The 121,631-nt window shown below is 42.1% G+C and overlaps 3 protein-coding genes across 5 annotated transcripts; all 3 read left to right on the top strand.

Moving 5' to 3' along the window:
- The first annotated feature begins 31,719 nt into the window (after nucleotides 1–31,719).
- Nucleotides 31,720–55,688, top strand: LMAN1 (lectin, mannose binding 1). 2 transcript variants are annotated; one of them, XM_079108686.1, is made up of 14 exons: nucleotides 31,720–31,985; nucleotides 35,460–35,614; nucleotides 35,700–35,807; nucleotides 36,546–36,607; nucleotides 37,792–37,891; nucleotides 41,789–41,912; nucleotides 43,269–43,327; nucleotides 43,771–43,903; nucleotides 45,160–45,353; nucleotides 45,480–45,550; nucleotides 50,716–50,869; nucleotides 52,022–52,143; nucleotides 52,423–52,485; nucleotides 53,787–55,688. In XM_079108686.1, the coding sequence occupies exons 1-13, from the start codon at nucleotides 31,748–31,750 to the stop codon at nucleotides 52,457–52,459; spliced, it is 1,557 nt and encodes a 518-aa protein (XP_078964812.1). In that variant the 5' UTR covers nucleotides 31,720–31,747; the 3' UTR covers nucleotides 52,460–52,485; nucleotides 53,787–55,688. The 2 variants fall into 2 exon arrangements, with proteins under 2 accessions (XP_078964812.1, XP_078964813.1); XM_079108687.1 differs by having other exon boundaries at nucleotides 50,716–50,866; nucleotides 52,423–55,688.
- Nucleotides 55,689–62,914: 7,226 nt separating this feature from the next.
- On the top strand, nucleotides 62,915–82,567 carry CPLX4 (complexin 4; the record flags this gene model as incomplete). 2 transcript variants are annotated; one of them, XM_079108815.1, is made up of 3 exons in its annotated part: nucleotides 62,915–63,081; nucleotides 68,129–68,216; nucleotides 82,085–82,567. In XM_079108815.1, 3 exons carry the CDS (start codon nucleotides 62,915–62,917, stop codon nucleotides 82,310–82,312), a joined length of 483 nt encoding a protein of 160 aa, XP_078964941.1. In that variant the 3' UTR covers nucleotides 82,313–82,567. The 2 variants fall into 2 exon arrangements, 1 of the variants encoding a protein (XP_078964941.1); XR_013758739.1 differs by lacking the exons at nucleotides 62,915–63,081; nucleotides 68,129–68,216 and adding an exon at nucleotides 71,873–72,302 and having other exon boundaries at nucleotides 82,085–82,222.
- An 18,515-nt stretch (nucleotides 82,568–101,082) lies between these two features.
- Nucleotides 101,083–105,200, top strand: RAX (retina and anterior neural fold homeobox; the record flags this gene model as incomplete). The annotated part of the gene is made up of 3 exons (XM_079108613.1): nucleotides 101,083–101,371; nucleotides 101,667–101,920; nucleotides 104,709–105,200. The coding sequence occupies 3 exons, from the start codon at nucleotides 101,083–101,085 to the stop codon at nucleotides 105,198–105,200; spliced, it is 1,035 nt and encodes a 344-aa protein (XP_078964739.1).
- Nucleotides 105,201–121,631: the final 16,431 nt, after the last annotated feature.

Below are 121,631 nucleotides of genomic sequence, written 5' to 3'. Positions count from 1 at the left end.
TACCTATAATCCCAGCTGCTCCAGGGGTTAAGGCAGAAGGATCTTGAGTTCAAAGCCAGCCTCAGCAAAAGTGAGACACTAAGCAACTCAGTGAGACCCTGTCTCTAAATTAAATTCAAAATAGAACTGGGGATGTGGCTCAGTGGTAGAGTACCCCTGAATTCAATCCCTAGTACCCCCCTCAAAAAAGAATTACCCCAAAGATTGTTTCATCATATATCAAAATAGTGGAATCAACTTGGGAATTAGTCTTCCCTGACATTAGTCTTCCCTGACTCGGGCCTGTGAACTGGTGCCAGCTACTCCACATCTCCATCTTCCCTAGGTGGGTAGATTATTTAACACAAGTTTGATATGGAACAATTAACCCCTTGCAAACACTTAGGCTTTAGGTTAAGTCACTGACTAGCATAGAAAAACAAATGATAATGATAAGGAGCCTGCACACCCAATTCAAACTTTAATGTTTTTCCATCTTTAAATAGCTTGTACCTAGTTGTCATGAGGCCACTATTCCATTTTTGTTTGTTTGTTTTTTGCCTTTAAATTTTTTTTTTGAATGTGAATTCTTTTTTTTAAATTCCTTTATTTATATGCAGTGCTGAGAATCAAACCCAGTGCCTCCCACATGCAAGGCAAGTGCTCTACCACTGAGCCACAACCCCAGCCCACTATTCCATTTTAAAATTTTTTAAATTTGTTTTAATTTGTTGTGCATGACAATAGAATGCATTTATACATTTTGATAGCTCATACACTCTATGGAGTTATTTATTTATGGGGTATGATCATTTTTCTGATTATATGTATTGTAGGATCACATCGATCATGCAGTTGTCATACATGTACATGAGGTAATGATGTCTGTTTTCACTCTACTATCTTTCCTTCCCCCGTACCCCTTTCCCTCCCTTCTCTCCCCTCCACCTAATATCAAGTAACTCTATTCTTCCCTATCCCCCCGCCGTTATTGTGAATTAGCAATGCTCCAAACAAACCAACAGCCACTATTTTATTTTTAATAATCACATTTAGGGAGACAGTTTAGTTCAGGGCCGTTTAGTTCAGGTGAAATGGTGATAGAGGCAATGTCATCTCAGAGAACTCAGCTGTATATCAAAATCTATTTTGATATCTGGAAGTTTACCAAAGGCTGAATTCTTCATACCACAGAAGTTTTTTGTAACTCAGGCACTCCTCTCTTGGCAAGAGCAGGCTGAAGCTTATCCATGCAGGTCAAGGTGCCTAATGCTAAACTCTCCTTCTAAGCTTACGTTTAGATTAAGGAACCCAGGTGGTCTTTCTACCTTAAGATTAGAACCCAATAAGCTTTTTCACCAGCCCGCTTCCTCTCTTAGATTTTTCTTGGCACCCAGTTAAGACTTGAAGAAGTCTATTTTACTTTATACTCTCACATTTTCAAATAAAAAGCTTATAAAGTGTGTACAGACATTCCATAAAATAATTTCATCATTTAACCTTTTTGGAGATGAGACTTGTATCAGATGAGACTTTGTACCAGAATTTTACCTAAGAGTTTAAATATTATGAATCAAACCTCCTTTTAAAATCAAGTGGCAGAAAACTCAAGCCCTGTGCATTGTTTTAAAGCCTAAATGAGAACATTTCTTGAACTGTCGCTACTGACAATCTAAAAAATTCTGAATATTGAAGATGAAACAATGTGGGGTGGGGAGAACACAAGTATTTTCCAAAGTCTCTCATCTTACAAAGAGTTATCCATCTGTTAGAGCCACTTCCTGCATGCCAAAAAATGATCTGGCAAAAATGAGTCCTGTCAATAGAGGAGGTCACAGTGACATTTCATTATTAAATCTTTGTGCTTCCACCTGTCCAAGAATAGAAGCAGTTTGTTTCATGGTTCCTCTGATGGATGTTTGGGATCAATTTCTAAGGCTGGTGAGCCGGGAAATCTGGGTTGATGGATCCCCGGTTCTGACTGAGTGGATGCTACTTTGACTTCTGTTTCCCTGCTTCTAGGCCTTTGCTTGGCCTGTGCCCCCAACCCACCCTCATCTTTGCTCTCCTCACCCCATCTCAGCAGATCCAAACACTGCTCACCCATGGGACACATCCCTTCTACAAAGACCCCTCCAGCAGCCCTCTGCCTTCTGACATATATGCCAGCCTTATGTCTCATAAGACAGTGATAGAAATCCATCTGCCTTCTGTTGCCCAGTTCACGTCTCTTATCCCCAGGGTTCCAAAGTTTCCCCTGAGGGTGCCATGGAGAAAAAGCTGCACAGACCTACACTCTATAGTCTCTCCCTGCCACCCACAGTATGATCTGGGCAGGGCCTTTCTCTCCCTGAGGCTCCTGTCCCTCAACTCTGCATAAAGAACAGAGCCTGTCATGAGGCTCCAAGGAAAGCAGTCACTAAAGCTCTTGGACTTGGCTGGACACACGGTGTGGACCAGCCCTCCTCACTGGGTGTATCCTCACACTGGAAAGGTCTGGATGTGTCTTAACAAATCATAGGCGTATGATTGGTGGTTGATCAGATGGCAGTCTTAAAGTAGCAGCCGTCACCTGCACACCTGCAGGCTTCCCCTCTGTTGTTCACTTCTGCTAAGTGCAGTCTTGGTGCCTGCAGGTTGAATCCAGCTGGCCTTGAAAGTGCTTCAGAGAAACTCCCCTCTGATTCAGCATTGAAGCAAAAAAGTTATTGTGTCCCCAAAAAGGCACCAGATGAAAACAACTGGACATGGACTTGCTATGGGTAGAGCAAATATTTTTCAATGGGAATATGACCATAATTCTATATTCTCTAGCAGATTACTTTAAAAAGCAAGAAAAGCAGATATCCACAAGCAAGACAAGCTGTGCTACCTTTTGGTTTACTGAGATGTAGGGCGATTGCTTACCACAGTCCAAGAAACGCAACAGAAGGTAGAAGGAGGGTGAAAGTCCTCAGAATACACTCAAGAAATGTAAAGCAATGAAGGACCAGGGACGTCACTTGGTGCTTTGCCAGGGTTGCTGTTAGGCTGCATCATGCCTTAACAGGTACTGCTTTTTCTGTTTTAGTGATACTTAAATTAATGGTAGGGGTAGAGGTCTTAAGATCCAGTGCATCTTGAAATTGATAAGTCATGGGACTTTCTTTCTTAAATGAGCAAAATGTGAGAGTCATCTCTGTTCTGAGGCCACACTGTGTTCAATGCACTCAGGAGAGGCAGAGCTGTACGGGGCGCTGCCCAGAGGAGTGGGAGTGGACGAGAGAGCGCCACCTTTGATCCGATGACCTGGCCTTTCTTGATTCCTCATCTTTGCAAGGTCCGCTGCTCTTCTGGCTCTGAGACACCCTTTGGGGCTTGCAGGACCTTCTCCTGTGCTTTCTGCCTCTCTGCTGTTCAGGTCTGCCTGGTTCAATCCAAACAGTCTCACCCTGGCCTGAGCGCTGCATGCTCGTCCTTCCCATCGGCCTCCTCCAGCATAGACTCAGGCTCTTTCTCAAAGAGAGATCATGAGTTTTACTTCTTCATCTACATCCTCCTCTCTGGGCTTCTCACAACTCAGGGTTCACATGTGTGGGTGGCAGGCTTGAGAGTCTTCTAAGGGACAGTTCTGTGTGTACATGTGACACAACCTCTCTGACCCTCTCCAATGAGTGGCCTGTGGTTTGGAGCAAGATTCTTATATTTAGTATTCAAATAACTGTTTACTCCAAGATAAGAACAAGAGTTGTGTGAATTTTCTGAACATTGGGCTGGCTAGTCAGATAAACATTCTGATTATTGGATAAATATCAGCTATACCATAAACAAGAAAAAAACATAAAAAATTATACAGAACAATGATATGGCACGGAGAGCATGGATGCCCACGTGCAGAGTGAGTGCTTGAGAATTAAACCACCCACACAGGCGGCCATTACAAATGGGCCACGAGAGTGACAAGCATTTACTTTGGGCAACGGAGGTCTGGATTTGCTAAGCAAATGTCATGGGTGAGTGAATGGCAGGACTTGGGGTAAGGAGGTTCCCTGGGAATCCTCAGTGCTCGGGGGGTGTTTTGGAGTCAACAAAACCAACCTTGGTGAGATCTGATGTCTGAACAGGACAATATGAAAAACCACAAAGAGATATCAGCCTGAATCTCTTTAAATAAAGTCGGGCGACAAGGGGGTTCCTGATAGAAAGTTTCATGGTACTTTCATGGTAAATTATAGATTCCACTTTGGAAACAAACAATACAGTTTGAACACACTACTTTCTGCAGCTAGAAAAGCAGGCTGTCAGCTGGGCTTTGCCCTGGCCCAGCTAAGCCACCCACCTCCTTGAGGGGTAGACAAATCACCCCCTGTGGTCTTGCTGCCCTGCCTCGACCCTTGAAAAACCTCCTTTTTTTCTTCCCTCCTTTCTTTCTTTTATGTACATTTAGTTCCCACAGGCTTCTTTTATCAATATTTCAATTGGTTGCTGCTGACCTATACTTGAATCCAAATATTTGCCCTATTCAGTGTGAATTGTCCATTCAGCCAAATGCTTGATTATGTCTGTGCTCTTTTGAGCAAACTGAATGGGCTCCTTGACCATGTAATGCCGATATAACCTGGTCATTAGTAGTGTTTGTTAGAGCTGACCAGATACAGCAGGGAAGGAAGGGGGTAGGAGCAGGGGTTTGTGTCCAGTTTTCCTTCCGGTGCAGCTTCAATCTAAGATGAATCAAATGGGTGAGGAATCGAAGGAGATGGATACCCGTTAAGGTTTACAATTGTACTTATTCACCAGAAAGTGATCCTCTGTGAAATGTATATGATATTTTTTAATGGTGACTGACTTTCTTATTTTCATTGTTTAGATCAGAAACATCAAGTCCAATAAAGCAATTCACATCAAGTGCCCTTGATGATACTGCAGCCACACTGATTGTATGGTATTTTCATGTTTGCATGGATCACTTTATGAACTTCAAATGTCCCACGATGGCACAACTATTCTGTTGTTATTGCTGTGTTGACTGTACAGCTTTTAACTGTCCTATACGAAACCATATTTTGTACTGTAAGAGGAAAATCTACCTCTGTCACTGTTTGTAGTCAGTCATGGGGACCCTGCAAATTAACAAGAAGGAAAAACAACTTATTTGTACATGCAGTGCTCTTATGTGTGGGTAAACTCAGTGATGATTAACTAAAAGAGGCGGCTGAATTTAGAACTTATATACCACCTTAACAAAAAGTGATAAAGAGTAGAGAAGAGGTGAAACAAAGGAAAAAAGATGGGGAGTTTGTGGGGCAAGTAAGTTATGGGACAGTTACTAAGAAAACTATGGTAATTAAGGGCTATTTAGTAAGGTTTACTGTACAAATAAGCAGCCTGGCAGGTGATAAGCATCGTCTCAGAACAGCTCTCTTCCTGTTCTAAAAGAAGGAGACTCCTCGGTAACACACATTGATATGACATCTTTGCAAAGAGAAATTTAATGCCCTACTTCTAGGCAGAAATGGGGAGAGCTAATTGCCCTAAATTCAAAACGATCTTATACCAAAGCAACCTATTTTGCAATGGCATACTCTGATCCTCTCAATACAACCATTATTTAGTGACCACCCACAACATGCCCAGCACTGAGTTATATTGTGGAAGTTCTTCATGCAGAGTAGGAGTTCACATTCAAGTTCTTTCCAAGGAAGGAAACTATCCCAGGTTGAGGAAGGTTTTGCCAGAAACAAGAGTGGTTTCAACATGGAAGTTAATTTTGCCAGTATACCAGAGAGGAAGCGGTAATAAGAAATTACCTGTGTGTTTGTACTTGCCCTTGAGACATCCCTGGCTTATTGGCAAAAGCAGACATGTAAACCATGTAGAAAAGTTAGGAGTGAAAATACTTGGGGCAAAATACCAAATTATAGACCAAAAACAAAACTATAAATAGAAGGCATGCTCCCCTTTGGGAGCTTGCAGTCTGTTAGGGGAGATAATTTATGGATATAATTAGGTAGTATCCAAGTCAGTCTGTGCTTAAAGGAACCACAGGGTGACATAGTAATTCAGAACTGGAAGAGGTCATGTCTGAGTGCACTGGGTATGTGTAGCCTATGTTTTCTAAAGCCTTACTCAAAGTTCATGGCATGCTCATGCAAGCTCAAACCATGTGAACTTTAAATTCACACCACCCTTTGGTTACTACTGAATTTACTGCTTTTCCTCTCCATTACACTGATTGCAATGCCCATTGTGTAAAATAAAAGAAAGGGTGGAGAGAAATGGACATTTTTTAAGCACTTGCTGTGTCCCAGCTGTTGAACTAGATACTTTCAAATTTGTTCCTAACTTAATTATGAAGAATTTTCACTCACTCCTTGGTTCTGTAGAAGTACAAAATCAAGGTGTTGGCCAGGCCAGCCTTCCTCTGAAGAATACTGTGCCTCACAATTCTAAGGCCCTCTTTCCAGCCCCCTCCAATCACCTCCCTGTGGGCAGAGTAGGGACCTGCACACCCCCAGTGTGGTGGCACTTGGGCCCGCTGGTGCTGGTGGCTTAGCAGCCTTAGAGCTTCTTAAACTGTCAATATTACTTGGTTCTTAGGATTATTTCTAAGAACAGAGGGTACAAATCCCATTTTGACTTTTTTCCAAGCTCCTTTCCACTGAGGAGCTCCCCTGCCTTCCAGGTTCTCTAACAGAGCCTGCACAGTCCATGCACTGTCCTCTCCAGGGACCTTCATCTCAGCCATCGTCCTCATGCCATTTGAAAGCATCCTCAGCCTTTCTCCCCCTCTGCCCCACAGCATGTTGTCCTGCAAAGGGCATGTGCGTCAGATAAGACTGTATTGGAATCCAACTCTGCTATTCACATGCTGTGTGGCCTTGGTAAATCTCTTAATCTCTCTGAGTCTTAATTTCAGCACATGTAAAAATGGGTATAGCAATGCCCATCTCCCAAGCTGCCAAGAAGACTAAGGAGGGAACTAATATGCCAAAGCATGTAGGCCATTGCTCAGGGGAGAAGATGTGCTTGCTAATGTTGATTTTCCTCATCTCTACTTTCTGGTGAAAAAAAAATTCATATATATATGCAGCATTAGAAGCAAGTAGCACAGGGGAAAGAAACCCAGGTGTTACTTTCAGTTCTGATTCATCCAAGACAAGGGATAGAAGGGAGACAGCATCTCTGAACATAGGAGCACTGCCCTGGAGTACCAATCACCAACTCACTAGGCTGCATCCAAATTTACTGTGACATAGACTTCTAATTCTGTACCTCAGTGTCCTCTTCTCTAAAACAGTGAGATAATAATATTGGGGACTTTATAGGACTTTTGAGAAAATACATGTCAAGCTTACAGTTTAGTGCCGGTCAGAGTCAGTGTCCAATGCTCAATATGTCAGGGCTCCAAATATGTGATTTCTCCTAATTTTTGAAAAGTACATGCTATCTTCACTTTGCCAGTAAGATATTATGACTTCCTGTTAGTAGTGAGAAGGTTGCCTTGACATCTGGAGTTTTCTGTGGTCAAGAACACCACAGAATGAAGCAGTCTATAGAGACAGCAATAGACAGGGGTACAGAGGAAGTGGGGAGAGGCAGGAGGCTCAGAGGAGGGCTCGGAAATATCTTTTTCTAACAGATCTCTAGCAGTGACCAAGCTGTTATTGCTCCAAGATTTTTGGAAGAAAAACAATTGTACAAACAAAAAATAAGTATTGCTTTAATAAGAAAATACTATACAATTACATAATGCATCACTGTATTACTAATAATCAAAATGACCTAAGAGTAAGTCCCATTACTTGTAACAAGGTTAACTAATGAATTTTAAAGGCATTTGCCTCATGCCTATATTTGTATTCTAGAGGTGCCAGAATAAAGTACCACGAACTGAGTGATCTAAAGACAGAAATCTGTGGTCTTGCAGTCCTGGAGGCTAGAAGTCCAAAATCAAGGTGTGGGCAGGGCTGTGCTCCTCCTGAAACAGTAGAAAAGTCCTCTCTCCTCGGGTCTCTGGTTTTCCAGGGAACTCTGGTGTGCCTTGGCCTACACGTGTATCCTCTGGCTCCCCATGTATCCTCACACTGCCTTCGCCTTGCACGTCTGCTTCTGTGCCCAAATTTCCCCTTTTGATAAGAACATCCTTACATTGAATTTATGTCCTATTCTATTAGGACATGGTCTTCACTAATTACATCTGCAATACCCCTTTTTCCAAATTAGATTGCTGTCTGGGGTTAGGACTTCAATGTATTTCGTGGGGAAGGAGGAACAAGAGTCAACTCCTATCAGCACCCATTTCCCACTGCCCTTCAAGCAGCCCGGAATCTACATGGAATATATCACCAGGACTTAATCACCCTGGTGTAATAGTTTATTGATATTACCAATGTGACAGCAGAAAGTTCCAAATTAAGAGGAAGAGCATAATTGGATTCTGCACAAATCTCTTTTGGTATTCAAGGCCCAAGGTCATCTCTAATAGCTGCACTCTGGAGTAAGGGAAAGGGGAGAGGGGCTTGCCATGGGTTACCTGCTGCAGATAGCATTGCATTGGAGCAGGTATGTTGTTCACATGGCTGTGTCCGTCATGTCACAGAGGCAGGAAGGCTCTGAGCTGAGCCAGCTGCTGGGGTCCTGTCCTTTCTCAGTCACACACATGCACTACACACAGGACAGAACAGGTCACTCTGTTGCTGAGGTAAAGGGATTCAGAGTTTCTCAGCTCTTCCAAAGTCTGAATGTGTTTTCCTGTTTTCAGGTCAAGCAAAAAGTCTTGATGGAGGACACACAGTGGCCATTGCAACAATAACCAAACCCAGCGAATTCTGACCAAAGGCTGGACAAATACTGCTTTTCATATTGGCATGATGTATCAGTTGCTGAAATAGTATTAAGGGCAATATTTTGCCTTGCTGATGAAGAAAACAAGGGTTTTTTGCATATAAGTTTGGGTTTGACAATGAAGAGGTGGAATACATTCAGATTCTCTGATGGGGTTATAATGATTTGGTATAAAAATATACTTTTCCCCCATTGCTGATATTTTCTACAAGATCAGAGCTACTTGTATTCAATGTTTGTGACCCCAATATAAACTTTGCTCAGAAATATATATTTTAAATGGAATGCTTAGTATCTGATGGTTTTGAAATAGCCCCTACATATTAAATATATGAATTAATGCAAAAAATTTAGAAATCAATGCATCTTGGGGCTTTTCCAAGATAAGTATTTATCTTGGTTTGATAAATGATTTTTATCAATGCCATCCTTTCCCGACTCTCTGCAACTTGCAAGACTCTGTTCACGTATTTGCTTTTCTCATGTGTGATCTAGTCCCGTCCTCACATGTGGGTTTATTATCTCCATGGAACAAACAAGGAAACTGAGGCTGGGGAATTGGAGTATCCTCCTCACTGCAGAGGCTGCACTTTTAAAGCAGAACTACCTGCCTCCAGGCCCCTACCCACTCCATCAAGCCTTCATACTGCCTTGTTGTTTGTTTCTGGTTTTGAAAAAAACAGTGATATGGTGTTACTTGGTTTCTCTCTTTTTTTCCCCTCATCACCGGAAGCCCTGTCTTGCCTCCAATAGTGTGAAGATTATAAATAAATACATTTCTGTCAATCTTTTACTTGTACTTTCTGAAGGAATACCACTCTGGGTCCAGAAAGACTTATGCCATCCATTCATGATTCACTGACGCTTCAGGACCTGAGTGCTCTACCATTTTATACAGTGTAACATAGGTACTGCCACCGGCATCGCCCTGCCTGGTAATGTTGGCTGTCTCCTTTATATACAAAGGGAGATGGAGTCAATGTAAACACACTTGACCTCTGGATGTTGCCAGAAAGCAGTTCTGCCTTCAAAACTCAAAGTATAGGGCCGGGGGTGTGGCTCAGGGGCAGAGCGCTTGCTAAGGACGCTTGAGGCACTGGGTTCGATTCTCAGCACCACATATAAATAAATAAAGGTCCATTGGCAATTAAAAAAAAAAAAAAAGAAGAAGAAATGTCACCATTTAAAAAAAAAATCAAAGTATAGTGTTTTACCCCATGCTTCTACTCTCGGGGCTCTGGTCCTGCACTGGCCACTCCCTGTGATTCTAAGTGACTCCCTCAGACCCCTGAGCCTCTGCTTTTTCACCAGACACCTGACCTCTAAGTCCCCCTTTGCAGGATTATTGTAGCACATGAGAAAAACTGAGGAAAGTGTTTCTTTAAGGTTAGGTCCCCACGATACTGTGACTTCAACAGAGAGGGTGGCTCAGAGCTCATCTCCCCGGGGCCTGGGGAGGGGTTACCAGCCACCCACCTGCTTGGTCCCTGTGCTTCAGGTTTTAGTTCTCCCTGGAAGCAGTGACATGTGGCACCCTTCAGAACTCATGTTAGAAAGCACGGATAATAAATTATTAAGGGAACAAAGACTGAGCTCATCGAAAAGCTATTGCTCTGTGGGTAAATAGAACTTCACTGTGTATTAAACAAAAATTAAACCCCATTTTCTTTTTTATAGTTAGGTTGCCATCAATTCAAATACAGAGAACAAGGCCCTGGACATAGTTAATAGTCCACAGACTGGCCAGCCCTGGCTCTGAAAGCATTTAAGCTTCCCTGAAGTGCTGCTTGTGCCCAATTATAACTCACTACTGACCATCTTCATAATTTAAATCTGTCCGCCCCTCAGGGGGGAAAAATTTTTGCTAATCAAAGCCATGAATGCACCTTTTTCCTTTTGACAGCATTCAATTAAAGCTAAATGGTCGGTTTTGAATGAGTTACTGTGAAGAATAAAGGCATTAATGAGGTAATTTCATTATGGAGACTCGTCCAGGCCTATGTGAAAACGAGGGAAGTAAGTGGAGGGAAAGCCGCTGAGGAAATTAGGGTTCCTTCCACCCTAATTAATGTTTGGGGGCATTTAGTACAGGCACCAAATTAACTGCTCCAAAGAACTCTCATTGAAAAAAAATACATTGTTGCCCTCCCTTGTAATTAGAAGACAGTACAAGGAGAACACTCGGGAGGATAAAGCCGGCCTTTAACTTATTCTGCCACAGAAAATACGCCATTAGGGAGCTGGAGTTTAAGGAAGCCCAGGGCATACAATATAGGATTGTTTAGGTCCTTGGGCTCTCTGAGCTGTAAACAGGTAGCCTCTGAATGAGGAATTATGAGACTCCTGGAAGGCCTGTCTTCCCAGCAAAACAGTCTTAAATGCATCCAAAAGGAAGAAAGAAAGGTGAATAGGCCCAGTGTGGGTCGCAGAGAGAATGCTCAATGCTTGTCTTAAGTGATTACATGATGTTGTGCCCGGGCCCCTCTCATTGAGTTATCTTTACACTGCTTTTGTCTCCTCTAATTGGAGCTGATGAGGTGCTAATTGGGGGCCTTTTTTAAAAGCCCGCTACTTTAATCATTGGAAAAGCGAGGGAGGCTGAGGGAGTGGAGTTAATGAGACGGAAAAAAGAGAGAGAACGTATATAGCGGAGCTCAACGAAAATAAAGCTGTGGTTTGTGTGGATCTGGAAGGGGAGGTTTGATGGGGAGAAAGGGGGAACCCGGGAAAGTTTATTTTAAAATCTTTCTACATCAGCTTCACGGATCAGCTGGGAGAGATGCATCTGGTGAGTCCAGCAGTTTCTGCCCTTTGCTTCCCACACTGGTTCAGAATTCAGCCAAAAACCGTTATGTCCCAGCGCGCTGGCTTCCGTTCAAAACCGGAGGAAGAAGTTGCTTAGATGTGGCCAAGCCCCCTGCTTCCCTGCCGTTCTTGTCTGCGAGTTTTCCTTGAATTCTTTGGGTGTGATTTGCCATCCCTTCTGGCTGGACAGCACTCTTCATCTCACATTCTCCTTCATGTCATAGGCAAGGGGTCAAACAGGGTGACCACAATGTCCTCAAGGGGTGTCAGCTGGGAACAGAAGACAGAAGTGACTAACCCACAGTAACTCCAAGAGCTGGGTGTGTTCTGGTTTGGCTTCCTTTGGGCTGGGGTGAAATTGCTTCTCCTCCACACTTTTTTTCTGCTGTCCAAATCTCTAGAAGGAGTCTGCATAACTTATCAGAAAAATAAAATTATAATCTCTTCATTCAAGGCAATTTTCAGTTTTTGAAGTAGCACAGAAATCAGAATGGAATATGAGGCAGCAAGAAGCCGTGTGCTGTGCAAAAACAGGCTTCCAGAAACATCTCAAGGGCACTGAGCACGGCTTTATGCTCCTGCTGTGTTACAGGGTCCCTGGAAAGTCAGGACGCCATAGAAATCTGGAGAGTGATATCAAGCACGTGGGTTACCCAGGCTCCCTTTCAGTTCTCCCTTCCCTGAGCTCTAGTAGGATTTATAAAGTATTTATAAAGTATGTTGGAGGATTTATAAAGTATGCCTAGGGATTTAGCACTTCACATATATCTCATATGGTGGTCAGATGCTTCTTGAGGTTTAAATTCTGGACACACCACAGCCTCTGCAGTGGCTCTGAAGTTTGTCTTCCATTCCCACTGAAGCAACCCAAGGCTTGGGTTTCTTTTTCCACACCATCCTAACATAAAATCCAGTCAGGCTGCAGCACATCAGTCAAAGAGATGTGAAATCGACATGACACCGGTCAGCCTGTAAATACGAGCACGTGATGTGTGCAGAAGCTGGAGGGATCAAGTTTTATCCTTGGGAAATGAGTGGATACCTGTCAGGGGCTTGGAACAGTGCCTGGCACACAGTCAGGGGTCAGTAATTTAAAACTGACATAGAGCGACTGAGAGGTGGGGGAGAGAAAGCTGGGAGGCAGAGTTTTGAAAGGCAAAAATGGTTGTTCGAGGCCAGAGATACAGCATGGGGTTTGGAATACTGAAAATCTAAGGAAAAGCTTTGCTGAGGGGGGCTATTTAGAATGAACATCCTCTGTGGCATTCTTGGGCTGAGAAGGCAGGCTGCTGCTATTCTGAGCTCTAGGTTGGTTAGACAATTCTTCCCATAGAGAGGACCTTAGGATCTCCGTGCTAGAAAGAGTCCAACAGTGCCCTGGACACAGACCACTGTTCTGCAGATGAAGAGATGGGCTCAAAATCGTGTAGGTCACTGAGAATGTTTGAGCCTGCACCCAATTCTAGATCCTTCATCTACTATGTTGGTGCTTTTTCTCCTAATAGCATGCAGACACACAGGACAAGAACTTGCCAGCTTCCTGCACTGAAGTTTCTGAGTTCCTTGGGATAGAATGGGAGAGGTCTGTTTTATATATATAAAACAGGAAAATGCAAATATATACATTTACAAACTTGCACTGATGCTGACATGGTAGCCTCAGACTGGGGGAATATCCTTCTTTTATTGTTCGTGGACAATTTGTACATCAAATGGAAGGTCACTGTATGCCTGGGTGGCTCTCCATCAGCCTGACTCACTGTCACTCCTGCACCCACACATTCAGTATCCAGCAAATATTGGGATACCCAAATATTGAGTGCTCAGAACATGGAAGTGAGCAAAATGTGACATGATCTGCCCTCCTGTCTGGTGCACGGGGCAGACATTGCACAAGTATCTATACACAGAACACTTTGATTCATGATGGTGTGGCCTGCACCATGGAGGAAAAGCCCAGTGTGTCTGTGTGCAGTGCCAGAGTGTTGTAGCATTTACCCAAGACTCCAGGGGACACCAAAGCAGCTGCTTCAAAAATCCCAAGCTACAGTCACAGACAGCAGAACCTCTCCCCAGCTGCTATTGAAGCAGCTTCTAATGAGTTAATGAGCAGCCTGAGGATGGAGGGTAAGGGAGGTGTGGGGGGCAGGGGGGAAGGGGCCCTGGTAATCTGCAGAGCATTAGCAGATGCTCCAGCAGGAGGCTGGGGAAGCTATTTGCCAGTTGGCTGCAGCTTCTGAAAGAGCAAGCAGAAGGGTCAATCCATGTGGCCTTCATCAGTTCAGTGACCATATTTTAAATAATAGTAATAATAAAACCTTGAACATGTAATCGAACACTTTTTTGTTTTACACATGAATTTGATAACATAGCTAGTAAAAACACAAAAATTAAATTGAATTTTATATAATTATTTAATTCATTTTATTGGAAAACTATATAAGGACTAGGATACGTGAGATCCATAAATTAAGATCTCTGCATTTTTAGCTTGAGAGGAGGATTTGAAGATTGTGGCGGCTCACTTGCTAGGAATAAAGAAAAGAAGATCCAGAAAGATACATGAGCATGTGCCAGTTCACGCCAAGGGTGAGATTAGCGCATGGGGCTCCTGGTGTCTAATTCAGCACACTTTTGAATACAGAATGCTGCATAGCTTGACCCATGGACTGGTCAGCTGCAAACATGATATGTCCATCTATTAGTACAAGAAATGCAAATTAATAATTATATACGTCTTCCCTATCAAATTAGAAAGTTCAAGAAGAAAACCATCAAGATTCTGGGATCCATTAAGAGGACCCAGGAGACAACATGAAGAGACACCCTCTGGAATAACTGGAGCGTTCTTAAGGACAATAATGGACTAAAACACATTAAACATAAAATCCATGAGTTCAAAGTGATACCAAACAAAGAAAAACATGACAGACTACAACCACAGAACATGAAGGTTCCTTCTGGAGGGTGCCTGGGAACCAAGTCTATAGTTTGAAACTGGTATTAAAGGGAGGAGGGAGGAAGAGGAGAAGGAGGAGAAGACATTTTTCTTGCCCAGTAAGAGATGTAGAACAAAGGAAATGTTGAGGATGTTGCCTTTATAGAAGCATCCCCCCCTCAAGAGATGATGGAATGGTAATGTTACCATTTTATCCAACCCAATGAAATACCAGGTCTCAGAAATAAATAGTGGTTGGCCGTTCCCCACCAGAGATGACGTGCCCCCAGTAGACGTGCACATTCCCCACTTCCAGTGAAACTTCTTGCCCGGCCTGGCCAGGGCTCCCGATGCTTTAGCGGCTCTTGCTGTTGCACAACAATCTGCTACCTGGTCCTCCAGCATCTCGTGGCCCTGCAGACTCCTTACCTCAAGCCATCAGAATGGCCACTGGACAATGCAGCTCAGTCTGTATCTCTCCTCTGGTCTAACCGGTCAGGTCCTGCTGTGGGTTGATTTGTGTTCTCCCTAAAGGACATGTTCAAGTCCTAACCCCTTGTGCCTATGAATGTGACTGACCTCTTGTGAAGAGTCTTCCCAGGTATAATCAAATTAAAATGAGGTCATACTGGGTCTCCATCAATAACCCGTATCCTTCTAAAAAGGAAATTCAGACATGAGAACACCTAGGAGTGGTGGCTTTGGCTTTGTGAAGAGGCAGGCGGAAGTGTTTGCCAGGCGGCACTGCAGTCAGCCAGCCCCTACCAGACAGGAGCTCTGCCAGAACAGGGAGAAAGCTCACTCGGTCCATAATCCCAGTGCCCAGCAGAGTGATAACATGTGTTCATTAACACTGACCACTATTAAACAGCTAGTGGAATGGAGTGATTCCTACACTCTAAGCCTGTTCCGAGCCTTTTCTAGGTATTGACTCCGTTAATTCTCACAATTCTGAATCATCATCCCCATTTTATAAATGAGAAAAACAGAAGCACGAAAGATTAAGTGACTTTCCCAGTATCCCACACAAAAACAGTGAGTCGAGGCCACTCTGGACCCAAAGCTGACACTCTTCGTCACTGTGCTGCACACCTTGGGAGACAGGGAGTCGTGTAGGGGACGGGGAGATTGAGTGGAGTGGGGGCAAACCAATGAATGAACAAGCCATAACTTCTCTTCGGGGAGGGGGGGGTTAATATCTAAATCTAATCAGTCCAGGGTTCTCCTTTGCTTCTGAAGTTACCAGAAATGGGAGTGCAAACCCAGAGTGGGAGGCAGCGTGAGCTTCAGGCCAAGCCACGCTAATTGGAATAGCGAGGAAACCTGGATATTTCTCTATGATCTGCAATTCATGGGTGTATCAACCCAGGTGAGGAAGTGGTTGATTTCCAGGGCTCCCTCTGAATCCCCAAAGTGCCTTTTGGTTTTTCTCTGTCTTCTTGGTTTCTCTCTCCTGTGCCTTTTTCCACCTTCTGCCCTTAGTAGCTGTTCATTCAGTGCCTCTGCTTGACCTTACGGGTCTGCATTCCACTTGATTCTGGCCTAAATCTGCCACATTCTTTTGCTAATCAACAAGATATTGATTAGCTCTATTGGTTAGGTGTTTTCTCAAAGCAATGTAAGTGTATTTTAAGTATTAGTATCCTATCATTTAAAAAATGTTTCAGAATTAAGACACATTAGGACTGGACATGGTGGCCCTTGCCTGTCATCCTTGTGACTCAAGAGGCTAAAGCAGGAGGATCACAAGTTTGAGGCCAGTCTCAAAAGGGCTGGGGATGTGGCTCGGTGGTAGAGCATCCTGGGTTCAATCCCTAGTCCTGAAAACACACACACACACACACACACACACACACACACAGTGAATAGCTACCCACTAAACCCACAAAAAGTGGCCCTTGAGGAAATACTATTTGGTATGTTTTCTCTCTTGGTTTTTATAGTCTTCTGCTATTTTTTAAAATCATGGTAAATACATATAACTCAAAATTCATCACTAGTGACATTGTACATTTACCATGTTGTACTACATCACCACTATCTAGTCCAGAACATGCCCGTCACTCCTAAAGGAAACCCTGCAGCCACTAAGCAGTCACTCCCCTGCCCCTGTGCCTGGCAACAACCATCTATCCGCCTTCTTTCTCTGTGGATTTGTTCATTTTAAATATTTCATATAAACAGAATCACACACCACATGACTTATTGTCTGGCTTCTTTCACTCAGCATGTTTTCAAGGTCCCTCCCCGTTGCAGCATGTGATAGTACTTCACTCCTTTTATGGGTAGAAAATATTCCATTACGTGGATAAACCACATTTTGTTTATCCCGTCGCTGGTTACTGGACATTGAGTCATTTCTGCCTTTTGTTGATTGTGAACAGTGCTTCCTGGGACATTCATGTGCACATTTTTCTTTAAATATCTCTTTTCAATACTTTGGAGTCTGTGCCCCAAAGTGGAGTCACTCTAAATGGGTGACTCTGTGTTTATGTTCACATGAGCTACACTCCCATCAGCCATGCACAAGGGTTCAAATGTCTCTATATCCTCACCAACACTTGTAATTTCCCTTTTTTGATCCTCATTGTTATTTTTTTGTGGTGCTGGGGGTTGATCCCAGAACCTCGCATGTTCTAAGCAAACACTTAGCCACTCAGTGACACCCCAGCCCTGTTATTTTCCTTTTTTAAAAATAATAACCATCCTAGTGGATGTTCCCTAGAGTCATTTTAAAGCAAAACTATAATTATGGCAGTGCTTCTCCAAGTTTCAGGTACAAATGTTGATTAAAATATAAATTCTGATGCAGTCATTCTGGGGTAGGACCTGAGGTCTCACGTTTCTAACGTGCTCCCGGGCGTTGCTGGTGCTGCTGGTCTGCTAGATTTGTTTATTGGCAGAGATCAGATAAGATTATAGTTGTCCCTTGCTTGCCACCCTCCAGTTGCTGTCCACTGCAATTAGAGTCCAACTCCCTACCATGTTTAGAAAGCTGCTGCCAGTCCTTCAGACCTTCTTCCCTAGCAGTCTCCCCTTTTGACCTCACTCCAGTCACTCTGGGTTTCTCCACCTGCTCTTTAAATGTGCCAAGTCCCTCCCACCTCAGGGCCTTTGCACTTGCTATCCCCTCTGTCTGGAATACTCTGCCTCTATTCTCGCGTGCCTGCCTGTTTATCCCCCAAGCCTCAGATCAACTATCTTCCCATGGAGAGCCTTTCCCAGAGATATCTTCTGTAGGTACCAGATTCCCCTGCCCATCCACTCCCACTGATCACCCTAGCTTCTTTCTCTGCTTGTTTGTTTTAACAGCACTGGTCAATGTCACAGTTTGAAATTTCCTTAAAGACGTTGAGAGCTGTATTGTGTTGGAGCTCAGAAAATGATACCACCGAGCAAAGACCTCAGAAACAGCCTGCGAGGCCAAGCTTCCTTCTGCCCTTCTGCCCTCCCTGTCTCCTTCTCCCTTCCCTTCCATCCAAAGAAAGCCATAGGAACTGGGATTTCTCTTCCCCAAGACTAGTCACAGAAACTAGAACCCTTTCTCTTCAAAGCAAGCTATAAAAACTAAAGATATTATCCTAATCTCCTCCCTCCACCTATCTGTCTTGGAGCTGGTCATGAAGAAATTCCCTGACTTGCCTCGTCTGAAAGTAGATCTTAAGATGCCCATTTCAGAAGGATCCTGCCTCAGAGTGGGAGGAAGAAATGCTAGAACTAAGGGCCAAGACAGACCTGGACAGACAGGCCTTGCTGGGTCCCTGCAGTCTGTTTCCACAGCTCAGACCCTCTGGGTCCCAGCACATCCTACCCGGCGGTCCCTGTGCCATTGAACCTGAGCACAAACTTGGACCATTCCCCGTGGCCTTTGGATCTTTGTTCTGAAGCCTCCCATGTCACCTAAAGCCATGATCACTCTCGTGTGTCAGGTTTTCCTCTTGTTAACCTGCCATTGCTTTAGGGGTGTCACCCAGGTCCCTTTATGTTGGACAAGGAAGGGATCACCCACTTTCCCCCCTGCCCCCAGTTGTCTCTCTGTCCTCACTGTGTGCAAAACACTAGGGCTACAAGACCTGGTCTGTCTTCCCCACTGCCTGTCTCTAATGCAGTCTTGTTTAGGTAGGTACACAGGCATGCTTGCTGAATGAATTTCAGGGCCACCTTCTTGTCCGTCGCCATGGTTTTCAGCTATGGCCAGGGAAATCTGAAATTTGAACCAGAGAAGGTTATAAAGTATTACCAGAATTACAGACCTGGGGCGCCTTCCCGCAGCCTTGCAGATCATTGAAATAGCCCACATAAAATGCGGCTGTTGAGCTCAGCCTCCCAGTGACCCAGTCATTGCCTGTGCTCCCAAATTTACTTTCTGCCCTAGCCCTCTTAAATCTGTTTACAGATCCTTAGAGAGAGGAAGACAGGGTGTCCCTTTGTCAGTTCCGGTTCCCTTTGTCAACACATAGGCTCTGTGGACATCTCCAGAGCGTCATGGTACTTTACTACACCCCATCCAATAAGGGGCAGGTTTTCCTCTTGTGCCACGCCTTCAATATACCCAAAAGTGTTTTCCATTCCCCTCTCTGAGTTGGCATTTCATTTCCCTTTTCATCTTTGGGCCTAAAGTCTTCAAGTTTCTTGGGACCTTCTTTGGGGCTCTGCCTGCTGCTCACTTAGTGACCCTGTTTAGTTTGCAGCTCCCCCATGTTTTGAGCCTTATTCTAGCAGATAGGCTTCCTCCTGTCACTTCCATTTTTTGTGAACTTTGGCTATTGATTTCTGTGTCAGCTTTCCATCACTCCACGAAATACCTGAGATAAGCAACTTACCACAAGATAAGGTTATTTTGACGGACAGTTCTACAAGATTCAGTCTATGATTGTCCCCACTGCTTTGGGTCTGGGATGCCATATCACAGAGGGAACAAAACCACTTGCCTCATAAGAAGAACACAAGAAAGAAGAGAAAGGGGCCAGAGTCTCATATCCCCTTCAAGGCTACATCCCAGGGACCAGAAAACCTCTTAAATTCTTCCATCCCCACCCCCAATAATGCCAACCTTTCACACATGGGCCTGTGGAGGATAGTTCAGATCCAAACTGTAGCACTTTCCCTTTATCACTTCATGATCCTCATCATGATTTCCTAAATGAACGTCCCACTCAAGCTCCAAGACACAAAGCGTAGGCACGTCAGACCGGTGCTGAACAAGAAAGAGAACACACTGTCAAGGGTGCAGTGAGGTGCTGACGTGTTCAAGGAAGGGAGAGGAGTCAGAGCTCAGAGCTGTAGAACAGTTTAAGGAGCAGAAGAGAAGCCCAGAACGTCTGTGGAGTTAGAGAAGGCTTTAAATTTATCCATTAGGAAAAAATAGATTAAAAAAAGGAAGAAGATGACAAAGAGAAATTGGTTAAGAGAGGGAAAGCAAGAGGAAGCACTGAGGAAGTCAAGGACTCAAGTTCCTTGTGAACACACTGGTTCTTTTTCTTTCTACCTTATCACAGCATCTCCCTGATCCATGGCCCACACTCCTCTCTGCCACCTTTACCAACCTGGCCTAAAATCCTCTTCTGGAACTTATCTGGGCCACCTTATCTTATTTTTTTAGTCTGGTTTGAGGTAACAAAGACTCAGAGGGACAATACCACCTTTGTCTCCTCTTCTACAGGTCCCCTGGGCCCCTCTCCTATCCTGGTGTGGGAACTGAAGCCGCCCTTTAGGAAAAGCCAGGTTGTGGGGTAATTAGGTCATAGAAAATACCGAAACCAATGAATTTCGCTGGAGACCAGACAAAATTCATAAATAAAGATTGGCCTAGCCTGAGCTCACTAAAGGGTAGAAGCAGATGTATAGGCTTGGTCTAGCGGAACAATGACACTATTTCCATTCCCTAAATGTTTTTCCTCCACTAGCTGTTTGAAGTATTTATTTTCTATCCTGAATCATTCAATAGCAATATAATTGTTATATCTATTTTCCAGACCCTCACAGGTTTGGGAACCAGTTACCTTTCCCAGTTCATTAACTGACTGGCCTTCGAATTAACAGCCCCTCCATTGGGGGTTGCCTTGGAGACAAAGCTTCCTGTGGGTAATCCAAGATTATCTAGCTCTTTGTCCTACATGTGACCCATAATTACTTGCTAAATTAGAATGGTTTTCTGAAAATCACAAGCGGAGGTTAATATGTTCTTCCAGAACTGGTCAAGCTAAGATGACACTGAATTCACAGGGAATTCAAGTTACATGATCCCTGAAGGCGTCTCTTTGAGTAAGAAGATGAACTCTCCCGCTGGGAGGCATTGCCCCCCCATAAAGCCCCTGTCACTCATGGAACCTCCGCCTGCTTCTCTGGTTGTGGTTTAATCTCAGGACAATTCACTATGTCAATATTGAGCAGATTCATTCTGGTGTAAGTTCTGCATCCATTTGTCTTTGATAACTAACTGCTTTAAATTTAAGTACATATCTGTGTCATAATTGTAGGTTTTTACTCTGCACATACACAATTACAATGCACCAATTTGGGAAAAGTGAGGAAACTATTTTTTAAGAAAACCAGAAAGTAAATACTACGGGTTAAAAAAAGTTTGGGCACTAGAGTGACTTTTCTAACATTTTATTGACCTCAAAAGGAGATTAGCAGAAAAGAGGAACTCTTAAAATGCACCTAATGAGGTGCCTCTTCAAATGCTTTTTTGAGAAGTTAGTAACATGTAAGAAAATGCAGGTATTGAATGAGAATCATCATGGGATTGTACAGCAGCATTACTGGATATTGAGTCACCTAGATTATAAGTTACTGAGTGGAATTCAGAAATAAACAGCAATAAATCACTGCCTTAAAATTTTAAATAGTATAACTAGTTCTCAACATTAAAATCTCAAACTAGAAATAGTACAGAACCTAGAATCTCACAGACATCCATTCAAAAGGCATTTAGGAAACTGAACTAAACTGAATTGTGTTAGAAATAAATATCATTGGTGATTCGACACCTCAAATCATTCCTTCAGATTACTGAAAGGGTTGTTGGCAGATGGCTACCATCCTATTCAATTGGAACTCTTGACTAATTATATATCAAGCTTTGTGTGGTCACAATCATGTCCCTCTGCTAGGTCCCACCTTTACAAATGCTAAAGCATCTATTGTGTGTGAAGTGTCTCACAGTCTGCATCTTGTTGGACTTTAGTCGTCTAAGCAGAAATTAACAAAGTCCTGTGAAAATCACTTTGTTATTTGGCTCACATCTTAATCATGTATCTTAAACCCCAGGACATGGATTTGCACCATGGAACATTTGAATAAGCCATCACACTGAATTTTAGAGGGAAGTTTGGTAAATGTTGGTGTAGTTACCAAGGGAAAGTGGGATTGTCTTGGACAGTGTTTTTAAGTAGTTTTATTTCCTAAAGTGTGTCCCACAAGGCAGAAGCCCTGTAACATATCATTGAGCGTTATGCACAAGGATTCTGGTACCAAATAACCTTGGGAAATGTTGTGTTAAAATACAAAACATTTTAACTAGGCTTAAATTGTTTTAAGTTAGGCTAATTTAAAACATTTAAATTAGGCTTCACCATTAAAGAACTCTTATGAACCTTTAACACTTAAATGTGCATTATCAAAGTTCAAGTCTCCAAAATTTATTTGCTTAAGTATTTCTGTTCTTGGAGCATCTCTTGGAACCCATGAGTTCTAAGGAGCACCTTTGGGAAACCCCTTTATATTTTTCTTAGCCTGACCTTACCTGATAGGTGCAGATAAAAACAAAACACAACAAAACAAAATGATGAATCAAGCATCTCATTATTACCGGTAAAACCTAAATTTATTTTAAAAGATTATGGAATATCTGGACTCTTTTTATAGTTTACTGATTTCTTTTAATTCAGAATTTAGTGATTACTACTAACTCCCACGTATAGAAGATTATATTATTTGTCCAAATTATTCCAGATATTCACTGCCCCCTCTATGTGAAAGGATCATCTGGCCCCGTTCTTTTAATGCCATTGATGGCCAATACACTGCAAGCAAAAGTGACACATGCCACCTCTGGGCACAAATTCAGCAGATACCGTGTGGTTTTGTTACATTTTCTCCTTGTCCTATCCAAACAGCCCTTCAACTTCCTTTATGTCCCAGGAGGAAGACGTGGAGCAGAACCCAGCAGACTTGCGCCCAACCTGTCACTTGTACCAGGAGGCTGACGTGTCGCAAGGCACTGAGATCTGGTAACCACCCTGTTCCTTCTCCACCCTGTTCCCCATGCTGGTCTATTTAAAGCCCTATTCATAGACCAACTCCCTGAGAAAACCATTCTTCATCTCCACCCCTGCCAAGGTGGCACTGATCATTCCCTCCCTTCTTTCTCTCTGTACCCCAGACCAACTGTCCAATTTCAGTGTGCAGAGACTCACCCAGGAGCTCATTTTCATCTTCCCCATTCCCAAATGGTTAAGTGGGTCTGGGACTGGGGGAGCCAGTTTTATGTAACGCTTTCAAGTGACCCAGATCCATCTGTTCAAAGGACACTATTTGGAGAAGCACTGTCACTGGAGTACCAACAGTACCTCAGGCCCAATTTAGTTTGCATGCCTGACTACAGCCACTAGATTTTGTCTTCCTTGAAAGCAGAAACTGAATCTTGCTTAACTTTGCAGCCAAAACACCTAGATTGACTCATGGCGAAACTTCAATAAAATAGAAATTTATGCCACAATTCATCTTTTGGGAAACTTTCATACTATATAAAGCTCAACCTGAAGACTACTTTCCAATAAGTACTCTTTGGTAAGAACCAAATGAAATAAAACACAATAGAGCAGACACCCTTAGAAATCAGGTGGATTTTGGTCATATACAAACTATCACTGTCAATAAACTTCTCTATTCTGTACTTTTTCCCTAAGAGGCATCTAAAACCTCCCTTGGAACCTATTTCAATACTTCATCAATGTGCTTCCTTAATAGGAAAGATTTTCTTTACCTGAACTTAGTTCTGAAGTTTTAAAACAATACTCTCATTGAGTGCCTGTTATGGTTTGAATCCTCCCTCAGAAACTCATGTTGAAGTTTAACTACCGTCTGGATAGAATTTAGAGGTATAGAGGGATAGAATTTGGTCAACGTGGCTTTCACTCTGCTTTGCTATTAGTCCAACAGGCAGGTCATGGAAAAGATATGGGCCATCGAAACACAAAGGGCCACATGCAGCTCCCCAGTCCCCTGAAGATCAGCATTCTGTGCAGCTTGAGCCACAGCAGATGGCACCAGCAAGGGGCCCACAGGGCAGAAAGGCCCAGAGCTTCAGAATGGGGGGGGACCACCCCAGCCTTCAGGGATGGAAGTGCCATCATAGACAGCAAGTCCTGCTGCGCCGTAGTCGACCTCTGCAGAGTTCTATTCCGTGGCATTACAGGGCCTATCACAGGCTTAGCTTCATCCTCCTTGATAATAACCTCCCAGTTTGTGTTTGAGATCCAGGAGGTTGAGAAGCCAAAACTAACCATGGACAAAGAAGCTAAGTGACCTTGGCCAAGTAAGTCTTCTAGTTCTGTTCTCCTGCTTCCTGTTTATTTCAGGGAAAGGCCTATGACCTAATCAGTCTGCAAGAGCAAGTCTGACAGCTTCTCAAGGGCATGCTGAGACAGTGCTACTCTTTTTTTCGGTGCAGTCTGGAAGTGCTGCAGTCATTGTGCTATCATTAGAGAGGGAGCCTGAAGATGAAGTTGATGCACTGAGGAAAGCAGAGGCTGAAGCCCTGATCCAGCCATGCCCGAAGCTTAACTACCACTCATCTCTTTCACTTATGTGAGTCAATACCCTTTATTTCTCAAGTCATTGTGATTTGGGTTCTCTGTCTAGGTCACTAAAATCACCCAAATCAGGTTAGATCTTAATTGTTCCTATTAGAATTTTGTTTAAAAAAAAAAAAAGATGGGGGTCAGATCCAGTGATATCCTCAAAGTAAGAACTCTTGCACAGACCTCAGGTGTGTTTTGATGCCAGATCTAGGAGTGAAATGTTATATTAGAACTCAAAATCACAGCGAGGAAAAAGACTAGATCATTAACAGCTCAGATTAGGTCTACGGCCATCTGTGAAGCAAGGATGGCCATAGGGCCTTTGGGTACCTAGGGCAGCAGAAAATAAAAACTGGGAGACCCGCTGACTCTACCAATCCCCTGTTGCTTTACCGTATTACATGTAGAAAATACTCACAATGTAGGATCATGTGCTTTGTTCGTAGCCATGTTTTAATAGAACCCTCACAGACTTGAGACCCAAGGACTGATGTCCGCCTTCTTTTGTCTCTTGGACACATTCCTACTCAGGACACAGTGGTACTGGATAGATTAATGCTTAGAAACATGGGAAGATGCCCAAGTATATTGTTGAAAGAAAAAAGCTTACAGCATAAGGTTATATCATATGCTCTAAAATGTTTTGAGGGCATATATTTGAAAATACATAGAATAGAAATTTTCAGAAGGATGTACATCAAACTATTAATTGTCAGTTACCTCTAGGAGTAGGGGCCAGGGAGCAGATTGTTTCTACTTTATACAGTTCTTCATTATTTTAATTTGTATAATAACATATTGGCATTCATAATTTTTATCAAAAAATGCACTTATAGTAAAATTATAACTGGGGCCCTCATTAAAAAAATCACTCTGGTTTGTAACCCTGCTTTGCAATTATGCACTAGACTTGCAGAGAAAATAATGACTTCATAAACCATGAAGAGGCGTAACTCAGGGAGGGCTCTATCCAACTCCACATTCATCTTCCTTAGAAAACTTGCATCTTGTATTCATGCTGATTAAAAACTAATTATTAAACTATAGCATAAGCTTGAATTGGAAACTCTTTGGTCTTATCTTGTTATCATTTCCTTCTAATTGGATCATGCCTCCATTTTTTTTTTTTTTTTCATTCTCTTGTGTTTTGTATTAGCTAAGTCCACCAATACAATGTTAGGAAACATTAAACAATAGTCAAGATAATTAACATCTTGTCTAGTTATCAACTTTCATAAAAATGCTTCCAAAATATTACTTGTAAGAGTAGTGTTTTTAAGTACACTCATACAATGTTGGTGGAACCATAAATTAATACAACCACTCAGGAAAGCAGTCTGCAGATTCTTCAAAAAACTAGAAATGAGCTTGGCGTGCATGACTGTGATTCCAGCAGCTCTGGAGGCTGAGGCAGGAGGATTGAGTTCAAAGCCAGCCTCGGCAAAAGTGAGGCGCTAAACCACTCAGTGAGATCCGGTCTCTAAACCAAATTAAAAAAAAATATGGCTAGGAATATGGCTCAGGGGTCAGGTGTCCCTGAGTTCAATCCTTGGTACCCCTACCCATTAAAAAAAAAAACTAGAAATGAAACCACCATGGGACTTAGCCATCCCACTCCTTGGTATTTATCCAAAAGAACTAAAATCAGCATAGTATAGTAAAACAGTCACATCAAGGTTTACAGTAGTGCTATTCACAATAAACAAATTACGGAATCAATGTAGATGCCTGTCAACAGATGAATGGATAAAGAAAACGTACACAATGGAGTTTTACTCAGCCAAAAAAGAATGAAATTTTGGCATTGTTGGTTAATGGATAGAACTGCATGTCATTCATTAGAGGATTATTTTATGAAATTCTTTTCTGCATGTCTTACATAAAACTTTATAATATTGAACTATCCTTGAATTTTAGGATGATATAGATGATACAGTAAATGACTTATGTTTTAAAACTTATATAATAAAACTTCACTCAGCATAACAAATTAGGTTAAGGTCATTTTGGTTTAGTGAAATAGTTAAAAGAGCATTGTTTTTCATGAGCTATTAACTATACATTAGTCAACATTGTCAAGAATTTTTTAGGAATAAAATTTTATTCATTTCAATTATATCCTATAACTATTTCTTTTTTTAAAGTTTTTTTCTTTTTAGTTATACATGACAGTAGAATGTATTTTGACGTATCGTACATACATGGAGTATGACTTCCCATTTTTGTGGTTGTACATGAGATTGAGTTACATTGATCATGTATTCATGTAAGAACACATTACAAAACTATTTCAACAATTCGAAATACAGTGTTGTTTTAACAACCAAGCAAATTAATCTGTAATTATCACCACACATTTCTTCTGAACAATTAGTAAGCTAAAATTACCATTACTTTTGAAGTAGATTCAAAGTCCTGCTATTATGTGATTAACAAAAACTTCCCCCTTAAGCAATATACTGATAAAAATCACCCCAATACAAATTTGGGTAAAATAGTGGATGTTCCAAGTTATTGAAATCTGAAATAAAATGTATTTATTGAATGCTTGCTATTTTCTCAAGAGGAAAAGAAGCAATCCCTAGTTGTGCCCTGAATTAACTAGGCATTTATTTTCTGGGGGGAGATTCACATTGCTGAGCATTCATTCTTGAATGACTATTTCCAGTGTCATCTTGCCACAGCCCACAAGGCCAGGTGGCTTGAAAGAATTAGGGTAGAAAGATATTTCACCTATTAAGCCAGCTAACCAGTAGCTGCAAGAAACTGTTTTTATTGCCTCACATGCCACTGAGATTTCTTTGTGCTTCCAGAGTGTATATAATTCATCATTCCAAAAGATTTTGTGTCTAAGGGATGCATATAAACCCCTAAGAATTCTGGGTTAGTAGCAGATAGTAGAGGGCGCTAATTCTCCCACGTGCAGGTTCTGCTTTCTATAGATTCAGCTTGATTCCCAGTTTAAATGTTTTGCTTTAACTCTTTTTTCCTGTTCTTTCTCATCTTGCTTTGGGAAATCAATATCTGCAAATATTTATTCTGCAGTAAAAATGGCGAGAATACCATGGTCCGGAAAAAAAATATTTTCCTCCCCTCTCCAGACATTTCTTTCTCTCTTCTTTTGCTTTCTGTTTTTCTGAGTCCTTTTCCTTCTTCTCCTGTTTCCTCTCAACTGTTCTACAAATTTGTCGAAGGGATTGAAAAATAATGTTTTGCCCCTGTGCAGGTATAAAGGCTCACATCATTTTTGATCTTTTTTTGTTTTCGTTTGTTTTTTGTAGTTGTAGATGGGCAGAATGTCTTTATTTTGTTTATTATTATGCAGTGCTAAGGATCAAACCCAGTGCCACACACATGCTAGGCAAGTGCTCTGCCACTGAGCTATAACCCCAGCCCATTTCTGACCTTTCCTAATATGAAGAAAGGCTCATTAGTTCTGTTTTAGAGCAAACAGTGTCAGCCTGGTATACACACTTTAGCAAAGCTCCTAATTGAAAAAAAAGTTAAAGATTGGCATGGGACTAATTATTTGTTATCTAGCTAGCAGGACCAGGGAGAGTAGCTTTGTGTACATTGACTTGATAAGACAAATATTATTTGGAAGCTTATGGCCCCCACATAGCATGTTAATGCATACACTAAAGCTCTTGGTGCACATTATGTCAAATATGGCATCATTTCCCTCTTCTCATTAAATACCTAAATGGCATCCCAATTTATTTTTCTTGCAGTGCTGGGGATTGAACCCAGGGCCTTGTGTATGTTAGGCAAGCACTCTATCATTAAGCTACATCCTCAGCCCCAAACAATTCTTTTTTTATTTCTCCTTCTTAAATATACATGACAGTGGAGTGTATTTTGACATATTATACAAACAAGGAATACAACTTCCCATTCTTCTGGTTGTACATGATGTGGGGTTACACTAGTCGTGTATTCACATATGAACATAGGAAAGTTATGTCTGATTCATTCTACTTTCTTTCCTCTTCCCATTCCTCTCCCTTCCCTTCATTTCTCTTTGTCTAATGCAGTGAACTTCTATTCTCCTCCTTCTTATTGTGTGTTTGCATCCACAAATCAGAGTGGTTTTGGGGACTGGCTTATTTCACTTAGCATGATAGTCTCCAGTTCCATCCACTTACCAGCAAATGCCATAATTTCATTCTTCTGCTGAGCAATATTTCATTATCTATGTACACCACATTTTCTTTATCTGTTCATCTGATGAAGGGCACCTAGGTTGATTCCACAGCTTAGCTATTGTGAATTCAGCTGCTATAAGCACTGATGTGGCTGTGTCACTGTAGTAGGCTGATTTTAAATCCCTTGGATATAAGCCGAGGAGTGTGATAACTGGGTTAAGTGGTGGTTTCATTCCAAGTTCTCTGAGGAATCTCCATACTGCTTTCCAGAGTGGAACCCCCCAAGATTCTTTTTTTATTCATTTACCTATATTTTACTAATTGACTACAAGGTAAACATGATAAAATCAATCTATAGATTTATTGTAATTGGAAAATTCTTTAGTACTAACTACTATGACATATAACAATTAAAATAACAATTAATTATATGCGCTCTGCTCTTCCCAATCTGTGGGATGACTCAGGCCACTCACAAAATGTCTGTCTGCTCTTACAGAAGTTGGGCCATTTGTGTTTATATATATTGTCTACAAATACTTCAGTGTTCACTGTCCCAGATCTCTCCAGCCGGGTGTGTTTCCTTATCTTAAAGTGAAGAGGTAGAGGTGAGCAGAGGAGCCACATGTTCTGCTGAAGGTACCCAGATGTGACTGATTTAATGGGCTGAGATGGGCTTCTCTTCGTTAGCAGTGAAGAATGAGGAAATGTCACCAGCATAGCTAATATTGGGAGTTCACCAGGTACAGGCACTGAATTCTCTCTAAAATAGATGACATCACTACTGTTATTCCTCTCCATTGTACAGAAGAGGAAACTGAGTTTTTAAAAGATTCAATGCCAAGACACACATTGGGACAGCCAGGATTCACCTCAGCCAGTCAACTCCAGAGCTTCTGTGCATTATCACTGATTTATAATTGGTGACAATTTTGAGAAGAGCTCAAAGTGGTCAAGAGGCTATTTTAGGGAAAGTATATATGTGGTTTGAGAAAGCTGTTTCTCATAAATGGGGGGGGGGAGGGCAAAAGCTTCTATGTCAAATGAAAACACCAGGTTAATTTCATTTTAAATGAGCAAATGCATGTTTATCACCTCCATAGTAGCACTCAATTCCTGTGGACCATGTTAACAGGATTGCAGGCATCACAAAACCTGGAAGCACTGGCTTAGATGAGTAAGGGTTTTATCTCAGAAAATACATGTGTGGAGACAGGGGTCCTGACCTGTTAGAGGAGCTCCAGGGTTTCTTTGGCCTCCTACACCATTGTTCTTTGTGGTCTCAGGATGACGGGTCAATCTCTAGGCACTGCATACACGTATCATGAAGGTCCAAGGAGAAACAGAAAAAGGGAAAGCCTTTACCCAGTGAGATCTGCCTATTTGGCAGGAGGCTCCCTCCAGGCATTTCAATCTACCTGCTATGAAAGGCTCAGCAGGCTGAGGAAGACTATGTAGTTGGACACGCTGCCATTCAGAACAGGGACAGAGGGAGGAAGGGTTTATGGTAGCTATCCAGCAATATCCATCCAGGCTATTGTGATCTCTACTGAGTGTTCACCTGAGGAAACAGGAAGTGGACAGTGGGATAAGGTGGACGGGGAGAGATAAGACAGGACAATGCCTGGTTTAAAGTTACTTCCTTTGTCAGGTCCTTGTTCCTCTTTCCTTTCTGCTGCCCAAGCTCCTGTCTTGCTCCAGGCACTAATCATCTCTCACCTAGGTGTTTTCTCCCAACCTCTTCTTTTTCTCCTTTAACATATTATAGATTCTTCTCATGTTTGGGGGCATTATCCAAACTCCTTAAACTAATATGATGACCTCCTGGAATCTGACCCATTCTACCCATCCATATTTTCTCCTAGTTCTCCGTTGCAGGAATTGCAGGCTTGGATCAAATCAGCCTTCTCATTGTTCCCTGAACAGAAACTCTGCTTCCCTGCCACCAAGTTCAGGATATTGCCAGTGCTGAGAAAGCCTGGTCCACCCTTCTAAAAACTTCCCTTCAATAAACAATTTCTCCCTGCACCTAGAAAAACATATCAAACCAGAGTTTTTAAATTTCCCAGTTCTGTAGTTTCAGGAGTGTCAAACAATCTATACAGATGTTAAATCTGTGTTACTGCTGGTGGTTTATACTTCCATTTAACTTACATCTGGAGACCAGCAGGTGAGAAATTTTAAATTTATAGTCAGTGTGAAGATTTTATTTCAGCACTAAAAAGAACTTAAATAGTAATGGGCCATGAGTCTGGAGATGGCAAGGTCAGTGAAAACGAAGTTAAAATAATCTGGGCATGCAGTTCTTGGAGTTCGTGTTGTGTTCATAGCCCACAAAAGGAGAGCTAATGAAATAAAGATCTATGTGTATAAAGGGCACACATCATACTGCTGTTTCTCAGATTTTAAAAAATTCGTCATAAAGCAAAAAAAACTCTGGATGACCATGAATATTTTGACAATACACCCCCAAAGACGATTCTCCTTTAAAGTGCAGAATTTATTTGTTGAGACAAAGCCCAATCCAATCTCAAAGCGTCTCTACTGACGCTTCCGTTCACCGCACAAAATCCCGCTTACCAAAACTGAACAAAACTCAGCTTCATCTGAATGCAGTGTTGCCATGGTTTCAAAAAATTGGAAAGCCCTTGGAATTAATTTTTGCGAAGTGAAGGTTGACTGACAGATTCATAGAAATCCCTGGATTCAACCAACTAAAGGATCCCAGGGCTCTTTTGAACTGTTCTCAGTAGGCTGGGACTATTAGCATTCAAGACCATCAGCATTCATTCAAGTACGCCTTGTTTCTGGGAAGTTCACAAAGTGGAATCCAGCCACCGAATAATCGTGTCACCTCAAAAACGAACTTTAATTCCAGTACTTGTTTATCATAGGCTGAGGCCACAAGTTGCCCTTAGAAAGTCTAAGCGCAGGCGGAAGCCTCCTGCAGGTAGGCATCCTTCAGCTCCGCCCGCACCCGCTGAGACTTGCAGGGAAAATTGGAATCCGCTTCCCCAGAGCGCAGAGCAAGCGGACCTCACCGCGTCCAGACCCCGCCCATTCCCCAGGCCCCGCCCCGCGGCCCCGCCCACTGATGCTCCGGGCCCGGTGGCCGTCCGGATAGGGGTGGCCGGGGGCGGAGCTCACCCCTTGCCCTCCAAGGCTCCGCCAATCAGCAAGCGCCCTGTTGGCCAGCCGCAGCTTCCCGCGCCCCTCCCTCTCCCGCCGGCCTCCGCGTCCCAGAATCCAAGATGGCGGGATCCAGGCTAAGGGGTCCCCAGGCCAGAGCCTTGCCACTTTTCTGCGCCCTGCTGCTGTCACTCAGTCGCTTCGTCCGGGGCGACGGCGTGGGAAGCGACCCCGCGGTCGCCGGTGCTGCGGACACCGCGGCCGCGCTGCCACATCGCCGTTTCGAGTACAAATACAGCTTCAAGGGACCGCACCTGGTGCAGAGCGATGGGACCGTGCCCTTCTGGGCCCACGCGGGGAGTAAGCCCGGGAAAGGGGCGGGAGGCCCGGGTCCCCTCTCCGCCTTCCGCCTCCTCCTTCGCCTCTCCGCAGATACCCTGGTGTGGTGAGGGTCCCTTTCCAGCAGCTGCACACCGTATGCGCTTGGTGGGGAACCTCTCTGCAACCCCTCCAGGTTCCTCTGGCCTGCAAGTTCCCCCGCCTGCCTCCTAGAGTCTTCTCACCGTTCTGCCCACTCTCATCCACCTCATGACTTCTTTGATTTCGTCGGTACTTTCCGTTTGATCTCGAGGTGTTTTGTTACTTCCTTCCACTTCCCAGCCCTCAAACTCGCTTTTAGGTGTCACGTTACACCCTGCCGCCACGTCTCTAGGGGATACGCTCCCCACCCCCATCCATCCCAACCTGAGACCTGTTTCATCAGCCTCCTTTTTTCTCCGGTGTTTTAGCAGTGGTTAATGCTCAGGTTTGTACTCAATGCCCTTTGAAGGCTCCAGAGATTACATAGATTAGTTTTAGAGTAATTTTTTTAGTTTTTGCATGTCAGAAGACATTATTAAGCTGTTAGACCTACTCCTTAAAGTTCCTTCTCTTTCTGACTTTGGTGTGGTCTTTGATCTTTGCATCATGTAACTTTATAGTCACACTCATGCTTGTATTTAGAATTTTTTAATTGATTATTTCTGAACCTGGCCAAGAATAGCATTGTATCTTCTTTTTTATTCACACTGTTTATTCTCTTATCAGTAAGAGAGTCTTGTTAGAGCATTGATGTTTGTGAAAGAAAACATATCTGCACTTTCTAGTGCTGATGTGTCACTGCTGACTAAGGAATCAGTCCTAGCACTTGGCATGTCATAACCTCTGTTCAGTGACCAACAGATACACCCTTTGAAACAAGTGGCCAGTGCCTTTTGATGACATGAGAAACTCTGGCAATTTGAATTCCATCTTTATGTGTGAGTAAGCAATCATTTATATTAGACTTGTATATATCCTTCTAGGTTGCCCAATGCTTGAAACAAAATTTCATTTCTAGAAAGTAATTACTAAATAGAAAGCATACTTTTGGGAAGAGCCATTACCTTTAAATTAATATGTAATTATAAGGTATAAATTTCAATTTGATTTAATGACCAAGTCATCAAGTGTTTGAAGCAGAGTGCAATTATGTTGTTAACTCAACAGTCATATATTATGAGCCCACTGGGCAAAGGGATAATGGTGGGCACTTGTAATCAAGATAATATCATTGTTAATATACAAAGGTGATGCAAATGATACTAAATACAAGGTTTTGGATCTTTTGCTTTCAGTTTTTTGGGGAGGAGGGAAATGATGATTAATTTTTCAATAGTGCTGATGGATTTGTTCATACTTTTTCACTTTTGCACCTCTCCATTTTCTACTTTCTTTTCCTTCTCTCTCAGATCCACAAATTAGGAATGTAAACAACTATTCAAATTAGTTACCTTGATTTTCTTTACAGAGCCACAACCAACTAATCTGGTGTGATGCAGAAATTTGGGATAATGTACTTTAATGCATTTAAGTTGTATGTCTAGACTACATTTGAAATAAAGAGAGTAGTATTTTAACCATGACCTAATCTGTATACTAACTCTGGGAATCACGGGAATGGATCCCCCTTGCTTTCATCACTACTCTAATTTTTATAGTCTTTCTGTTCTCTTGATGCCATTGTTCATTTTCCCCCCATTTTCATTTGGCCCTGTGATCCATTATGTAAAACAAAAAGTAGAGAGATTTTAGGATCTAATTTAAACACAGCCCTTTACATTCAACCCCAAATTAAGATAAACTCTATCGTGTTTGTCTTTCTTAGTTCTAATGTCCTTTTGTACTGTTGGTACACATGGGTCCATAGGGCAAAAAAAAAAAAAAAAATGATAACCATTTGTAACTCTTTATAGCTCTCAAAGCTCTTTTCACCTTCATTCTCCTGTTCCATTCTTAGTAGGTAAGAGAGGTGTTATCTGTTTTACATATGGAAAAACTGATACTCAGAAAGGTTCATGTTCTTGGAAAAGGTTACATAGCTGGTGTCTGTAGAATGGAACTCAAATGTCGGTCTTCTGATTCTTTGTTCAGTATTCTATCCAGTGCTTTCCTCTCAACTACTGAGTATTTGAAAATGATGATGATAAATTGAGTGATCATACTGAAGTATCTCAACTTTTCTGTCAGTTTTTCCTACATGTAAAGCGATAGTATAGTTTCATTCCCCAGTATAAATATCAGAATGGTTTAATATCTGAGAGGTTATGCAGAATTTTTTAAATTTTAGACCTAATTATGCTTTAATAATTATCTAATTCAAGAATAGGAGGATTGAAATACAAATATACCTCATTTTATTGCACTTTGCATATATTGTTTTTTACAAATCAAGGATATGTGACAGCCTTATTTCCAGCAAGTCTGTTGGCTCCATTTTTCCAACAGCTTAGATGATCATTAGCTTTTTTTAACAGTGTGACTTTTTAATTAAGGTATGTACATTTTGTTAGGCATAATGCTCTCGTACATCTAATAGACTAGAGTATACTGTCAACATAACTTTTATATGCACTGGGAAACAAAAAAATATATTAAAACTGCTTTATTGCAGTAATTTGGAACCAAACCAGCAGTATCTCCAAGGTATGCCTGTATGCACACTTTTATAACCCCTCGTGTACCTCTGAGGTTGTTAGAGATTAAATAATTTACCTAAGATTAACTTGCTAGTTAGTGGTATAGTTGGGACTTCAGCTCAGTCTGGAAGTGTAAACCACTACTTTGGGGATCACCATTTTCTCTGAGAATCTGCCAAAGCTGAAGAATTGCTTATTACTGAATTGAAATTTAGTTGGCTTTCTCCCTAGAAAAATGTTTATATGCAGAGTATTTTGCATATAACTTTTGGGGTGTTTGTGGAAGTGATCAAGCTCAGCCCCTTCATTTTACAGGTGAACATATGTTGAACCCAAGAGAGTAAGAGAATTTATTTGTTCAAAGTCCCAGCTGAACTGAGACTAGGAACAAGTCTCTTGATTCCTAGTGGTATGTTCTTTTCAAAATGTTTAAACTTTTTAACATTTGTAAACCAGTAAATATGTTGCAGAATATTTTTAATAATGTGCACATTTTTTAGGTATTTTAAAAATATTATGAGAATCAAATAGGTAGTTTGTTTTTTAAGTAATAATCTCCTTCCTCTTGCTCCTTGCTCGTGGAATATTTAATGTATTGTAGGTTTATTTTATTTTATTTTTATTTTTGCAGAGATTCTTCACTGTTCAAAAGATAAAAGAGGCATTAACCCTAAAGTTTCAAAGTTGAAACTGTTAATGTGTAGTTTTTTCTTAATAAAATTATTGTACAGGTTACTAAGTTAAAACTTGATTTTCATATATGTAGCAGTTTGATGATGATGTGTTGAATTTTATCTAATTATAACTTAAAGCTTTTCTTTCCTTATTTCTGCTGTAGATGCTATTGCAAGTTCAGATCAAATTCGAATTGCACCATCTTTAAAAAGCCAAAGAGGGTCAGTATGGACAAAGACAAAAGCAGCCTTTGAGAACTGGGAAGTGGAGGTGACGTTTCGAGTGACTGGAAGAGGTCGAATTGGAGCTGATGGCTTAGTATGATCATTTCTGATACTTAGAAAATGAACATAAATGTATATTGCACTAACCTCTAATGGGTCCCTGTTTTATGTACTTTTAGGCAGTTTGGTATACAGAAAATCAAGGTTTGGAGGGCCCTGTGTTTGGATCAGCTGATATGTGGAATGGCGTTGGAATATTTTTTGATTCTTTTGACAATGATGGAAAGGTATATTTATTTTAAAAACAGTTACCTACTTCATTATATCTGCTGTCAAAGTTAGGCTATGAGAAATATAGCTTATTTGACACTTTCATGCTTATAATTGTGGCGAACTCAGCAGGTGATATTTTAAATATGGTAATTAGTCTTTAATTTAGCACCTGAGAATTTAGCAACTGACAGCTAAACAGACACAATTTTTCAAATACTAGTTTGAGGTCATTTGGAGCCTTTAGAACTTTTCAATGACTCCCTTCCCCACCACTCCTGTAATGTCTTAATAATTTATGATGGGTAAGCCTGAGACATTAAATGTAGGCAGGAAACCAGTTGTGTTTAGAAGAGTCTTAAAAGTTTGCTCTCATGACAGTGTTCATGTGCATGACTTATTGTAGCTCACATAATATCTTTTCATAGCAATCATTCTTTGATCAGACCAGTTTTTCTGAGGATCTGTCCTAAAATAGTTGAGAACAAAATGTACTTAGATATTATAAACATTAACTTGTATTTCAGCAGCAGCTTTAAGATTGATGACATTCTCTCTAACTGATTTTTTTCTTCTCTGACTTTCAATGATAACTATTAGCAATTCAAAGAGCTATAATAATTCCTTGAATGACAAAGCCATATTATTTTAAAATTCTGAGTCCTAGAATTTTGGAGAGAGACCTCATAGTATAAGAATGATCTAGAATTTTTTGATTGAGTTCTTTAAAACAAATGCATTCTTTTTATTTTTAGAAAAATAATCCTGCTATAGTAATTGTAGGCAACAATGGACAAATCCATTATGACCATCAAAAGTAAGTGTATGATCTTTACAGTGTTTCTCATGTTAGCTTCTATTCAGGAATTGCATGAAAAATATTGTTTCATCTTCTGAACACTTTGCAATAAAGATTATTCTTTTTCTTACCATGTCATTTTGTAACTTAGTGAAAGGGTCTTATTTAATTTTGGCTGTGTCCTAACCCATTAAGTTGCAAGTTTTCACATCTGAATATCTTAATGAAATTGACACAGGTACATTAAGATAGGTTGGAATCATAATCAAGAGCTTATATATATTATATTGAGATTATTATAATTATATTAATATGGTTATAGTTATTACATAATTATATTACATATATATTATTTTAGTGCTTGTAGGCGTTCTACATTTGGAACCACAGGACAAAATGGGTTAAAATTGTTTCTATGAATCACATCATATTTTAAACTTAAAAATGTATGTTTATTTAACCTAAAGTTATATAATACTTTTGAAGGTTTATAGGATGTCCCTTTCACTAGTCATAGTTTTTCATCTTTATTTGTTTCAAACTAAAATTGAGCCCTGACTAAACTAATGAGTACACAACTTAAGCCACTTTATTCATTATAAATATTGCTTTATTCGTTGTAAATATTGTGGGTTACAAAGGATCTAAGTGTTCATTATATTTATAATGTATGTGAACTAGGCATGTACATTTTATATTTTCACATTTGTTGTATAGGAATTAGCTCTTAGCTAATCAGTGAACTGTAAGAAAAATTACTTATCCTTTCTATAGTTTACTGTTTCCAGTCTTGGTGATTTTCATCCCTGGTAGTTCATCACAACTCCCTCTGGAGCTATTTAAAGTAGAGGTGCCTGGGCCCTCTCCTTTTTAGTCTGCTTTAGTTGATTTCTGGTGGAGTCTTTGGATCAGCATTTTTAAAATCTCCACAAGGAATTTGGCTTTTGCCTTAAAGTAGAGGTCTTCTGTCCAAGCTTCATGCATAATGGTGTATCTCTCCTTTCTATCAGTACCTATGTTAATTGGTTCCGATGTCACTCAAAGTTCTGGTAGGAAAAAATGTGTGCCACCTTTGTGTCCTCTAAATAAATTGAAGTAAATATCCTAAGATTTTGTCATAACTTGATGTTTTAATCTTCCTGAATTTTTAAATACTGAAAGGCTTTCTAAGTTTCTTTATTTTCCTTTCTCTCCCACTCTAGTGATGGTGCCAATCAAGCCTTGGCAAGTTGCCAGAGGGACTTCCGTAATAAACCCTATCCTGTTCGGGCAAAGATTATATATTACCAGAAAACTTTGACAGTAAGTAGTAGTAATCAAAGGAACAGTATTCTAGTATGACTTTTCTTGTTGAGTTCTCTTTGAATTGATTGAAATGAAATGCACTTAAATGTGGTTATTGTTTATGTGTCCATCAGCATTACTCTAAGAGAACAGACATGTGACTTCAGAGCCTGGTATATGTGGGCGTATATTTTAAGAACTTGCCAGTAGGTTTTCATTTGGTCAATAGGTGTTTAAGCACCTTGCTCTATGGGACATGTTATGTATATGTGTCAATCTTTAGGAAGTAGGAGTAAGACAAAAGTCATTCCCCCCCAGAGAGCTTATATAGTCCAATGGTGGAAACACATGCAGCATTACCATGCAGTGTAACAAAGGCTGTCACAGCTACCTTTGAGGAATCTTTGGAATGAAATTCTGTAATTCTGATGTGGGAGCTTCTCAGAGTTAAGCTACACTTTAAAGCAGGAACAGGAAGTTTGGGGGTAGGGTATGCATGTGTGTATGTGTTTTCTAGGCACAGAAAGCAGGCATAGGGCCTTGAGAGAAACTGAAATATTTGAAAGAGTTTGGTATGACCTGCAGATAGAAGAGACCTGGGGGAGTAAGTTTGAAAGTTTGGCAGTTTGTGCCTTGCAAGGATGTCCTGTAGTTTTTCCTGTAAAGAACTTTGAAGGAAGTTCAGTTTTAAGCAGAAAGTGAAATGGTCAGTTTATAATTCTGAAAGGTGACTTAGGTCCTAGTGTTCTTATTTGTGAAAGGAGCAAAGGATAAGCCAATTCTGACTCCTTGACTCTTAAAAGTACCAGGCCTTGTGCTTTGAACTTCATGTGCAGTTTTTCAAACAGCCCTGTGGCATAGGCATCTCCACTTTGAATATGGGAAAAATGAATATAGGAGATTTTAAATAACTTCAGTATTGTCGTATTTTCGTACTAAATAACTGTCAGAACTGTGATGTGAATCCAACTCCATCTTAACCGCAAGACCCCACTTATGGTCTGCACTAAGGTGGTGGCAAAGGGAAGGTAGAGGAGAGATGAGGAGCAGGGGGAGACTGGAGAACTGACTTAGTACAATTTGCCAGGGGTTGAGGTATGAATAGAATTGTAGAGTCAAAGATAGTTCTTGAATTTCTGCCCAATTGAACAATAGTTGGTACCATTTCCTAGCAAAGTATCAGCTCCTTTGTTTGTGTTTGGGAAAAATGGAAATGAAAGGGTTCATAATTAGTGTAGTTGTAGATAAATTGTATTTAGGGTAAAATGTAGGTGACTGTATCTGACTGGCAGTTTTAATAACTCAGATCACTAATGCATTATAAACTTTGTTTTTTAAAGATGTCATCAATACCTGTTATAATACTTAAAAGTAAAAAATATCTTTTGTGAATTTTTCCTTCTCCTAAATCATGAACCAGCCTTAAACTCCTATGTATGAAAATCTGAAAAAAGGTAGCTCTTTGGAGAAAAAGAAATTGCAGGTATGTGGGATCAAACCCAGGGTTTCATGGATGCTAGGCAAGTGCTCTACCATTGAGCCACACTCTCAGTCCTTGGAAAACCGTATTGGCTTGATCTTGAATTCCAAGCTGTTAAGAGATCTCACCATACTAGATGTGTCCAGGGTATTATGATGGACTTAGGTTTCACTGTAATTCCTTTTCATTCTGTACAGTTTCATTAGGGTTATTACTAAGTCACACTTACCTTCATATGAACAAAGCCCAGACAGCAGCTACTCACATGATGAGTAGATGCTCACTTAAAATCACAGGGAGGGGCTGGGTTTAGCTCAGTGGTAGAGTGCTTGCCTAGCATGTGTGAGGCACTAGGTTCGATCCTCAACACCACATAAAAATAAATAAAATAAAGGTATGTGTCCATCTACAAATTAAAAATATTTTTTTAAAAAGATCACAGGGAGGCTGCTTGCATGATTCTACACAGTGAGGGGCCCACCAGCAGTTCCTGCAGAATGTACTACTCCCCAGAAAGTTTCCTAGTCAGATGAGATTGGGCATTGCTGTATGTATTAGCATATTTAAAATTACCTCATAAAGAGAGGATAAATAAAGAAACCTTTAATAAGCCTCACATTCTCCAGACTTACTTGGCCCTGGAATTCTTTGTTGCCTAATATCTAGGAATGACTGTAGGGCTGGTGTTGGAAGCATCCATGCTGCCAGACGTATTGTACACACTGGACTCCTACATGCAGCTTACTGGGTCTAGCCTTGAACATTTGCTCAGCCTCTTGTTCCTTCCAGTGATGTTCTCTCCTGTGTACAGACCCGTACTCAGCTTTGAACATGCTGCCTCAGATCCCTTTTCTATCAGATTTCCCAAACATTTACTTATAATGATATATTTCCCCTAAACTCTTCAAGTGATTTTTTTCTTGAGTGCTTTTTTGACTTTTGATGAAATGTGCTGTCTTAAATTGCTAGTTAACTCCTTATGTTGTATATCTTTCCTTACCAATATGATTATAACCTCGGGCATGCATTATAGCCTATAATGCCCAAAATCGCTAATGTTGTGCCCATGTGAAGTACTCAAGAAATGTTTAAGTTAGTATTTGCACCTCAGCTTGTTCCAGTTGTTCTTACATTGGAGGGAAAAGAAGATGTTGCAAGTAAGAAGTGTGTGTTCCTGGCATTTATTATAAACACATAGTGTGTGGACTTTTCAATCACAGTTCTGACGTTCCTCCTGACTTACAGTACAATCTGTTGTACAGATTTAAAAAAATTAAATGAGACAATAAAGACCAGTAGTAAATTATATAAATTGAAATAGGATTATTTCTCTCTCTTTTTTTTTTTTCCCTTGTCCTGGGGACCGAACCCGGGGCCTTGTGTTTGTGAGTCAAGCACTTTACCAACTGAGCTATATCCTCAACTCTGAAATAGGATAATTTCTAATCAAAGGAACAAATATTAATATTAGTTAACTATAGCAGGTAATCTTTAAAAATTAGATTTAACTAGTTTTTAGTTCATATCACATATTTCTATCTTACATTATATAGAGGTTAACCTTTCTTGTTGATGGGTATTTTATTCTTTTGCTGAAAATTTAGACAGAGTTCTGTGACATTTCACCTGTGTGATTTAACCTCAACTGTCTGTGACTCTACAAGTAGTGATACAGGTGCCCTTGGTCCATGCCATGGACCTACTCCTTTTGTGGCCACTCCAATTTCAGCAGCTGTCTTTTGGAGAGGGACTGGTGATGGGGTTGTTAGGAATGAAAGGTATTGAAGAGGTGAAACCACAGAGTGGCTAGGGGATGGGAAGAGTGTGCCTGTGTGTGCTGGATCCGTATGCTTCTTAGAACTCCAGGTCCTCTTAGAAAGTCAGGGTTGTTACTTCAAATGTCCATCCTGCAGAGAAGAGACGTAGGTGTCCTTTTAGTATTTTCTTTTCTGCCTTTTATGTCAGTGTGACTTCTGTTGCTTTTGCTGTTTCTGCTAACTGTGACAGCCCAATTACTTCACTTGCATAATAAAGAGAAGCTCACCACTTGTTGAAGCAATCTATTTAATTCTCTACAAGATGTAATTAAAATTGTATACTTAACCTATTGTTTTAGCTCTGTCACTGGGATTTCAGAATAAATCTGATCTCTTGTCTGTATAAATGATTCAAAGAGAATGCTTTTTTCAAGAGAAAGAGCACATTTCATTTTAGAAAGATTTGAATGGAAAGTTATCAGAATTTTCACATTTTAACCATTTGACACAGTAAATAAAAAAACAAATGAAACATCTTATTGTATGATACTACTAAGTGAGATTATTTAAAATCACCCTTTATAACAATGGAAAGAAGCAAAATTGAACAAATTGACTAACTGAAGTTCATTTTCGAATGTCCATTGTAAAAGCTATAGCTATGGTATGTCTTTCTAGGTAATGATCAATAATGGCTTCACACCAAATAGAAATGATTATGAATTTTGCGCCAAAGTAGAAAATATGGTGATCCCCCCACAAGGGCATTTTGGAATATCTGCTGCAACAGGAGGTCTTGCAGGTAAAACGTGCTAGCTTTTTAATATTGAAAGTTAGTGAATTGAGTTTTATTGGTGATAATATATTTTGGAGATTTGTAAACTTGTTTACATTTAACATTTTAAGACTATTTCAACCCTTCCCATAGTCTGTGCCAGTCTTTTGCTCTGTTGAGACAGCTCTCATTGTTCTTTAGGTATACAGTTGGCTGGGGATGCATACAAATATGCAACTTACAACATTGATTTGGATAATTTTATAGCAAAGGAAACATATTAAATTTGAGGCTATAAAAGGTTAATTGTCAAATGTTTTAGTACCCTGAGTGTTGCGATATCCTATATAAATGAATTTGGCAATCTGAAGAAATTTTATTTGGGGATTTAACTTTAAACCAGGATGCAATGATCATTTTTTTCCACATGTGGTAATAAATGAAGTTATTCCACATTAATACAATTTTGTGTTTATATAGTACATTGTAGTTTTAAATACTTTTCAAATATATGGATTGTTCTCTACAACCCAGGGAGGGAGGAAAGAGAGATCACGTTTTTCTTATTTTTAGATGAATCTGCCAAATCTGAGGTGAAAGGTTCTAAAGATCACCTGGCCAGTAATGGTCAGCCCATGGAGGTCTGATCCCTACCCTTTTTAGGCCACAGGATCTCCCTTCAAGTTTCTTAGTGTACAGGGAAGTACCACAGTTTTCTGTATCGAATGTGCCTGTGTCTCGATCTCCATGCATGGTAGAAAGCGTGAAGACTGCTGCACACTGGAGAACATTGTTCTTACTCTGTGGAAGTAACTAGCCAGGACAGCCTGCCGAGTCTCTGCTGTCAGTTCAAACAGCTCGAAATCAATTTAATTTTATGTGATTTTAGATAAAATACAAAGTTTTTTGTGGCTTCCACATGAGTAAACATGAAAGGCAAAAACAGCACAAGTCATGAAGATGAAGAAGACTCAGAAACATTTAGGTATAGGAAATAGGTGAACAGGATTTTGTCTCATTTAATGGGACATTATGCATGCAGGAAACCTGTGGGAAAATGAGAGGATCTCAGTGCCAGGACTGCAAGTTTGAACTTATTTTTACCTTTGATTTGTTTGTTTACTCCTTATCAGATGTTTATTAAGCATTTGTTATATGATAAGCACTGTTAAATGCTCTGATTTAATGTTTAAGAAAGTGAATTTGGTTTATTTCTAATGTACATCTTTCAGATGAATTTTTGTAAGGTCACAGAGAACCATTGCCTTTATCAAATTACATCTTATTTATCATTATTTTTAAAGCAATAAGTATGAAATTCATAACTATAAAAATAATCTATTATGGAATTTTTTCAGACTTTTTTTTTTTTTAATTTTGTAGATGACCACGATGTTCTTTCTTTTCTGACTTTTCAATTGACTGAGCCTGGAAAGGAGCCAGTAAGTACATACATTTGTTTTTCAAAAAGTGTATTTTCAATTTTCAATAGTTATGCCTCATGGCTGAAAATTTGGAAGACTGACCTAGGTTTTGTTATTTCTGTTCCTTACTGCTGTATAATCATGTACAAGTTACTGAACCTCTCTAGGGTATAATATTTTCATTGGCAGAACAGATGTTTGTCCTGGCCACCTCATGATGTAAGAATTAAAAGAGACAGTATACTTAGATCAAGTAGTCAGTAAATGGTAGTGGTTATTATTATTTTTGTAGTTAGTATTAGTGGCAAGAGTAAAGTTTTTATTCCATAAAAAGTAATAACCATTTTATGTTAACCTTTCATCTGGTGGTAGAATAGTTAACATGAGAAAAAGAACATATATTGAAATGTCTCACTGGTTCTCTGATCTTTTTTATGATCTATTCTTAAACTCCATTAAAGCCTACACCAGATAAAGAAATTTCAGAAAAAGAAAAAGAAAAGTATCAGGAAGAATTTGAGCACTTTCAACAAGAATTGGACAAAAAAAAAGAGGAATTCCAAAAGGATCACCCTGACCTTCAGGGGCAGCCTGGTGAGTGGTGGCAGAGCTGATGTCGATGATGGCTCTAAATTGGATGCTCTATTCCATGTGTTTTCTGTCTCACCCCTCCTCACTGGACGAGCAAGCTCTAAGTAATTTCTGGAAACAATTTATGAGCAACTCTTCAGTCCTCTAGAGTTGAAAGACCTTTAAAGTGAGAGCTTAGCTTAGTAAAGTGTCAGTAAAGAGTGCCACGGTTATGTGGATGAACCCTACACCACTAGAGTGGGAGCTCCAAGGGGCAGGGATTTCACTGAACTGTGTTCACAGCTGTGTTCTCTAAACCTAAAAAAGTAATCCAGAACATTGCTGCTCAAGTAGCTGAGGCTCAGTAGGTATTTGCTAAATGAAATCATCCAACGTTTATGACTCTCCTTTTAGTGGTACCTTTTTAGCATAGAGGTAATACTTGAAAACTATCAAAACTATTGTGAGAATAATGTGAAGTGATATCTAACCTACTTCTGTCCTTACTCCTAACAGAATTAGAGACTTGAATAGTTCAGTATTTTAAGATGCCAGTCTAAGCCAATGTAACTAAGATCTTACTATAATAATGTCAAAAGTATGATATTAAGACTAGTTTTTATTACCTGGGTTTTCCCTGTGAGCATAAATAATCACCACTGTACTTAATAAAACCTGTGGCTAACATTTAACACTGTAGTGTAATGATCAACAGGGTCATCCAGACTTGATGAAGATAAAAATTAAGCATGAACACCTTTCTTTTCTTGAATTTGTTTCAAACATGACATGGGATTTATGAGCATATCCTGAAGCCAGTTGTAGTTAAGTATATGAAGAGTGTGGTTTGGTGAATTTTGAAAGATGTTTCCACCTACTTGACCATCATCGAAAGTATTTTTTCACTTTAGAAAGTTCCCTGGTGCCTCCTTCATATCAAAATTCCTCTCCACAGAACCCATCACTATTTTGATTTCTGTTACCTAGATTAATTCTGCCTATTCAAAGAGACAGAATCATACCGTATATATGAAAGAAAAATTACTTTTAAATGAAAAATTTAAACTGAATTTATAAGTGTTCAGCTACTTGAAACAGCAAAAACAAATAGTAAGAGCCATGATTAAATTAATTATTTACACATTTTCTGTTTGGAAGATTATACCACTGTTTTGGGAATGTTTTAATTTTGGTGTCTGTTTACCCTTTGGTCAGTTACAGTATGTCAATAATCACCTACATATAGGTAATTCTAATTTTAATTCATAATTACTTTGTAGCGGATGAAATATTTGAGAGTGTAGGAGATCGTGAGCTAAGACAAATCTTTGAAGGACAAAATCGTATTCATCTTGAAATCAAGCAGCTGAACCGACAATTAGATATGATTCTTGATGAACAGAGAAGATACGTCTCTTCCCTGACAGAGGAAATCTCTAAGAGAGGATCAGGGATTCCAGGGCAGCATGGGCAGGTGAGCTTTTTGGAACATGCAAATATGCCTTATTTTGCCTCTGTTGGAGTAGAGTAGAAAAGAAGTGCCCTGTCCCCCTATAGAATGAGGATTATTGAGCTGGCTGGTTATCTTTTATTCCTCCAGATCACTCAACAAGAATTGGATACTGTTGTGAAAACTCAGCATGAGATTCTGAGACAAGTAAATGAAATGAAGTAAGTGCATCAAAGTCGTGTTCCAGTGCTGTGCGGTGTCTTTATCCTAATGAAGGGTATTCATGCATGCATGGTGTTATTATAAGGTTCACTCATGAGGAATCATGTTCTAGATTAATTTTATAAATAGGGGACTATAAACATAGGAACTTTTAATATTTAGAAACTGTAAACATCTGAGTTTTTAATTTTTTTAACCTGGAAAAAAAATCTTCAGCATCTTTAAAAAAGCAAATAGATTTGTCATAGTTACTTAACAAAACCAGGTGTGTGCTTATATTTAGAAAATATAAAAAGAATATGGAGTGTGACATATAACAATTCTATGAGAAATACCAGGGAGTGAACGTGTGTAGCATGTAGAACTGTAATATAAATCAGTTGGATGCAGACATTTCTTTCATTGTTTTTGATGGCATGGGGACATTTTCAAGGAAATAACGTGTGACAGCCTCTTTTTCATTCTCATTTAGTACCCTAAGAGAGATTAGACAACGAGAGGAGAGTGGAAACACTGTGTCCTTGGAGTGTTGAGTGGTAAATTTCTGATGAGAATGATTCACTTTTGCAGACAAGTAACATTTCTCAATGCCTCGAGCAGAGAAAGCAAGCCAAAATTTCACATTTCCATAAGCTAAGACTTTAGAGCACCATCCCCATCAGTAGTATAACCCTTGACAAAAAAGAATGTCAATGTGTGTCATTTTGGATTGGAAAATTAAATTGGATTAAACAGAGGGTCATGTTCCTGATATCTAAAGATGAAAACCACTCAATTATAAATGAAAGCTTGCATTTCTTCAATGCTGTTCTTTGGCACTTAAATTTTTTTTCAAATTGTGAACTCAGGCTTTCCAAAAGAATAGTTGAACTATTCAGATAGTTTAGATAAATGAATAGAGTTCTTTTGAAAATGAACTTAATCATATAACATAACATTTGAATTTTTTTATTTCAATCTGTTTTAGACTTCAAATACTGCAAAAATAGTACAGAAAATTTTCATGTCTTTTACACTTCTTTCCCTAATGTTGACATCTTATATAACCACAGTATAATTGTCATAACCAGGAACTTAACATTGTTAAAATATAATCGACTAAACTAATGACTTATTCAGACCCCCCTCCCACCCCAGTGAAAGATAGATAGATAGATAGATAGATAGATAGATAGATAGATAGATAGATAGATAGATAGATCTCCTCCTCCTCTTCCTCCTCCTCCTCCTCTTCCTCCTCCCCCCATGGAAGTATTACTTCCTCTTACATCCCTGCTCTCTCTCCTTATTCCTGTCTCCCCTTATTTCCAGCCTTTTCTCAATATCCCTTTTGATAAGCAATTGCATTAGTTTCTGGTTTGTTCTTCCTATTTTTCTTTTGCATATGAGTATTTTCTTAAATCTTCATACTCTAGAAACCCTTGTGCTTGGTTTGTTTCACTTTGCAGTAGTAATAGAGCACCTTAAAATTCAAGTAGTGGTTAGGAATTTCTTAGGATATTTGGTACTCCTTGCAAACCCCCACTTACTAGTGGAGAACACATGTCATGCATGCAGTAAATAAATGTAAAAACTGAACTCAAATTTCTGAATTAGTCCTGTAGAGCTTTTTCCTCAGAATTAGATTCAGGAAAAATGCAAAGAGATAGGAAATGTTTGTCTTCTATGGAAAGGAAGATTTGCGTCTTTATGGATTCTCATGTTTTCATAAAGTCATAAATAATTTTTTTCTGCAGAGATCTTATCATGTAGTTCAGCCCCCTTGCTGTAGCATTGAACCTTTTCCCACTTCTCCATCTCAAAACTTTTTCCTTTCATGATTTCTAGCACTTGGTCACTCTTGGTGTTCTTTGACCTCTCTGCTTCCATTAGTTTTCTTCACTTGTTTATCTTCCTTCCAACATCTCTTAAAAGATGTTTTCTCTAGGATTCTATCCTCTTTTCACTTGATCTATTCCCTAAACTAAGTAAGCCCCCGTCTACCATAGTTGTACCTTATAGACTCCTCCTCACTCTCTAATACTCTGCTCTAGGTGTCCAGGTAAGTTAAACACATCTTTATTTGCAGCGCTCTAATAGTTTCTAAGACATTGCTCAACAAGACTTGATCTCAGCAGGGCAGGAATTACATTTTTCTCACACAGTTTATTTCCCCCAAAAATTGCCTGACTCATAACATGTACCAAATAAATGTTAGCAGAATCACAGGCAAAATAATGAATGATCAAATGAGAGGACATTAAGAGACTCAGTCTTTGTATATTAAAAAGACATTTCTATGTTAGCAAGTTCATGCTTCTGGGAAGCAATATTCCTACATGCAGTTATGTGAGAAATTTATATTACTTGGGAGGTTTTAGCCTTGGTAAGTATTTCACGTATATTAAAATGTAATCCTTAATTGGTATTTCAGTGGAAACTCTTAGACTCACATGAATATTCTTGAGCACATGTTCTATTGAAAGATATTTTAATCAATATATGACATTGATTCAGAAAGCAGTTGAGATATTTTGTAGCTAGTTTTAAAGTCTTCATTGCTTCTTCAAGTCAAATACAGTTTTTTAAAACTTATCTGACATAAATGCTATTTCTCATTAATTCTAAGATTTGAGTATATCTCTTTTTGCTTTCTTCTAGTAAAGCTCTTCTTTTTAAACTAAATTTTATCCCAGGGAAATAAGTGGAATAACTTTCTATTTATTCATCCAAATTGAACCATAATTGCAGGCACTGATAGGAAATTAGAGACATAAAACTCATTCTCAGGGGAATTATGCTGATCCGTCAATGCAGATCCAAAGTAGGAAAGTCTCCATTTGGGAGAGTTGACTGTGTTTGTTAGGGAAGGATCCAGGGGAGAATGGAAAGGTAGCCTTTGATCTGGGCTTTACCTTAGATCTCAGATAGGATGGAGGGATCTTGACCAAAAAGAGCATCACAAAGAGGCTTAAAGGGAAAGAATATTTTTCAATGAATGACTAGAGCCAAGACGGATAAAAAGGAGTAGTGAGAGATCGAGTGTGAGTAATAAATAGCAGACAGATTATGGAGACCCTTGAGTGTTAGACTTTTTGTGGCCATTTTCAAACATAAACAGAAGTAGACTATAAGTACAGTGAATGTCAGCGTACTCATTAGTCGGCTTCATCAGTTGCCATTGTATTTTATTTACCTCACAAAAAAATCTCCAGACTTGAAGATGATTCATAATGTAAGTATTAATAACATGGACAGTTTGACATTAATAGAGCTTTTTAAGTACTCCCAGGTAAAATCACTTGATATTTTCAGGTAAATTTATTTGCTTATTAATAAAAAGCCCATTGTATTTTTGCCATTTTAAAAGAAAAATGTAATTTCTTACTATCATACTTACAGATTCATATTCAAAGGGCACACTCAGTGGTGGAACTCCTTATTTTACATCTGAATAGTGGAATCACATCTTGCATAAAATTATATTCTGAAGTCATTATGTAAGATAAAATGTTGCATAAGGTCAGAATTACCCTTCAAATGATACCACATTGGAGAATATCACACTATCTCAGCATACCAACCAGTTTTTCCTCATATTTGGAACAGATAGATGCTTCTTTGGCTGGCTTCTGGTTGAAGCACTAGTTTGTATAGGGGCCATCTGGTAGAACTGCAAGGAGAAATACAACAATTGGATTTATGTTTGGGGTTACAAGGTACCCTAATATTCTAAGATTTGCCGGAAATATTCACAGAACTCAGAAAAGCTGTTATACTCATTGTTATAGTTTATTGTAACAAAAAGATATTAAGCAAAATCAGCAAAGAAAAAAGGTGCCTAGAGTCGAATCCAGAAGAAAGCCCACTCGAGCTCCTGGTTGTCCTCTACCAGTGTTCTCAAAGATGGTACTGATGGTCCCCAACTTCAGTTTTTCGATTTTACCATTGTGCCAAAGTGATACACATACAGTAGAAACTGTGCTTCAAATTTTCAAGTTTGATCTTTTCCCAGGCTAACAGTGTGTGGTATGATACTCACTTGCAATGCATCTAACCACAGACCCCTGTCAGCCTGTAGTCATGAGGGTAAACAGCCAGTACTCTAGTATGCTGGCTTGCTCAGCTACAGGGTGCTGTTGCTTAGTTGTACTAAATGTACTTTTGACTTACGATATTTTCATGTTTTTTGTTTTTTGTTTTTCTTTTGCGGTGCTGGGGGTTGAACCTGGAGCCTTGTGCTTGCAAGACAAGCACTCTACCAACTGAGCTATATCCCCAGCCCATTATTTTCATTTTACAATTTTAGACTATAACTTCCCATAAGTCAAGGATCGTCTATACTTAATTCTCTCAACAGTAATGTATGACAGACAGCATGTGCCAAGTGCTGCCATCCAGGGAAGCTCACCCAAGCCTTGACATCTAGGATTTTTATTAGCACTCAGTCATAATAAGATAGACGACCCATGTGACTGACCATAAACACTCTGTCATCAGTTCCCCTAAGACTCTAGGCAAACAAAGACAGACACTCTCATAAATCTCATAAACTGGCCAGGCCCAGTGCCCCAGAAAGATATTCTCATTGGCTAGCATATTCTAGGTGCTTACAGGAGGTGACCTGGTCATGGGCAGTCCTGAAAAACTTTGGAATGCACAGGATTTGGAGAGTTGGGTCTGCTTAATCCTTTGCTGTAAAACACTGAAAACACTGGAAAGATTTCTTATAACTTTACTAAGAGTAATATCTGCTATACTATTCAATATGCACTTACGTTGCTGTTTTGTTTTGTTTTAAGAATTTAACCTTTATTTTATTTATTTGTTTTTATGTGGTGCTGAGAATTGAACCCAGTGCCTCACACATGGTAGGCAAGCACTCCACCACTGAGCCACAACCCCAGCCACATTGCTGTTTTTAACACAAATTATTTGGTAGTATTCTCTATGTAGTTATTTTTAGGTGACCTTTAGTAAAGGATAAAGCCATAATGTTAAGTTGTTGTTTTATAAATCATTTTCTAATTTTGAAGACACTTCAAAGTTTTAAAATACTTTCTTTGCCTTTTTTTGCGTGTGTGACCTAATTATTAAGCTTATAAAAGTATAACCATTTGAAATCTGACTGAAAAAAATCAATCATCTTTTAGATTTCATTGTATAAAGAGATTTTCTGTTTCAGGAATTCCATGAGTGAAACTGTCCGACTGGTCAGTGGGATACAGCACCCCAGTTCTGCAGGAGGAGTCTATGAGACAACTCAGCACTTCATGGACATCAAGGAGCACCTGCACATAGTGAAGAGGGACATAGATAACTTAGTGCAGCGAAATGTGGTAACTTTGTTTCTTCTTCTGAAAAGGAAGGATTCATGGTCCACTTTTATTCTACTGAAAATATTTTAACATTAGTGCTAACACTTTTCTTTCTTTCTTTCTTCCTTTTTTCTTTTTGTGGTACTGGGGCTCTACCACTGAGCTAAATCCCTCACCCATATTTAATTTTATTTTGAGACAGGTCTCACTAAGTTGTTGAGGCTGGCCTTCAACCTGTGTTCCTCCTGTCTCAGCCTCCTTAGTGACTGGGATTAGAGGCATGAACCACCATGCCCAGCTTCCTAATGTTCATTTTTAATGCACAGGGTAGAATTAGTCCGAGTCTTCCAAATTTCTGCATATTTTGCTTTCCTTGTTTAAGGTGAATGAACAGTTTCCATAGCAGTTTTATATGTAGGACATATATTATCATTCAATGAAAATATTTTCTGATTCTCATTTTAATATCTTCTCTGGTCCATGACCAAGGCCAAGTTGATGCTATGGGTAATACATGTGCTTGATAAATGTTACATTTTCAAGAACAATTAATCTTAGAAGCCATTATATCTAAATACCTTGATGAAATCTTTGCCCCTAATATTTAACTAGTTCTTCCAAATAGAAGGAATACTTATGGAAATAGGAAGATAAATGTTGTTCAGAACAATAGTGAATCATGTTGAATGCTGTGAGATTGGAGAGAATGAGGCCATTATGTTTGTAGAGTGGTTTTTTGGCAGGGTATCTGTGCAATTTATTTTCTGAACTGAAACACTTTTGAAAGTGAAGGTTGTACTATTAGTAGTCACACCAGGGCAGCAAGTGTGCACTGAAAGTGTCCAGGAGAATTATGGTTTGTATTACTTCTCGTCTCTAAAACCTTCAAAATCATCATCATCCTTAGCGAAGACAGGAGCCAGGAGGCGGTGAGTTAGTGACTGAATAGTGACAAGGTGGAACTTTGTCAACTATTCTCAAAAAATTTTCTTTTTTAAATTAAAAACAAAAAGGAACAGTTGAAGTGATAAAAGATAGTTCTAAGGATGAATTAGTAAAAATATTAATAAAAATACTTTCCATAATAAACTATGAGTTTTATAAAATTTCATATATGCCTTTTTCTAAACTACTAATTTGACTGATTATAATAGAAAGTTCTTTGCCTTATAGCCATCCAATGAAAAACCAAAATGCCCAGAACTACCACCATTTCCATCATGTTTATCTACGATCCACTTCGTCATATTTGTAGTTGTACAGACACTGCTATTCATTGGTTACATCATGTATAGGTGAGTCTTGGTAAAATTTGATATAATAATTTTCTGTCTGTTTAATTTGAAATACTATATGAAGTTATATATGCCCATAATGCAACTTTCAGATACAAAGCAGATCTTTCTAGTCTATTTCAGTTCACATTTAGAGTATATAATATATACATATATAGAATACGTGCTTCTCTTAATGTATTTTATATTTCATAAGCATTGATAATTTAAGCAATCCTGTTTCTTTCCAAAGTTAAGTGAGTAGAACTTCTTTCCATTTTTCTTTCTCTTTTTTTATAGGACTCAACAAGAAGCAGCTGCCAAAAAATTCTTTTGACCACCATTTTCATGTGTGTACATCATGTATGTATGTACAAAATGTCTTTTCAAGGGACTTTTAAGTATTTAAATTACTTCATAGTCTAAATTATTAAATTTTATATAAAATAAAACATTGCTTAAACATTGATTTTTTTTTTTCAGTAAGAATAAACCTTAAAGACAACCACATGTAAATTTGTTCATAGTATAAATCTGCTGAAATTTTAGTGAATTTCTGGTTAGTAGAATGTAGCCACTGAAAAAAATATTGACAAGAGGATAAATAATAGAAAAAAATATATAAATAATAGAAAAAGGATATGAGTGTTACCCACTAAGTCTCTAATATGGGAGAGGTTTATTTTATTTAACATAAACACACTTGGCCTCTTGCCTCCCAAAATATGGGGTCTAAGTCACAGTTCCCCATTGTATTATGTCACCAGAGTCTTAGAGATTAGAATCTCCTCATCTAAGACTGGGCCCTGCAGTTCTTTAATCTTAATACAGCTCCCTCTGGAATCAAAGAATGTTTTGTCTCAAAGCTTTATGATATGGATAATAGGGTTCAGAATGTTTAATGAAATGGTTTTTCCCTCTGATTATCAATACTATATCTCACTTTTAAAGGAAATTTTAGGGGAAAATTAAGAGCTGCTTTTGGCCTAAAAAGTCATTTAGATGAAAACATTCCTCTGATAATGGTTTTTAATGGCTATTTTGCCTGGTAATGTATTCATTTCATGATGGCTCATATTCTTGAGTGTCTTCTTTCATTATTATAAAAAAATAATTTTTTGTATTTATATTTTTAATTTAAGGAATTTATTTCTTTCATTTTGTCCAACATTATTCAGCTCAGATTGCACGTTTTTAGGATATTTTGAGTTCACAAAACCTACCACTACACTGGTTTACATTACTCTAAGTAATCCAGAGTTTGTTACTTCTTGTGTACTCTTAAATTAAGGAGACTTGAATTAGAAGCAAATTTTTAAGATTTTTGAGGGCAAAAATTGAAAAATAGAGCAAATACTTCTGATTTCTTCCTTCTAATGCCAGAACTAAAGACGATGTAAAGCACTTGTTAGGAAACTTAACCATGAAATGTTAGACTAGAAGGAGATTTTATGGTCTTTGTACATAGTTCTAGATATTAGAGAAACTATCTGTAAATGACATTTTATAAATGCAGATTTAGTTTTTGTTTTCGCAGCTGATGTAGACTTATTTTTGCTCTCTTCAAAATACTCTTTTACATAAAGTGTTTTGATTCTCTTTTCTTTACCATAAGGGTCTAGAGTAATACTCTTTTATAAAATAGTATTATTGAATTCTTCCAGGCCTTCCCAAGATGCCTCTCAAATGTCATTTACAGATTGGGCTAATGACCTAAAATCTCTATAAAGACTTCATGAAGAACTCTGCAGCATAGCAATACCTAAGTAGCACTGTGTGCGAGCAGTCTTGCATTGCTTCTTGTGTGTTCCTGGAACATGGAAAGAGAATAACTAACGATGACTCCCTCTACTTCAGTCACTTCAACGTTGAAAACGCTCCTCTCCCATTTTTCTTTTTGTGTTACTATTTTGAAATTCATGTTTCAGAGACATCATCACAGAATTTACTCATATTCCATGGAAAAAAATTAATTACCTTCAAAAGAATATGTTGTAGACTATGAAACTTGGGAAATCCTCTTGAGATAAAGGCTGCCAAGTCCAGTCTTTTTAAAACCTATGGTTATGTGTACCTGAACATTAAAGAAATACAGGATCCCTGTAGTATACACTTTTCAGACTAGAATTCAAGGGGAATCCTTCCGATTGTTCCTAATACAAGTGGAGATGGTTGTTGTGAAAGAGAATGAGCATGATTTTTTTTTTTTATTAATTTAACTTGCTTGAAAATCAGTAAAGTAGTTCATGCAGGATATTTATCTTATTATTTGAAGTTTGTTTTCCTCAAAATCATTGAGTAGCTCATTTCTGAACAAAATGTTTCAGTCTGTGGAAAAATCAATCACTGCCAGAATTCTTTCATTTCTGTACTATTATGTATATATAATTGAAGTTAGTCACTTCTCTCACACCAGCAAGTATTTTACAGGTGCCTTGGATTAAAACAAAATTTATTTAAAATTTTTAATGTAAGTCATTGTGTTTATGATGCCACTTTTAAAAAGAAAATGCCGTTACATATTGGCTGATACCCTTATTTAATATAGTTATTTGTGTTCCAATTGTTTGAATGTTTTATTCAGCTTGAAACTTTACCATGAAGTCCCAGTACCCAATGTTTTGTTGTGTATTAAAGGCATATCATTGTTTCTTAAAAGTATGGTCTGTGGACCATCTGGGTCATGGAGTGCTTGTTTAAAATACAGATTTCAGGGCCCCATTCCAAGACACCTGAATTAAAACTCAGGGGTGGGGCTTCAGAGTATCAGTGTTCAACAAGCACCTCAGATGATTCTGAGCACACTAATGGTTGAGAACCACTAAGATGGGGAGTGAAAAAATTGGTCTTTTGTTGGCTTAAACCTGAGCTGAGAGCATAATATAATATTTTTACTATCAATGAATTTATTAGCAAATGTGCATCAATTCTTTTATACTTAAAATTTACTTAACGTTCCTTTTGCTAAAACTCTTGGTTCTTTAGTGACTACAAACTAAATCCACGCTGTTGCTTTTAGCTCTTGGTACTTTGGTGGTGGCTTATGTTCAGATTGTGGTCAAGCCAAGGAAACTCCCATCTTGAAGTCTGCCTGCAAGGTCTTTGCTTTCTTGTTGTGATTGTACTGATGTTTCATCTCAGACAACTGTACTTTCTGATAACATGGGGAAAACAGAAATTACTTGAATAAGGGATTGCCTGCCCTGCCACTTTGTAGGGATACAGTCTTTGTAAAGAACATACAGCAGTTGTGAATATTAAGATGTGATTATCTTTCCCTGTCCATGTACTTGTCAAAGGGAGGTAGTGAACAAATTATTATGTTGGGGATTTTTTATTTATAAGATCTAGTGTAAAATCAGCTCTTGCAACTTTTTAGATCAGTGTGTTGCCTGTTTAATATATTTCTTTTATGATATTACTTAAAAGTTTAAAAGAGTTTTCTATCCACTGTCAATTTCAATTGGATAACATTTTGTCAAGTTTTTTTTCTGATTGTTATTTGATGCTAGCTGGAATTTTAAAAATGACATTGACCTTATTCAAATAAAGAAATATTTTAGTAATTTGCTATTTTCTTCATTGATCTCAGATAATAAGTAGATTTCATTTTGCAAATAGGCTCTGATCTGCAGTAGAACTTCTTTATCTGTCATCCGCCCTTTGCCTTAGGTGACCTGCCTCCTGTGAATCAACACATGGAAGGAAAACTGGAAAAAGTAGAAACTACAATTGTTAAAATTTACTCTTGCTGGTAATGAAAAGGACATATTAAAATAATGTATTTGATGTTTTCACCTCTGTAACCAAATGTTGGCAAAAGTATAGTTAAGCTGGAACTCTTAGTAATTATTAGTTACTCAATTTAAAAAAAAAAAATTTTTTTCCCAAATACCATTTAGCCTAAGTAAACTGGGTTTGAGTCTTGGCTCTGCCACTTACTAGAGGTGGTTTTCAGTGTCATCGTAAGACTTAGCTTACATGGTCGTTAGCATTGTAAAAGAGTCTTTGTAAAGAGATTTCAAAAAGTAGCATACTAAGCTAATAAACCCCTCTTCTATAAACATAAAGAAATGCGGGGCAAAAGATTTAAATACATAGATGAGTTTGAAAGAAATCAGAACTTAAAGATTGATAAGGGAGCTGGACAGGGGCAAGGGCAGCAGAAACTAAACTACATAAACCCTAATACTATGATTGAGAATATGTTCAATTGGGGCTTTACGCACCTGACTCTGGGCCTGGAAAACTCATTAGGTTTGAGCTGAGATACCAGTAGAGTTAGGACCCTGGAATACTGATAGATACCAGTAGGGTTAGGACCTTCAGTGAAAGTGAGCTTACAGAAACTCTTATACCCTGATGACAAGAGAAAACATAACAATCTTCTCTCCTTGGGATTCTGGATAGGGAGCAAAATTCTCTGTAAGAAAATAAAGACCTAGCCTCATGCTTTATGCCATTATAGCATCCAAATGACCTGCATGGTGTGGAATTTTCCAAGCCAAAGCTAAATTAGTTCTGGTCTGGTAAATTCCAGGAGGAGGCAAAACAAAAGCACTCTTCAGCAATAATTCCACAACAAAAGCATATCGGACAACCACAGAACATCTAGTCCTACTGAAATGAGCTCTAAAAATTATATGCCAAACAAGAAAAGTGTGAAAGAAATAGTAAATAGAAAACCTGGCACCTCGAAGGATCTGGGGTAATAGAACAGTAACAAAGAAAACTAATATGTACACTGTAAATGACTTTAAAAGACTGAGGAGTTTAAGAATAGAAATTATAAGGAAGGAATGAATACTGAAAAATAAAAAGTCCCAAAGAACCACCCAGATAACTTAAAATATGGGCAGAGGATTAAATTTAGATAACAGATTGGACACTGCTAAAAAAAAAAAAAAAAAAAAAAGATTAAATATAAGAGTTCTGAAAAAATTTCAGTGCAGCACAGATTAAAATGGAAAATGTGATAAACTGGCAGTTGATAGAGAAGTATGATAATATACATCTACCAGGGGTACTAGAAGGAATAGGGAGAATCATGAGAGGACTACTCATAGAATTTTCCAAAACCGAGTCTATAGGAGATTGGAAGGTAGGATTGGGGGAGCTTCCCACAGACATCTGAATCATTGGATGCTTGCTATGGAATGTTTGTGTTGCTCTAAAATTCATATTTAGAAATTCTAACCCCCCAAGTGATGATATGGGTGCCAACCTATTCTAGGCAAAGTGGCATGAACTAAAGTCTGGAGTTAAGAACAGTGTTGTTTATCTGAGATCCTGTAAGTGACCCTGTTATGCCAGAGAATAAAGGGGAAATGATGATTGGCTCTTAAGACTCTATAGGCTGTTTAAAGAGATTGGACTTCATCTGAAGGGTAGTGAGAAACCATGAAAATTTTAAGCAATGGAATATTTCATTTCAAACATTGCAATCCGGTTGCTTCATGGAGAATGGATTGGAGGGAAACTTACCAGATAGTCGCTTTGCTCCCTGTGGAAAATGGTGGCCTGATAAAAGCCAAGACAGTGAACACTGGATAGTAGAAAACTTACGACAATAGTGGAGATAAAGCTAATGTGTTGTCTTAGTCCATACAGGCTTCTATAACAAAATATCATAAATTAAGGAGCTCATAAGCAACAGATTTATTTCTCAGTTCTAGAAGATGGGGAAGTCCAAGATCAAGGCACTGGCGACTTTGGTGTCTGGTGATGGCTTGCTTTGTAGATAGTAATCTTTTTGCTATGTCCTCACATGGCAGAGAGGGCAAGGGACCTCGCTTAGACTTCTTTAATAAGGGCACTAGTCTGGTTCATGAGGACTCCACCCCTATGACTTAATCACCTCCAAAGCCCCACCCCCATACATCACCTTGAGGGTTAGAATTTCAAAATATGAATTTTAGAGCAACACAAACATTTAGACTATAGCAGGCAGCTAATGATGATTCATAGGGAAAGCAAATGAGAAGGAAGAATGTGGGATACTGTTCTCTTGTGGCTCAAGGAATTGGATGAACAGTGGCATGCCCTAAAATAGGGAACCCAGGAAAAAGAGTGGGAGTTGAGGGGAGGGAAGAAGTTGAGTTCCATTCGTGGCCTGGAATTTGATGCAATTATCCAAGTAAAAATAGTAAGAAAACTTGGAGTCAGGACAGCTCCATGCCTCAATTTTTAAAAAAAATTTTTTAGTTCATTTTAGTTACACAATGTTGGAGTTCATTTTGACACGATTATTCAAGCATGGAATATAATTTGCTCTAATTCGTCCTCAGTACTTGCCCTTTCCCTCCTCTCCTCCCTCCCCCTGCTCCCTTTCCTCTACTGATACCATGCCTCAATTTTGTGATTTGTAAGATAGATTTGTAATAGCACCATGAACAGAGCCTACAAACAGGATGCCTGTGCCCAGTACATGTCAGCTATTATTATTTAGTGAAACTGGACTGGAGCACTGCACCCTCTCTGCCCGCTCGTGAGTTGTTGGTAAGGGGACAGTCCTCAACAGAGTTGAGAGTCCTCAAGTTTCTCAGAGCCTTCCAGGTCCAGCCAGCTGCCTGGTCAGCTACCACAGGCCTTTGTCCTTCCTTCTCTCTTTTCCTCTGAACCCCTTTTGTTTCCATTGGGTCCTGCAGCCCTGGATGGCCCCATGCCCCTTTCTTGGCCATCACTCCTCATTCTTCTGGCTCTGCCATTGCTGCCATGTCAACTCAGCAGCACCACCACTTCTGCCATGTTCCATCCTGCCTACCAGTGCCTGTTAATGCCCTGGGCATAATTACCCACTCCTCCCGTGCACTGCGCCACTCTGCAATCTGGTCAGGCACCTCTCGGCTGCCAGTGCCCACAGAAGCAACGTAGGCTTCCAGGAGCCAGGCCAGAGGGGCTGTGTTAAAGTTCTCCAGAAAAACAGGACCAATTCCTCTTAAAAAGGAATTGTCTCATGACTATGGAGGCTGAGAAGCCCAATGATCTGCCATCTATAACCTGGACACCCAATAACCCGTGGTGTAGTTCAAAGGCCTGAGAGCCAGAGAGCTAATGGTATAGATTTTATCCAAGTCTGAGGCCTGAGAACGAAGAGTGCTGCAGGCAGGTAAATATCAATGTCTCAGCTCAAGGAGTCAGGCAGAGAGAAAATTCAAGCTTTCTCAGGCATGTTTAGGCCCTCACAGATTAGACTGATACCCACCCACATTAAGGGTCATCTGTTTTACCTAGTCCACCAAGTCAAATGCTAGTCTCTTCCATAAACACCCTCACAGGTACACCTGAAATAACACTTATCCAGATATCTGGACAGCCAATGATCTGAACAAGTTAGCTCAAAAGACTATCATCGGTGGTTTGTTAGCACAAAATACTACAACAGGTGGTTTGTGGCCAAATGAAGAACGACTTTCTTCCATCTGCAAGTTACTGTCTGCCAAGAAAGTACAAAAGCAGTAATCTGAGGGCCCCAGTGCCAGAGTTCTCAGAACAGTTGTTAACTCTTAATCACAGGTTCATCTTTACAGGAAAGGGCCATAAGGCATTCATGGCCCTTGACCAGAGTGAGTCTGAGTAACAGACACCATATTCAAAATGTCATGCCTGAGAGAGAACACTGTGTGACAAGTTCAGATGTCTGCCTTGGTTGAGTTCTCTTCTAAGAGCTTGCTTAGTGCTTCTTGCAAATAGTCTAAGCAGGCCACCCCACAGTTGATACCATTTGCTAAATACATCTGCACTCCAAGCATGGGCACAGCTCAGGTCAAACTGGTCAGCCCCCTGTGTCTACAATAAATTAGAAAATTAGTCTTTGGTTCTCAGCCCATCTTTTCTTCTATGTGGAACCAACATGGAGGTTTATATCCAGATCCTGGAGACCAGCCTGTTCTGCTGAGAATAACAACCATTGAGTTTCATACCAACTCACCATTCTCTACCTGCATGGAAGTTCTGTGACAGGATACAGAATAGAATACAGTTATTATCCCACCAAGAAGTGACCTGTGTGAGCTGAAATAGACCAGTCACCAAAGTATTGACCAGAGAAATGCTTTATGGATCTTGAAATGATGTCAGTATATCATTACTGAATATTATTAGAAGATTGGAAGGGTCAATCTGAGATGCATTTCTTAAAAATGGTCACTTTGAAAGAGAGAGTTAAGATGTGCTGGGGACCCACAGCATCCCAAATGGTCTTACAACCTTTTGCAACATTACAGCTGTTCAGGATGGTTCGGAAAAGGGTCTTTAAGTCCTGTAATTCAATGAAAATTTTCCTGTTGTGATTGAGAAATCTCTTTGCATATCCAGTGTATAACTGTGGGTTTGTAGCTACAAAAATATTAACCAGAACTCCATAGAAATGAAAAGACTCATGCTATTTGGCCTGTCATTTCAATACAGTTCGTTAATTATGTAGAAAGTATCTGACATAAAACAAGAACCACTAACATCTTTGCAGTAGGTAGTCATTCTGATTAGGATGACATATTTAGTTCGCTCTTGGCTTTCATCATAGTTCTTCTAATTCCTAAAATTACCTCTCGTCCCTGTTAGAACAGAGATAGAGAGTCCATTCCACTGGTAGCATCTTTAAGTCACCTCTACACTTAGCACTCGGTGATCTTTTTTCCCCTGTCAGTTCTGCTGATCTTTATGAAGTTTAAGTGCATGGTTACATCTGGGATGCCCTCGCACCATCCACAAAGGGGGTGTGACAACTGAGCCAGGACAATCTAGTGGCCATGATTTCCTCAGAGAGGGTGAAAAAAGAAATGAGACCACAAACCGACCTTAATTACAGGAACAGAATTAAGCTTTAATGTGAAAGAAAAATCCTAGCAGAAGGACCTAAGTGGATTTGTGCTGTTTGAATGTGATATCTTTCTAAAATTCTGTTCCACTAATGGGATTATTGCTTCTCTGGTAAATTCTCTGGGTCAGATGCCATCACATTTTCCCAGATGCATTAAGTCAGAACTAATCACTGTTTACAAAAGTGATCCATTAAATCGGGATGAGAAATGATTTTTTTTTTTTTTTTTAAACTATCTAGCAGTCTTATTCTTGGGAGCTAGCAAAGAAGCCAGTGACCCCGGTGGTTTGATTTGTAAAGCACGAAGGGTGTATGCCTACTAAAGTTAACACTCCAGGTGTCCCCTACTCTCTCAGGTAGTAACTTGAGTACTGCTATTAAAAGGGAATTGCTTAAAAATAAGTCATTAGACCTAATCACAACATTCATTCATTCCCCCCTAAGATTCACATCAACTACTTCATTACATGCAGAGCATGATTCTCAGAGATGGGAATGCAAAAGTGGACAAAACTGCATCTGCATCTCACAGAACTTTCATTCTTATTGAATAGGTGGAAAGTAACAATGAAATCAATGAAAATAAAGAGTGAAGTCTTTGTTTCACCATAAATTATCCTTGTTTGTTTTTCATATTGAGGCGTTTTAGCAGCATTTTAAAACAAGAGTAAAAGATAAGTCAAAGAGAAAGCAGATCTTAAAAATATAAAGCAAGTGTTTTAAGAAAAAAATCCAAATTAAATGAGTCCATATAACCTGAGGGATGGTCATCTCTTCAGAGAGGGCTTGTGCCTTCTGAGAAATAATGAGTCTAGGTTACAAATAGGTTGTAGTTCTTCCCTCCCACCCCTATCCCTCCTGGAATGCTTTAACTAAAAACATCCTAGCATAGATCAAAATCTTAGCCATACTCAATTCTTAACTTGACCTGAAGAAAACCACAGCCAGAGAGAATCTGTGGCATTGCAAAACATTGTTAAGGTTGTATCGAGGCACAGCAGTGAGCTTAGGTAGAACACCCGGGAGGTGGACTTTGTACAGGGGGGAATGTGACCCTGCATATACTGATAACTCGGCTCACGCATGTTCTTCCCTCCAGATCAGCATCTTGGAGGTCCCAAGTGTATCCTTTCCAGGTGGGAGTAGCTCCTGTGCAGAAGGCTAAGCCATTGTCCAGTGTGGACTAAGGACCATGGTTGGTGCTTTAGTTCCACCTGCCTCGGTAGTATATTTATGTGTGGGACATAGTCACTGCTGAAACAATACAAAATTCAAGGAAACCAAAAAGCAAATCTTTGTACACAAAGTCTAGCGAGATAAAATATGGACTTTGCTTAATGAACTATTCCAGGTTTTTAGCCTCAATGGACTCAGATTTCAATGGCATGTTGTGTTCAAGGGTTAGAATTTGGAAATTTCACAACAGCTATATAATCAGCTCTGTTGAATGTAATCAAGACAGGATTCTTGATGAAACCCTGCTGCATTGATAATTTAAAGTGCAGGGGCTAGGATATAGCTGAGTGGTAGAGCACTTGCCTTGCATGAGCAAAAACCTACGTTGAATCTCAGGACTGCAAAAATGATGATGATGATGATGATGATGATGATGATGTAAAATTTAAAAACGGGTAGGGAGAGAGAGGCTGAGAAGTGCAAGTTTCTTCCTCATGAAATGAACTGAGTGTATCAATCAGAAGTAGTCAGTTGCATCTGACTGTGGCTTTAGTAATCAGAGCCATCTGCCTGTACACTAAGGCGGTCCCCACTCTAATCCAGCTTACGTCTGGCAAGCCACTCTTCCCCGCCTGATGCCCTTGAGCAGAGGAGGCTGTGCAAAATCCTGTACTCCTAAACGTGTCGCTGTCGCTGAGGAGGTTTGGGCTTGGGTTCATTTCATTGGTCTTGTTTCTTTTTTTTTTTTTTTTAGTTTTGTCTGAGGTTTAGCTTTCTTTTTCTAGGGCAGAGACAATGGCTTTCATGGTGAAAAGTATGATAAGTAGCCAGGTAAAGAATTTAGGATTTGGAGGTGGGTCTGAAGAACAAAAAGAAGAAGGCGGCACATCAGACCCAGCAGCAGCTCACGGGATGACCAGAGAGGAGTATGAGGAATATCAGAAGCAAGTGATTGAGGAGAAGTGAGTACCCAGCTCCATTTCCCCTACACAGCTAGCAGATCCATGCTGGTCCCCAGTGCACTGCTCCATGCCTTTTAGGATGCTTCTCCTTTGACCATTGACCTCTAACCTGGGGACTGTTTGACCCGCCAAATGAACCATTCCTTAGTCCTTAGCATCAACGGCTACTGTGTGCAGCTTGTACAAATGGAAGTGAAAAATATGAAATGAATCAATGTACCATTCTTAATGCATCTTAACACTGTATGGTCCAGGCATGTTTTAGTGGCCTTAGTTTAATTCTTCAAATATACATTGATGAGTCTATCTTTGTGATCATTCTGAAATTCATCCTCCTACCAAGTAAAAAGTTGTCCAATTGTGAGAATTCAGACTTTATCCCTAGAGAGGACCTTAAAAAACATACAGTGCAGCTTCTTTGCTCTTGAATTAAAAGGCCCAGAAAGCACAACATGACAATTACGTTGTAAGACATGACTTATCAAAGACTATGAATAAATTTGTGGATTGTTTATTAGGAAAATTCTGAATATACAGAAAAGTAGAATAGTATGATGAATACTTACATATGCCGATATAAGTCAATAGTTAACATTTTGCCATGTTTACTTATAGGTTAAATAAATATTCTAAAGTAAATTACAGATATCATGGTAACTTTGTCACTAAGTATTTTAGCCCTATACCTCTAACAATGAGAGCATTCTCCTGGCTATATAAATGCAATAAGAAAAACAAATAAATAAAAAAATGCAATAAGAATAAAATATAAAATATTAGCAACATTTGGTTGGGTATTATGGATTGGGAAGGTCACCCATAGTTTAAGGATGAAAACATCCTTAAATAAGTATAATCTATGTGTGATTTGTTTTAAATGGAATTATTTTAAGAGTCTTTTAATAATCAACTAAAAATCAAAGTATCAGTCTGGAGGTTAAATGTTCACCATGTGTTGCAGAAGAAAAGTATTTCTTTTTTTGTTACCATGGCTATTTTGCTAGTAATCAGTTACGTAATAGTTGCCTAAGTCCTACTGCTAAGATGATTATAGGTGAAAAGGTTAATGACCTGAAGAAAACTAAGAAAGTACAAAGCCCACAGCTAGTGGAAACCTCGTCTATTGTCTATTCTGAAAGCTTATAAAAGCACCATTGAATGCATCATTGGCTTTGCAATAAATTAAAATCAGTTAAAAAAAAGAAAAAGTAGTTGCAATAGCAAAACTGGTGTTGGTGGCACCACTTGGGCAAAAGAAGCAGTATTCTTTGAGTAGTGACCAGCTTTGCCTATAAAAAGTATAAAACAAAATGAAGTATAATGAAGAAATAGAATAATAGCATCATTAAGTCTCAGTTCCAGTGGGCTAATGAAAATGGTCAGTAATTTAGACTGTCTATCTGATTACACAAAGTATCATTTAATATGCCCAGGCAATACATCTGGCCACAGAGATGGCATCCATTTGATTAACGAATGCCCTAGTTTTCCTTAACTTGACATACGGATAGATCAAAGCTCAAAGTTGCCAAATGGTATGGGCAGTCACTAGACCTGCTTATCTGTCAACAGCTTGGATTTTTGTGTGTGCATGAGAATATTAAAAATTTATGCAGTCACCCCATTTAAGGAACAGTGGTAAGACAGCAGGGCAGCTGTTTCCCCGTGGCAAGAGGGAGGACCTCCTGCCAACCACTGGCCTGAGTGCTTAAGAGCTTCACCACCTAGAATGTGGTATAAAGAAGTAGCCATCCCAAACGCCTGCTAGCCACAAGTTAAACGTGGAGAGAGAGCAGTCTACCATAATTCCAGTGAAAGTTGGCAGATGAAGGCCTCCTAAACCTGTCCGCATTGTTTTAGAAAGGTGGATCGACTTCTACTAATTGTAAACTAAAAACTACTTAACAATGCACTCTACAGCACATTTGTTTTTCTTTTCCTTGTGTGTTCAGATTTTCCCCGCACTATTGGTAACATGGGTCCCGAAAGCAGTCAATACCTAAAGAGAAGATTTCAAGAAGAAATTCTTGAAAAGGAAAACAAGGGTCTGTGTATCCCTCCACTTTCCTCAGCTAGGCAGGAGTGCTCCTTTCCCTAGTGATGGTTCAACACTTGCTCCTTACCATTTGCAACTTGACTCTGAACTTAGGTTTCTTCAGTAATCCTTTGGAGCCTCCACTCTGGACTGGGCACTGTGAAACATATACCAAAATGGAAGATACGGGTTTTCTTCTGCAGGAATGTATACTCTATATGGGGAGAGAAACTCCATGTGACTATAAACACAAATCAGCTTTTCTAAGTGGTTTGTAGACTGTATGGTATTAGGATGGAAAATAAACTTACATTTGGTTTTCAACAAAGGTGCCAATATAATCAAGTGGAGAAGGAAAGTCATTTCAACAAATGGTGCTGAAACAACTAACAAACCCTTAGCTTGGACCCTACTTTGCACTATACACAAATTAGTTTGATTTGTATCATCACCTAAACATAAATACTAAAATCACATAGATTTTAGAGAAAACATAGGAGAATATTTTTAAGACTTGGAAGTAGGTGAAGGTTTCTTTCTCATGACCCAGAAAGAATAACCATAAAATTCTTAAATGATATATTAGACTTTCTTAAAATTAAGTATTTGTGCATGAAAAGACATCATTAAGAAAATAAATAGGGCCGGACATGGTGGCACATACCTGTCATCCCCATGGCTGGGAAGGCTGAGGCAGGAGGATCACAAGCTCAAAGACAGCCCCAGCAATTTAGTGAGACTCTAAGCAACTTAGCAAGACCTTGTCTCAAAATAAAACATGAAAAGGACTGGGGATTGCTCAGAGTTAAGCACCCTTGAGTTCAATCCCTGGTACCAAGTAGAAAAAAAAAAAAAAAAAAAAAAAAAAAGGAAAAAAATAGGCAAGTCACAGACTATAAGAAAATATTTGCAAAACATAAGCCAAACAAAGAACTGGGACAAAGATGTCTGAAGAACTCTAACATATCAATAATAAAAGAAAAAATAGGCAAGAAACAGTATTTCACAAATATATATATACACATATATATGTGTATATATATGTGTGTATATATATGTGTATATATATGTACACATATATGTGTGTGTGTGTGTGTATATATATATATATATATATATATATATATATATATACATAGCAAATTAGGAATGGGGAGAAAGCTCATTGATATCATTAGTCATCATGAAAATTCAAAATCACAGGAGGTCACCAGTATATATACACCATAATGACTAAAAAAAGATCCCAAATATCAAATATTGGTCAAAATGTGAAACTACCAGAACTCTTATTCCACTTAAAGAGATGCAAGCTAGTATAACCACTTTGGGAAAAGGTCTATTTCTTATAAGACTAAACATCCTCAACTAAATTACCCATCAACCCCACAATTCCATGCCTAGAAGAAATGAGAATACATATTCACAAAAAGACTTGTTCAAGCACGTCGTAGCAGCTTCGTTTACCAAAATGGGAAATAACTCAGGTGTGCACAACAGGAGAATGAATAAACCATGCTAATTGTACACAGAACACTACTCAGCAAGAAAAGGGAACATTCTGCTAATAAATAAACGTGGATAAATCTGGAAGCTCTTTATGCTGAGTGGCAGAAGCATTATACAAAAGATTATGAGGTGTATGGTTCTGTTTACGTGAAGTTCTAGAACAGGCAAAATGAGGGGATTTTCTCAGGCAGGAGTAATGTTTGAGATCTTGGTAGGGGGTTGGGCTTCACAGGCCCACGTGGCATCATTCAATGGTATGCTTAAGATTTGTTAATTAAATTGTATGCAAATTTCACTTCAAAAAAAAAAAAAAAAAGGAAAAGAAACTGTAAATAAATATGTAATTTTGTCTACTGATGTGTTTCACCAAACCCAGGAGCAGAAATCCCTCCAGGCCTCACTTGACCTCACCTAGGAACCAGAGGCTGTGGAGAAGCCATGGCCACTCTTCGCAACCTTTGCTTTTGCTCCTGTCACCACATTACCATTGTGTCTCTTCTGTTTCTCAGCAGCCAGCTCCCTCTCCAGCACTCCCACCATCACCCAGACCACAAGGAAAATGGCAATTAATGGCCTTCAAGTTCACCTATTACAGTTCTAACCACACTTCAAGTCTGTCTGTCTCAGTCCCAAACCCAAATTCTCAGAGATTTCATTTACCCAACTTGGTCCAACCCAATCCAGCCAGAGAGCAGAGAGTCAGGTATATAAATTTGGCCGCCAAATATGCACTTTTGTGGGCCACCAGGAAGGCGGAGGTTCTCATGAGCTTTGCACACGTCCCCAAAGGTGTCTGCTTTTGACTGGCTCACCATAAGCAAGAGAATCCATTTCAAACCTTAAGCAAGGGTCCAATTAGGTCATCCGTAGGGCAATATGCCAGCCTGGCATTATGGAAATCTATCCTACTTTATTTAGGGTTATCTCCTTCCAATAGCTGGGGCCTAGAGTGGGTGTTAGTGATGGGAAATAGTTTTATATTCATCCCCAAATGCCATGGGTCTCTAAAGGATGTCCTGGTCCTAGATAGGACAACCCTGTTTTGGCTTAACTTAAAATTACTCAGGGGGGTTGTTAGAAATGAGCTTGTGTTCCCCCATCCCAGGGAGTCTGGTGCACAGGACTAGGATCAGACCCGGAAGCTGCCTTCCTCACAGGCCAGTCCAAGGACTAGGCTGGAGGCTTGTGGTCCTGAGCCATGCAGTTCCTGAGCAATCACACATCAAGAATTGTCACCTGCCCCACTCTGGGTTCACATCACAAAGAGATTCCCAGACTCAAGCTGTCTTGGGGAGGGGACTTACTGGTCTGTACTAAGTGATGGCACTAGAGTAAAAGAGGGCATACATTAGGGGATGTAGGGGAGGAAACACCATGTTCCCCAGATGTCTGGCAGCAGTGGGGACTCAGGTGTGTCCTGGGGTCCAGCTCCTCTGAGCAATGGCTAGAATGTCCTGGGCTCTTGTGTCCTTATGATTCTTTATCCTATTCTTTAACTTTTAGGATGGAAAGAGATGCTGCATTTACACAAAAAAAGGCAGAGAGGGCGTGCCTCAGAGTCCACCTCAGGGAGAAGTACAGGCTCCCAAAGGTAAGACCCTCAGCACAGGAACACCTCAACATCTCTTAATGAACAAGAGCAGAGGTGTCTGGCTCAACAAAGGCATGAGTATCAGAACGGACCCATGAATATATGTCTTGATTTACAAGCTTGATATAGTAAAAGCAGCATTAAACTAGGAGTTCATAAAAACTAGATTCCAGTTATTTAACCTCTATAAAATTCCATTTCCACAAAAGAAAAACAGAATCAATACCTGTGGATGACATTTTTATGTAAATGTATCTGAAGAATACAGAACTTGTAAACAGAAATAACAGGGATAGCAGCCATAGTTGACATTTGTTGATCTCTTTCTAGGTGTCAAGCACTAAGCAATTCATTTAGGTCCCATTATCATCTCCATCTTAATGTAACAGGCACAAAGCAAGGAAGTATCCCCTGCCATATACTAGCCAGCAGGGAAAGGCAGAGCCCAGGGTCTTACTTCCATGATATTCTGCCTCTACTTAAAAGAGACAATCAATTGCTTATTGGTGGAGATGACAGTAGTGATGATTGTCACCCAGCACCATCTTCTCCATCTCCGTGCTGGTTGGAAGGACAACTGTCTGGAGGCTCTGTGTAGGGGGTGTACTGGTGGGAAGATGTTGCACTGACACGTATGGGACATGGCTCAGGTAGATCAAATCCTGTGAGACAGTTGGTCCCTGAGACCCTAAGGAACACAGTTTGTGCCCTCAGTGGACGAGGAAAACTTACAATTTAAACTCATTTCCACATGCAACCAATGATTGGGGAAGAAGGCTTCCTTTTCCCTCCCCAGCCCCCATACAGCTTTGCTACTTTTACCACTGTGCATGCATTTTGGAAGAAGGAAGCACTTCTTAACACTGCTCCTTCCATTCTTATTACCTGGTGCATTTCCTGAAACTCCCTGGGATGTCACTGGCTGTCTGGCAATGTGACCTGCCCTCCGGAGAAGCCTGAGTCAGATTTACGCTGCTGAACTGAGGAGCCTGCCTCCCTCTTGGGTCCTTCTGATTAAAGTACACATCTTGTTTAGGATGAAGCAGAAATCTCTCACACACACACTCCCTGGATCAGCTGGGCATGCATCTTTCACCAAGGTGAGGCTTTTTGAGGCCTTATTTTTGACAACTATAACAACTGTCCTGTTATCCTTCTGTGGGGATTTAAATAGAATGGGTTTCAACTCTGGCTCTGCTACTGGGACAGGGTGCAATTTCAGATAGTTTTTTTTTTTTTAAAGTCATCAAATAATCTCAGTTTTCTCATCTGTAGAATGAGGGCAATAATATTTAACCTCATAGGTAAAGCTTTGTTTGAGATTATATAAAGGATTCTTATTTAATTAAATTGATGAATGAATGAATTTATTTATTAACTTATTACCAGGGATTGAACCCATGGGTGCTTAACCACTGAGCCACACCCCTAGCTGTTTTATATATATATATATATATATATATATATATATACATACATATATATATATATATATATATATATTTTTTTTTAGGCAGGGTGTTGCTAAGTTGCTTAGAGCCCTGCTAAGTTGCTGAGGCTGGCTTTGAACTTATGATCCTCCTGCCACAGTCTTACAAGTGTGTGCCACTACATCCAACAAGGGCTCTTATTTTTTTAAATGTCTTTATTAGTGAATTATAGCTATGCATAATGTTGGGGTTCACTCTGACATAATCTTAGATGCATGGATTATAATTTGCTCCATTTCAGTCCCCTCTTCCTCTCCCTGTTCCCCTTCTACTCTATTGTTCTTCCTTCTATGAATTGTATTTTTTTTAATTGGTGCTTTATAGATATACATAAGGGTGGCATTCACTGTGGTATATTCATATATGTACGTAGCATAATTTGGTCAGTTTCACTAGATAGTTCCTCCCTTTTCCCATCCCTCCTCCCTCCCCCCATCCCCTTCCTTTCCTTCTATTTTCATGGGACCCCCGCTCCATCCACCTTTTTCCCCTTTCGTTTGCACAAGCTTCCAAGAATGAGAGAAAACATGCAGCCTTTAACTTTCTGAATCTGGCTTATTTCACTTAGCATGATGTTCTCCAGTTCCATCATCTAGCAAATGCTATAATTTTATTCTTATTTATGACTGAGTAAAACTCCATTGGCATATATATATATTCACACACCACATTTTCTTTATCCATTCATCTGGGCTGGTTCCATAACTTGCTTATTGTAAATTGTGCTGCTATAAATACTGATGTGCCTGTTTCACTATATAATATGCTGATTTTAAATCTTTGGGATAAATACCAAGGAGATGACAGCTCTATTACTGCTGTTGTGATCTCTGTGCACAAAAAGTTCTTTTTTCTTGATAGTAACAGTCAGGAGTCCTGAGGACCTGGGGCAAGCACAATTGTGTATATAATTGATGCAAGAATTTGAGACCCCCAAAGTCAAGAATCCAAGCCTTTGGACACTATGGCACACGCCTATAATCCCAGCATCTCAGGAGGCTGAGGCAGGAGGATCACAAGATCGAGGCCATGGAATCTTTGCCTTTAGAGCTCTGGTACTGACACAGGAAAACTGCACCCAGTGGGTAATGTAATAGTTGCACACTATATATACAAGAGGACATATGGATCGTCTGTACCCTGTTGGGTCACAGGATCTCAGGAAGCATCATGTCCACCTGATGAATTTCATTTATTTACCTCTTATTTAACTGACAGTGTCTTTTCTTGCCACAGTTTTTTTGCCAGAGAGGTAATTTCAGAAGGTCAAATTCTGTTCATAGTAGGCATCATTTCTCTCTCCCCTTGGGTTTTAGTAACTCCCTGGTCTACTTGGTGTCTCAAGAGATGAACCTAATATTGGAGACTTTTTTCAATATGAGACTGTGGTTTGACCGTAAGTTTCATTCCTTTCCATATATAACTGACCCAGCCTGGTTTCTAGATGAGAAGTATAGCACACATGTTGAGAAACTAGAAACCTAATTTCCACCTCCTGCGTTTGAGACACATTAAAAGTAAAATTATCTTAAAAACGCCATATCTTATCTTTCTTGTAGCAAATTGTACCATTCTTGCCAGAATAAATTTTATTACCATTATCAGTATGTTTTAGGGAAACAGTTCCCTTCATGGCCAAGTTGTCCTGCTCTTAAATTCTGAGCTGTCCCCAACATTTTGGGGCAGTTTTGAACTCTATTTGGTGTAGAACAGCCTAAGGCATTTGGAATGTCACCCAGTCCTACCCCAGTAGCCAGGGAGCGGCATTTTTTCGGCTAGCGTTGGATGCCCTGCCCAGAGACATCTGTAGTGTGGCTGCCTAAGTTCCAAATACAGAGATGAGAATTTCACTCGCAGCACTCTGCACCTCGTTCTTCACGGCCAAGTTTCCTTTCAGTTGGGGGCCTCGGAGGCCGTTCTGATATGGTGTTGCATTTTGTAAATTCTGCTCGATACAGTGTTCCAAGAGTTTGCCTGTGGTGTGAAACGCACTGACAATACTAATACTACAATGGCCTGCTTTTCTTAAAGTACCGGGGCATTCTAATCCAGCCAAGTCATCTGTAAAAACAGCACTTAATAGAAATGAAACAATAAAAAAAATCAACCGATCGTATTCTGCTCAGTCATCACCAGACCCGGCTAACTGCCCCAGCCTCCACGCACGACCTTGCGCTTGCAGTTCGGCCCCTCCCTTGAGATCCTTCTCTGCCTCCCATGCTGTCACCTGTCACGTGCTTCCTTCCCACCGGCCCGCATCCCCCGCACCGCGGAGACTCTGGGCGCAGCGGGCCCTCAATAGCCCACGTTGGGAGACAGAGGTTGTGGGGACACACGTTTCCCTGAGCGAGATCAGCGCCAGGGCTGCGCCTCCTTGTCTGCGTAGAACAGCAGCTGGGGTCAGCTGCATCCTGGCTTGAGGACGCTGCCCAGGTCGCCTGCGCGGGGACCGGTCCCTGGCGCCCTGCGCCCCCTGGTGGTCCCCAGCGCCGCGAACACCCAAATCAGCACGAGGACGCACCCTGGGCTCTCGGGCAGAATCCGGACTGCGGGGGTCATAGCAGGACCAGGGCGGAGCAGAATCAAATCTCTGCAGGCGAGTTGTTTTTCTTTTCAATATCTATTCTTTTGTGATTAAGGACCAGACCCTGCCCTTTGAATCTTCCCGTGGTATACTGGGAGAGAGCCTAGAAACAACAGGGTGTAACTGTCTCCCCAGAAACTAGGATGGTGAGATTTTGAAATGACAGTAAATACAGACGAGTTGAGGAATTGAAATAGTGAGCCTTGAGTGGAGAAAACTGGGGAAGTGCAGACTATGAGGAACAGTCACCTCCCAGGCCTGGAAGGCCATGCTGGGTACTGCAGAGGCCCCTCCGCAGTGGGACCTTGGAATGCCCTCAGAAAATGGTAGTGAGAATCGGAATTGGAGGTCTGTAGATGCTCCAGTAAGGAGCTAAGGGCCCTGGACTGCCAGGTGTCTGCTCACTGTGACTGACTGAGGAAGGTCAGACTCCTCCAAACCTAAGGTATTAGAGGGAGGATGGGAAGGAGAAGGACGGGAGGCAGGTTTGCTGCAGCCCAGGGAGGGTGACCACAGTCTGGACCAGGAAGGAAATATTAGGTTGGAAACAGGACAACAGAATCCTGAGCCATTACATGGATCCCCTCTGGGGTCATCTCAGGAACATGCCATCCATCACTTCTCCCCAACTCTTTAAATACTTTTCCTAGAACACATTTGGATTCCTGGATGTCCACCATAGTTTGACTCCTTGACACTAAATGTCTGATTATTTCTCTTTTTATTAGATCTATTTCTTATATTCAGAAAAGCACATGCCACAGGTGCATACTCAATGCATAAAAATTGTGTAAATTTAGATACTTGCTGAAGGTCACAAAACTTAACTGTGACAATGGGGACTCAAGCCTCCTTATTCCTCTTCCAGTATTTTCTGTGCCCTATTCTCACAGCCCCCCTGAACTGCCTCACCCTTGGTGGTAGACCTTAGAACTCAGCACAGTCTACTAAAGAACACGGTGGTGGGCAGAGCGATGGGCATAGGATTCCAGTGGGCACCTAATAACCTTCCCCTCCATGAGAGGTTTGAGAATCTGTAGACCTATTTCATGTTGTAGAATCCATACTGAGCAAGCAGTGATAGCAGTACTAGTAAGAGTTCACAGTGAACTGAATAAATGCAACAGGTCATCAGCTAATGAGGGATGACCCCAGGCACTTCATTTACAAATCCCCAGGGTCACCTCCACAGTGGTTACATAACAACAGGAGTCAGTTCTGGACCCTTCCCCTTACCAAGGCCCAACAGGGAGCAGATTTGAGAATCTGTCTTCCCAGGAGCTGTCAGGTCTAATGAGGATAACTATGTCACATTTTAGAATTAGAACTGTATTTTCTAAAGAAATTATTTGGCTGGTGTTTCCTATGTTAGAGAGTTTCACTCTACTGCTGACTGGGAAAATCAAACTTGAACCCTTCAAAAAGGAGCAATGTAGGCCTGGACAGTGAAAATTCTGCAGTCCCAAGCTTATTGTTAATTGTTGATGACTGTACCATGTCTTTTGATGGGCTCTATTAATTGCAATAATCAGATAAGTAACCAAATAGGCATAGTAATCAAGCTGCACAAACTGAGGCATATCTGTATATTTATACATCTATATCAGCTATGATAATGTTCACATACACATACCTAGCCCATATCTGTTTCCTCTAGATTTCAATTTTAGGCCATTGGAGGATTTAAGATGACTAAGGTAACCCAAGATGCTCCCATTAGTTAGTTTGAGATCCCACCCCACCTCCAGCTTCTTCTCTGCTTTATAAAGGAGGTCACATCTCTCCCAACTGAAGCAAACAAGCAGCACTTTTTTGGTGAGCCTGCTTTTCTCAGTATCTTTCCTTGATGAGCCTGGTTCCCCTCTGCAGGGGCCTTGTTCCTTCTGTCTGAACAGTTGATGGTCCTCTTATTTTCTCTCAGCCTCTTTGCTCTGTTTAGCACCCATGGTAGCTTCCTCCCTGAAGCCCTCTCTTCTCTGCTTATTCTTCTGCGTCTCATCCTCCTCCAACTCTTCTTTGTCTTCTTCCTGGGTTACCCAGTTACCCCCAAGCTTTGGAATGTTCCAGGGTGCTCCCTTGGTGAGCTCACTTGGGTCTACACATTCTCCCTGGATAGCTGCATCTGGCTACTGCCGTCAGCTACCACCTGCATGTTGGTGGCTCTCAGATCTGTACCTCCAGCCCCCATCTTCTCCCTGTCATCACTGCATCTAGCCTTACCTGGACACTTTAGGGGTACGACAAACTCACATCCAAAGCACAGCGGTTCATCATCTCCCTCCAATGGCACCTCCATTGATGGTTCCTCGGCCACCTGACCCCAAGTTGATAACTGGAAGTCACCCCAGCTCTTCCCCCTCTGCTCCAGCCTCACATCCAGGAAATCATCACGTCACCCTCAGTCACCTCCTAGACAACTTTTTTTTCATCCCCAAGTTGCAAGCCTTGTCGCTTCTCACCTCTGTGACAGTAGCAGCTCTATGTAGCATTTCTTCTTTGAGCCTCAGAACTACAGCACTGCTTGGTGCAGATCCAATCCTGTTCCTTCCCTGGTTTTTACTTGTTGGCTGGGTGGTTGGAGGCTGGGGAAGGCTTGCTGTGACTTTTTAAAGTCCATACTCTGACCTGCACACTATGATGCAGCTCCTATCTCCCCAACCTCACCCATGCCCCTCCCTGCCTGAACTTGGCCTTCCTCCCACTCTGTCCCTGTACTCTGCTCCCTGGGTTCCTTTATTTTTTATAAGAAGTGCCACTCTTCCAGAACCTTCCATGGCCTCCCTTCCCCCACCTAATACTGGATTGGTACACCTTTCCCCCAAGTTCCCGTTACACCTTGGGGCATGCCTCCTTTATCTTATGACCCTGAACAGTTACTTACTACATGCTCCTTGACACACTCGTCCTCAGTGCCTAGCATGGGAGCTGGTATGTAAAAGTTGCACACACACACACAGTTTGCTGGATGAATGAATGTTATTTTGGGAAAGGAAAGGAAAACACAAAATATAACCAAAGAACAACATATCAAAAACAGCAGAAAGAATTAACCTTAAGAGTTATATTAACATATTTTTTATGAAAAAAAAAAAAAAGTCTGGATCGGACATTACAATTATGTATAAAACCTAAAGTTTACATTATAATTAAAATGTCGTATTTTTTCAAAAACAGGAAGTCACATGTTTTAAACAAAGCTACAAGATTCTTTCTAAAAGCAAATGGGCCCTGTCCCCAGCCAATTCAAAATGTATATGTAAGTCAAGCCAAATTAATAAGAGAAAACATTTCCACAATGAATCCTAATCCTATTAACAGAATTGTCAATCTAGGTCAGTCCCTGAAGAATAATGTTGTACCCCTGCAGAGCCATATGATTTAGTTACACCTGGTGTTTGTCTGCTGTATTAAGAGCATTGTGCAAAGATGAATGCAGAAGGCACTCTCTCAGTAGAGTTGTCTTTAAAAGTGTCACATTGAAAGCTCCATTAGAATTGAACTTAAAATTTGCCTCTTTAAAAAAGAAAAAGTAAAGATGACTCTTGGACCATCTTTACTGACTCCTTGAGCTCAGGAGCTCTTGCGGCTGCCCAGCAGGTTCTGAGACTCAGCCCTCCAGCTTCCAGAAGCTGTTTCTGATGGCAGGGAGGCCAGCAGAGGTCCCCTTCACTTCCTTCCCCTCCTCACCCTGCCCCAGATCTGTTTGCTCCTCCTACTCAGGCCCTTGAAGGAGCAGAGGGACATGGGGACAGAAGAAGGTGTCATGAGACACTGGTGAAGCGGGTTTCAACGCATGCTCCCTAGCCGCCCTCCGAGGAAGGTAAAGATAGCATCCCCTTCACAAGCGAGAGTGCAGCTCAGAGAGGGAAAGCGGGTTCTCAGGAAGCTACTTGTAAGGGGGAAAGCAGGATTCTACCCAAGTCAACCTGCCCCGACAGGCCACGTGTTCCTGCAAGGACCACCTGGTAGCCATGCTGGGTTAACAATGGGAATGATATTCCTCATGACAGGAATGAAATTTTTAAAAGTAGCCTCATCTGTAAATGAGAGGCTTAGAAAAGTGACCTCTAGGAACTTCTTGAGTCCTGATAAGGAAAGAAGCTCTTGCAAGGAGTGCAGAGCTGGTATCTAGAAATTGTCATTCCACGTAGGACCTTGAAATCAACATGAAAAACTGACACCCACTCTTTGAAAAGACAGTCCCACATCTGTCCTACTCTGGTGTGCCCAGGGCTCTTAAATACCTAGAACAAAGCACAGCAGTGGAGAGCAGGGGGAGTGGCCAGCAAGCCCCAGCCCAGGGCCAAGCACACAGTGCAGTCACCTGGGCAGCACCAGGACAGGGAAAAGTGACTTGTGATGACACGTGACCACTGAAGGCACTGAGCTCACAAATCCAGAAACCTCAAACGTCAGCTGCACTCCCACTTGGCTGCTTGCTGTGTCCCACACCAAAAGTGAATAAGCAAACCAAAACCAAAATCTAATTTACCAAGAACCAACCACACGGGAATCTGCTTATACACCCAGTGGACTAGACAAGAAGGCAGTGAGCACTCAAATTTTTGAAGATATAACTATCTAAGATAATTTATCACCACATCTCATGTCTGATAAGAGATGAAGGTCAATTTATCAAGACCTAGGGAATTATATATCTGAAATCCAGGGTCGTGCTCACCCTGAGGTTAAAGATCAGGGATCAGTCATGGGGAAGGACAGCAGGATACAGGCTATTTAAATCATGGGGTATTCAGCCCTGGCAATAAAAATAAGTCTGGTTGGGCACGGTGGTGCACGCCTGTAATCTCAGCAGCTCAGGACACAAGGCAAGAGAACCCCAAGTTCAAAGTCAGTCTCAGCAACTTAGCAAGGCTCTAAGCTAATCAATGAGACACTATCTTTAAATAAAATATAAAATAGGACTGGGGATGTTGCTCAGTGGTTAAGCAACCCTGGGTTTAATCATTGGTACCAAAAAAAAAAAAAAGAAAGAAAGAAAGAAAAAAGAAATCTGGTTAAAATAAGAGATTAAGGCCAGGTGTGGTAGTGCACACCTATAATTCCAGTGACCCAGGAGGCTGAGGCAGGAAGATCAAAAGTTGGAGGCCAGTCTGGGCAACTTAGTGAGATTCGGTCTCAAGAAATATATAGAAAAGAACTTGGGATGTAGCTCAGTGGTCGAGCACCCCTGGATTCAATCCAAGTACCAGGAGAGAGAGAGTAAAATGGATTCTGGTCCATGGGTGTAAAAATAATTAGCTCTGAACGTATTAAACAATATCCCAAACTGATAAGATTTATGGAAGCAAGAAGACTTCCAAAGCAGACCCTCTGAGATCCTTTAAGAACAAAGTTTGGCCTGTCATCCATAGTGCCCTGACCAAGTAGCTGTTACTCACAGGCTTGCTTACTTACTCCCTCCCTGAGGTCCTCAAGCCTCAGGGCCCCTCCCTGAAACTGCTTCCATACACTCCCCCACCCAGTGATGCTGATTGACATTGGCTGTAGTTGTGCTTGTGTTCAAAGTGTGGACTGTGTTGAAATACTCCTGGTCTCCCCCACCTAAGATTTTCAATGGGCAGCAAAAGTCTAGACAAGGCATTCATTGTGTGAATGGTAGACAAGGTCCTGCCAGCCGGACGGTTCATTAGGAAAGGCGGAAGCGAGGCTGCACAGTGTCCACTCCATAGATCCTGTTTGTGCTCCTTAATTGCTTGCTCCGTCCCAGCTCTCAGGAAAGGGCCCACGCTCTCCCTTTCTCTGGTTCACTGTCTCCTTCTCTATCCCAGACATCTTTTCTGCAGGGACCTGGACATGGAGCTGCTCCCTTCCCTCTGAAATATTAATAACCACAGCTACTATTTGAACAGGGTTGGAGGCCGTTTCCCAGCATGCCTTATTCAATCTGCTCAATAATGCATGGAGTGGCCCTCCCACTGGACGTCAGACATGTAAGGTGGCTTGCCCAAGGTCACACAGTGAGTGAACAAGAGATCTGGGACTGGAACCCAGGTCGTCTGACTATAAATCCCATGATCTTTCCCCTGCTGTAGGTCACCTTCAGAGAAAGAGTCCAGGGAGGGTGCCACTTTCACCCTTAATGAGACATGCTTAGCCAGTCCTAGTCCCTGGCCAGCTCAGTTAGTTAGAACCCAGTGCTAATGAGGCCTGGACTGGGTCCTCTAGCCACTCACTGGTCTGGTCTGGTTGTCTCACCCTTACCAAAGGTGTCCATGGCAAAGGCTACCACCTGAGCAATTGCTTCTAGAACTAGAATCACCACCTGGACCAACCATGCTGCAGATGGAGGGCTAGTAACACGGCACTTTAGAACCACAGCGAGTACAGGTCTCTGACTACACCCAGCACAGCCTTCAGACCTGGCCGTCTGGGGCACACCTTATAGGCCCCTCTCTGCCCCATCGGCCACACACCTTCACATGAGGTGAAGCCCACATTCTCTTTTACTCTGGCTGTTCAGAACCCCATGTGCCCTGCCTAAGCACATCTCGGGCCTCCTTGGGGGTTCTGTGCTGAGGGGCTGGCCTGAGTGGGGCAGAGGCCATGGGCCAGGGTCCTCAGGTCCTTAGATGGAGCTGGATACTGAGCAAAGTGAAGGTCAGGTCATGTGCCAGGGACCTCTGCCAGTAAGTATTCATGCTCTGCCACCCTCAGATATCAGGGTGGGCCTGACCACAGGAAAGCAGAGCTTGGGCCAGCTACCAGCTGCCTCCTGGAGTTGAAGACCGAGTGCTGAAAGGGGAACAAATTTCTGATTTAGGAGAGCTAAGCTGGGGATCCAAGGGGGGAGTCATTGCTAGGCCGGAGGTGGGATGCAGAGAGCAAGGCCTCCTCACGGGTCTAACCCCACATGCATGGTAATCCTCAGTAAACTCCCACCCATCTCTGAGGGTTATCATTTTTCGAATAGCTACCACTGGTTGAGAGTTCAATGAAGATTCTAAATAACACAATTACCACCTACTTGATTCTTCACAACCCTAGGGTATATAATATAGTCCCCAATTTATAGATAAGGAAATCAAGCTGAGAGAGGTTGGGTAAGGTGTCCCAGGGCACACAACCTCATAAGTGGTGGACTTAACATCCTCATGCAGGCAGTCTGTCAAGCCAATGTCCTTAACTCTAGGTAGTGCCACCTCAATGGGAGTATAAAGATGAGCTGATAGCTATGAAGACAGAGCTCTTTACAGCAAAGCACCTCTATGACTTTGCATGGTGTTAAGACTGTTATAGTCCCTGACAATGAGCTCACTGACTCATTCGATACACAGGTACTGTCAGTGTCTCCAGACCAGAAACTCTGCTGGGCTGAGTCAGAAAGGTGCATTTACTGCAGCCTGCAGGACTGTAGAGCATCAGATTTCACCTGGAGCAGCATCAGAACATGGGCGGGCTTGCTAGTCCAAGCTCCACCCACTCCAGTCTCTGAATCAGCAAGTCTGGGTAGGGCCTAAGTATGTGCATTTCTAGCAAGGTCTCAGACAATGCTGCTGCTGGTGGTTCAGATCCTACTTTGAGAACCATTTTGTAGAAGTTAGGGTGATCAAGAACCCTTCTCTGAGTTGTGAAATACAGCAGAATCCCAATGCTCAACCTTCCCTGGGCAAGTGTTCCAAGGATGTAATAAACTTCAAAGTCCCCTGTGGAGGAAGAAACCATCCTGAAGCTTCTTTGGAGGCTGCAGGGTCTCTCTGGGAGAGGGAGGCAGGAGAGCCCCATCCCCTGTGAGCAGGGCAGGTTGGGTCTTCATGGCACCGGGTGGGCTGGCTGGTGCGCTTCCTTCCGTCTGGTCTAGCTACCTGGACCTTCAGGCCCACAGCTGTCAGACAGGCCAGGGTGGAACCTGGTGACAAAAGCATGGATCTTGTTTCTAACAAAGGAGCAGAGCCAGAATTCCTGGGACTGTCTTTTCAAATCATTTACATTTGGTTTTGGGTACAGGGCAGACATCCTGCATTTGCATGAACCAATTCAGAGCTGGGTGAAATCTGCTTTTTTCACTCCTGCAAAAATGCCCAGAGGGTGATCAGTGAGGAAACCAGCCACGAGAGTAGGTAAATAAGAAGTAAATAGAAATGCAAGATTGGCTGGGAGCCCCTGGGGATTAACTAATTAATCCCACAGTAGTTAGACGAGGAACTAATTAATCCGCTAAGAGCTGGAGGGGCTGAATCCCCAGCCAAGTGCAAGAGGCTGAGACAGTATGGGTCTCCTCCAAGGTCTTCAGGGAGGATCCAGGTGAGAGCCATCTCTCCTCTGTATCAGGAATCCGCCTCCCGAGCTCATTCTGGAGTCAGGCTTGGCTGTCACTCTTCTAGGGAACCAAATTTAAAAAAAAAAAAAAAAAAGTTCTGGGGAAAGGCTGCTGGACTCCATGTCTCCAAGGATGATCTGGAGAAGTTCAGAGCCATCGAGTGTCGTATAAGGAAAAGATCTCAGCTCACTTGACTGATGGGGAATACCACTTGAACCTAGAGACAAGCAATATTTCTTTCTGACCATTTCTCCTCAGCACCCAGGCAAGGGGCATTCCCATCCCTTAGGAGTCGGCTTTAACTTTACCCAGAAATTCAGCAGATGCTTGTTATGACTTGGTTATGAGATGTCCCCCGCAAAGCTCCTGTGTCAATGCAGAAATGATTGGAGGCGAATGATCAGATTGCGAAAGCTGGAGCCTAATCAGTCCATCCTAGTTTGAGTGGACTGACTAGAGGGCAACGGTGGCAGGTGGGGTATGGTGGAGGAGGAGGGTCACTGGGGTGTGCCCTGGAAGGTGCACCCTGGAAGATACATCTTCCTGAGGCCTCTTCCCTTTCTCCCTCTGCTTCCTGGCTGACATAAACAGAGCAGCTTTCTTCCACCATGCTCTTCCATGATGTTCTCCCTCCCCTTGGGCTGACCATGGGCTAAACCTCTGGAACCATGAAACAAAATAAGCTTTTCCTCCTTTAAGTTGTTCTTTTTGGGTATTTTGGTCACAGTGAAGAAAAGCTGACTAAGACAGTGCTGAAATCTTTCTTAAATCACTGTGGTCTGATTAAGACCCAGATGATAATTTTATCTTCATGTGATCTCATGAACTTTGATAACAGATGCAAGGTTGGCCACATCCTATGGGGGTGGGCCCTAACGTAAGTCCTTTCTATCATTAGCTCTTCTGACACCCTTTAATTTTCTGTGCCCCTGAAACCCAGCTTGCTTCCTCTTACAACCCTATCTCCAAAAATTATCCAAGAGCTGCCATCTGGGAACATCGGCTGTGTGAACCTTTCCCAGAGGACATTTTTCTTTAGATTATTCTCTCAGCAGAACTTGCAGAGCTGCCCAGTGAAGGAGTCAGAGTGAGAATTCTGGCTTCAGTGGGCATCAGCATTGAGGAGAGGGCTTCTCGCCACCTGGATTGCCGGGCCCCACTGCGGAGTTAGAACTTCTGATCTAGCAGGTCTGTGGTGGGGCCAGAGGACTTGTATTTCTCACAGGCTCCTAGATGATGCTAATGCTGCTTGTCCACTGAGCACAGCTGGAAAACCATCAGGCTAGAAGTTTCTGGTCAACCCAAGGCACAGCAAAGGTGGAACCTCCCAACCTGGAGCTCTCACCTGTATGGAGGCCACAGGACCAACCTGTGCTGTGAGACAGCCATGCAGACCACTCACTTCATTTATCCCTGGCAGACCTTTATGCTCTTACCGCGCTTACATTTTATTCATTATTGATCAAGCTGGTTAATTTTAGATTATTGCATTCTCTGTTTATTTTTCACCTAGAGTGAAATGGATGAGAATCAAATCCAGATGGCTGGAGATGATGTGGATTTACCTGAAGATCTTCGGAAAATGGTAAATGAAGATCAAGAAGAGGAAGAAGATAAAGATTCTATTCTTGGGCAGTTGCAGAATCTCCAGAACATGGACTTGGATACCCTAAAAGAAAAGGCCCAGGCCACCTTCACGGAAATCAAGCAGTCGGCTGAACAGAAGTGTTCTCTGATGTGAGGGGACAGGAGAAAGAGAAAGAAGTGGGGAGGGCAGAGAGAGGCGGGTGGAGGGAGGAGGAGGCCGCCTGCAGGAAGGGCCTTCCCAGCAGCATGAATTTTAACATTGAACACGGTTAGGACAACCGTGATAATAAATCTGTCTACAAGCATGCAGACAATGATTTGGTCGTGCTCATTGTTCCTAGCAGAGCACCTAGTGAGCCCTTGCAGAAGGCAACACACTTCCCTGTTAGTAATAAATGTATCTATGAGATTTCAGCTGTCAATGATGGTGCCAAACACATCTGCTTAAAGGTTGGTAGGACAACCAGGAAGAAACAAGCACAAGCAAACGGCTTTTCCTTTCTGACTTTCTTCTTTAGAGGGCAAGGCCTCACCCCTCCAACCATGAGCATGAGGTCGGGCCCTTCAGCAAAAGACGCCGAGGGTCAGGGTGCCAACTGGGAGCTCCTGACTCCCCAGCAGTCAAAGATCACCCCCCTACTCCCAGTGCTCCTGGATGTCAACTTTTCATCAGGTTTGTCACTTGAACACTTCTCAGCCAACTGGCCTAAGCAGGGTTGTGGTCAAAGATGAGAAATGGAGGCAAGGAATAGGTTTTGCCAGCCGTTTGCATTAGAGGTCATTATCTAAGGGGCCATGTGAAGACCAGGCTTGAGGGAACAAAATCAGAGGCAGAAGGGCAACAGGAAGGCCGCTGCTACTGCAAGTTGAACATGACTCCTCCTGTCTGAACTTGGGGACAGGAACAGGAACAAAGCAGGTGGATGAATACAGTATCAAGAAGTTAAGTCAAGCTCTTTGTCTCGGCCTCTCTGTCCCCTCCACGGTTCACTCTCATTCTCCTGTCCCCCTCTCCTTGCTTCTCCTCCTCTTCCCTCCTACCTACCCCCATCCTGCCACCTTATAAGAAATCACACTGGCATTCTGTGCCTCAGCCTTCCAGGGTAGACACTGGTGTCTTTTTCTGACATCTGCTCTCTCTCTTCTCTCTCTCTCTCTCTCTCTCTCTCTCTCTCTCTCTCTCTCTCTCTCTGAATCATTCAAAGGACTTAGCAGTTTGACTCTGAAACATTTAGAGCTGTTGAACCATCACCAACCAGACCAAAACTAACTACTGGGTTTTCAGTGAACATGTTATTCATAGAATTAGAAATATTCAATGACAAATTTTTTTGAGAAGAATTGCTGTGTTAGAGGAAAAGGAGGTTAGGACCAAAAAGCCAGGGGCTACCCTGTTTCATATCCAGAGATCCCAGATGTGTTGCATAAGAAGCAGTTTCATGTTTAAAAATACACAAATAAAGACTTAGAGTTCCGGAACCTATGGTCCTTGGTGAAGTCAGCCCCTCCTGAAAGGTCTTGGGAGAACACTGCAGCAGTGTTGAGGGAGGGTGGGTGAGAGGCCCTCCGTGGGACTTCATGGCACAAGTTGTGTTGTGACATGAAATACGATGACTGACAGACTATTCCCCAGACCAGTGCAGGATGACACAGGAGACTTGCTTTCTTACAAAAGAGGCATCCAGCGCTGCCAAGGAAATCACTAAATTGGCACTTCATCTCGACAACCAAAATGACTCCAGTACCATTTGGTCACTCTTCCAATGGAGCTTCACAGCTGCTGGAAGACCCTGTCCGCGATTCCTCTTGGATCATCACACGCCACATCATAACAACACCACAGACCACACCACACTACACGGCCCCATAGGTAGCATGTTAAAACATGCCACACCATGCAGTAGGACACCGTTTCTCATTACACCATGCCGCAGCCTACCACATCACGTTACACCACAACACACCCCTCTCCACACCACAGTGCGTCACACCAGACTGCACCACCCCAACCCACAGCAATCCCCATGGGTATTAGGTTGGGTCAGGGACGGCTACGTGTTAGGGTCCTCAGAGGCCACCTTCCCTCTACAGGGTAGATAGGAGTCTGTGCCTGGTGATGTTAATGAGCACCACAAAGGTCATCAAAACAAAGTCCAACAATTGTAATGGACTGGGAGGAAATCTATCCCCAACCCATATACTAAAGGAACCCCTTCCAGGATGTCTCAATGGAGCCTTTCCATAAGCTTCCAGCAGTACGGAGTTCACCACCTGCTACTCCAAGGGAATTCAGCCACCAGCCCGTCTATGTGCAGACATCTCTAATTGTTAGGAAATCTTTTCTTCTCTCAAACTGAAATTGGCTGTATGTTTGACCCATTTATCATGGTTCTGTTGCATGCGGCTCCAGAGAATATGCCTAAATTCCCACTTGGGTCTTTGATGTTCCCACTCAGTTTTCTCACTTCCAGGTAAGACATCCTCATTTCTTTTAGTCAATTCTCATCCTACACTCCTGATACTGTTAACTCATGAGGTGACCATGCAGACTGTCCTTGTCCACTCTGTTACCTTCTAGGAGTGATGCTAGCCAGGAAGAAAACTGAAGTGCTATCGCCTTCCATGTCCTGCCACTGGACTGGGTTCTTGAGGCCGATCCTGGGTCCACTCTGTCAGAAATTAGGATTTTAGCCCACATTGCACCCAGCATGACCTCAGGCAAGATCTTTACCCTCTGGCAATGTGCTTTCTGAACAGGAAAAAGGAAGAAGTGGCTTTCCTTTACATTCTGATTCATTCTATGGTTTTGGGATGGCCAATCTTGAAGAGAGATTTTGCATGTGTAAAAGAGAACACATTAGCCCCTTGTCACTGTCACAGAAGTAGGCTCCTTTACCAAAAGCAGCTGAGCAAAGAGACAGCAGGTCCCAGGAGAGAGAGTTTTAATAGGTACCAGAAGAGAGAGGGGTCCTGGAGGGTTGTCTGTAGAAAGAAAGCACAGAAATCCAGGGAGCATTTCCACCCAGGCAGGATGAATCGTAGGGACACTGGGCAGAGGGCTGAAGAACAGGCCCCAGGGAGGCGGATTAAATGAGCTCTCCAATTTTGCCTAGAGTTGGTCTAGTCCCAATTACGTGGACTCTAGCGGCATAATGAATCAGGAGTTTTACTTCTGAAAGCATATTGACAGAGTAAGCTCACAGTTATTCAGAGGCCCACTAATCCAGTTTGTGGGTTATATAAGCCCTTTGGGTTTGCTCCTGGCATGAGAAAGTTGACCAAATCACCACATACAAACAGAACCATCAGAGACAGGGAGAGGAGTGATATAAATAATGAACAAACCTGGGCTTCCGACTTCTGATAACAGGATTAGCTCCTACCAGATGAACTGCCCCACAGGAAACAACCATACACTGGACAAAATACAAAGAAACCACTGCCCAAAGGCACTGGGAGGGGAATCAAATCTACATCTGGAAGAAGGAAACACTGGTGAGTTCTTCTTTGGTTACAGATTTCATTTGAGGGATGACCTCAGTTGACAGCAACTAAAATTCATACAGAAAACATTTCAGTCTGAGTTGAGCACAGTGGCACACACCTGTAATTCCAGCGACTCAGAGGCTGGAGGACCACAGGTTCAAGGACAGCCTCAGCGACTCAGAGAGGTTCTAAGAAACTTAGTAAGACCCTGTTTCAAAATAAAAAATAAAAAGGGTTAGGGAATGTAGTTCAGTTGTAAAGAGCCCCTCAGTTCAATCCCTGGTCCAAAAAAAAAAAGATGTGATTATTCATCACGTCTAAGTTCATTCTAAGGAACTTATAAAACAGCCACCAGAACTGGTCAGTTAATTTAGCAAAGGTGCAGAGAACAAGGTTGAGATATAATAACCAATTATATTTTATGTACTAGCATAACAATTCAAAAATGAAATGTGAAGCAATTTTATTTGCAATAGCATTAAGAAACATAAAATTCTTAGTAAAGAATGGAGCAAAAGATGTGAAGGCCCTGCTCACTGAAAGTTGGAACACATTCCTGATAGACATTAAAGAGCACTTAAATAAGTGTTCATGGATCAAAAGACTTAAAGTTGTGATATCAATACCCTCTAAAATGATCCGTAGACTCCAGTGGATCCCAATTGTAATCCTACCTATAGAAAGTGATGAGCTGCTTCTAGAATTTAAGTAAAAAGGCAAACAAGGGCTATATAGAATAAATCTTGGACAAGAAAAGCAAGGATGGAGGACCGACTCCATTGAGACTTTCTATAAGCTAGTGACCATGACAGTGCAGTGCTATAAGACAGAGCATGGAGACAGAACACAGAGCCCAGACACAGACACACACCAGTGTGTCAACTGATTTTCTAAACTTTGTATTTGGAAATAGTTATTGACTCATGAGAAATTGCAAAAGTAGTACCAAGAGATTTCACATACCCTTCCCCCAGTCTCCCTGAATGGTTCTGTATTAGCCCTGAAATGTACTGTAATTATAATTACAGTACAATACTCAAATCAGGAAATTGACATTGGTACAATGTGTGCTTTTAGTTTTGTGCTATTTTATTACAGTTGCATATTTGTGTAACCACTGCCACAACCAAGATTCAGGATTATTCCAATCACAAAATCTTCTCAGTGCTTACACCATCACATCCATGCCCCTCTTCCCACCCCTAACCCCCGGAACCCACTCACTGCTCCATCCCTTGGCCAGATGATTTTGGATAAAGGTACCAGTGTAATCCCATGAAGGAATGCAAGGTCATTTTTTTCTTTATTGTGCTGAAATACATCAAACCTAGACCCTTACCTCACACCATATCAAAAAAGTTAATTCAGTGTGTATCATAAGGCTAAGACTTGTAAAATTTTAGAACAAAACCTAGGAGAAAAATCCTTATAATCTGGAATACGGAAAGCTTTCTTGGAGCACAGGAAAAAAATGTAATTTCAAAATTTAAGACTCCTGTTCATCAAAAGATACCATTAAAGGGCTGAGGATACAGCTCAGTCAGTAGAGTGCTTGCCCTCACATGCACAAGGCCCTGGGTTCAATCCCCAGCACCACAAAACAAAAGCAAGGAAACAACCAAAAAGATACCATTAAAAAGAATAAATAAATATATAGACTGGAAGGAAGTATTGGCTCTCTCTCTCTCTCTCTCTCTCTCTCTCTCTCTCTCTATATATATATATATATATATATATACACACACCTACACATATATGTATATATGTATATATATTTCACATTTTTTAAAAAATTAAACAAAAAGGAAAACCAAGCAAAAAATTAACAAAAAAATATATGCAAATTACCAAATATGAAAAAGTGCTTAATTAAATATAAGGGAAATCAAATTTGAAACCAATCCTAAAGTGGCATATCACCAATGACCCACTCAAATGGTTAAAACACCAAGTGTTGGTGAAGATGGAAAGCAAATCAAAATTATTGTATATTGCTGGAGAGTATATAGAATAGTACAACTACTTGGAAAAAGTTCTGGCAGGTTCATATAAAACTAAGATACTAAGCTAGAATCCTTCAAAAATATTGAACTCTAGCTAATGATATGTATCTTGATGTATTTGGGAGTGAACTGTACTGTAACTTACATTTGAAAGCATAAAAATTACAAGAGATTGATGGAGAGATACAGAAATAGATGAGTAAATAGATGTAATAGAACAGTATAGAAAATACTAATTTTAGAATCCAAGTTGTGGTCCTATGGTGTTTATAATTCTTTCAACTTTATTAAACAATTTTTTCTTAATAAATGTTTTCTATTTTATAGTTGAGGGTGAATTGAATGAACCTCACCACTTGTTAGCAGCTCTAATGAAAATGGTCTAACTGGGAAAGAGGCTGACCCCAGCACAGTGGCGCATGCCTACAATCCCAGTGACTTGGGAGGCTGAGGCAGGAATATCACAAGTCAAGATCAGTCTGGGCAACTTAGCCAGATCCTGTCTCAAAATAAAAAGCAAAAAGGACTGGGGATGTAGCTCAGTGGTAAAGCACCCCTGGGCCCCTGGGCTCAATCCCCACTTCTGGGGGGGGGGGGGGGGCTGGGAAGAAAAGAAGAGGAGGCTAAAACAAAAAGATGAAATAAAGTTTGGAATTCTGTATGCCTTTTAGACTCTCATTTCCACCTCCTCTAGTTGTTCAGATAGTAGACAGATAGGTGTCTCATATTCTAGTGTTCATGTCTATAGGACTTTGATTTCAGAGTTCAAAAATTGAATAATATGCAAATATTCTTCCCACAAAATGGCAAATTTCTATGAGTTTCATAATTCTGAATGCAATTAAAATGAAAACATTAAAGTGATGTATAAATATTCTCACTTCCTAAGCACAGGAATTCTGGAGGGAGAATTTGTGTCCTTTTAAAAGACAAATGTTCAAACCTAGAGGAGTACTGGTGTGGACTTTCAGGCCCAACAGAGTGCTATCCCCAGAATTCTCCTCTGGTCGTCCACGCGGGGCCGCTGGGTGTCTTCCTCCTCCCTGTCCTCCTGTTCATGTCCATGGCCAGTCCATGTTCTGACCATAATCACATTCACCACATGTCACATCAAAGTGTCTCCCTGAAGATGTTAGAGATAGAAAACATATTCCCAAATAATCACAGCATAAATGCCCTGAAAGCCTCAGCAAGAAATCCCTTCCCCAGGTTAGTAAGGTAGAGGAGGGGGAATGGGAGGAGGGGGAAGGGGCAGCAAAGTAGAGGAGGGTGCCGGGGACTGAAGTGGAGTGAATTAAATCTCATGCATGTATGGTTTCATCAAAGTGAACCCAACTACTATTTAGAACTGTAATGCACTAATAAAAGAAAAAAGAAAAAAAAGAAGAAATCCCTTCCCCCAAACCATAATATGCCTCTTCCGCGAAATAACATAATTTTTAAAAAGAAAAGAAGACTGTAAAGAGACTGAGGGTTTGCTGCAGTGGAACTCAGATTTTCTCCCCAGGTTTGAGGGCATTTTTTTAAACTTTTGGTTTTTAATTGTGGTAGAATATATGCAACATAAACTCTGCCATTTTACCATTTTCACGTGTGCCACTTAATGATATTAAGTACATTCACATTGTATGCAACCATCGCCTCCACCCACCTCCAGAACTTTTGTATCTTCCTAGGTGGAGACTCTACCCAGCAAACAACATCTCCACTCCCACCCAGCCCCTGGCAACTACCATTCCACTTTCTTTCTCAGGGAAGCCAATTATGTTACGTTCCTTATGTGAGTGCACTCACACAACATTTGTCTTTTGGCAACTGACTTACATCACTTAGCACAATGCCCTCAAGGTCTATACTGTAGTGTGTTATGTGTCGGAGTTTCCTTCCCTTGCAAGGATGGACAATACTAGATTGTCTATATACACACTACAGTTGCTTATCCATCGATCTTCTGGTGAATGCTGGATTGTTTCCACTTTTTGGCTCTTTTGAATAATGTTGCTAAGAACAAGTACCTGTTTGAACCTTGCTTTCGATTCTTTTCAAATGTATCCAAAAGTGGAACTACTGTATCATTCCTAGATTTTTCTCTACAGTAGAAAAAACAGTTTTGAGAGCCACAAGAAATTATAATTGAGAAATACAAAATTTAGAATCATACAGACTAAACTCAAATTCTGAAATCTTGTAGTTTTGTTGTTGTTGTTGCCTTTATTAAAAATCTTTTTATGGAAAAGTTCACTTCTAACCAAAAGTAGAAAGACTGCTATAACAAGTACACAAGTACCAGAGTTTGACTTCTTTACCCAGCTCTAAGTGCTGCTACCCTTGCAAAACTACCTATTTTTATAACTCCATCTGTAAACTAAACACATCACTCTTGGTGTCAATTTTCTGAGCTATAAAAAAATAGCAAACATATACCAAGTGATATTTGCTTGTTTTCTTAAGTTGTTTTAGAATCGCATAAAGATTTCCAAGCTATTTCTTAAATAAGGATGATTCATTTAACAATGCACATGCCTTGCAGTAAGTACCTAAACTCCTGACACTTGAATGAAAGAAGACATTTCTGGGAGCATCTAAAAACCCCTATTGAAAGCATAGGGGGTTAATTAGATTCGTCAGGACATATAGGATCAGCATATTTAGGGTTTAAGGGGTCAAAGGAGAAAGCACAATAAAAACCAACAAAAAATTGTCCCTAAAATGACAGAAAACTATAAAAGTAAACCAAAGCTAATAGTCTGCTGTAGAGCTGCAGGAGCGACTCTGGCAAAGAATGACATCTCCTCCGCTGGTGTGGGCTCTGAGCAAGAGGGCAGAGGCGCTGCCTGGGAACGCCTGTCTCCTCTTTTAATGAACGCTCACATCAAAGGCGGTGGAGGAAACCCCGGCCAACGCTGATGCTAACAAGAGTGGAGTGGACTGAAATGCCTTTTGAAAGTGATCAAATGATTTCTGTGGGCTATTTGAGAAGGAAAGCAAAGCAATTTGACAGTTTCCAAACACATGGGAAATAATTAATATTTTAGAAAACACCAGATAACTTGAGTATAAGAATGTGAAAAAATATATATTTGCACCAATTAATGGCTATGCAAAATCAGACAAGTTACTTAACTGTTTCCTCATGTTATTCATTTAATCAACCACTACTATTGGGAACACCAGTCTGAGAACTGGTGATCCTGCAGACAAGGTCCTTGTTTTCAGGTGGCTTGGATTCTAATGAGGAGAGACAGGTAGTAAGTAACAAAGAAAGGTTTGGAGAGTGGTAGGTGCTGTGGGAAAAATAAAATGACAATCGAGAACATGTCGCTATTTGTGGGAGGGCATTTCTGGGAGAGACACTATTTAGAGAAAGGTCCTGATTGATGCAGGAAAGAGCTTGAAGAATTTCAAGGGAAAAGGATCAATGGGACTATAGCTCAGTGAGCAGGTTGGGGAGGACAGAAGAGAGGTCATATGTGTTAAATGAGGAGTTTTCAGATGTGGAGAAGGGCAATTGGTACAGAGTAGTCCAAGGAGTATAGATTTTATCCTAAGCACAGCGGTGAGTTTGGATGGGTTTAATGGAGGGAGTGTGATGGTCTGATTCACAGTTTTGAAGGTTGTCTGACTTCAGAGTGGAATGTGGAGAGAAAGGAGCTAAGAGCAGAAGGGAGACTAGAGAGAAGACTAATCCTGTACTCCATCCAAGCCAGGCGGTTGGTAACCTATACTATGGTGAACTAGAGAGAAGTGGGCTTCAGGAGAGATGATTATAATAATACTGACTGATGGGTAGCTGTGAAAATGAAATAAGCGTATGTAAAGGCAACACATCCTGCTTGCCTCAATAGTGTGGTGACCACAATATTGGTAATGACTAAAGCGAAGAGCAGAAGGAGGACGTTGTAGCTTGCACTTTCCTTGGAACCGAGGACAAAACCATGGACCGCCTGACTTGCCTTTAGGGTGGCAGGACTTAGACAAAATCTAGAAAACAGACAACCTCTACACTAAATTTTATAATGAAGAATAATGGAATGTTGGAGTTCGTCAGCTACTTTTTCTGCGTTTGTGGACATGATCTTATGCTTTTACTCATTCACTCTATTAATGTGGCACATCATGTTTAGCAATTTGTGTTGAACCATCCTTGCATTCCAGAGAGAAATTCCATTCAAATCATGGTGATGCTCTTTTTGGTGTGCTGTTAAATCGTTTGCTAGGATTTTGTTTGTGGTTTGTGCATCCATGTTTATCAAGGATATCGTCCTATAATCTTCTAGTCTTATAGTGTTCTTATCTGGCTTTGATGTGAGAGTAATACTGGCCTCATAAAATCAGTTTGAAAGTGTACCTTCATCTTTAATTTTTTTTGGAAATTAATGCATTGATATTAATTCTTCTTTAAACATTTGGTGTGAAGGTATCTGGTCTACAGCTTTTCTTTGTTCAGAAGATTTTAAAAATCATTATTACTTATTCCATCTCCTTACTTATCATTGGTCTGCTCGGATTTTCAATTTCTTCATTACTCTGTCTTGGTAGGTTGAATATTTCTATAAATTTGTCCATTTCTTCTAGGTTGTCCACTTTGTTGGCATGTAATTGTTCATCATAGTCTCTTATTGTCCTTTGAATTTCTGTTATCAGAAATGAAAGGAATGTCTCCTCTTTCATTTCATTTATTTGAGTTCTCTTTTTTTGGGGGGGGGGCTAAGGCTAGCTAATAAGTTCACTGATTTTTTTTATTCTCTTTAAAAATCAACTCAATTTTATTTCTCTTTTCTATTTTATTTCTAGACTCTATTTCACTTATTTCTGCTCTAATATTTACTATAAAAACTCTCATCAACTTGGGTATAGAAGAAATTTACCTTAACACTAAAAAGACCATATATGACAAACTCACAGCTAATATCACACCCAACAATGAAAAACTGAGAACTTTTCCCTTAAGGTTAGAAACAAATCAAGGACGCTTAGTTCCCACTTCTATTCAACATTAACACTGCAAGTCCTTCCCTGAGCAATTAAGCAGAAAAAGAATTAAAAGTATCCACACTGGAAAGGAAGAAGTTAAACTGTCTCTGTTTGCAGATAATATATTTTATCTATAAAAAGCCCTAAAGACTCCTTCAAAAAAATTTTTAAAACTAATAAATGAATTTAGAAGTTTCAGGATACATTAACATAAAAATTAGTTGTATTCTATACAGTAACAATGAACAATTTTTAAAAAGTTAAGAAAACAATCCTGTGTATAATGGCATCAAGAATAAAAAAAATTATGAAAATAAATTTCACTTAACAGGCGAAAAAACTGTACACTGAAAACTGTAAGGCATTGGTGAAAGAAATTGAAGAAGACACAAATAAATGGAAATATATCCTGAGTTCTGGGATTTTATTATTAAAATGTTCATACCACTCAAAGTGATGCACAGATTTAATGAAATTCCTATCAACATTCCAATGATTTTTTTTTTAACAGAAATAGAAAAAAACAATCCTGTCTGGAATAAAATAGTCAAAGCAATCTTCAAAAAGAATGAAGTTGGAAAAATCACACTTCCTAATTTCAAACTATACTATAAGGCTATAGTTACCAAAACAGCATAGTATTGGTACAAAAGACAGGCCATGGAACAAAATGGAGCCCTGAAATGAACCCATATTTATATGGTCAACTACCTGTAATTATCTCTACGGACATCATGACTACACAACAGGGAAATAATAGCCTCTAATAAGTGGTGATGGCAAACTGGATATCCACATGCAGAAGAAACTGGATCATGATCTTGTACAAAAATCAATCAGAAATGGACTGAAGACTTAACACTTGAAACTAAAACTTCCAGAAGAAAACACAGGGAAAAGCTTCTTGATGTTGTTCTTAGTGATGAATTTTGGGGCACAATACAAAAAGCACAGGTGACACAAGCAAAAATAAACACTGGGCCTATATCAAACTAAAAGACTTCTTCACAGCAAAGGAAACAATTAACAAAATTAAAAGGCACCTTACCAAGTGGGAGAAAATATTTGCAAACCATGTATCAGATAAGGTCTCAACATCCAAAATGTACAAGAATGCATATATCTCAATAGTTAAAACAAACAAACTTATATCCTGATTTTTTAAAATGAGCAAAGAACCCAAAAAGACATTTTTCCCTAAGAAGACATACAAATGACGAATGGATGTATGGAAAGTGTTTAACGTCACTAATCATTAGGAAAATGCAAATTGAAACCCCAATGAGATCACCATTTCACACCTATTAGGAAGGCTTTTTTTTTTTTTTTTTAAGAATAGAAAAAGCCTTATCAAGGAATGGAGGAGTTGGAACCCTTGTCCGTGTTTGCTGATAGGAATGTAAACTGGTAGGAATGTAAACTGGAAACCAATAGGGTGGTTCCTCAAAAAATTAAACTGAAGCGTCATATGATTTAGGAATCTCACTTCTAGAGATACATTGAAAAGAATTGAAAGCAGGATCTCTCACTCTCCAAATTAAAACTAACAGTTGAATCTGTTAAACTCCTATTTTAAGAAGCCCACCGCCATTTGGGGGAATAAAGAATGAGTGCATTAACTTTGCATGCCGGTGATCAGTAAGTACTTGTGAACTGGCTCCCAGCAACTCTCCTCGCAGGGGTTAGAGGCTCTGGCACTGCAGACCCAGCCCAGGAGTGGGGGCGGGTCAAGACTGCTGCAAATGGCGTCCTCTGATTTACCTTCTTAGCACTCTAAGAGGATTGATGAGCTTCAAGACTATCATCCCCTTGAGATAAATGTCTCTAGTGCTTCCCCCTAGACACTCTGAATTCAATTAGTTTAATTAGAAAACAAGTAAAGAGGCATTATCTTAATATAGCTTTGCTCCTAACAAGTTGAAAAACGTCCATTTCTTTGGCAGAAATCCAAATGCCCCTCTTTTATTTATGAACTCTGAGATGGTGATGTAAATTGTCATTTTAAACAAAAAGATGAACATTCTCTTGCCCAAGAGATCATGTTTTGTTTTGATTTTAATAATTTTGTTAATCAACATTTCCTGATTCCTACACTCTCTAGGGAGATAGGAGCAGTCATATGATATTAACCCATTTTAAAACCATGAATTGGGAGGCATACTGATTTTTAGTGTCTGCCAATTTTGTGATGAAAATACTCCTACTGAAAAAAAAAAGAAAAGAAAGAAAGAAAGAAAGAAAATACTCCTACTGTGGCTAATGTGACTCTCTGAACTCAGAGCTGGGACAGATGCTAACCATCTGCCTTCACGACCCAGCAAGGTGGTTTCAACACACCAATGGATAGCAAGGAGTATCAATTATTTGCCAAAATGCCCTGCAAATGCATTGTCAAGGGGCTTTTTTAAAAATTACATAGAGGCTCCTTGGACTTGCATCAGCTGTAAAAGCAATCTCAAGACCAAAATAGTTGGGTTGGTAAATGATGGGGGGTAGTGTGTGTTTGAGACTCCTCCAGGACTCCAGCACAGATTGGACTAACCACAAGGTGGGACATGAGTGTGAGCACCTGAGAGCTCAGCAGCAGGTGGTAGGCCAGAGTGGCCTCCCAGAGAGACAGGGAGTACTGGCATAGGCCTCCAGTCGAAGCCTGACCACAGATGTTCTTAACTTCCCTGGACCCACAGGTAAGAAGGAAAGGTGGGAGGTAGACATGAGAGCTCAGAACAAAATAATCACCAAGGACCCCCTTATCAGTCTACCACATAGGCAGCTCTGAGATAACAGGGAGCGAATGGGAAACTAGGTTTTTGAGTTTGATTGTTGTTTTGTTGGTGGTACTGGGAATCAAACCCAGGTCTTTGCACATGCTAGGCAAGCACTCTGCCACTGAGCTACATCCTCAGACTTTATTTTTACTTTTCATTTTGAGATAAGGTCTCACTAAATTGCTGAGGCTGGCCTCGAACTTGTGATCATCCTGCGTCAGCCTCCTGAGTGGCTGGGATTACAAGGTGTGTACCACCAGGGAACTAATTTTAAGGGATATTGTCTCTGAATATAGCATAACTGGGAAGCAATGGATATGGCAAAGGAGCATGGGCCTCTGCTCTTTGCTGGATGTTCTGTAAAGAGCTGTGGTCCCTGTTGTGATGTACAAGGACAATTATCTCCGGGAAACCCATCAGCTCCCAACTGCCCTGCCTCCATCTGTGACTAGATGAAATGTTTGCTGCCATGTGCCCATCTCACAGGGCACCCCACTGGGCCACAACTGCCTCTTTTCATTCCCTGATGATATATGTGCCATAACTGTGTGATGGAGGTCTTATTCCCTACAATATCTTTATATTAACATTTAATTTAAGTTAATCTGAACATTTTAGAGAATATTCGGCCTGCCATATTGAATAGTAAAATAGTATATAGGAGGTGTGTTTATCATCTGTGCCAAAGTCCTATACTTACAAAAGTGGCCAAGAGTATTCACAATTAGTTACCTACAGGTAAAAATGGAATTTCTGATAAAACACCTCTCGGTAGGTAGGGAAAAGTTCATCAGTTAGCAGGATCCAGCAGTGAGAGATGAATAAGTGTACTGTCTTTTACCTACCTCTGGACTTAATTTGTCAATATTAAAGAGAAAAATTAGCTTCAGAGTTTTTTCCAACTATCGTCAGCAATTTGCATATTATGCCCATGATATATAATATATAATATGGGTTATGACATATAATAAATAATATATATTATATAATATATAATACATTCTTAATCCAAACATCCGAAATCTGAATGCTCCAAAATCTAAAAACTTTTTGCATGCAAACAGGATGCCAGAAGTAGAAAATTTCATACCTGACCTCACAAGACAGTTGCAGTAAAAAGGCAGGTGACCTAAAATAACTGTATGAAATTATCTAGGACTGGGTATAAAGTATATTTGAAATATAACTGAATTTCATGTTTAGATTTGGGGCCCATCCTGAAAATTTCTCATTGTGCATATGCAAATATTCCAAAATTGAGAAAACCTCCAAATCCAAAACATTTCTTGTTTCAAGCTTTTTTGGATAAGGAATACTCACCCTATATGGAGGAGAATTCACAGCATCAAAGGCAAATACTCCAAAATATACTTCAAATGCTTAAAACAATATTGCCAGAAATCACAGAGTAATTTGGAACTCTGGGAACAGAGAGAGTTCTCCAAACTTCATGAGACAGCCTTGGAAAGTTGAATGGTATCTTGTTTTTTTTTTTAGCAGATCTGCCGTCATTTCAACTGAGAATAAATTATAGACTATACATCATACCTTTCTTATTCCCATGTGACTCTGAACTATATTGTTCCCATTTTCCTTGAACTTTTGAAATTTCTTACTTTATTTACTGTTTCTCTTATAACTATGGAAGAATTAACAGGTATACACACACACACACACACACACACACACACACACACTCACCCCACAGTGCAAGGTGGTGCAATTGGTGGCTAGAGATGCATAACTGAACAAAACACCTGGGTTCAAATTCTGCCTCCAGATGAAGTCAGCTGTGTGATTTTCTCTCTCTGTGTCTCTGTTTCCTTAACTGTAAAGTGGGGTAATAGTAGTGTCTACCTCATTGGGATATTGTAAGGACTAAAGTAGATAACCTATTTAAAGTACTCAAAAGAGTATGGTGGATACTTACTAGCATATATAGTTAGTGTTCAGTAAATCATCGATGCATGTATCTAACTCTTTAGTTGAATTTGTGGAACTTCAGTGGGTGGATTTGCGTGTGCACTTAATGATATGTGAGTTGAGTTTTGTTAAAATTAAACTTAAGTTGCCTTCCCTGAACACCTGCAGCAGTGGGAGGAGGGGGTCCCCAAGTGTGGAATGACACAGGTAGGAATGTTCCAGGTTAAAACACTACTAGAGGAATCATCTCCATGCAGATGATCGAGTTGGGTTTGTACACTCTGTGAAGTGATATCCCATAGACCCTGAAACAGACATTTTTCACCCAAACATAAAGAAGCACTGAGAAGCAAAGCTACTAGACACCATGTGGCCAAGTGGTTTTGATTCACTGACATCCCCGCGTCCTGCTCCAGGTCTGGGGAATCTGCTCCCTAGAGGTTCATTTCTCTTAAGAATATGGCAAATAAAACAGCGCATCTACCATACTTACAGAAATTGGCGTCCCTGAACCCAGCCAAGAAAACAGCCACTTTATACTACAACTCCACACTTGTGAATGTGTGTGTCTGAACCATGCCAAGTTTAATGGGGCTCTATCTGTGTCTAAGGTCAGCCGCAGGTGGGGGCTGGGAGGAGGGAGTTTCCTTTGATCCATCTAATGAATTAATGAATTAAACAGAGGTGAAGTTCAGAAGCCAGGCTCCCTACTTTTGCTGAAGCAGGGCTGATTATGAACTAGCATAACTGCTGGAAAAATGAAGCTTTGAGCTAGAAGAATTAGGGACATGGCCGGGTCCATTCATCTTCCCTAATCGAGTTCTTGGGAAATACACATGTAGATTAGTCCCTAACAATGACCCCCGGCTGATTGCTTGGAGTACCCTCCACCGCGCCCACAATGGTACTGACTGGCTCTTTATGTCCCACACAAAGGCAGCCTGAGCTCCCCTGTCCAGCTCGGCCCCTGCCAGGCCCTCACCAGCGGCTGCTGAAGTCTTTCTGCTTTTCTCCTGAGACTCTGAAATAAATAGTAAATAAAAGCTCACCTCACCTGGACCTATTAGGAAGAGCTGGGCAGTTCTAGAAGGTATTAACTTTGGAAAACAAGGCCATAAACCCCTTAGCAGTGTGTGGGCAGGAGCTTAAGAAATGGCTGCCAATCTTCTTTTAGTGGTGATTATAGAGATCAATTTAATATTGAGGAAGTTTACATAAAAAGCACTCTCAGAAGGGAAAAACAAATGCCAATTAATGATTTCTACATCTGCCCTCTCTGGTCATCTCAGCCCCTCCACAACTTGGTCTGTGTAACTGGCACCTAAGATCTTCTAGGGTGCCACTGGGCCCCTGAAAGGGACAATGCCTTGGGCAGCACCTTGAACTGACTAGAATGGCTGAGGAGGGGCTGGGGACAGGTTTCACCTCGACTGCAGTGGAACCTCCTGAGGGTTTGTAAGTCTCTCTGGACGTCAGTGCCCAAAGGCCATTCCCCACGGATTCTGATTTTATTTCTTCCAAGTGCTGGCAATGTGTCTGCTTCAGCCTCCCCGGTGCAGAATTCAGGGACTCCTCAGAGAAGAATTACAGACTGCAGCAAAGATATACTTTCTTTAAAAAAAAAAAAAAAAAAAAAAAAAAAAAAAAAAAAAAAAAAAAAAAGAAAGAAAGAAAGAAAGAAAATGACCCTCTAAACAATAATTACTAAGGTGCTACAGCCAGAAAACCCAGGATAAGGAGTCAACTGTCCTGAACTCTGGTCATGACCCCTCCACTCCATAGCTGTCTCACTTTGAGCCTCAGTTTCCTTATCTGTAAAGTGAGGACCATTTCACAGCATTGTGAGGATCATAAGATATGAAAAATGTAAAGAATTCTTAAAACTATAAAGTAATATATGAAAACAATATAAAGTGTTATTAATTTTCATTTAGCTTTTTCTTAAACTGAAAATAATTTTGATTTCACGGCAAACTCACAATGCGTGCTACTTTAAATTACCTTTTTATAGTTTTATTTAAAATAGAGTTATTAAGGTAATGACCACCTCCCCACATGCCTATCAGAGAGAAGTAATCATTTAACAATCCTTAAGAAATTCAGTTTTCCTTCGCACACGATCTTCTAACACCAATCTAAAGGTGGAGGATCCGAGGGCCGGTGTTTTCTCCTTTGCGTTGTCTCAGACTGGACATTAAGCTCCTCAAGGCCAGGGGTACTGGCCTTTACTTTGTTGTTCGAGGCCTAAGACCTCGCCAAGGGCAGTGCTGGGCCAGCAGAACCGACGCAGCAAAGGAGTGTCTGAATGCAAGCGGGAAGAAAGGAAAGGGGGATAAAGAAGAGTCCGCTGAGATGGAGATTTGACGACCTACCAAAATAACTGAGGAATGTGGTTCCCTAGATCTTTAGACTTTTAGGGACGTGTTTTAATTCATGCTCCCAGATAACAGTCCACGGAAGACGGGGCTCCTGCTCCACTTGGAAGGTTGCGATGTTCCCAGTGTCGTTGTCCATCAGCACCGCGGGACGTGAAAACACACTCGCCCTCACAAATCATCCTTCTGCTTAGCCTCTGAGTAGCTCTGGGTCAAGGGGCCCCACAGGGGGAAGAAACGCAAGCGGATTATGCCGGTAAACCTCAGGGAAGCGCGGGCTGTCTCCATCGTGAAGATTCCTCTCCCTCAGCTTTGGGTCTTCTCCTTGGCCTGGTGAAGTTTGGGGAGCTAGAAGGAATGAGCATCCGTGCATATCAGTAAAAGGCCCTGTCCTTCCCCCAGGGCAGAGATAGGCAGGAACTCCTTGCGGTGTGCTGCAGGGTCTCAGCTCCGCAGCTGTGGTTCTCGGGGCCTCCCAGCACTCGAGGTCACCGGACCTGCGGGCACAGATGGCCCCACCCGCTCCTTTAGCGGGAGTGGGAGAGGCTGCGGCCGCGCAAGTCTTAGGGGTAGTTAAAACAGACAAAGACTAAAGAAACCCGAAGTCTGGGACTCGGGACCACTGGGCTGAGACGAGTGCGGGTGGGGTGAGCAAACGGGACGAGACGCAACTGTGCAAACTGGGCGTGTGCGCTCACTCCCTTCGCCCCAGAGCTGCGAAGCCTTCGGCTGGGTCCTGGCGCTTTCCAGGGGCGCCCAGCCGCCTCGCCTGGAGGTGCAGCCCTACAGAGGAGGTGAGCCGCAGTGGGGAGGTGACGGCGAGGGAGCGGAAGAGGGGAGCCCAAGGAGGTCTGCGCCTTGGAGGCAGGACTAGGGCGGGGAAGCGAGGGAAGTCGGGACCACCGGGAGACCTCGGGCCCGTCAAACATCCCACCTCTACTCCCCAGAGAGCGTTTGTAGTGTTTGAAAAGGTCCGGGAGGGGAGCGGAGTCGAGGACGTTCCTAGTGCTGCTCTTGGGGTGGCAGGGCTAGGACCCCGAGGCGGGCAGGAGGACCCGCCCCTCTGCGCGGGGAGGGGCTGAGAGAGGGGCCAGGTCCGGGGCGTGAGAGGAGGAGCCCGGGACTCGCCCGCTCTGGGCTTTAGCTTCCGGAGCCTCAGTCGCTCCGCCGCCGAACTTCCAACTTCTGCCGCGACTGAGGCGGCCGCGGGCCGAGCGCTCGCTCACCTCTAACGCACGCGGTCTGGGCGGGGTTGCAAGCCGAGCTTGACCGTGGGTCCCACCCGTGCGGTTGCGCGCGTTGGAGGAGTCCCAGTACCCTGACGTATACAGCTGGGAAGAGTCCGCTTGGAGCCTCTTCTATCTCCAAAGCGCCTACCTTCCTCCGGCGCTCCCCATGCACCTGCCGGGCTGCGCCCCCGCCATGGCCAACGGGAGCTTCTCGCTCGCGGGTCACCTGCTCCGCAGTCCGGGCGGGAGCACCTCACGGTTGCACAGCATCGAGGCCATCCTGGGCTTTACCAAGGACGACGGGATCCTCGGTACCTTTCCGGCAGAACGGGGCGCCCGGGTAGCGAAGGAGCGGGAGAGGAGACTGGGCGCGCGGCCCGCCTGTCCCAAGGCGCCCGGGGGAAGCGCGGAGCCCTCCCCGCCCCCAGCACCGGCGCCGGTCCCCGAGTACGAAGGTGAGTGCGCACTGCAGGCTGCTGCGAGGCCCTTGGGGCGCTCTGCAAGACCAGAGAGTCCCTTCCTTAACTTTTATTGAGGCAACTGGACCCCGGGGTGGGGGTACTCTCCATGACCGGAGTTTCCAACTTGCGTTCAGAGGACCCTTAGGAACCCCTTGCTGCTTCCACCCACCCACGACCCCTCGAGGCCAACTTTGCCGCAACTGGGCGGGCCAGAGACTGGGAGGAGGCAGGGTAGGCCCAGGGATGCTCTCGGGAGTGTCTCTGACCCTCTGGGGCCTCGTCGCCCCAGCCTCTCGCCCCTACTGTCCCAAGGAGCCCGGGGAGGCACGGCCGAGTCCAGGGTTGCCCGTTGGGCCAGCCGCTGGCGATGCGAAGCTGTCGGAGGAGGAGCAGCCGAAGAAGAAGCACCGGCGGAACCGCACGACTTTCACCACGTACCAGCTGCACGAGCTGGAGCGCGCCTTCGAAAAGTCCCACTACCCTGACGTGTACAGCCGGGAGGAGCTGGCGGGCAAGGTCAACCTACCCGAGGTCCGGGTCCAGGTAAAACGCCCGAACTGAGGGATTGGAACCTGGGGGAGGGGGGGGCAGGCCTAAACTGCAGCCAGTACTCCCCTGGATTCCCGGGCGTCCACGCATTTATTATCGTGCTTCTTCGGTTCCGCACGCAACCCTCTTCTGGCAGAATGTCCGTTACAGGACGATCACACTTTTGGGGGATCTCCCTCTAATAAACTAAAAGGAGGAATTGGAAATCACTTTTGAGATAAAAGCCAGGATGGGGTGGGGTGTACTGAGCGGAAAGGGAATGTAGGCAGAGACCGTAGGTCACTGGATTGGGATCCCAAATACCACCCTAGTTTCTCAGTGCGCACACCATGTTGAAAAGGAAAACCCTGTCTCCTTGCGCCGGACCTCCGTTGAAACTTTCGGAGGATTTGTTTAAGAAACTGACTTTTCCTTCTCTGGTGCACGTCCAACCAAAATTTCGCGCTGCAGAGGCCTTTTCTTTTTATTGTAAAGGGGTTTTCGCTTTAATTAAAGCTGAATTATCTTTAATCCCTGATCATTAAAATATTTGAAAGCCTTAAATATTTGCTAGTCATCTGTGAAAAATCTGGGAGGATTTCCAAATTGGGAGAGTTTAGAGAGGCCTAAGGAGAGACACTGGGAACAAATTTCAGTGCATCTGAAAGGCAGTGGAACTGAGATGGGATTTTTGTGTGTGTCTATTAAATTAGATTTCCAGGAAGTAAGGATACTCAGGTGTCTGGTGCTTTTAGCTGTGTCTTAAAAGTAAAAGGAAACAAGCTCTGCCTTTGTCTCTTTTGCTTGGGTTAGGGGTTGAAAGTAATAAGTAAAAGTCGTGGTTTAAAAAAAAAATAGTTCACTAATGTGACTCAGGATTAACTAGCAAGGAGAGTTCAATTTCTCCTAATTTGGGGCAGTAAGGCTGCAGTCATTTCATTGAAGAGGTGGAAATTTTAGCACCTGCTTTCCATTGGAGGGAGGGTCTGGTATGGAGGGGGGAATAGGAGCCCAAGATGAAGGAAGAGAGGCCAGGGCTTTCAGTGCCCTCCAGCACGCAGGCAAGGCAGCTTGAAGCCCACTTTTGCACAACTCTTTGCACCTGAGCCCACCTTCTTTACTTGTTCAGGGGTTTGGCTTCTCTGAGTTGCAAGAATCTTGAGAACAGGGTCTGTGACTTCTCTGTGACTACAGGGCCAGCCCTGTGCTCAGTATATGGCGGTTCTTAACTTGTGCGTGTGGTATATTCAGGTGGTGTAGGGGAACTAGCCAGCATCTCCTCTAGCATTAGGGCATCAGGGGAGTAGTATGGTAGCCAACTGTCCCAGGCGTCAGCCGTATGAACCTGGATACCGTATCAAAGAGCTAGAGCTGAGGTTTCTGAGAATGAGGGGAGCCCTAGGGGCAGTGGGAAGGGAACTCTCACCAAGCCTGCTTCTCTTTTCTCTATTGTAGCCAAACCTCTAGTATTTCCTGGTAGCTCAGGGCCTTGGGTAGGTAGATGAATCTTGATGGGAGGGGAGCAGGGATGATTACCTTTTGTTCTTTTCCCCCAAATTCCAGCCTCACACACATTTGCCCTGTCCTGCTCCAGTGCTGGCTATTGTTTTCTCAGCTCCCCTAGGTTGCCCTCACCCACGTCCCCGCTTTGACATAACTCTGCTTTCCCCCTTCTAAGATTGCAACTGTTTGCTTCCTTCCCTTCATAAATACAATACAGAAACCATCAGTTTGGCCAAAGATCTTTCATATTCTCCACTAAACTAAACCAATTCTCTCTGTTCTGTTTGCGACAGTAGCACTTGGTGGTGAAACATTAATTACGTTTCTTTCTGGTGCTTTTGTCAGTAGTGGAGGATCCACTGCAAGAAGCCAGTGAAAGCTTGGCAAAGACTACATGAACAGCAAGAAGAAAAAAACCTTTGTGTACTTACTGAGTTCACAGCTGAGAATAATGTCAAAACTCCAGAAAGTAAAAGTAGATACAATAAACTTGAACGTTGTAACTTTTGAAAGTAATTCATAAGAAATTTTGGAAATATGTAACAAATATTATTAAATAAAAATGAAAGCCTTATTAAAGCAGCAATTGAAATGTGTATATGGTAAAATAAAGCCACTGGCTTCTATCTATTTATAATAATCAATAATCTGTGAAAATAGCTGTATTCAACATCTGATATTGCCAGTATTTATTTATACCTATGTTTATAATAGAGATAAAAGGCCGATAAAACAAGGTATGAGACAAACACATAGCACTTGAGAACTGTACCATACTAGGAGGAAGCAAAATCTTAGTGTCAGGAGAGGCTGCCATATAGCAGGTCATAGAAACTTGGTGAGATCTGGTTTCAAGAATCTATGGTCCAGTGCAGAGTGAAACTCACTTTTTTTCCTGAGCACCTGCTCCGTGTCAGGAGTTAAAGCCAGATACAAGCACAATCAGAGCTATGAGTGAGGTTAATAGGGGAAAGGATGTGGATGCCTCAGAGGACTGGGATGGGACAAAGAGATTCACGGAAGGGAAGAGACAAAAAGGAAAAAAAAAAAAAACGAGATGGAAAAGAAAAAGAAACGGGATGGAAGGAAAGGTGGGGAATCACAGGAGTCCTAGGGAATGAAAGAAAAGAAGGCCCAGTGCTCTCTCCAAGAGTGCAGAATAGTCAACTTCAATTTTATTTGGAGCTGGGGGGGTCAAACTAGCCAGTCTGCATTTGATGCAGGAGTGGGGACGAATCATGCAGGAGCGGGGATGAATCACAACCCACGCCCCCGACGTCCGCTGTGTTTTTTCTTGCAGGTGTGGTTCCAGAACCGACGGGCCAAGTGGCGAAGGCAGGAGAAGCTGGAAGTGTCGTCCATGAAGCTGCAGGACTCGCCCCTCCTCTCATTCAGTCGCTCCCCGCCTTCGGCGGCTCTCGCGCCCCTCGGGGCCGGCCCGGGCAGCGGCGGTGGGCCACCAGGGGGCGCCCTGCCGCTGGAGTCGTGGCTCGGGCCGCCGCTGCCGGGTGGGGGCGCCACAGCGCTGCAGAGCTTGCCGGGCTTCGGGCCGCCGGCACAGAGCTTGCCCGCCAGCTACACCCCGCCGCCGCCACCCTTCCTGAACTCCCCGCCGCTGGGTCCCGGCCTGCAGCCACTCGGGCCGCCACCGCCCGCCTACCCATGCGGGCCCGGCTTCGGGGACAAGTTTCCGCTGGACGAGGCAGACCCGCGCAACAGCAGCATCGCTGCACTGCGTCTGAAAGCCAAGGAACACATTCAGGCCATCGGGAAGCCGTGGCAGGCCCTCTAAAGGGGACTGAGGAGCTTGCTGCGAGTCAACTGCGAACCGAGTGCACGGTCCCGTACCCTCTCTTCCTGGACTCCTCATTGGGCCACTCTTTCCCTGTCCCACCTGCAAGCCGCTCTCCAGGCTTGGGCTGGGATCACCCGCTTGCTCCCGACTCATAGGGAAGGACCTGCTGTCAGGCCGGAGAAGGCCCTCTGGCCATTTCCATGGACCCCCTGCTCTGATGCTGGAGGGTGGCTCCGCTGGCCACCCTGCTCTCATCCCTGCCGGCGCAGATCCTCAATATTCAAGGGTCCACTGCTCCTAGCCATGGTTTCCAGAAGGGGAAGGAATAAGTCAGAAAAACATAGTTTGCGAAACTGTATATGTAGTTCCAAGGTGTTTGGGAAGAGAATTAAAGATTTGCTTGTTTGGGTTTGATTCTGATTGTGACTAAGACTGCGGGGCGAGAGTGAATGTAGGGGTACCGGAGGAGGGAATGGTGATGGACGAGGTGGGTCAGCGAACGCAGAGGACTGCGCTGGAACTTAGTGTTCCTTCGTTCGAATTCTGGGCACACTTTACTACAACGCAGGATCTTCCCCATCGGTTAGGCTGCAACTCTCTGGACCAGAGATACCCTTCCCCAGTGCGTACGTGCCTGCGTGCATGCTTGCGCGGGGGTTGAAGGTGTAGGGGGCCTAGGGCTCTGATGCTAATGTGTTCCATACTCCAGAAGCTGAGCGCCGGCCGCTACTTCCATCCCAATAAGCAGCGTCTACCACCACCTTCCCTGGGCGAAATCTGAGGGTCCAGTTACTCCTGAGGTCCCTGCCCCTGCCTCCTTTCAGGTCTGTGTCTGCTACAGGGCAGCTCTCGGATCACTGGGCTGGTCACCTGACTGGTGCCATCCTTGCCACCAAGAGTTGATGAAATTAATTCTCCGAGGACTGAAGCAGAGCGACTCTAAATACCGTGCCTCTCTTGTCTTCCCAAGTACCGCCCAACCCAGAGTTTTGTTAATCGCAAGTCGGATTAATTGCTGCACTCAGAGAGTGGAGTGTGTCCTGGAGCGCTCTGTGTCGCTGCTCGGTGGGCTCTTCCTCCAGAGGTTGTAGGGAGCAGTAGTCGTAATTCTTTGGCACCAGCCGACTCTGGTGCAGGGAAGAAATCTCGGGGGTCCCCGCGGTCTTGAGAAGTTCCCGCAGTCTCTCAGAGTTCTGGGTGAAGAGTGGCCAGGACTCTCGCCTGAGCGGCCACTATATCTGCTTTTAACCTCGGAAGTTGGGCTACTGCCTGCAGTAACCTGGATTCCTGCTGCAGGAGTCCTTTGGGCCCCGCCCGGTTTGAGCACCTAGGACAATGTGGCAGAGCCTTAGCAGCAAAGCAACTACTACCTGTTGGTTCTCAGCATAATAGTGAATTCTTGTCCCATCTATGTGGGCACTAACTCCCCGGGGATGAGAAGGTGGAATAACATCCCCCATGAAGGCTTTGACCAAGGGCCCGACTAAGGCAATATACAGGGTGATCACGGTTCCCAGGGCTCCACAATATAACTGGACTGCTCCCCCATTCCTGAAACCGAGTTGGGAGATGGACAACTATCCTGGGGCTGGGTATAATGGAAGTGTCATTGCAGGACCCAGTCCTTGTTCTACATAGCCAGGACTGGGTAAACCTAGACCTCCATCTGGTGCCTTACACATAGTAGACCTGTCAGTAGGAATTTGAATACATTTCCTCCAAGAGGCAGGGAGTAATACCTGCACTTTTCCCTCACAAGGATCTGCGTGGGAAAATGGATGGGGTGGCCCAAGTGATACTAGTTCTTACCAAGGGGAAAAAAATCACAAACACTGTGAATATGCATGTAAAATTCTTTCAGTTTGGCCTATCATCTAATTTCATCCTTTAACACCCTAGTTTTAATAGGGATGATCTGATAACTTATTCTGAGAACTCCCAACTTCACCGGTCCCAGGTGAATACACTTACTCTGTCCTTCTTTTCACAGACCTGGGTACCTGTAACTTTGCCCATCTCACCATCAACATCCCTTCCCTTTGATCATTTCTGTGATTATCCATTTTGTCTCTTCTCCATTGTTCCTCCTCTCCTCTCCTCCTCTTCTCTTCCTCCTCCTTTTCCTATCCCTCTCTCTCCCTCTGAAATAAGGAGAGTTTATTCTGCAATGTCTCCTGAACACACAGTGTGATTGTGAACTGACTGGCACTTCCTGTTATTCCAGGCAAACTCTGTGCCTTAGAGGTCAATTGTGTCTTCCTGATAAGGTTGTTGTGGGCTTACCTGAGTAGATGTAAACCTCTTAGAAGAGAGCTAGAACATAGCAAAGCTTCAATGGCCATTAGCTATTAGTGTTGTTATGATTATTTCCGGAGGACTTGTCTCTACGATAGAATGTGGCTCACTGTGAGTACCCAGAGTGATGGTTTAGAAGAGCATTCATTCTTGGATGTAACTAAATAGTAGAAGAAGGAAAGGAAGTAATAGAAAAACTGCATATAGAAAGATGAATAGAAAAACAACGTGTGGGCCCCGGATTCTCCTTATTTCAGTTCCTACTGGGAATTGAGATCTCGAGGAGTGGGTGCCAGCTGTGAACGCTTTCCTGGGAAGATTTAGACACACCCTTTTCCCTTGTGTGACCAGGCAGTTCTAAGGTGGGAGATTCACTGTCAGGCCCAGTAGTGAGGCTAGAATCCAGTACTTAGACTGGAGGTGAGAGCTGCTTTCTAAAATGATGCTCTGGATGATCTGGAGCACGTGGGGTCGCTGTTGAACATCATCATTGGCACTGGGTACACTTCGCAGAGGTTCTGGCTAAGGTGTGACACATGCTTCCAAAACCAGACTACTGGCTCTGGTTTGGGACGGATACAAGTCTTTCAGGGACCCCAAGGGAAAGGCCTCTCCCACCCCTGTACCACCTTGCAAGCCTACATTCACTTTTCCAAACTTCACATCCACTAGTTCTTGGATCTTCCATAAAGATACTGCAGATTTGGCTCAGGCTATGCCATTATAGGGTCTACCAAAGGGAAGTAAGAACCAGCTGGGAATGGTGGTATGGGGTGCAGGGAGGAAAGCTACTGTGTGATTTCGAGCACAAGAGACCAGACTGAGGCAGGCCTTAATTCGAACTCAACTCTAAGAACCTTGGAGACTCCCCGTCTCCGCCTCGCCGCCGCCCAGCCAAGGACAAAGTCCACTTCGACTGGCAGTAAAAGAAACAGGTGGGTCTTCAGAACTGCGGGGAACCGGTTGGGTGGGGCCCTGGGCGGGGCTGTGAGCACGGGGGCGGGGCGGGGCGGGGAAGGACGTGTTGGATTAGACCGCACCCAGAGGAGGGCGGAGTCGGGCGGGGCTCTGCAGATCCGCTAGCTGCGTGCGTGGCTTGGTCAGCTGACCCGCAGAGCCCGAGCCAGCGTGGAATGGGCCACTCCAACCCCCGCTGCTCTCAGCCACCCTCGCCGCGGTGGGGGCTTTCAGTTTGATGTTTTTCCTTTTCTGGAGAAGTCTCCTCCTGCGCACGAGGGCGGTGTGTCCACACTGCGCACCGTGGCTGTCGACTTCGGTTGGAGGAGCTTGCCAATTTCTCACCTGCCAGGACGCCGGGGACTGAGGGCACAGTCTTACATGGTAGTTGATTTTCGGATTCGTGGGGTCTGGAGAGCAGCCGCCGATCTGCGGAGGCCTCCTAGCTCGGTGTCCTGGGGTTCTACGCTGCGAGTCCGGGTTGTGGGTCACTCGTTAGTTTCCGACTCTCCGAGTCCGGCTCTGCTCAGCACGTGTGAGCTCGCACCTGTCACCTGGGGGCGGGGGTGGGGGGCAAACCGATCCTGGCTGGGGTGGGTGGGAGAGACGGTGTACCTGTACTGGGAGACTCCGAGGGGCTGGCTTCGGTTGGAGGTCAGCAACCGCCCCTCTGCGTTTATTTGAAACATGCATTTAATGTTTAGAGAGATGGGAAATGTCACACTAGGAGAGAGAATCCCCGCCCGTCGCCAGCCCCTCAAGGAGAAGGAGGAAATGCCAATCCCTCCGTCGCTTGGTCAAATCAATCGGTTAATTGACAATTTCTGCGGAAACCTCCGTAGCCCACTGAACCAGGCGGGACAGCACAGGATTCCTGACTCAACCTCGGTAGAGTCCGCGTCCCTCCAGCAGACCGAGTACGTTAAGGACGTCCAGAATGCCAACCGCAGAGGCCCCGGCTTTAGCTTTTGATGTGAGGCCTTCCCCGGGGTCCACCCCGACCCCAGCGCTGCCCCTCCTACACCTCGCCCCGCCGGCTTCTCTGATCCAATCCAAGCGCTCCTTTCCACCAACAGATTCTTACTACAGGAATGGAATCCAGACTTCCAGGAGGTGGACTCGGAAAGACTTTCAGGTGAGATGATAATAATCAAAAGTCGGCGGTTCCTCTTTGTTCAGGTCGTGGCGCTCCGTACCAGCCCTAGGTGTGTTCTAACCTGCCTGGGGAAGGCCAGGCCCGCAGGGCCAGGGGCTCGCGCTCCACCCTGTCAGAGGCCCGAGGTGTGTTTTGTAGCCCATGTCTTCCTCTTAATTGGGGGCTGGCTCTAATAATTTGGGCTCAGCTTGTTAACTGTACAATACAGAGTTAATGATTCATTAGTGTTTAATGCCTTCACCGCACCTTAATTGCTCACTGTAAAACCCCTTTCATAACAATGGATTAAATCATCTAGATCCTTGGCTATGCCTCTCACAATCCTGGAAGACTCGGAGACCTTGTTCCCTGCCACGTTGAGCTGGTCAGCTTCTTAATGGCAGGTGCAATGGCGACCCCCTCAGCCTTGAAACCCGGAGATCTGTGGTCAGGTCGTGGCTGTGGCCTGCTCGTGTGACCTTAAACAGGGCATTTAATTCTCACAGTACCGCTAGATATCTAAGACCACCATAGGCGCCTATAATATAGCTCCCCCCACCCCCTCCCCGGTGCTGAGGATTGAACCCAGGGCTTTGTGCTTGCAAGGCAAGCATTCTACCAACTACCAACTGAGCTATATCCCCAGCACCGCTTCTCCTCCTAGAAGCAGTTTTCCTCTGCTTTGTTCTTGATATAAAGTAGGTATGTTTATGTTGGTGGGTTCTGAGTGAATAACATACAAGGGTGTGTCCTGTCCCAAGTTGTGAGAAAGGCTTTCCAGGTCTAACAGTGATTGATTCTATAGTATCCACATTAATATATATATATTTTTAAATCTGTCCCTAATTGTTTTTTTTTTTTTTTTCACCTTCTATCTTTGTCCAATCTAGAGATCTTTGCAAGGCATGGTGGACATGTAATGGTAGTCTCAACACCCAAGGAACGTGGCCAAGGGAGAACAGTAAGGACCCATCTGTACACGTTTCCAAATACCTATTGGTTTTCTCCACTTGAACATCCCATAGGCCACCCAAAACAAATGTGTTCAAAACAAATCATCATTCCTTCAACTCCTAGACCCTCTTTCCTCCCTTTTTCTGAATTCATATCCACCAAGGATATTGTGAGAATCATTCTTGATCCCTGAAGTCAAGTTATATTCCATTTTCTTTTCTACCTTATTTCTCAGCTATCTGTTGTCCTCATTTTAGCTGATCACTTGGTTACCAGAATAAAGACAATCCTAGCCTCCCTTTCCCAGTAGATATTATTGAATAACAACTAGAGTTTATAGGAGAAAACACTTGGAAGAAGCAGTTCTTTTACAACTGAGAACGTGCCCTTCCCTTGTCCCCTCCTGCAGTCCTTTGCTCTGAGGGAGGGGTGACGTAGGTGCTGCAGCAGTCTCGTGGCACATATCATGAAACCGTGCACTGAGGATGTTCAGCCATAGGATAGAAGGGACCCCAGTCCCTGACACTGTATCTTACTAGCTCTGAGTTTCTGCCTTGACTGTTTTAAGTCCTTTTTTTTTTTTTTGTCACTAACAGACAAACCTAAACCTAATTCATCATTCCTTTCCTTCAACCCTTATGTGCAGTTAACTACTTAGCTTAAACAACTTAGTTAAAAACAAAAACAAAAACCAAACATTGCTTCCCCTACCCCTGTTTCCCCCCTCTGCTAGTTTCCTAATTCAGGACTTGCTTGCTCACCCATGGCATGCAGTGCTTGTGAAGGCACTTACTATAAATGGTCCCATTTCACAAGTAGTCATTTTCATTGATTCATTTATAAACATTCATTGAGTTACCCCTCCCCCATCTCTGGAGCTGTGCAGATATGGCCTCCATATCTGTGTCCTTGTTCCTCAGTTCTTTCCATTTACCTTTCATGCAGTAACCAGAATTAAATGTCTCCAACAATTCCTCTGCTTAAAAACAATCCCATGTGGCCTAAGGGACAATAGCCAATCTCCTGAGAGCGGCCTCTGAGGTTCTTGTGAATGCAAACCCATCCATCTTTCCAGTCTTGTCTCCGTCATCCCCATAACCCTCTTTCTCTCCTGGCTGTCTGTTCAGGTGACACCAGAGCAGACTGCACTTCACTGAACCATCCTGTGCCTTTTCACTTTGGGGCTTTGACGTTTAGAACTGATAAATGAGTTTGCCAAGGGTGTAGCATACAATGACAATATGCAAAAAATTAAGTTGGATTTATACATATTTTCAATGAACAATCCAAAAATAAACAATTTCATTCATGATAGCACTAAATAAGCAAAATACTTACAAATTTAACCAACAGTGCAAAACTTACACTCTAAAACCTATAAAACATTGTTGAAAGAAATGAAGGAAAATCTAAATAAATAGAAAAACATCCCATGTGCATGGATCAAATGGCTTAACATCATTAAGAGGGCAGTATCTCTAAACTGGTCTGCAGTTCAACATGGTCCCTCAGAATTTCAGCTAACTTTTTAGTACAAATTAAGGAGCTAATTCCAAAATCCATATGGAATTTAAAGAAACCCAGAATAGGAATAACCAAAAACAATCCTGAAAAAGAATAAAGATACATGCTGACAAGCTATTATGAAGCAGTGGTAATCAAAATAGTAGGGTACTGGTTAAAGATAAAAATATACATCAAGCGACTAGAACAGAGTCCAGAAGTTAACCTGTACATCTGTGGTCAACTGTTTTTAGACAAAGATGTCAAGACCATTCAATAGGGGAAAGAATAGATGCTGGATATTCACACGCACAGGCTGAGGTTGGAGGTACCCCATGCTTTATCAGCTTCCCATACTGTAACAAATACTTGAGGTAGTAAGTTAGAAAATGCTGATTTTGGCTGGCAGGTTTGGAGGTATCCATCCATAATCTGTTGGGATTGTTGTATTTGGTCCTGTGGCAAGGCAGTAAGTAGATCATGGCAGAAGCATGTGACAGAGCAAAACCACTTACCTCGTGGCCAGGGAGAGAGAAAGATTGAGGAGAGGTCCCACTGTCCCCTTCAAGAGTACCCAACCATGACATGAAGACCTCCTAGTAGGCCTCACTTCTTAAAGGTTCTGCCACCTCCCAATCATGTCACTCTGAAGACCAAGCCTTCACACACGGGTCCTGAGAGGACATGTAAGATCCAAAGCATCAGACCACATACAAAAATTAACTAAACATGGATCTGCTACCTTAATGCAACAGCAAAAAGTACAAAACTCTTAGAAAACACAGGGAAACTCTTCATGACCATGGTTCTGATGGAAGAGTCTTAGATATGATACCAAAAGAATGAGCAACAGCAAAATGATGAATTGGAGTTCATCAAAGTGTCACACTGTGTGCTTCCAAGGACACTATTGATAAGGTGAAAAGACAAACAGAATGGAAGAAAATATTTGCAAATCACATCTGAGAAGGTACTTGCATCTAGACCATAACACTTGCAACTTGATAGTAAAAAGGTAACCTGATTTTATATGGGCAAGGGATCTGAATAGGCAGTTCTCAAAGAAGATATATAAATGGCAAAGAAGCACATGAAAAAAAGGCTTGTCATTATTAGTCATCAGGAAAATACAAAAACCCCAATGAGATACTGCTTCACACATCTTAGGATAATTAGAATTTTAAGAGGTAGTGGGAAGCATTGAATAGGGAGAAACTAGGACCCACATACACTATTGGTGGGAATGTGAAATGAGCCACTGCTTTGGAAGATGTCCTGGCAGTTCTCCAAATGATTAAACAGGCACCATGTAACCCAGTGACTCTACTCCCAGGGACAATAAACCCAAGAGAAATTAAAACTACATGTCCACACAGGTTTGTACTTGAATGATTAAAACAGTATTCATGATAGCTAAAAGGTAGAAGCAATCCAAATATCCATCAGTAGAAGATTTATAAACACAACGTGTATTCACATAATGGAACGTTATTCTGCTGTAAAAAGACTGAAATACTGAGACATGCTTCAGCACTGGTGGCAGGCCAGTCATAAAAGACTGCATATTATATGAGTGAATACTCACATGCAAGTCTAGAACAGGAGAATCTATAGGAACAGAAAATATTTGTGCTATGTGCTGGGATACCAGGATATGGGGACACAGGGAGGATGACAGATGAAAGATGGAGTTTCTAGAAATGATGACAACATTCCCAATTGTGCTGATGGATGAACGTACCTGTGAATCTACTTTTAAAGTCATCAGGTGGTACTCCGTACATGGGTGAACTGTATGGTATGTGAATTAGACCTCAGTAAAGCTGCTCAAGACAAAACTAGTCCTCCCACTAGCCTCTCGCTGCTTCCACACCCTTCAGACACCCAGGTTGGAATAATTTCCATTGTCATCATGTTGCTCCTGTACCCAGGCTCATTGCGCCTATCAGAGTTAAAAAAATGTATCCAGCAAACATGTGGAGGGCCCACTGTCCTAACTGCAATGTTAATAGGGACACAAACATCTGCAGTTCAAATTCTGCCTTTTCAGCCTTCAAGGCTCATCTGCTTGACTCACCCACCTCATGCCCCATCACCTTCTTAGAGACCCTCTGCTCAGAAACCACTGATCTTCCCAGCTTCTGGCCTCCCCAGGCCCTCCCTGGTTCTGGTACTCAGTGTGGACACTGCCTGTTTATTCAACGGTAGAGACAAGCCCCAATGCCAGGTCTCCTGGGAAAGAGAACCATCACTTAGACTCACTCCAATGATGTCAGGAACCCTTTTCAGCCACGATAATGAAGTGAGGTGTGGTGGTGGAGTGGAGACCCTGTGCAGAGCGAGGCCTGAGGCCCAGGGAGGCTCAGCTTCCTTCCCACGCCCCAGAGCCAGCCTCCAGCTGCTGGAAGGTTGCACTATGCGTCCTCTGTCCAGGATGCCTTTTCTAAAGCCATGCATTTTTCTCTTCCTGGTTCAAAGCTCATCTCCCCTAGGCCCTCTCTTTGATTTTCCCCTGTCCCTGCCACACCCCAACCCCCATTCTCTTTTAGAGCAGACAGGTCCTCAGTAAATGTGACCTCCTGACAGTTAACCAGAAGTCTGCTGGAGGCCGGAGTTTCAGCCTGGGACACTTTGTGCTCAGGTTAGAGCACTCCAACTGCAGCTGGTTTTTGTCTTCTCTACACCTTACTTTGTTTTTATTTGGGGGACAGCACAGTCCCTTCAGACAGTATAGAGAGGATGATTATTATTATTCCTTGGGAGATTGTAGGAGCCGGGTCCTACTGACTTGATACGTGGCCTTAGGCAAGGTGGCTTCAGGCTGACTGCAGTCCTTGCCTGGGGCTACTGTTGCAGACCGGTACCTCCTTACCAGGACCAAACTCCAGCCTCAGACTCTGATCTGGGAATAAGCTCACTTCAGTCATCTGGCCGAGGGTGCCACCTGATGGCCGGTTGGAGAACTTCACCTGCCGTTTGTGCAGGAGACCTTCCTAATAGAAGACCCACTTCCCAGAATCGCCAGCACCTTTCCCGCCTTTCCTCGGTCAAATAATGACCTTCCTTTAGGAGCCTGCCCCCAATTCTTGGACTTCACACTTCCCTTTAGGTGGAAATTCCTTCACTTTCCACTCGGATTCTCACCCACGCAGTCAACCCAACCATCAGAATTTTTAAGGTCGCTAAGAGAAACCAGGAGTGCAGGAAAATGTGTTTTCATGCTGCTCCTCCATTCTGGTTAGGAAGGAATTGGTTCTAAGTGGATTTATTGAACGTGTGATTGATTTAGCCTCTTAAATACCTTGTGAGAAAATGTTTGCATTTTTAAAAATAAAATGAGCCCAAATATAATGCACCAATTAAAAAATGGGTATAAAATAAAATGTACCCTGGAGTAGGAGAGTTCTTTAATATACTCAAAAATTCTACAAAAAGGTAGAATTTTAGATGCCTGGGTAGTAAAAAAAAAAAAAAAAAAAAAAAGAACCTGATAAATGATAGCCCTTTGTGGAACCTTCAAATTATAGAAATAATAAGTTTAGTTCCAACATCAGCTGATAGAGACTGCAGGATTTCCACTCAGGTTAGTCTCTAATATCTGATAATACTGAGGTCATCATAGCCTAAGTATTCCAATATACCAAGATAGCACCCATCTAGGAATATCTATGTTTTGAGAGTCAATTTCTAAGGGTAAAATGATCACCCCAAAGGAAGAACTCTAACAGTAAAATGTCAAGCATGTAAGAAATCTAACAAAGAAATACTTTGCAGTTCAGTAACTTCTATAACCACCCTCCAATTAGCATAGTGTGACTGAGATATTGGTGATTCTTGAGGGTCCTAGGTGGGAACTGGTGTTATTTACTTGCTTCCTACAACAGACAGCTTCTAGAACCATCCCAAGAAAGAAATTATCTTTTTGACTCTGGGATATTGGTGCAAGACTGCCATGGTGTTACTAAACTGGAACTTGCTGGGGCTTCAATGAATTCATTTTGTTACTGTTTTCCAACTCATAACCAAGGTGCCCTGTGCTGGTTCTTAAATTGTATACCTCGGATTACTAATCTAGTAATTTGCATGCTGTCATCTACCTTCAGGGTTGTCCTACAATCCTCAACTGCATCGTCTGTTTGGAGCGTCCAGGTGTGACTTCAGTTCATACTAAAACAATATCTGCTCTCTTCCTCCTGGGGAAGCCACAGACACATCCTTCATGTCCTCTTTCTTAAAGAGTCGCAGAGGGTGGACTTCTGTGAGACTGCATCTTCCCTTCTCCTCTTTTCTTTCCTTAGATGCCATGCAAAAGAAGCGAAACCTTTGATCACCAATGTCAGTACAAGTAGAGGATAGCTGTGACTTGAACTTCAAGAGAAATTGTGTGATTGCTGCCGTTATGGTTCGGATATTGGGTGTCCCCCAAAACTCATGTGCAAGGCAATGCAAGAAGGTTTAGAGGTGAAATGATTGAGTCATGGGAGCCTTAGCCCAGTCAGTGAATTCATCCTCTGCTTCCTTGGGTGATGTCCCACCCTTCCACCATGATGTTCTACCTTACCTCAGGCCCTGAGGAATGGAGTTGGCCATTTATGGACTGAGACCTGTGAAACTGTGAGCATCAAATAAACTTTTCCTCCTCTAATTATTCTTGTTGGGTCTTTTGGTCACAGCAGCATATAAAACAACAACAACAAAAAAAAAAAAACTAAAACAGCTGCCAGTAATAAAAAGAATTGTCATGAAAGCTTCATGGGAGAAGGAGCTAGAGAGCTGTCCAGTGAAGTAGATCTCAGAAATGCCAGCAAAAATACACCTCCTAACAATAAGAGTGTGACCTCTGTGAGATGTGGGGAGGGTGGGGCAGAGATTGCTCAGGAACCACCGTGGGACAAAGTTCCACAAAGAAGCAGATGGTAGACAGCAGCAGATCTCGGAAAACACCTCTGAAGGTCACGGGCTTTCTATTAAATGCAAAGTGCAGAAGGAAGGAAATAATAAAAACAAGAGCAGAAATCTGTGCCACCAAGAACAGAAAAACAATAAAGAAAATTAGTGAAGCCAGATGCTGATTGCTGTGGTCTGATTGTGTCCCCCCAAAAGTCACATGTTAGAACTCAATGCCCAGCATGATCGTGGTGAGAGGAGGGGTCTTTGGAGAAAAGTCAAGAGAGCTCCCCCCCTGCCCCCGCAGGACTAGTGCCTGTGTAAACCAGGCTGACTGGAGCGTGTCTGTCTTTCTGCCACCTGAGGATGCAGCAGGGAGGTGCCTCTGGGAGAAGCAGACCCTCCCCTGGTACCAAACTTTCAGCACCTTGATCTTGGACTTCCCAGCCTCCAGCACTGTGAGCAATAACTTTCTGTTGTTCGTAATTCCCCCGGTCTAAGGCATTTACCTTTAGCAGCCTGGACTGACTGACAGATTTTAAAACAACAACTTCAGTGGAATTCCACAACCTCTAGAAAAGCCAAGGAAAAGCAAAAGATAGGGAGACACACGTCACCTGTGTCAGGGATGAAATGGGTATCGCTGTGGACGCTGCAGATATGAAAACCATGAGAGAGAAATACAATTTTGGCAGCAAATTTGACATGGACAAATTCTTGAAATCCACAAACTATCCACACTCATTTGAGTTGAAAGAGCCTGATGACTGTTAATGAAATTAACTGAATTCAAGGTTTAAATCCCTCCCCGAAGAAATCTGCAGACCTGGGTGGTTTTCCAGGAGAATTCTATCAGACCTGTAAAGAATAAACACTTTACACAGTTTCTATGAAAAAATAAAATAATTCTAACTCTTTTTTTGAGGTTAGTGTTATCCTGATACCTTAACCAGACAAAAACAGAAGAAAGTAAGGATGAAGGAAGGAAAGGGGGCGGGAGGGGAAGGAATACCATATCTGAGTCTTGGACTTGGCCGTAAGTCAAGGGCTCATTCTGAATGTCACCTTCTGGTTCAGCAGCAGCTACAAGCAAGCTAGAAAATCCTGATTGAGGTTCACCGGAAACTAAGTCCACGTCACCTCACCAACCAGGTAGCCACCTCAAATTTCCTTCTCTTGGTTGTCCTCAGCCAGCCATGGGCTTACTCAGCTGTGACGTGAGATCAGGGTTACGCTGACAACCCACCAGGCACAGCTGGAAGGTCCTGACTTGCTAGTAATCTGTGACAATGTCGTTTCCATTTCGAAGCCCTCCGTGGCCGCTGGTTCAGGTGGCCGCTGGTTCAGGTGGCAGATGGTTGGGGTTGCATTTTTTGCTTTTGGCAAACCCTGGATGAAGAAAGTGAGCCCTTGAGCTGCCCAGGAAGCTGCAGCCAGACTCAGCAAAAACAGGAGTTAGACATAGAGGAAAGGCCCCAACCCCACAGGGACCCATGGGGGCCAGGATTGGACAGACATTTATTGATACCTTCAAAACTTGATACCTTCAAAACTTGACAGGGAGTTTCTTACTTCATATAACTTTTTTTTTTTCTTAAAATGTATTATCCATCAAAATCATGGAGAACTCACAGTGTAATCACAGTGGCTTAGGAGGCTGAGGAAGGAGGATTGCAAGTTTGAGGCCAGCCTCAGCAACTTAGTGAGATCCTATCTCAAAGTAAAATGAATAAAAAGGACTGGGGATGTGGCTCGGTAGTTAAGCATCCCTGGGTTCAATCCTGGTTCCAAAATTTAAAATAAAACAATCATACAGAATCTCTTGAATCATACAGAAACAATCATACAGAATCCAAATTCAATGTCTCTCTCTCCATCTCCATATCCAGAGAACAGCGACATTTTCTATTTGGGAAGTTAAAAATTCCTAAATAATGATGGTTCATTCTGTGAGAAAAGTCCCACCAGTCAGTCACAAGCACATACTGTGCCCCAAAACTAGATGAAGCGGAGCAGAGGGACAGAGTGGGCCTTGCTAGATTCTACCTAAGTTCTGCTTCCTGGTTCCTTTTGAGATCCAGTGAGTGCTCTAGGCAAAGGAACCCCCAGAAAGAGATGATCCCACCCCAAACTCTCCCTGGCTCTGCCAGGACCCTGTCAGCTCACTGACCCTGTCAGCTTACCAGCAGCACTTCCAGGTGGGTTGCATTGTCCTGCAATTTCATCTTTTTCTGGGGTGACATTGACCTGCCTGGGAAGGAGTGAATCTTCCAAACCAGCAAGAGGAGCAGATATTGCACACCACTGGAGGCTGGAAGCATGAGCAGCGATTTAAACAAGGGTGTTGAACAAACCCTGGGGCAGTCCCGTTGTGCCTCACATATATAATGTTCAACTGGGATCCTAAATTCAAGTGCCTACAGTCAGCAAGCAGGCCATATGAACAATGTGGTCAGGGGCATGCACTGGGGCAGGGTGGGGTCTGTGGCAAAGTAGAGAAAGAGTGTCTCATCCACAGGAGAACCTGCGCTATGGGTGCTGAAGATGTATTTAAGTCGTGGAGTCTCCTGGGAAAGAAGACCCAATGGCAGGTCTTTCACTTTTGCAAAAGTTGGATTTTTACATGAATTCCCTCGATTTCAAAAATGTCTGGGCCTGACTCTAATTTTTAAGACATTGCCCTGGCAAACAGCCCATCTATAAGCAGATCTGAGCAGCAGGCTGCCAGTTTCTGACTACTGAGTGACACCGTTTCCACGTTATCCACAATTCCCCTCTCCCTCCATCCCCAGGAGTCAGAAGAAAGCCACTCGTTCTACAATCTGTCCTGGTTTTTGTTTTATTTATTTTTTTAAACTTGAGTTCACCCCTCTGCCTGTCGGTTCAGGCTGTCTGTAGCAGAGGCGTCTTGGGACCCTGCCAGGTGGAGCCAAGCCCATTTGAAGCTGTCATTTCCCTTTCATCTCTGTAGATGTCTGCGGTGCCGTGAGAGCAGTGATCACAGTCACTTGTAGGGAAAAGAAAGGAGCAGGGAACAGAGAAGTCCAGGCAGAGGAGGGCAGTGCCCCTCGACTCCAGCTGCGGGGTCAGTGCCTGGATCAAGGGAAACCGGCTGCTCCTTGCTCTGAAAGTCCAGAGGTCTTAAACCATCCCAAAGGACTTCAGAGGAGCATCTGAGGATGAAATAAAACCTAGGCCGTTTGCCCTCAATGGCACCGACTGATCTTTTTAAATTGCCGTCTTGATAAAAACGGGGTGGAGCGAGGTCATGAGAAATGAAGTTCATGCTAGCGGCAGATGCTGTCAAGTGTCCATCCCAGATCAGAGCCACCCTCCTTCCTCACTGAGAATCTTGGCTTTGTACGTGCTTGCCCTCCTCCCATAGGACTGCTCCGTAAATTCGAACTGGGTGAGGCTAATCACACTGGCCTGGTCCCATTTTTAGTGATAGGTTTAGAGGAAATGTGTAACTGATCTGGTCACTATGGTGTGAAACCTAAAAAGAGATGTCCCTTTTCTTCCTTTGAATGTTGCCATGTCTGGATGTGACATCTGGAATTCCAGCAGCCATCTTGTGACCATGAGGAAAGTCCACTTAAAGACAAATCTGAAATGCTCCTGGCAGTGGGAAAAGAGAGAGACCTTCATGCCCTAGAAGATATATTTAAAGCATGGAATTAAATTGAACGAAACAACCCTGAGCACCCCCACCTCCCTCTGGCATTCTTTTATGCGAGATACTAAATCTATCTTGTATGCCCATTTGAGTTGCGAGCTTGCTGTATTAACAGCCTTAGGAATCCTGACTGATACAATGTTCATTCCTGAAGGACTACAAAATGAGTCTTTTTTTCCCATCGAGAGTCATGTGGAATCATTCACTCATCATCTAGCAAGTAGTTTAGAGTCTGATCTCAAAGAAAAGCGGAGCTGAGTGGGGGTCCCTTTGGCTGGAGTCCATACTGCGCACGGGGTGCAGTTTGTTCACAGGCCCCTGCTCCTGGCGGTGGCTGTGGATGAGGAGGGCAAACCTTCCCCCAGGCATGCACATCAGAACGCATGCGTCCCTACGTGTGGAGAAGCGTGATAGAGCATGAGGAGGGTTCTCCCCCATGGAAATCGGTACTTGGAAAGCATGATTTTAGAAATTAAGATTCCTCCAGCCTACAAGACCTGGTTGCTGTCACTTCCTCTTGTTTCCAGATATAAAGGCAAGGCAAGGCTGTGGAGAAGGCGTCACAGTGCCTGTGGCCGTGAGTTCCTGTCCTCTGGATTCAGGGGGCAGCTTTGGAGTAAACCTGGAGGCATGCTGTCCAGGAATCTTCTGGTCGCCTGCGGCTTAAGACCCACCAGTCCCAGCTTGGTTTCTCCCCAGGATTTAATCTCATAGTAGCTAAGATGGCAAACACTGCTACTTGCCTACCCAACATCCTTCCTCCTCTTTTGTTTATTAAGAGAAGTAAATTTTGATGTTCAGGGATTTTTTTTTTTTTTTTTTTTTTTGTGGGGGGGAGGGAAGGAGATAGAGTGAGAGGGTAGCAATGTTCCCAGCTGAACTATTGCATTTTTCAGCTTCCTTTACTGCTAGAAGTAGCCATGTCACACAATTCTGACAAAAACACAAAGGCTGAGGCTTTCTGAGAAAGATTTGTTTTCTTGAAATGGGCCCCACTCTTTTCTGTTTTCTGTTCTTTTTC

The sequence above is a fragment of the Sciurus vulgaris genome, assembly GCF_902686455.1.
Source record: "Sciurus vulgaris genome assembly, chromosome: 13".
NCBI lineage: Eukaryota > Metazoa > Chordata > Mammalia > Rodentia > Sciuridae > Sciurus > Sciurus vulgaris.
The sequence above is the reverse complement of the archived record's forward strand: the minus strand, read 5'-3'. Positions and strand labels throughout refer to the sequence as shown.

Excerpts from the sequence above, each read along its gene's own strand:
- LMAN1 (XM_079108686.1), top strand. The coding sequence starts at position 31,748 with ATGGCGGGATCCAGGCTAAGGGGTCCCCAGGCCAGAGCCTTGCCACTT. Across the intron at positions 31,986-35,459 it reads CTTCTGGGCCCACGCGGGGA|ATGCTATTGCAAGTTCAGAT; the intron begins GTAAGCCCGGGA and ends TTTCTGCTGTAG. Across the intron at positions 50,870-52,021 it reads ACTTAGTGCAGCGAAATGTG|CCATCCAATGAAAAACCAAA; the intron begins GTAACTTTGTTT and ends TTTGCCTTATAG.